Source organism: Jaculus jaculus, chromosome 14 (genome assembly GCF_020740685.1).
Source record: "Jaculus jaculus isolate mJacJac1 chromosome 14, mJacJac1.mat.Y.cur, whole genome shotgun sequence".
Taxonomy (NCBI): domain Eukaryota; kingdom Metazoa; phylum Chordata; class Mammalia; order Rodentia; family Dipodidae; genus Jaculus; species Jaculus jaculus.
In genome coordinates, this window is record NC_059115.1 from 6,554,830 (window position 1) to 6,675,266 (window position 120,437).

The following is a 120,437-nucleotide window of genomic DNA, read 5'->3' on the forward strand; positions in this document are numbered from 1 at the left end:
ACACACCTGGTTCTTTATTTTCTTTATTTACTTTTGAGGTAGGGTCTCGCTCTAGCCCAGGTTGACATGGAATTCACTATAGTCTCAGGGTGGCCTCGAACTTTGTGCAGTCCTCCTACCTCTCCAAGTGCTGGGATTAAAGGCGTGCACCACCCCCTTCGCCCCCTCCACTTTTTTTTATTCCCCCCCCCCACACACACATACTATTCATTTTGAGACCCGGTCTCACCGAGTTGCTCAGGCAGGCTTTGAACTTCCAGTCCTCCTGCCTCAGCCTCCCGGAATGCCTGGGAGAACAGGCCTGCGCCACTCTGGGAGATTTTGGATACTGAATATGGGACCCTGGCTCGCGGTCCCCTCCCCTGTGGGCGCACAGGGCCAGGTTGGGGAAGGAAACCGGGGCCCACATCTGGAAAGCATCAAGAACGCCGGACGTGCCAGGGCCCCGGGCCGGCTTGCGGAAGGGGGAGGGGCGCCCAGGCGCGGGGTCCGCCGGCGCCGAGGAGGGGCCTGGGCGTGTGCCGAGCCCGGCGCCTCCCGCAGCTGGTTTCCATCAGCAGATCTGGCCTGGGCAGCCCCTCAGGAGGAAACCCAGCTTAGAGACTAAAAGATAGACTGAGGATCCAATCTCCCCGTCCGCCTCACCCAAGAAAAACAAAGGCCCGAGGGGACAGCTGGGGGAGGGACAGACGCCCACTGCCTGGAGTTAAATAACCCCCCCCACCAGAGCTTCAGAGCACTGCAGAACTCAGTCTTCCCACCACGCGGTTAACTTCAAGTTTTGCCGGGTGATGCACTGGAATCGCCTCAGCCTCCTGACAGCAAAAGTGCCCAATCATATTAAGGTCTCTTTTTGGAGGAGGAAGCTGGGACCCTAGATTGGGATTTCTTTCTTTTGGTTTGCATGTTTTGTTTTATGTTGCTTTTTCAAGGTAGGGTTTCCCTCTAGCCCAGGCTGACCTGGAATTCACTATCTCAAGGTGGCCTCGATCCTCCCACTCTGCCTTCTAAATTCTGGAATTAAAGACCTGTACCACCATGCCCGGCTGTTTTTTTTTTTTTTTTTGAAGCAGAGTCTTTATCTCAAGCTGACCCCTGGAACTCACTCTGTAGCCCTAAGCTGGCCTCGAACTCACAATGTAGATGAGAACGATCTTATACTTCTGATCTGCCAACTCTTGACTCTTGGAATTACAAGAGGCATGTGTCACTACGCTCAGTTTTAGAGGGTGCTGGGGATCAAACCCGGGGCCTCCTGTATGCTAAGCCAGCACCCTACCAACTGAGCTACATGCCCAACCCTGGATTCAGTTTTGGCTTTAACTATTCAAGAAAAATAAAAATAAAAATCAGTGATGGGCTGGAGAGATGGCTCAGCAGTTAAGGCACTTGCCTGCCAAAAACTAAGGACCCAGGTTCAATTCCTAGTATCCACATAAAACAACATGCAGAAAAGAGGTGCGTGCATCTGGAGTTTGTTTGCAGTGGCTGGAAGCCCTGGTATACTCTCTCTCTCTCTCTTTCTTGGAATAATAATAATAATAGCCGGGCGTGGTGGCGCACGCCTTTAATCCCAGCACTTGGGAGGCAGAGGTAGGAGGATCGCCGTGAGTTCAAGGCCACCCTGAGACTACAGAGTTAATTCCAGGTCAGCCTGGACCAGAGTGAGACCCTACCTCGAAAAACCAAAAACAAACAAACAATAAATAATAATAATAATAATAATACCTAGGGCTGGAGAGATACCTTAGTAGTTAAGGCGTTTGCCTGCAAAGCCAAAGGATCCAGGTTCAATTCCCCAGGACCTTCATTTGCAGTGGCTGAAGGCCTTGGCAGGCCTGTTTGCTCTCTCTTTCTGCCTCTTTCTCTGTCAAATAAATAATATAGAGAGATGGGGAGATTGCTTAGCGGTTAAGGTGCTTGCCTGCAAAACCAAAGAACCCAGGTTTGATTCCTCAGGACCCACATAAGCCAGATGTACTAGGTGGTGCATGAGTATGGAGTTTGTTTGCAGCAGCTGAAGGCGCTGGTGTGCCAATTCTCTCTTTCTCTCTCTCTGCTCTCTCTGACTCGCTCAAATAAATAAAAAATGAAATTAAAAAAAAAAAAGAAAGAAAAATGGCTGGGGATAGGCTCCAGAGAGAGCTCAGTGGTCAAAGGTGCTTGTTTGCAAAGCCTGCTGGCCTAGGTTCAATTTGCCAGTATCCATGAAAAGCCAGATGCAAAGGGTGGCACATATTTATGGAGTCTGTGTGCAGGGCCAAAGAAAGGATACCCATTCTATTTCTCTTTCTCTATCTTCTTGCAAATAAAAAGTAAAATAAAAAACCTCATCCTGGGATGGAATGAGACCCTGCCTAGGAAAAAGAAATAAATAAAATACACCAAAGATCAGGGAGATGGCTTAGTAGTTAAAGACAACTGCTTGCAAAGCCTGGCAGCACAGGTTCGATTCCCGTTTCCATATAAAGCCAGATGCACAAAGTGATGTATGCCTCTGGCATTCATTTCTTTCTCTCTGTTTGCAAATAACTAAATACAAATATTTTAAATACACCAATACGTGTGTGTGTGTGTGTGTATATTTTTTGTGGGGGGTTTAAGGTAGGGTCTCACTCTGCCCCAGGCTGTCTTGGAACTCACGATGTAGTCTCAGAGTGGCCTGGAACTCATGGTGATCCTCCTACCTCTGCTTCTCAAGTGCTGAAATGAAAGGCGTGTATCACCATGCCCAGCCACCAATCTGTATTTTAAATTAAAAAAAAAAAAAAAAGACGACTGGGGAGATGGCTCAAAATCGGTCCTTCTAAGTTCTATTCCCCAGCACCCATGTCAAGCCATATGCAAATTGGTGCATGTGCAGTATACATGTGATCATGTGCACGTGTACACACACAAAGCAAAAAAAAAAAAAAAAAAAAAGAGGTATAAATGCATCTAGCCATGGATGCACAGTGAAACAGTAAGCTAAACATCATGAACTCTATCTTTTTTTTCTTGCATGCGACAAGCTTTATTGAATGGGAATCAGAATTACAGCAAAGACTGAAATAGTAAGTTTATTTTTCAATTTTTTTTCTTTTTTTTGTTGAAATAGTAAGTTTAACTTCAAGCAGAAAAGTACCCCTCAGGATGGGGGTCCCAAAATCCAGAAACGCCAACAGAGGGCTGAATTTGGGGTGTGTATTTGGGGGTGTGTCTAGAGGTAATCTGAAAGTGTCCTAAAATGATTATGTATTATGTATCTGAGAATACATTCAGTAGTAACCCAAAATCCTTTGTGTTGGAGGAATAGGGAACAGGTCAGGCAGGCTGACTGCAATGAACTCTATCTTATAAGGTGACTGTGATGGTATAATTAATAGATAATAAGCTCTTAAGTCCCTTCTCCCCCCCCCCAAAAAAAAAAGAAAACCGAGTGAATCTGTGCAGAACTCTTTTGTCTCCATTGAACATGGAGTAAAACCTAACTCAGGAGACTGAGGAAATTATTCAGAGTTTACAGGTACTTGCTTGCAAGCCTGCTTATCTGAATTTTTTTTAACTTTTTAAAAATTTATTTATTTGAGGGAGAGAGAGAGAATGGGTGCACCAGGGCCTCCAGCCACTGACAAGGAACTCCAGACGCATGCGCCCTCTTGTTCATCTGGCTTATGTGGGTCCTAATCCATCTCTCCAGCCCTGCTGATCTGGGTCCTATTTTCTGAGTGCCCAGGGGTTGCAAACTGCTGGACACATCTATAATCATTTTTCTTTTCTTTTTTTAAATTTATTTTTATTATTTATTTGGCAGAGAGAGAGAATGGGTGTGCCAGGGCCTGCAGTCACTACAAACGAACTCCAAGTGCACCTTACATCTGGCTAACATGGGTTATGGGGAATCAAACCTGGGTCCTTTGGCTATTGCAGGCAAACACCTTAACTGCTAAGCCATCCATCCAGCCCTCTTCTTTCCTTCCCTTTCTCTTTCCCCTTTTCTTGTCCTTTCACTTCTCTTTTCGTTTCTTTGGCAGGGTCTCACTCTAGCTGAGGCTGACGTGTAATTCCCCTGCAGCCACAGCTGGCTTCAGACTCACAGAGATCCTCCTACTCTGCCTCCTAAGTGCTGAAAATAGAGCCGTGCACCACCACACAAGACCTTATTTTTATTTATTTATATATTTGTGAGAGAAAAAAGAGAAGGCTGGATGATGGCTAAGCAGTTAAAGACACTTGCATATAAAGCCTAAAAATACAGGTTTAATTCTCCAGCATCCACACAAACCAGATGCATGAGAGGGCTCTACCTCTGAGCCATGCCCCCAGCCCCTCACTGTGGATCCTAGACAAGTGCTCTACCTCTGAGCCACGCCCCCAGACCCTCACTGTGGATCCTAGACAAGTGCTCTACCTCTGAGCCACGCCCCCAGCCCCTCACTGTGGATCCTAGACAAGTGCTCTACCTCTGAGCCATGCCCCCAGACCCTCCTCACTGTGGATCCTAGACAAGTGCTCTACCTCTGAGCCATGCCCCCAGCCCCTCACTGTGGACTCTAGACAAGTTCTACTGCATTCCAAACTGAAGCATGAGGATCTCTGAGTCCAAGGCCAGCCTGGGTTACAGAGTGAGTTTCAATGATGCATAGCTCAGTGGTAGAGCATTTACTGAAGAGTGAATTTCAAGTCAACCTGGGCTGGAGTGAAACACTGCTTCAAAACGGGGTGGGGGAGCTGGAGGGATGGCTTAGCAGTTAACTCATTTGCCAAAGGATCCAGGTTTAATTCCCCAGGATTCACATAAGTCAGATGCACAGGTAGCACATGCTTCAAGTATTCATTTGCAATGGCTGAAGCCCTGGTGCACCCATTCTCATTCTCTCTGCCTCTTTCTCAAATAAAATAAAATTTACAAATATTTTAAAAAACAAGAACCGGAGCCGGGCATGGTGGCACACACCTTTAATCCCAGCACTTGGGAGGCAAAGGTAGGAGGATCGCTGTGAGTTCAAAGCCACCCTGGGACTACTTAGCGAATTCCAGATCAGCCTGGGCTAGAGCGAGACCCTACTTCAAAAAAAAAAAAAAAGAGGGGTGGGAGGGCCTGGAGAGATGGTTAAGGCACTTGCCTGCAAAGCCAAAGGATCCAGGTCTGATTCCCCTGGACCCACGTAAAGCCAGACACACAAGGTGGTGTTTGCATCTGGAGTTTGGCTTTGCAGTGGCTAGAGGTCCTGGAGCACCCATTCTTTATCTGACCCCCTCTCTCTCTGATATATATATATCATGTATGCGTGTGTGTGTGTGTGTGTGTGTGTGTGTGTGTGTGTGTGTATGTGTGTGTGTATATATATATGAGCCTCTTACCTCAGCCTCCTGAGTGCTGGGATTAAAGGCATGCGCCACCACATCTGGCACTGTTCTCATTTTTATGAAACCATGATGGTGTCCAAATATAACTGAACCACAGGTCAGATTCACTGAAGTGAAATAGCCATCGGTTTGTGATGTTGAGGGCTGCAGAGATGGTTCAGTGGTTAAAGGTGCTTTACTTGCAAAGCCTGGTGGCCAGGGATTGATTCCCCAGTACCCATGACAAGCCCGATGTACAATGTGGCGCATGTGTCTGGAGTGTGTTTGAGGCTAGATGGAGGCCCTGGCATGTTCATACTCATTCTCAGTCTTTCCTGTGTCAAAAAAATAAATACACTGAAACCCAACATGGTCCCTGCGGATTCTGCGCAGCCCAAAGCCACCAGAAATCGGCCACAGTCGCTGGTCCAAAGGAAAAACAAGCCTCCCATTTGAACACAGAACGAGTCCATTGCGTATGTAACACTGTGCATTTATTTACAAAGAGGTTAGAGAAACACACAGAATCCGGCCCCCCTGTGCACCGGGGAGTCACCATCGTCATAATAAATACAGGAATTTTTTTTTTGTTTAAAAAAGAAAACCAACAAATATTAAATTGGAACAGTGAGGGTCATCCAGCTTCCCCCACTTCCTGTGGGGTGAGGCACGAGATAGAAACCATCTTCCTTCCCCCTCTTTGACCTCCCAATCCTCTGTAAACTGTCCAGGGATAGAGGTGAGAGAGTCCTTTCCAGGTGTGGTCAAGTCCTACTTTAGCCCTCAAAAAAACCCCAAGTCGGTGCTCCTTCCCTTGCCAGGGCACTCTGCTGGCACCACCTGAGTCAGGGCCTCTGGTGCCAAGGGATCTCCTAAGGGTCCAGGGACATGGAGGGGGGGCACTTTGTGAATGAGAAGGGGCCATTATCTGGGCACAGAAAGGAGGAATGCGAAGGCTCTGTGACTGAAGAGGAAGCAGACACCGGACTGAATTAAAACGGGGAATATTGGCAGGGAGGGGACCCCCTGTGCATCCACGAACACCCATTGTTACAGATGAAGAAAGGGAAGCCCACAGAAGGGGGAGGGGGGAACTCTTTTGTCCAAGGCCTTGGAAGCCCAGGGAACCTGGGGGCCAATCACAGCTCCTCCTCCTCCCCATGGGGGGCTGGGGGGAAGGTTTCCGACCTGGACTGCTACGGATGGCAGGAGTGGAGGGGTCTTTGGAAGTAGATAAGACGGCGGTGGTCTTTGGAAGGTGGGTGTGGAAAGGGGTCAGCGATCCGAGAGGAGGGAAGAGAGGTGTGCAGGTGCAGAGGCCATGAAAAGTGGAGCTCAAGCCTTATCCCAACCCCCCCACCCCCACCCCGAAACTCACACAGTCGTCATGACCTTGAGGGAACCAGAACGGAAACGGAGAATCTTTTTCTTCAGCGCGTGGGACGCTTTGATCTTCACGAAGACCTTGGCTGGACCCGCAGGGGTCCCCGCGCCCGCGCCGCCCCCGGGCCCCGAGGAGGCGGCCACCAGCTGCTGCGGCCACACCAGGCCCCCGCTGCCGTCCGAGTCGCTGGAGGCGGAGCTGAAGGCCGGAGACTCGCCGTCGCTGGCGCTCGACTCGCTCTCCCCGTAGCCGCCGCCCCCGACCCCGGGGGGCGCGCGGCGACCGAGCGGCCCGGGGCGCCCGACGGCCGAGCACTCGGAGTCGCTGCCCGCGCAGCCGTAGAGCAGCCGGCGCTGCGGGGCGGACGGGGAGGGCCCGGGACCCCGCGAGGCGGCGGCGGCGGGCGCCCGCGGCCGGGCCCGGCGACCTTCGGCTGCGTCGATCTCGGCCGTGGAGCGCCAGCGGCGGCAGGCCCCGGCCCCGGCGGCGGCGGCGGCGGCGGCTTGGGCCGCGAGGGTGGGCGCGGGCACGCGGCGAGGCCGGGGGGGCCTGGGCTCGTCGCGCTCCGCCGTGGGGTACTTGGGCGGCACGGCGGCCGAGGCGCGGCCCAGCAGGCTGGTCTCCGACTGCGAGCGGGCGGCCTTGCGCGCGCGCGGCGAGCCCCGACGGCCCGCGGCGTCGGCCAGGCGTCCGCGGCGGGCCGAGGCGCGCGGGCGCTCGCGGGGCGGGGACTGCTCCACGCTGCGGCCGCGGGTGAGCGGCGGCGCCTTGCGGCGCGCGGCGCGGCCCGGGAGGCCCCGCGTGGCGGCCTGCGCGCCGGGGATGTACTGCGCCTTCACCAGGCGGCCCTCGGCGGGGCTGTCGGGCGGCGACGCGGCGGCGGCGGCGGGCGACGCGGAGGGCTCCGGGGACACGTCCGCGTCCCACGGCGCGGACCAGGCGCGCGCCAGCACCGCCGCCGTCGCCGGGCTGGTGGCGCGGCCCCCGGCGCGCTCCACCGAGGGTTCCCGCGCGGGTCGCGCGCCCCCGGGGGGCGGGGACGCGTCGGGGGGCCGCTGGCGCACGCTGTTCTGGCGCCGCGCCGCGCCCCCGTCCGCGCCCCCGGGGCTCGTCCGGGGCTGACCCGCCCCCCGGCGGCGGCGCCTGCGCAGGAGCGCCGAGATGTAGCCGTCCAGGGGCCGCCCGGCCGCGTCGGCGGCGTCGGCGTCGGCGCACGAGCTCGGGCCCGCGGCGCGGGCGCCGGGCCGGGGGCTGCGCAGGGCCACCGCGTGCAGCGGGCTCGGCGTCAGGAAGGGGCCCGCGCGCGCGCGCCGCTCCGCCGACGACGACGAGCACACCTCGGCCACGCCCGCCGCCGCCGGGTAGGGAGCCGAGAAGGAACGGGGCACCGCGGCCCGGGCGATCACCGGCTCCGGCGCGCTGGGACTGGCGTCGCCTAGGGGAGAGAGAAGGCAGAGGGAGGGAGGGGGAGAGGAGCGGCTCTCAAACGGGCCTTTCCCCAAGCCCGGCGCGTGAGGGTGCGGCAGGAGGATTGCTGTGAGCACGAGGCCAGCCCGAGCTACCGTGCAAGCCTTTGCCTCAAAAATAAATAATTGGGGCTGGAGAGATGGCTTAGCGGTTAAGCGCTTGCCTGTGAAGGAAGGACCCCGGTTCGAGGCTCGGTTCCCCAGGTCCCACGTTAGCCAGATGCACAAGGGGGCGCACGCGTCTGGAGTTCGTTTGCAGAGGCTGGAAGCCCTGGCGCGCCCATTCTCTCTCCCTCTACCTGTCTTTCTGTGTCTGTCGCTCTCAAATAAATAAATAAATAAAATTAAAAAAAAATAATAATTGACTAAAAAGCCTTGAAAGCGAGCCTGGTGGCGCACGCCTTTACTCCCAGCACCGGGGAGGCAGAGTGGGAGGAGGATCGTCATGAGTTCGAGGCCGCCCTGAGACTACACAGTGAATATTCAAGGCAGCCTGGGCTTGAATGAAACCCTACCTCAGAAAACCAAAACAAACAAACAAACCAAAACATTTGTTTGAGAGACATAGACAGAAAGAGGCAGAGGGAGCCTAGAGCCCCCTGCCACTGCTAATGAGCTCCAGACACCAGTGCCACTTTGTGCACCTGGCTTTATATGCCTACTGGGAAATCAAACCTAGGCTCTCGGGCTTTATAAACAACTGCCTTTTAATGGCTGAGCCATCTCTCCAGCCCCAAGTTGTTTTTATTTTTTTCCTGGGTAGGGTGTCACTCTAGCCCAGGCTGACCTGGTCAAACTGTAAAATGGTTTTTAAAACATCTTGGGAGCCGGACTTGATGGCGCACGCCTTAAATCCCAGCACTTGGGAGGCAGAGGTAGGAGAATTAACGTGAGTTCGAGGCCACCCTGAGACTACTACATAGTGAATTCCAGGCCAGCCTGGGCTAGAGGGACACCCTACCTCGAAAAACCAAACAAAGAAAAAAAAAAAATTTCGGTTGGGAGCTGTAGAGAGATGGCTTAGGGGTTAAGGAAATTGCCTGCTAAGTGTAAGGGCCTAGGTTCAATTCCCCAATACCCACATAAAGCCAGATGCGCAAGGTAGTGAGTGTGTGCATCTGGAGCTCCTTTGCAGCAGCTGGAGGCCCTGACACACCCATTCTGTATGTGTCTTCTATCTCTGCTTTCAAATAAATAAATAAATAATATTTAAAAACATCTTGGGCATAGTGGTGCAATCTTGTAATTCCAGCATTGGGGAACTAGAGAATCAGCAGTTCAAGGCCAGCCAGGGCTACACAAGACAGAATTTAAAAATCAAAATTAGGGCTGGAGAGATGGCTTAGCGGTTAAACGCTTGCCTATGAAGCCTAAAGACCCGGGTTTGAGGCTCGATTTCCCAGGACCCACTTTAGCCAGATGCACAAGGGGGCGCTCGCGTCTGGAGTTTTGTTTGCAGTGGCTGGAGGCCCTAGCGGGCCCATTCTGTCTGTCTGTCTTCTCTTGTGTGTGCTTGCAAATAAATAAAATAAATTAAAAAAAAAAATCGGGCCGGGCGTGATGGCGCACGCCTTTAATCCCAGCACTCGGGAGGCAGAGGTAGGACGATCTCCCTGAGTTCAAGGCCACCCTGAGACTACAGAGTTAATTCCAGGTCAGCTTGGACCAGTGTGAGACCTTACCTCGAAAAACCAAAAAAAAAAAAAAAAAAAAAAAAAAAATCGGGCTGGAAAGATGGCTCAGTGGTTAAGATGCTTGCCTGCAATTCCTAACGAACTGAGTTTGATTCCCCAGTACCCACATAAAGCCAGATGCACATGGTGGCACATGCATCTGAAGTTTGTTAGCAGGGGCTACAGGCCCTGGCATGCCCATTCTCTTTCTCTCTCTCACTGTATGTCTCGTCTCCTCTCTCTCTCTCTCTCTCTCTCTCTCTGCTTACAAGTAAATAAAAAAATAATGTTAAAAAAAATTTTAAGGGGCCTGGAGAGACGGCTTAGCGGTTAAGTGCTTGCCTATGAAGCCTAAGGACCCCGGTTCCAGGCTCCATTCCCCAGGACCCACATTAGCCAGATGCACAAGGGGGCGCACGTGTCTGGAGTTCATTTGCAGTGGCTGAAGGCCCTGGCGTGCCCATTCTCTCTCTCTGTGTATATGTCTTTCTCTCTGTATCTGTTGCTTTCAAATAAATTAAAAAAAAAAAATTTAAGGGGCTGGGCATGGTGGTGCACGCCTTTAATCCCAGCACTCAGGAGGCAGAGGTAGGAGGATCGCCGTGAGTTCAAGGCCACCCTGAGACTCCATAGTGAATTACTGGTCAGCCTGGGCTAAAGTGAAACTCAGCCTCAATAAACAAGGCTGGGGATGGGGCTGGAGGGATGGCTTGGCGGTTAAGGCAAAGCCAAAGGACCCAGGTTGGATTCCCCAGGACCCACGTGAGCAAGCTGCACATGGGACGCATGCTTCTGGAGATCATTTGCAGTGTGCCCATTCTCTCCCCCCACCCCCATTCTCCCACTTTCTCTGTCAAATAAATTTTAAAAGGCTGGGGATGTATGAGTTGGTAGCCTACTTGCTCTAGATTTGCTCACCAGGTGGAGCTTGTGATCCCAGCACTGGAGGTGGAGGCAGAGGAATGAAGAGTTCAAGGCCACTCTCCACTCTCAGCTCTACATAGCAAGTTTCAGGCAAAGCTGGGAGCCTGGTGGCATGTGCCTATGATCCCAGCACTCTGCAAATTGAGGTAGGAGGATGGCTGTAAATTCGAGGCCAGCCTGGGACTACAGAATGAGTTCCAGGTCAGCGTGGGCTTGAGTGAGACGCTACCTCAAAAACAAACAAAGCTGAGCACTTGGGAGGTTAGAGGTAGGAGGACCGCCTAGAGTTCGAGGCCACCCTGAGACTCCATAGTGAATTCCAGATCAGCCTGGACCAGAGTGAGACCCTACCTCGAAAAAACAAGGAAAAAAAAAAAAAAAAAGCCAAAGCCTTTTTCACCTAGCCTGGCTGGAGCAAATCACCTCTTCTCACCTCACTGAAAATCCTACTTACTTCCCCCCTCCCTTCCCTCCTGTAAAGGTCATGGTAAAAGTCACAGGAAAGAAAGCCAGGCATGGTGGCACCCGCCTTTAATCCCATCAGAGGCAGAGGTAGGAGGATCGCTGTGAGTTCAAGGGCACCCTGAGACTACAGAGTGAATTCCAGGTCAGCTTGGGCTATAATGAGACTGAGACTGTATCTCGAAAAAGCATATATATATATATATATATTCCTCCTGTCTCCTCACCACCACTGCTGCTTGTCTCTGTGTTTTCATACCTCTGTATCCATCTTGCTCCTGGAGGCACAGGGCAGCCATGCTGTGGCCTTGGGGCCTTTGACCCTGGCAAACTCTCCTTCCAGCCCCAGGCTATCATCTCTGCCTACTCTCTCTCAAGTGTTACAGCGTCGGTCCCCCCCCCAGCCTGCCGTATTTTCTAAAACTAATTCCCTCTTCAAATTTAAAGGGGGTGTTCCTTGGTCCCTTCTTGGTTTCTTCTCCCTGTCTCATACAGGGTCTGACTGCTATGTAGCCGACGACAGCCTTGATCTGACCCTGCAACCTCAGCCTCCTGAATGCGGGAATCACAGGCCTGCGCCACCACACCCAGCTGTCTGGACACTGCCAGCCAGAAGCACGTGGCACGGGCCCAGAATGTGCTGTGTGTGAGCAGTAGCTGTTTCTGTTTACCAGGTGACTATCTTGTGACAGACCCCATGCAAACATCCCTGTGGGGCTCGAGAGATGGCTTAGCAGTTCAAGCACTTGTCTGTGAAGCCTAAGGACCCAGGTTCGATTCCCCAGGACCCACGTAAGCCAGCTACACAAGGTGGCACATGAATCTGGAGTTTGTTTGCAAAGGCCCTGGCACTCCCATTCTCTCTCTCTCTCTCTCTCTCTCTCTCTCTCTCGCAAATAAAGTATTTTTTTAAAACATCCCTGTGAAGCCGACCGTGGTGGCCCATGCCTTTAATCCCAGCACTCAGGAGGCACAGGTAGGAGGATCGCCGTGAGTTCGAGGCTACCCTGAGACTATGTAGTGAATTCTACCTCAGCCTGGACTAGAGTGAAACCCTACCTCGAAAACCTAAAAAAAAAAAAAAAAAACCCTGTGATGTCAGAGACACTCGAAGCTATGCCGAGATTGAAGGGCACAGCCAGACTGCAGTCTGCTTCTCATTCAAGTTTCTGCTCAAACCCATCTTCTCACTTCCCCTGGTCTCAGGCTCCCTCCCACCTGCCCAACTTACCGAGGGACTTGGGCCTCTCGCTGGCATAGATGCCCCGGGGGTCTGAGGGGCCCAGGCGTCCATAGGAGCCAGATCCAGAGAAGCCACTGTCTCCGCAGAAGGTGGAGGGTGGGGAGTCTGGGCCTCCTGTGGAACTGGGGTCTTCATAGAATCCTGGAGTCCAGAAAGAAGGCAAGACAGTCATAGGCCTGGGCCAACAAGGGGAGGAGGTGCGGCAGGGAGAGACGGGGTGTGCCTGAGAGATGACAGGCAGTGGGAAAGACTGGGGTGTCTAAGCCAGACCCCAGCCCCAATACTCACCGGAGCTACGCCCACTCTCCTGGTCCAGGCCCCCAGACTCCAGGCTTAGGTCTCCCAGTTGCTGGCCCAGATCCCAGATAAGCCCAGGCAACGCCTCCTAAAAGCATGGAGAAAGCGGATTGGCCACAAGGCCCTGGACCTCAGCCCATGGGCCCTTCCATTCCATGGGCTCGCGGTGATGGTCTGACTTGAAGAGATTATTAGCTCTGCCCCCATCCTATTAGAAAGGGTCCCCGTAGGGCTGGAGAGATGGCTTAGCAGTTAAGGAGCTTGCCTTTGTTGTTTTTTATTTTTATTTATTTATTTGAGAGCGACAGGCAGAGAGACAGAGAATGAATGGGCACACCAGGGCCTCCAACCACTGCAAACAAACTCCAGACACATGCGCCCCCTTGTGCATCTGGCTAACATGGATCCTGGAACCGTGGTCCTTAGGCTTCACAGGCTAGCGCTTAACCACTAACCCATCTCTGCAGCCCAGAAGCTTGCCTTTGAAGCCTAAGGACTTGTTCAACTCTCCAGGTCCCACGTAAGCCGGGTACACAGTGACGCAAGTGGGCAAGGTCGCACATGTGCACAAGGGAGCACACCGATCTGGAGTTCGATTGCAGTGGCTGGGGCCCTGGCATGCCCATTCTTCCCCCTTCTCTCTCTCCCGCATAATAAAGGGAGGCAGTCTGTTGGGCTTGCCTCAAAAAAAAAAAAAAAAAAAAAGAAGAAAAGAAAGAAAAGAAAAAGAAAGAGTCCCTTTGGGAGCCGGAGAGATGGCTGAGCAGTGAGAGAGACTTGCATGCAAAGCCTGACAGCCTGGTTCAGTTCCTCAGTATCCGTGTAAAACCAGATGCGCAAAGTGGTGCATGCATCTGCAGTTCCTTTGCAGGGGCAGGAGGCCCTGACGCACTCATTCTATATCGTTCAAATTTAAAAGAAAAAATAAAAATAAAAAAGAGGGCTGGAGAGATGGCTTAGCAGTTAAGGTGCTTGCCTGCAAAGCCAAAGGACCCAAGTTTGATTCCCCATACCCACATAAGTCAGATGCACGGGGTGGCACATGTGTCTGGAGTTTATTTGCAGTGACTGGAGGCCCTGGTATACCCATTCTCTCTCCCTCTCTCTATCTACCTCTTTATCTCTCTCTCTTTCATACTGAATTCCAATTCAGCCTGGACTAGAATGAGAACCTACATCAGAAAAAAAAAAATTTTTTTTAAAGGACACAAATGGCCTTGATATTCATGACCTTGAAGTGCCTGGCACTACCTACCCGAGATCTTCATAATAGGAGGAACAGAGGATGACATCAAAACAAAAAACAGAGGGGGAGGAGATGTGATGGAGGGTGGATTTGTGAGAGGGGAATGGAGGTGGAGAGGGAATTACCATGGTTTATTGTATATAATTATGGAAGCTGTCAATAAAAAAAAGTTTTTAAAAATATTTTTTTGAGGGCTGGAGAGATGGCTTAGCGGTTAAGCGCTTGCCTGTGAAGCCTAAGGACCCCGGTTCGAGGCTCGGTTCCCCAGGTCCCACGTTAGCCAGATGCACAAGGGGGCGCACGTGTCTGGAGTTCGTTTGCAGAGGCTGGAAGCCCTGGCGTGCCCATTCTCTCTCTCTCCCTCTATGTCTTTCTCTCTGTGTCTGTCGCTCTCAAATAAATAAATAAAAATTTAAAAAAAAATATTTTTTTGAGACAGAGAGAAATGGGCGGGCCAGGGCTCTAGCCACTGCAAATGAACTCCAGATGCGTGCGTCATCTATCTTACGTGGGTACAGGGAATTGATCCTAGGTCCCTGGGCTTTGTAGGCAAGTGCCTCAAGCACTAAACCAACCCTCCAGCCGCTTATTTTATTTTATTATCATTTTATTTCTTTATTAGATATAGAGGGACAGAGGGCAAGAGGGAAAGAGAATGGCCATGTCAGGGTCTCTTAAGCCCCTGCAAACAAACTCCAGACACATGTGCCATGACGTGCATCTGGCTAATGTGGGACCTGGAGAATTGAAACTGGGTCCTTAGGCTTCGAAGGTTAGTGCCCTTAACCACTAAGACATCTCTGCAGACAGACATATATATATATATATGTATATATATATATATATATTTGAGATAGGGTCTCTCTCTAGCGAGGCTGACCTGGAATTCACTATGTAGTCCCAGGTTGGCCTTGAACTCAGGGAGCTCCTCCTACCTCTGCCTCCTGAGTGCTGGGATTAAAGGTGTGCGCCACCACACCAGGCTTTTATTTATATATTTTTTTTAAGTGTCTGATACCAGGTGTTGCCTTTAGTCCCAGCACTCGGGAGGCAGAGGTAGGAGGATCACCCTGAGTTCCAGGTCAGTTTCAGCTAGAGCAAAACTCTACCTTGAAAAAAAAGAAGAAAGAAAGAAAGAAAAAACAAAGACTGCAGGACCTAAAGTCAATTTGGAAGACACAGAGTGAGGACCAGGGCCAGGGAATGTCTCCTGGGACTGAGTGAGGCCAGAGGTAGCGGCTGTCTGGAGCTGACGGTTGACCCTGAGACAAAAGGGGCTTGTCTGGCCAGCTGGCGGGAGGGCGGGCAGGAGGGCGGAGGAGCTGCAGCCAGGCACCCAGCCCTGCCTATTTAGGGCAGAAAGACAGGCCAGCTTGTGCCCCAGAAGCAGCCACTACCCCCTCTCAGCCTTGCCTCCTCCAGGCGCAGCCCTGGCCTCCACCCCTCCCCAGCACAGAGGCCCCTACTTGGGGCCTGTTAGAGGACCAAGGTCAACAAATGTCTCCCCTTGGGCTCCCACCCTGGGTATGTGCACACACCCAGGGCCGAATCAAACAACTGAGGGCCAAACCCGAAGGTGCCACCTGTGTGCGCAGCTTTGGGGGGGTGCTGAGACCCCTACAAACTGCGGCCTGGTGCAGCAGCTCCAGCCAGGCTCTTTTTGGAGCCGGTGAATTGTACTCCTTCCCCATCCTGCTGGCTCCCTGGCTTAATTCATATCTTTGGTTCCTAGATTCTTTTCCTGAAGCATTCTAAAATAGCTCCCCTGCCAGTCTGCACCCTATTTTCCCACTCGACCTACCTCCTGACTTTATATATTGGAGTGGGTTTTTTTTTCTTTTTTTTTATTGTGTTTCTCACTGGGGTGTGATTTCGCACCGGGACAGAGGTTAGTGTCTGTTTTGTTGATGGCTGTACCAACAGGGTCTAGTACAAAGTAGTTGCTGAGGAAACTTTTTAAAAATGTACATAGGGCCTGGAGAGATGACATCGTGGTTAAGGCGTTTGCCTGCAAAGCCAAAGGATCCCGGTTTGATTCTCCAAGACCCATGTAAGCCAGATGCACAAGGTGGCACATGCATCTGGAGTTTGTTTGCAGTGGCTAGATGTCCTGGTGCACCCATTCTCTCGCTCCCTTTCTCTCTCTGCCTCTTTCTCTCTCTCAAATAAATAAATAAAATATATTTTTTTAAAAGTACATATGAGGGCTGGAGAGATGGCTTAGCGGTTAAGTGCTTGCCTGTGAATCCTAAGGACCCCGGTTCAAGGCTTGATTCCCCAGGACCCACATTAGCCAGGTGCACAAGGGGGCGCATGTGTCTGGAGTTCATTTGCAGTGGCTAGAAGCCCTGGCATGCCCACTCTCCCCTCCCCTCCCTCCCTCCCTCCCTCCCTCCCTCCCTCTCTCTCTCTCTCTCTCTCTGTCTCTTTCTCTGTCTGTCACTCTCAAATAAATAAATAAATAAATAAATAAATAAATAAAATAAAAGTACATATGAGGCCAGGCATGGTGGCACATGTGTTTAATCCCAGCACTCTGGAGGCTGACATAGGAGGATCGCCATGAGTTCGAGGCCACCCTGAGATGACATAGTGACTTCTAGGTCAGCTTGGGCTACAGTGAGACCCTACCTTGGAAAAAAAAGGTCACCATACGTGGAGACTAGGGGGTGGCACAGAAGCTAAAGGAGGTTAAGTGAGCTTGTGTGAAAAGCTTGCTGGCAAGGGTTCCATTTCCCAGCACCAAGGTAGCTGGATGGGCATCTGTTTGCATTGGCAAGAGATCCACCAATACACACAACACACACATGTAAGATAAATTGAAATTTTCTTTTTTGTTTTTTCAAGGTAGGGTCTCACTCTAGCTCAAGCTGACCTGGAATTCACTATGTAGTCTCAGGGTGGCCTCAAACTCACAGCGATCCTCCTACCTCTCTACCTCCTGGGTGCTGGGATTAAATGTGTATGCCACCACTCCTGGCTCTGCAAACATTTTAACCACACTCCCCCCACCCAAAAAAAAATGTGTGTATGGGGCTGGAGTGATTATTTAGTGCTTAAAGGCATCTGCTTGCAAAGCCTACTGACACAGGTTCAATTCCCTAACACCCAAGTAAAGCCAGATGCATAATGTGGTACATGCATCTGGAGTACGTTTGCAGTGGCTAGAGGCCCTGGCATTGAACCCAGGTCATTGGGATTTGTAGGTAAGTGCCTTAACCACTGAACCATCTCTCCAGCACCACCACCCCCAACTTTTACGACACTGGCTGAACCAAAAATAAATATAAGTTGAGTGTGGTGGTACATGCCTTTAATCCCAGAACTTGGGAGGCAGAGGTAGGAAGATCGCTGTGAGTTCAAGACTACGCTGAGACTTCATAGTGAAGTCCAGGTCAGCCTGAACTAGAGCAAAACCGTACCTTAAAAAAACAAAAATGAAGCTGGGTGTGGTGGCACATGCCTTTAATCCCAGCATTTGAGAGGCAGAGGTAGGAGGACCATGAGTTTGAGGCCACCCTGAGACCGCCTGAGCTAGAGTGAGACCTTACCTCAACAAAACAAAACAAAACAAAAAAAATGAAGTAAATAAACGTATGTCTGGGGCTAGGGAAATGGCTCGGTGGGTAAGAGCACTTGCTACAAGCATGAGTACCTGAGGAAGGCTGAACTGGATCTCCAGCACCAGTGACCACTCACACTCATATTCCCAGTCTTGGGAGAGGTGGAGACAACAGACATTGATGTTCCCCGGCCATCAGTCTGACCAAAACCACAACAGTTCTAAATTCAGTGAAAAGACCCTATTTTAAGGAAACTCAGAAGAGCAATAGAAAGGCTGGACAGATAGTTTAGTGGTTAAGGTGCTTGCCTGCAAAGACTAAGGACCCAGGTTCGATTCCCCAAGACCCACGTTAACCAGATGCACAAGGGGGCGCATGCATCTGGAGTTCGTTTGCAGTGGCTGGAGGCCCTGGCGCACCCATTCTCTCTGTCTCTCCCCCTCTTTCTCTGTCAAATAAATAAATAAATAAATAAGAATTAAAAAACAGAAAAGAAGAGCAATAGAAGATACCTGATTTCTCCCCTGGCCTCCGCACCTGTGTGCACACATGCATACATTATATATGTGCACATCTGATAAACCATACCATACACACTATATGCACATGCCAAAATTAACTGCATAAGATGCGTGTGAGTGTGTGTGTGTGTGCATGTCAGGGTATGTGTATGTGCTGACGCATGTGTGTGGTACATTCATGGGGCAGCCAGAGAACAACTTCAGGTGTCATCCTCAGCAATCTTGTCCATCTTTTGTTTTGTTTTTCTAGGTAGGGTCTTGTTCTAAGTTGTCCAGGCTAATCTGGAATTTCACAGCGATCCTCCTAACTCTGCCTCCCAAGTGCTGGGATTAAAGGTGTGTGCTACCAAGTCCAGCTATTTATTCATTTATTTATGGGGTAGGGGAAAAAGAGCGCTCCAGGGCCTCCAGCCACTGTAAATGAACTCCAGATGCATACCCCACCTTGTGCATCTGGCTTTATGTGGGTCCTGGGGAACTGACCCCGGTCCTTAGGTTTTGCAGGCAAGCACCAGAATCACTGAGTCATCTTTCCAGGCCCCACTTTTAAAAATTATTTGAGGCAGGCATGGTGGCGCACGCCTTTAACCCCAGCACACACTGGAGAGATGGCTTAGCAGTTAAGGCGTTTGCCTGCAAAGCCAAAGGACCCAGGTTGGATTCGCCAGGGCCCATGTAAGTCAGGCGTCCAGGGTGGTACACGTGTCTGGAGTTTTCAGTGGCTGGAGGCCCTGGTGTGCCCATTCTCTCTTTGCCTCTTTCTCTCTCCCAAATAAATAAATAAAAATAAAATATTTATTTTAAAAGAGACAAGGTCTCAAATAGCCCAGTCTTGCCAAAAGTCCCCATGTAGGCTAGTTTATGCTGTGTTGGGGAAAAGTCCTGGCCCTGAACTTCCTTTATGCTGGCCAAGTACTCTATCAACCGAGCCACACCTCAGGCTCCGTCCACTCCAATTTTGGGGGGGTGTTATTGTTTTAGTTTGTTAATTTATTTATTTGAGGGAGAAAGAGGCTGTGGTGGTTTGACTCAGGTGTCCCCCATAAACCTAGGTGTTCTGAATGCTAGGTTACCCAGCTGATGGCAATTGGAAATTGAAGCCTCCTGGAGGCAGTGTATTGTTGAGGTGGGCCTATGGGTGTTATAGCCAATTTCCCCTTGCCAGTGTTTGGCACACTCTCCTGTTGCTATTGTCCACCTTATGTTGGCCAGTGGGTGATGTTCACCCTCTGTTCATGCCATCGTTTTTCCCCTGCCATCGCGGAGCTTCCCCCTCAAGCCTGTAAGCCAAAATAAACCTCTTTTTCCCACAAGCTGCCCTTGGTTGGGTGATTTCTACTAGCAATGTGAACCTGACTGCAACAGTAAAGTGGTACCAAGGAGTGGGATTGCTGCTAGACACCTGACTGTGTGGCTTTGGCCTTTGGAGCTGATTTTCAAGAGGAATGTGGAAGGATTTGAAACCTTTGCCTAAGAGATGCCTTGCAGTGCTGTAAGTACAGCTTGATGGACTATTCTGGTCTGAGCTGCAAGACCTGAATGCAGTAAGAACTATGGACTGTGAGGTTAGGCTTATGAGGGTGAGAAAGAGCTTTGCCTGGACTGGGCTAGCAGTTTGTGTGAGGCTTGCTGTTATGCCCGTGTCCTGAGAAATTGTGCAGGGTTGCTTTGTGTAGAAATGAACTGGTGTGTGCAAAGGGATATGGCACAGAAAGAAATCTTTAGGCTGAAACTGCTGCCTGTTCAGCTGCAATTGAGAGATTACAAGTTTTGAGATTGACCTGCACTGGGGCCACAAAAGAATGTAGACTCTTTTGAAGGGGCCTGAGTGCTCAAGAAGTGTCCTGTTCTTCAAAGTCTGCTTTATCCCCCACCCCCCGGATTAACAAATTGCACCCTACCTGGTATTGTGGAGTATAAGAAATGCAGGGAAGAGAGGGTCATTGAGTTTGCAACACAGTCTTGTGTTTTGGAAATGGCCATGGGCAGTGTGAAGCACGTTTGCGGGATGCCTGCATGGAGACCCAATGGATAAACCGTGGGTTGCAGTGGAGACCCAGTGGAGATGTCAGGATCATGAGATGGCTGCTAAGGAAAGCTGCTGGCCCCGGATGTTTTCCAGGACTGTGAGTAGCCTAGCTGGAGGGGCAGAATTGGAATGCCAGAGACTTATTGCTGGGTAGAATTATTGGACTTGGAGATTTGTCACTCTCTAGAGTTGTTAGACTTGGAGCTACAGAGTTTGATGTTTGTCCTGGTTGTTTTAAACCTTGTATTGGCTAAATGTTTCTTTGCTATGCCCAATGCCATCTTTTGCAGTATGAATGTGTATTCTGTGCCATTATGGTTTTTTTTAAGGTTATTTTTTGGTATTATGGCTGTTAAAAGACCATAGATTATGGGGGTGTATGAACATCATTGGGACTGATAAAAACTATGGGGACTTTTAAAGTCAGACTGAATGCATTGTATTTTACATCATGTATGCATATCAGTTTATGGGAGCCAGGGGCAGAATGTGGTGGTTTGATTCAGGTGTCCCCCATAAACTTAGGTGTTCTGAATGCTAGGTTACCCAGCTGATGGAAATTGGCAATTGAAGCCTCCTGGAGGCAGTGTATTTTTAGGGGCGGGCCTATGGGTGTTATAGCCAATTTCCCCTTGCCAGTGGTTGGCACACTCTCCTGTTGCTACTGTCCACCTTATGTTGGCCAGTGGGTGATGTCCACCCTCTGCTCATGCCATCGTTTTTCCCCTGCCATCGCGGAGCTTCCCCTTCAAGCCTGTAAGCCAAAACAAACCTCTTTTTCCCACAAGCTGCTCTTGGTTGGGTGATTTCTATCAGCAATGCGAAGCTGATTGCAACAGAGGCCGATAAAGAACGAGAGAGAATGGGCATGCCAAGGCCTTCAGCCACTGGAAACAAACTCCAGATATACAAGGTGCATCTTAGGTCCTGGAGAATCAAACCTGGGTCCTTGGCTTTGCTAGCAAGTACCTTAACTGCTAAACCATCTCTCCAGCCTTTTTTTTTTTTTTTTAATATTTTTAAAATTTTTATTAATTTATTTGAGAGAGAAAGAGGCAGATGAGAGAGAATTTTTTTGGGTGTTTTTTTTTTTTTATTTCCCCCTGAGGTAGAGTCTTACTATAAGGCTGGTCTGGAATTCACTATGTATTCTCAGGGTGGCCACGAACTCAGAGTGAGCTTCCAAACTCTGACTCCCAAGTGCTGAATTAAAGGTGTGTGCCACCATGCCTGGGTACATTTTTTTCCTTTCCTTTCCTTTCCTTTCCTTTCCTTTCCTTTCCTTTCCTTTCCTTTCCTTTCCTTTCCTTTCCTTTCCTTTCCTTTCCTCTCCTCTCCTCTCCTCTCCTCTCCTCTCCTCTCCTCTCCTCTCCTCTCCTCTCCTCTCCTCTCCTCTCCTCTCCTCTCCTCTCCTCTCCTCTCCTCTCCTCTCCTCTCCTCTTTCTTTCTTTCTTTCTTTCTTTCTTTCTTTCTTTCAGACACATTCTGTATAGCCCAGGGATGGCTTTGATTTCTAGGAAATCCTCCTGCCTCAGCCTCCAGTATGCTGAGATCACAGGCCTGGGCTGCCAGGTACAGCAGCAATACAATTTTATGGTCCACCATTCTATATGCAGGCCACTCTCGGCAGAAATGGCATTCAAGGCCGGGTGTGGTGGTGCACACCTTTATTGTTTTATTTATTTTTTTATTAGAGAGAAAGTGAGAATGGGCAAGCCAGAGCCTCTAGCCACTGCATACAAACTCTAGACACATGTGCTCCCTTGTGCATCTGGCTTACATGGGCCTTAGGGAATCTAACCTGGGTCCTTAGGCTTCACAGGCAAATGCCATAACTGCTAAGCCATTTCCCCAGTCCGTGCACACTTTTAATCCTAGCACTTGGAGGCTGAGGTAGGAGGATTGCTGTTAGTTCAAGGTCAGCCTCATTCTCCGTAGAGAATTTCAGGACAGCCAGGACTGGAATGAGACCCTACCTCTAAGTACCCCCCTCAAAAATAAAGAAATGTTATTCAAAGGCCAAGTTTTGTGATTTACACCTATAATCCCAGCACTTAGGCTGAGGCCAGAGGATTGCTATGAGTTCAGGACAGCCTGAGCTGCAGAGTAAGGTATTGGTCAGTCTGGATTAGAGTGACACCAGCCTCAATCAATCAAAAGAGGGGGCTGGAGAGACGGCACAGTGTTAAAGGCACTTGCCTTCAAAGCCTAACAACTTGGGTTCGGTTCCCCAGTACCCATGTAAAGCCAGATGTCCAAAGTGGCACATGCATCTGGAGTTCATTTGCAGTAGCAAGTGGTCCTGGAACACCTATTCTCATTCTTTATCTGTACTTGCAAAATAAATTTTTTAAAATAAGAGGGCTGAAGCCAGGCATGGTGGCGCATGCCTTTAATCCCAGCATTTGGGAGACAGAGGCAGGAGGATCACTGTGAGTTCAAGGCCACCCTGAGACTACACAGTGAATTCCAGGTCAGCCTGGGCCCGAGTGAGACCCTACCTCATAAAAAAAAAAAAAAAAAAGAGGGCTGGCGAGATGGCTTAATGGTTAAGGCATTTGTTGCAAAGCCAAAGGACCCAGGTTCGATTGCCCAGGACCCAAGTAAGCCAAATGCACAAGGGGGCGCACACACCTGGAGTTTGTTTGAAGTGGCTGGAGGCCCTGGTACACCCATTCTCTCACACACTCTCTCCCTCTCTCATGAATAAATAAAGCTAATTTTTTTTTTAATAAGAGAAGAAAATGTTAGTCATTGTGACTGTGAGCTGGAGAGTTTCTTACATCTAAATTGCAGAGTGTAGATTGAGAGTTTCTGATCCACCTGGAGTGCAGCCTAAGAATCTGCACATCTAACAACTTCCATGTGAGTGGTGTGACTGGTTAAAGAGGCCACACTTGAAAGATGGCTGGCAGTCTCCTGACTTTACCCAAGAAACTTAAGACAATTTAAAGTTGTTTTTTTTTTTTTGAGGTAGGGTCTCACTCTAGCCCAGTCTGACCTAGAATTCACTATGAACTCCCAGGGTGGCTTCAAACTCATAGTGATCCACCTACATCTGCCTCCCGAGTGCTGGGCTTAAAGGCATACGCCACCACACCCAGCAATTTTTTTTCTTTTCTGTGCTAAGGATGAAATCCAGGACCTTGTGTAAGCTAGGCAAGTTCCCCCAACACTCAACTACATCTCCAGTCACTAACTTAGACAATTTATATAAAAGAGCAAAGATATTAAATCTGGCTGGATGGCACAGGTCTGTAAAACCAGTTTCTTGGGATGCTAATGCAGGAGGAATCAAAGTTCAAGGTTAGCTTGGGCAAAGTAGAAAGATCTTATGTCAAAAGCAAAATGAGGGGCTGGAGAAACGGCTTAGTGGTTAAGGTGAGTGTCTGCAAAACCAAAGGACCATGGTCCAATCCCCAGAACCCACGTAAGCCAAATGCACAAAGGGTGTGTGCCTGGAGTTCATTTGCATTGGCAGGAGACCCTGGCATGCCCATTCTCTGTCTCTCTCTCTCTCTCTCTCCCTTCCTCCCTCCCTCTCTGCCTCACTCTCAAATAAATAAGTTAAAATAAAATATTTTTAAATGTTAAAAAAAAAAAAAAAGCAAAATGAGCCAGGCGCAGTGGCACACACCTTTAATCCCAGCAATTGAGAAACAGAGGTAGGAGGATCACTGTGACTATACAGTGAATTCCAGATCAGCCTGGGCTAGAGTGAGATCTTACCTTGAAAATACCAAAAATGTTTAGACTTGTATGTGACTTGGAGTAAAAGTCAGTAGCAGAGGCCAGTAAGCTAGAAAGGGGCTATAAGGGAAGAAGGAGAGAGGAGGACTTAAGGGGATGGTATTACATATATGTAAGTAGAAGAACAGATTAATGGGGGTAAAAAAGCCTAAGTGAGGTCAGGGGAAGAGATTGGGTAAAGGAAAGGTGGAGGGAGGACTAATGAAAATCTAAGAGGATATAAATAAGTCATATGGAAACCTACTTTTTTGGACAATGAAACACCCACAAGCCATAGATTGTTATTAAAAAATTTTCAGTGCCAGGGATGGGATATCTTCCAGTGAGTTGTTGGCCAGGGAGGTCCCTGATGCCCCCAAAACATAACAGGCCAATGCCGAGGCCCTTGGTTTCCCACCAGGAATAGATGGTAAGACCCTATTGCTGAAGACTCCATGTACTTGGGCTGCAAGGACACTGATAAATCCTACTGGATCTGAGATGATAACCTCCTCCATGCAGACCAGCTGACAGAAAGCTGGAAGAAGCCATTCTGCATGCAGTTCAATGGGAGAGAGAGAAATCACCAGTGAAGATACTCAACAGTGGACACTGCAAGCCTTAGATTTGGCCAGCCAGGCCAAATGAGCCAACAGGTGCAATAGTGGCATGTCTGTTATGGGGGAAATCAACTGCCCTCTAATTGGACTGGAGGCCTGCTCCATGGGAGGGAATACATCCCTGATACAGAAAACCTACAACAGGGGTAGTCATGACCCCTAGGAGTGTAATGTCTGCTGCTGTCTGGCTAATGACCTTGGGATGACTCAGAAGGCACCATGGTTGCTGAGAAGAAGTGACTGAGGAGTGCTCAGCACTGAAATATCTCTATTCCACCTTCCAAAGCTCAGGGTCTATTGTAGAAGAGGTGGCAGAAAGAATGTAAGAGCCAAAGGAAGGGTAGGACTCCTTACAATGTGCTCCTCCAGACACAAAATGGCCTGGATATCCATGACCTCACAGTGCCTGACACTGCCTACACAAGACCCTCATAATAGGAAGAAAAGATCATGACATCAAAATAAAAAAGAGACTGATTGAGAGGGGGAAGGGATATGATGGAGAGTGGAATTTCAAAGGGGAAAGTGGGGGGAGGGAGGGCATTACCATGGTTTATTGTTTATAATTATGGAAAATGTCAATGAAAAAATAAATATAAAATAAATAAAACATTTTAAAAAATTAAAACCATCTCTAGAATCTACCAGTAAGGGGCTGGGGACATGGCTCAGAGGTAGAGCACTTGTCTAGGATCCACAGTGAGGGGCTGGGGACGTGGCTCAGCAGTATAGTGCTTGCTAGCATATGGAAGACCTTGGGTTTCATCCCCAGTACTGTTGGAAAATAAAAAGAAAGAAAAAGCTTTTAGCAAAGATTCCCATTTCTTTCCTGGTATGCAAACTGTTTCTGTGGGTAGACAGGTGCACTGGAATAAGTCTGGAAGGACTTAAGCCAAAGTCATCAGGTCGTGACCTCTTCTTAGGAGGTCACAGGAGATATGAGAGGACTGTGTAGGAAAATTAAGTGCTAAAGGAAGTGTCACTTGGTGTCCGATGGCCAAGATTCAAATGCAGCTCTTTTATTTCAGCTGTGAGACCAGGGGTGGGTGACTTCACACCTCTGGGCCTTACTCTCATGTATCACATGGGTGTCACAGACTTCTGTATGGGATTGATGGAAAGAGCCAAATGAGTTAGCTGAGCAGTTCATTCCTTTTAAGCATGGAATAAGTGTTAGTTTGCATTCATATTATGAAAGCTGAGTATTTCACAAGGTATAATTTCACATACTATTTGCATAATTAAAAATAAATGAACAGGGCTGGAGAAATGTCTTAGCAGTTAAGCCTGCAAAGCCTAAGGACTCATGTTCAACTCTCCAGGTCCCAGTAAACCAGGCACAAGGTGATGCAAGCACCTAAGGTCACACATGTCCACTAGATGGCACACATGTCTTGGAGTTCAATTTCAGTAGCTGGAGTCCCTGGCATGCCAATTCTCTCTCTCTGATAAAAAATATTAACAAGGAGCTGGGCGTGGTGGCGCACGCCTTTAATCCCAGCACTCGGGAGGCAGAGGTAGGAGGATCGCCGTGAGTTCAAGGCCACCCTGAGACTACAGAGTTAATTCCAGGTCAGCCTGGACTAGAGTGAGACCTTACCTCGAAAAACCAAAAAAAAAAAAAAAAAAAAAAATAGTAACAAGGGCTGGAGAGGTGGCTTAGTGGCTAAGGAGCTTGCCTGCAAAGTCTAAGGACATATGTTTGACTCTCCAGATCCCACATAAGCCAGGTACACAAAGGTAGGCAAGCGCAAGGTCACACATGCCTACTAGGTGGCACAAACGTCTGGAGTTTGATTGTGGTGACTGAGGCCCTGGTGTGCCAATTCTCTCTCTCTGTAAAAAAAATTAATAAAAAAGATTTTAATAATAAAATAAGTGTACAGTGATAGTTTTTTTTGGTAAATTCTCGTTTCAATTCTACTACAGGAAACAGTTGGAGTTGAGACAGCCTGGGCTGCTTCTCTCCAGTGTTCTAGACCCCCACAAATATTTTCTGTAATCTCTAGCCTCCCCCACCCCCACCATCTTGTAAATTGTACGTTATTGCTTCCAGCTGCAAAAGAGTAACTCCTAAAAGACCTGACATCACTGGAGTGATGGCTCAACAGTTAAGGCACTTGCCTGTAGAGCCTAACAACCCCAGACTGATTCCCCAGTACCCACATAAAGCCAGATACCCAAAGTGGCACATGCATCTGGAGTCCATTTGCAATGGCTGGACGCCCTGGTATGTCCATTCTCTCTGTCTCTCTTTTCTCTGCTTGCAAATAAATGTGTTTTATTTTTCAAGAAGGGGGCTGGAGGGATGGCTTAGAGGTTAAGGTATTTGCTTGCAAAGCCAAAGGACCTCGGTTCGCTTCCCCAGGACCCATGTAAGCCAGATGTACAAGGTGGCATGTGCATCCGGAGGTTGTTTGCAGCGCTTGGAGGCCCCGGCATGCCCATTCTCTCTCTCTCTGCCTCTTTCTTTCTGATAAGTAAATAAATAAAAGGGGTGGAGAGAGATGACTTAATGGTTAAGGTGCTTGCCCATGAAGCCTAAAGACCTAAGTTCGACTCTCCAGAGCCCATGTAAGCCAGCCACACAAGGTGACACCAGTGTGCAAGTCGCACATGCACACAAGGTGACACACATGTCTGGAGTTCGAATGCAGTGGCTGGAGGCTCTGGTGCACCAACTCTTATAAAAAAAAATTACAAATAAAAGAAAAAGAACTTAATTCATTGCCAGGTGTGACGGCATACACCTTTAATCCCAGTACTTGGGAAGCAGAGGTAAGAGGATTGCTATGAGTTCGAGGCCAGCCTGAGGCTACAGAGTGAATTCCAGGTCAGTCTGGACTAGAGCGAGACCCTACATTGAAGGAAAGGAAAAAAAAAAAAAAACCTTACATCATTGGAGACCCTTTTGCCAAACTTTCCTCTTACCTTCCCCTGGTTGGAATTAATGCCCTTTCATCTCAGTTAGAAAGTCTGCACAGATCTAACTTAAGTGTGCTTTGCTGGAAGGGAACTTTTCCTTTTTCTTTTTTAATCTTTAATTTTTTATAACTAACAACTTGCATGATTATAAACAATATCCTATGGTAAGCACCCTTTTTCCTTATTTAGTAGCAAACAGCACCGCCCTGCCCCACTTCTCCCAGGACGCTTACTTCCTCTCTTCCTCTACCCGTACTGGTTACCTGCCATGCCCCTCATTTCTGGTAGAAAGTCACCAAGTTTAGCCTCAGTCTTTGGTGTTTCAAAGGGAATGTATTCCTGGGTAGGGGATGGGAGTGTGGGTTAAGTCTCATAAGACAGAGTTGCAGGGATCACAGGTGGCCCCACCCCATTTTTCAAAAGACCCAAGAACCCCCCAACATTAGGGGGTGCTTATAATGATCACTTTTCGTGTTCGTCCCTTGAAGCCGGCTCCTTCACGTGCCCCAACACTACCTCCTCCTCTTTTACGTTGGGTCAAGCGGAAAGGAGGTTTAAAAGACACTAACCGGGCGGGAGAGATGGCTTAGCGGTTAAGCGCTTGCCTGTGAAGCCTAAGGACCCCGGTTCGAGGTTCGATTCCCCAGGACCTACATTAGCCAGCCTGGAGGACTGAGGGCAGGGAGGGGGACAGAAAACAGAGACAGACCCAGAAGGCGAGGGACAGAGAAGAGGGGGAGACGGGCTCAGGCTGGTCCATGCTGCTGGAGTCTTTTCCTTTCTTCCAGTGGGGCACAGGGATCTGTCAAAGCCCAGGTAGCCTGGGCAGGGGGAGCTGGTGTCTCTTACTTTGGGAGGGGGTGGGGCCTCCCACAGCTGTTTCTGCTTTGGGAGAAGAATGTGTAAGGTCCCCACTCCAGGCTTGGCCCGCGGGGGGGAGGGGGTGGGGAGGTCTGGGCGTCCACCCCTGAGTCTGGATTCAGCCCCTCTCCCCACTTCCCATCTGGGGAGGGGGCAGCAGAGGTCAGCAGCCGCGAGAACCCCCTCCCCGCCCCCAACCTCAGCTCAGGTTTCCCCAAACGGGAAGCTCTGACCACACACACAGGCTGATTGGGGGGTGGTGTGTGGGGGGAACCAGCATAAGCCAGGAGTGGGCTGGGGGGAGGGGAAGAGCAGTAGAAGACAGACCTGGGGCAGAAAGGCAAGGCGGCCTAGAGCCGAACCTCCATCTCCCATGCCCATCTTGGCTGGTCTTGGAAGCTAACGGGGTCCGGTACTCGGATGGGAAGACCAGAGAGACAGGGGCAGGGTGGAGACGGAGAAGGAAGCAGAGAGTCAAAGGCGCTACAGCGGGGACAGAGGGACACCCGGGAAAGGGTCTCCAGACTCAAGGAAGGACTTGATCTGAAGAGGGAAAAAAAGAGTCAATCCAACACTGCTTTAGTTTTCAAGTCACCATTACAGCGCCCCGGGGAGTCAGACCCCCCCCAACAACCAAGCCGCCTTCACCTGACTCCCCTAGGATTTCGGAGGGATTGGGCCAGGAAGGAAAGAGCACAAGTGTCACCGGCCAGTGTCTCCCCAGGGACTGTGAGCTTCTCCTCAGGGGTCCTTCCCTCTAGAGGCCCGAGATCCCCCTCCCCCACCCCGCCCCCTCCGTAGATCTCTAAGCACACCGGGGACTTAAAGAGAAGATGGAGCCCCGGGAAACAGGGCCCGGAGCACCCCGGCTGTGTGTCCTTGGGTGAGTCGCTTCCCCCGTTTCTGAGCCTCAGTTTCTTTCTCTGTAAAATGGGGGACTTTCATCCTGACTCCCAGGATGGGAAAAGGTCGAGAGACAGAGCCAACTCCTGCAAAAGCGCTCGTTTGACATATACTTGGCGCCCAAGAGGGTTTTGCTTGAAGATGGGGTGGGTGAGGATGGTGGAGAGAAGCAAAGGAATGGGGTCCAAGCATTGCACGAGGACACAGCGGAGGCCGTGCAGTATTCCATCCCCCCACCCCGATTTGGGGATGGGGGATCGGGTCTCCAACCTAATCTCCTGTCCTTTCCCACTTGCCTGCGTTCCCCCTCCCATCCCACCATCGGGACCGGTGTGTGAACATGCAACGGACACACACGGGGGTGGAGGGACGGATGGATGGAAGGATGGATGGGTGGATGGATGGACGGATGGACGGACAGGCTGCTCCTTACCAGCTGCTCCTCCAGGGCCGCGGCGGCCCGGCGCGCGGCCGCCGCATCTTCGTCCTCGTCGGCGTCCTCCTCGTCCTCGGCCTCGGCGCCCCCCACTCCGGGCTGGGCCAGCCGCAGCGCCTGCTGCACGCGGTACTCCTGCCTCTCTCGGAGCCAGTGCAACTCGCACAGCCCGGCCAGGCTCCCCTCCAACCAACCCCGCAACCGGCCCCGCTCCGGGCTCACCGGGAACGAGAAGGCCCGGATCATGGCTGCGGATCCCCCCCTCCCGCCCCAGCCCTAGCCCCAGCCCCAGCCCCAGCCCCAGCCCGGCCGGGCCCCACGGCCACCCCTCTCTCCCGGTCCCACCTCCCCGCCCCAGCGAGCCCGCCTGTCCGCCCGCCCGCTGGCCGGGCTGTCACCGTCTCATCTGCATAGGCGCCCGCCCATTGGGCCGCCCACCCCGCGCCTTATCTGCATGGCCACGCCCACAGAGACACGGCCACGGCCGCCCATTGGCTGGGGCTTTCATGACGAGGAGGCTCTGCCGTGCGCCCCGGCGCCGCCCAGCAGGACGCATGCGCGCGGCTGCCTACTCGCTCTACCTCGGGACGGGCCTCGCCACGCCCCCTCGGGCGCCGGGCTCGGCATCCTGGCCACGCCCCCACGCGTCACAATGAAACAAGCCCGCCCTGGCTCCCATGCCATTGGTGCGCGGCGCCCCGGGTCTGCAGATGGTCCCGCCCCCCTGCGGGCAAGCTCTGGCTGTCATTGGACAGCCCGGGGAGAGGGGCAGGGTGGTCTATAAATAGAGAATAGGTCCACGTGACATCTTGGCAGCTGCTCCTACCTCCCCCTCCCTTCACTTGCTGCTTCCGAGGCTGCTCAGCGGGCAGAGGACAGGGTGAGAGAAATTCAATCCTGGTGACGCCTCCTCTTCCAGGAAGCTTTCCCAGACGCTCAGCTGTAAAATGAAAGCGGACATCTTCGGATACAGTTGTGTTCCTAACCAACTAAGCGGGGCTGCCTCCCGTCTGTATTGCCAGAAGTAGGGAGGCTGAGACGGGAGGAGTGTGACGAGTTCGAGGCCAGCCTAGGCTACCTAGTGAGTTCGAGCGTTACCCAGTGAGGCCATCTCGGAGCAAGCAGACAAAATTCTGGCATTCTAAGACCCTGTGTAGACAACTGTATGATGTGACCAGAACGGAATCTTAAGCTTTTTTATTCCCCCCAGGTGCTGGGAGGCTGTGAACCCCCACGTCTGCGAGTGTAGCGGCTTTTGTTCTACGTTCTAAGGAGGCTTTGTTCTCAGCCTTCAAGATGCTCAGTTCTCCCTGTTCTATGTGTGGTCCAAACCTGACCTTGGTTTCCAAGGCCTCCTCGCTCCTCACGCAGGGCTAGCACCCCCTCAAGCGGCCAGCCGGTGTTACTGCCGTGTACCTCGTACAGCCTTCATGATCTGGTTCCAATTTTCACATACATGTACCCTTGTCAGGTAGATCTTGGCTGCTTACACGCCCTGAAAGATCAGGTGAGGAAGACCAAGGCAGGAGAATTGCCCTGAGTTCCAGGCTATCTTCCAGGGCCCTCATAAAGTCAGGCGCACAAATTGTTGCGTCTGGGGTTCATTTGCAGCAGCAAGAGGCCCTGGTGTGCCCATTCTCCCCAACCCCTCCCTCAAACAATATATAAAACAAGATATGTGACATGTCCTTTTTTGTTTGCTTGGTTGGTTGATGCAGTGCTTATTTAGTTCAGGCTGGCCTGGAACTCACTATTTAGCTGAGAATGATGACCTTGAACTTCTGCCTCCACCTCCAGAGTTCTGGGATTAGAGGCATGAGCCACCATGCCAGTTTTATGGGGTACTGTGGATCAAACCCAGGGCTTCCTGCATGGTAGGCAGGCACTCTACCAACGGAGTGACATCCCCAGATCAGAATTTCCTCCTTTCATGACTTTTTCTGTACCAAGTGATTTTCTGGGGCTGGAGGGGTGGCTCAGCAATTGAGGTACTTACTGGCAAAGCCTAAAGACCCAGGTTCGATCCTCAGTGCGCACATAAAGCCAGATGCACAAGGTGGCGCATGTGTCTGTAGTTCATTTGCAGTGGCTGGAGGCCCTAGCGGGCCCCATTCTCTCCCCCTCCTCTCTCTCTCTCTCTCTCTCTCTCACACATGCACACACATATAACAAAAAACAAACCATAGAAGAGTGATCAAATTCTTGAGTCCCAATGAGAAAAATGAGTTGTGTTTAAGTAAAAACAAATGTTATCCAGTCCTCTTGTTTAAAACAGACCTAAGGGGTGGCTGGAGAGATGGTTTAATGGTTAAGTTGCTTGCCTTAGAAACCTAGAGACCCAGGTTCAGTTCCTCATTGGCCACAAAAGCCATATATGCACAAGGTCAGACATGCCTCTGGAGTTTGTTTGCAGTAGCTAGAGGCCCTGGCGTGCTCACTCTTTTATTCTCTATCTGCATTTTTTTTCTCTACCTCTCAAATAAATATATAAGATATTTAAAAATAAAAACAGACCTAAGGGGGCTGGAGAGATGGTTACGTGGTTAAGGTGATTGCCTGTAGTGCCTAACAGCCTGGGTTTCAGTTTTCCAGTGCCCATATAAAGCCAGATTCACAAAGTGACCCATGCATCTCAAATTCATTTGAAGTGGCTAGAGACCCTGGCACATTGATTCTCATTTTGCCTTTAATCTCAGCACTCAGGAGCCAGAGGTAGGAGGATCACCATGAGTTTGAGGCCACTCTGAGATTACATAGTGAATTCCAGGTCAGCCTAAACCAGAGTGAGTGAAACTTGACCTTGAACAAACAAAAATTAGTGGTGGTGCATGCCTTTGATCCCAGCACTCGGGAGGCAGAGGTAGGAGGATCGCCATGACTTCGAGGCCACCCTGAGACTACATAGTGAATTCCAGGAGAGCCTGAGCTAGAGTGAAACCCTACCTCAAAAAACAAAAACAAACAAACAAACAAACAAACAAAAAACCTAAGTGTGGTGTGCTAATGCCTTCCTGTAATCCCAGTACGCAGGAGATGGAGGAGTACTTAGATTTGGAGGCCCGTGTCTTAGCTACAAAGCAAGATTCTGTCTTAAAACCAGGGTGATGCTGGGAAAATGGAGTTGATAGAGCACTTGCTTACACCTGCTAGCCCAGGTTCCACCCCAAGGCACAATGTGAGCTGGACACAAAAAGTGATGTAAGCATCTAATATTTGTTGCAGTAGCAAGAGGTCCTGGCACACCCACACCCACACACACACACACACACACACACGTGCGAATAAAATATTAATTTATTTATTTGAGACAGAGAAAGAGGCAGATAGAAAGAATGGGCATTCCAGGGGCCCCAGCCACTGCAAACAAACTCCAGACACATGTGCCACCTTGTGCTTATGTAGGTACTGGGGAATCAAACCTGGGTCCTTAGGCGTCACAGACAAACACCTTAACCACTAAGCCCTATCTTTGGCTCGTGTGTGTGTGTGTGTGTGTGTGTGTGTGTGTGTGTGTATAATGTTTTTCAAGGTAGGATCCCACTCTAACCTAGGCTGACCTGGAATTCACTATGTAGTCAGTGGTAGTTCAATGGTTAAAGACGCTTGCTTACAAAGCCTGATGGCCCAGTTTTGATTCCCAATACCCATGTAAAGCCAGATGCAAAAAGTGGTGCATGCATCTGGAGTTTGTTTGCAGTGGCCAGAAGCCCTGGTGTGTACATTCATTGAACCCCCCAGATCAATAAATAAATTTTTTTTTTTTTTTTTGAGGCAGGGTCTTAGTCTAGCTCAGGCTGACCTGGAATTCACTATGGAGTCTCAGGGTGGCCTTGAGCTCACAGCAGTCCTTCTACCTCTGCCTCCTGAGTGCTGGGATTAAAGGTGTGTGCCACCATGCCCAGTTAAATAAAAATCTTTTAAAAAATGGTGAGCATGGTCACACACCTCTGTCACCCCAGCTTTCAGGAAGGTAGAGACAGCAGCTCTGGGGCAGGATGGCACCTCGGTCTCAAGTGACTAGATAGATGAGCTATAAGGTAAGGCAACCTGACATTCTCCTTTGGCCTCTGCCCTCACACATGTGCATACACCTTACATCACACACACCACACACATACAAAACAAAACTTTTGAAACCAGCACTCAGGAAGCAGAGGTAGGAGAATCGCTGTGTGCTTAAAGCCAGGCTGGGACTACAGAGTGAATTCCAGGTCAGCGTGGGCCACAGTGAGACCCTACGTGAAAAAAAAGTGTGTGTGTGGGTCACTGGAGAGATGGTTCTGTGGTTAAGCACTTGCCTGCAAAGCCTAAGGACTTGGGTTTGATTCCCCAGTACCCACATAAGCCAGATGCACAAGGTGGCACATTTGTCTGGTGTTTGCAGTGGCTGGAGGCCCTGGTATGCCTGCTCTATTTGCCTCTTTCATTCTCTCCCTCTTGAAAATAAGTAAATAAATTTTTTAAAAAATTAAAAAAAAAATAAAGTATTTGAGTAATGAAATCTTATTCTGAGGCTGTATCCTTTGATGGGAGGGGAAAAGAAGGGTGGCTTTATTTAGGTTTAAAGTAATGATGTGGGCAGGAGACAGTGGAAGATGGAGGGATTGCATGCAAGATGAGACAAAAATAATAATAATAAAAAAAAAGCCTGCATGCTGCCAGTGAGCAGCGGCGTGTGACCTGCATGGTATGCATACAGATTTGATAGAACAGCCTGCAGTGACAGCAGTGGTGGCTAGGACAAGCTTAGCAGCAGCCACAGCTATTGACAAGCATGGGGAGCTGTTGGGAAGGTGAGGCTGATGCACCCCAGGGATTTCTGTTTATTTATTTGAGAGCAACACAGGGAGAGGAGAGAGAGAGAGAGAGAGAGAGAGAGAGAGAGAGAGAGAGAGAGAGAGAGAGAATATGGGTGCACCAGGGCCTCCAGCCACTGCAAACCAACTCCAGATAGATGTGTACCTTCTGCATCTGGCTATCTGGCTTATGTGTGTTCTGGGGAATTGAGGCTCGAACTGGGGTCCTTAGACTTCACAGGCAAGCGCTTAACCGCTAAGCCATCTCTCCAGCACCCACCCCAGAGATTTCTGATACCCATTCCATTGTGGGAGACATAGCCCTTAGGCACAAGCTTTCTCAGCTACTGTTGGAGAAAGTGAAAAGCAAACGGGGGGCGGGGTGTGCTAAAGAGATGGCTCAGCGGTTAAAGCAATTGCCTGCTAAGTCTAAGGACATGAGCTCAATTCCTCAATGCCCATGTAAAGCCATATGCACAAGGTGGCTGGTGCCTGTGTCTGGAGTTCCTTTGCAGTGGATAGAGGCCCTGGTGTGCCCATTTTCCTTTCAAATAAATAAGTAAAATATTGTTTAAAAAATAGGAGGAGGAGGGCTGGAGAGATGGCTTAGAGGGCACTTGCCTATGAAGCCTAAGAACCCAGGTTCGATTCCCCGTACCTAAGTAAACCAGATGCACAAGGTGGCACATGCGTCTGGAGCTCGTTTGCAGTGGCTAGAGGCCCTGATGCACCCATTTCTCTCTCTCCAATACATTTGTCTTCTTTTTTTGGTTTTTCGAGGTAGGGTCTCACTGTAGCTCAGGCTGACCTGGAATTCACTATGTAGTCTCAGGGTGGCCCCAGAGTCACAGCGATCCTCCTACCTCTACCTCCTGAGTGCTGGGTTTAAAGGTGTGTATGACCACGCCCGGCTCAAATAAATAAAATATTTAAAAAAAAAATAGAAGGGGCTGGAGAGATGGCTTAGTGGTTAAGGCGTTTGCCTGCAAAGCCAAAGGATTCTCATTTGTTTTCCCAGTACCCATCTAAGCCAGATGTGCAAGGTGGCACATGCATGTGGAGTTCGTTTGCAGTGGCTGGAGGCCCTAGCATGCTCATTCTCTCTCTCTCTCAAATAAATAAATAAAATATTTATAAAAGATGGGAGGAGGAGAAAGACGAGAAAACCCTACATCCTTCTTTAAAAACAAAAAGCTGCCAGGAATGGTGGCGCATGCCTTTAATCGTAGCACTCAGGAGGCAGAGGTAGGAGGATCACTGTGAGTTCAAGGCCACCCTGAGACTCCATAGTGAATTCCATCCAGTCCAGCCTGGGCTAGAGTGAGACCCTCCCTCGAAAACCAAAATAAAATAAAATAAGAAGAGAAAAAAAAAAAAAGCAAAGGGGGAAAGAAGAAAGATCCAGAGATATCAAAGGAAGATAGAGAAGTCTTATCAAAAATTAAAGCTCAGAAGTATAACCCTTAGATGATTTATAGAAGGAGCATTAGCGCAACATCTGGAATTTAAGTTCCAGGGCCTCTAAACAGACCCCCCGCCCCGTATTCCTTTGCTGGGGTGGCTTCACAGTACTGCAGCTGGAATGGCTTCAGATTGGCTATTCGAGCCCCCGGAATGAAAACCAAATCAAACCAACCCTGCGGTTTAAAAAGTCTCACTGTGTAAGGCATGATGGCCTAGCTGTGCCCTCCCAGCACTTGAGGCTGAGGCAGGAAAATCTCAAGTTCAAGGTGAGCCTGGGCTACAGAGCAAGACCAAAGTAAATCAAGGGCTGGAGATGGAGTTCAGCAGTAGAGCATGTCTAGAATCAACAGTGAGGGGCTGGGGGCGTGGCTCAGAGGTAGAGCACTTGTCTAGATCCACAGTGAGGGGCTGGGGACATGGCTCAGAGGTAGAGCACTTGTCTAGAATCCACAGTGAGGGGCTGGGGGCGTGGCTCAGAGGTAGAGCACTTTTCTAGCATTGGCAAGGCTCTATGTTCAATTTGAATTGGAGGCCAGACTATATAGTGAATTCTAGGTTAACCTGGGCTAGAGCAAGACCCTACCTTGGAAAGCCACAAACATAAATATATAAAATAGAGTATCTGCTGAGGAGATGTCTCTGCAGTAAAGGAGCTTGTTTGGAAAATTAACCACCCAGGTTTTACTTTGTGCATCTAGCTTTATATGGATATTGGGGAATCGAACCTGGGTCCTTAGGCTTCGCAGGCAAGCGCCTTAACGGTTCAACTATCTCTGCAGCCGCTTGAAGGCACTTTTAGGATGAGTGTTTCAAGCTGTCTTCCTAACAGGAAGGCCTTTACATTTGCTTTTCTCCACTTTTCCCCCATGTTCATTCTGCTACCTCTTCCCCTTTTGTACCCTTCGCTCCTGGCAGACACCCTTGCATATGCATAATCCTCCTCCAACTCTCACTCTGGCCTTGAACTCATGGCAAGCCTCCTTCAGTCTCCTGAGTGCTGGGATTAGAGGCACGTGCCACTACACCAAAGCAACGCCTTCTATTTGTACCGTCTTTCTTCCAGGAAGCACTGCCCTGTGAAGCCAGATGAATGGACTCTAGAGTTCGGGGCAGTGAGACATTAAGTCCTGTTTAATTACTGGAGAGACAACAGCGGCCTTGGGGACTAACGTGTCCCCCCACCCCGTGGCCTATGGCCCCCTGGACACTGTCCCATCCTACACCCCCCAAGAACAGTTCATTGTCGCGATGGCGTGGAGGGGGCCTCAGAGGACGCTGATGCGTTCGGCCAGCCCCTGCATCTCGTGGTCCTGCGGCAAACGGGCGCCCCCGAGGTCCGCATCGGCGAGCAGGCCCAGGCCGGACTCTACCCCCAAGCGCTCGGCCACGAACTGCTCCCAGCGCGCGTCGTCACTCTCATGCGTGATGTACCGCTCGCCCATCTTCCTCTCCAGCTCTCGGAGGTCCAGCCACGTCTGGTACTCCTGGGCCGGGAGGAACTGGGTTATCTTGAGAACCGCACTTCGGGCAGCCACGGGCAGCCAGACCCTCAGCCCAGGACTCCCCCGCGCACCAGGAGGGCGAAGCCACGCCCTTGGCAACGCGCCCAGCCAATAGCGATCACGAAGCACCACCCTCCGCAGCTCAGCCAATGGGAGACCTAGACCCTCCTCCAGCCCCGCCCACCCCGCGTCACCTGTAACCAGGGGTGGCTGAGAGATTTATCCACGCTGTAGCGTTTGCGCATCTTCACCTGTAGCAGGTTGTTGATGAGATCAATGGCTGTGTGGGAAGGAGACACATCAGGTTCGGCCGGTGTGACACGGGACCCCTCGCTTCAACAGGCCACCCCAGCCTGTCATCAAGGTATGCCTTCTGCACTGGCCCAGGTGACCACCACTTAACCTGACTTTCCCACTAAAAAAAATAGACTTTGGGGGCTGGAGAGATGGCTTAGCGGTTAAAGCGCTTGCCTGCAAAGCCAAAGGACCCAGGTTCGATTCCCTAGGACACACGTGAGCCAGCGGCACAAGGTGGCGCATGCATCTGGAGTTCGTTTGCAGTGGCTGGAGACCCTGGTGCACCCATTCCCTATCTGCCTCTTCCTCCTTTCCTTCCCTCCCCCTCTCTCCTCTCTGAAAATATAAATAAAAACAAAAAAAAAATCTGTTTTGGCCAATTTATTAGTGGCAGCACACGGGAGTTGGAGTTAGTTCAAGGCCAGAGTTGGCTATATCTGACTGATGGGATTTTAGGAATGTGCCACCACATCCAGCTCCATCTAATTTTCCCCCATGTGTGTATGTATGTATGTGAGCACTTGTGCACAGGTATGTCTGTGCATGTGGAGGACTGAGATCTACTTCAGTTGTCTTTCTCGATCGCTCACCACTTTATTTTTTGGATTTCTGAAATAGGGTCTCACTGTAGCTCAGGCTGACCTGAAATTCACTTTGTAGTTCCAGGCTGGCCTTGAACTCGTGGCGATCCTCCTACCTCTGCCTCTGGAGATTAAAGTCATGTACCACCACATGTGGCATTTTATGTGGATGCTGGGGTCCTCACACTTCTATGGCAAACACTTTATCCATTGAGCCATCTTCCCAGCCCCATCGTCCGATTTTTTTTGAGAAAGAAGCACGGGGGAGGGGGGGGGGAGGAAATGGACCCTCTAGGGCCTTCAGCCGCTGCAAACTCCAGACGCGTGCGCCCCTTGTGGTGCATTTGTGACAGTGCGTGCTTGCATCACTGCTTCTGACTACATGGGACCTGGAGATTCGACATGAGTTCCTCCGCTTCGCAGGCAAGTGCCTTAACTGCTAAGCCATCTCTCCAGTCCCCATTATCCAATTTTTTAGGTATTTGGGTTGTTTTTTTTTTTTTTAACGTATTCTTTACTTTGCTGAGCACAGTGGCTCAGGCCTTTAATCTCAGCAGTCACGAGGCTGAGGGAGGAGGATCCCTATCCCTATGAGCTAACGTGAAACCCTCACTCAAAGAATAACTGAAAATAAAATATTTCAAGCCGGGCATGGTGGCGCATGCCTTTAATCCCAGCACTTGGGAGGCAGAGGTAGGAGGATCGTCATGAGTTCGAGGCCACCCTGAGACTACATAGTGAATTCCAGGTCAGCCTGGGCTAAAGCGAGACCCTACCTCGAAAAAAAAAAAAAAAAAAAAGCAAGAAAAACAAAACAACTCAAGTCTCCAGGACCCTGATTCTATACCTGCCTTTTACGGGATCCCGCCCTCCCTTGACCCATCAACACTCAGATCCCCTAACAAGGTCGTAAAGGTCCAACCTCTTAGGGCCACACAGACTCCCGCCCTGCTGACCTCCACTGATGGCTCCCACCAGCCGTTAGGACTAAGCTCCATCTCCACTGACTTAAGTCTCCCTCAGGCCTGGCACTGCCCACGGACAGCCTCGCTCACTCTCCCTGCTGGCCCCACCTACCACCCACCTCCAGAGGAGATATGGCTCCAGGGGCTGGCCGGGTACATGAAGGCCGCGTTCTGGATCTGGTCGTTGATGTCCTCGTCCTCGTTGAAGGGGAAGGTGCCACTGAGGCTGACGTACATGATCACGCCCACCGACCACATGTCCAGCGAGCGGTTGTAACCCTGGTTGAGCAGCACCTCGGGTGCCAGGTAGGCAGGCGTGCCCACCACTGAGCGCCGGAAGGACTTCTCGCCAATGATGCGTGCGAACCCGAAGTCACACAGCTTCACCTGCCGAGGGTGACAGGTGGAAGGTATGAGGTGATGATGCAGCCACCCCCAAGGGTGTGTGTGTGGGTGGGGGGGTGGCAATCCCCAAACTGCTACCACCTCGGTTTTCGAAGAATATCAGGAAAGACTACATTTCCCAAGATGCCTAGCAGCCAGCCAAGACCATGTGGCCCATACTGGCCAATGGGATGCGAGGAAAGGGATGCAGGGAATTTCAAGGAGGAGAGGGGTTCTCCTTTTTTCATGCTCAGTAACTGGATGAGGCGGGTCAAGTGACTCTCCTTTTCTGTGCCTCAGCATAACGCACGTCTCAAAGGGGCTATTCCGGGATTACGTGAGTGAATCCATATGAACTCAGTGCCCAGCGCCCAGCGCGCAGAAAGCGACTCTCAGGAGATGCTCCCTGCTGCTCCATCTCCTAGCATGGGTCTCAGCCTCCTCTTGCCTGTTCCACACCATGGCAATTCTAACACAATCCTACTGTTGAACATATCCCGGCGTGGTGGCGCAGCACTCGGGAGGCAGAGGTAGGAGGATCACCATGAGTTCGAGGCCACCCTGAGACTACAGAGTGAATTCCAGGTCAGCCTGGGCTACAGCAAGACCCTACCTCAAAAAACCAAAGGAGCCCGGTGTCCTGATGCACGCCTTTAATCCCAGCACTGGGAAGGCAGAGGTAGGAGGATCACCGTGAGTTCGAGGCCACCCTGAGACTACATGGTGAATTCCAGGTCAGCCTGGGCTAGAGTGAGACATTACCTTGAAAAATATAAATAACTAAAAAGCAAAAAAAAAAAAAAAAAAAAAAGGCATGGGAGGAGGGGAGAGATGGTTTAGCTGCTAAAGGCACTTGCTTGCAAAGCCTGCCAGCCTAGGTTTTATTCCTCAGTGCCCACATAAAGCCAGATACACAATGTGCTGCATGCATCTGGAGTTTGTTGTACTGGCGGCAGGTCCTGGTGTGCTCCTTCTGTCTGTCTGTCTATCTCTCTGTCTGTCTATCTATCTATCTTTCTACTTGAAATAAATCTATATTTTGTTAAACTTTTTTTTTTTTTTTTTTTAGGTAGGGTCTCACTATAGCCCAAGGTGCATGCCTTTAATCCCAGCACTTGGGAGCCAGAGGTAGGAGGGTCACAGTGAGTTCGAGGCCACCCTGAGACTACACAGTGAATTCCAGGTCAGCCTGAACTAGAGTGAGACCCTACCTTGAAAAACCAAAACCAAACAACAAAACAAAAACAAAAACCCAAAACTACCGACTACATTTCCCAGTATGCCTAGCAGCTAGCCATGACCATGTGGATCATTTTCGCCAATCGAATGGGAGGGAAGTGATAAGGGAAATTTCAAGGGCTATCTTAGAGAAGAAAAGGTGTGTGTCTATTTCTTCTCTGTACTGTCCTTTCTCTTTTTTTAAAAAAAACATATGTATTTTTTATTTATTTGACAGGGAGAAAGAGGGAGGAGAAAAGAGAGGGAGGGAGAGAAAGAGGCTTCCAGCCACTTCAAAGGAACTCCAGACGCAGGTGCCCCCTTGTGCATCTGGCTTACATGGGTATTGGGGAATCGAACCTGGGTCCTTTGGCTTTGCAGACAAACACCTTAAGTGCTAAGCCATCCCTCCAGTCCTGGACTCTCCTTTTTCATTGCGACTTGGTCACTTGTATACTGGCCAAGCAAAGATGAAAGGAAGCCTGGTCCTCCAGATCATGGCAGTGCCTTTTTAGCCCCAGGATGCTTAGGCTAGGTGCTACCAGAGTGAGAACAAGCCTGTCTTAGGAAGCCACTGTCCCCTTGGGAGTTCTGCTCACTGCGCAGCAGCTAAGCCTGACTCTTTTTTTTTTAAGTTTTTTTTTTTTTAACTTATTTTTATTTATTTGAGAGCGACCGAGAAAGAGAGTCAGAGAGAGAGAGAGAGAGAGAGAGAGAGAGGGAGACAGAGAGAATGGGCATGTCAAGGCCTCCGGCCACTGCAAACGAACTCCAGACACATGTGCCACCTTATGCATCTGGCTTACGTGGGTCCTGGGGAACTGAACCTGGGTCCTTTGGCTTTGCAGGCAAGTGCCTTAACCACTAAGCCATCTCTTCAGCCCTGCCACCTTCTTTTAAAATATTTATTTATTTGACAGAGAAAGAGGGAAACAGAGAGAATGGGCACATCAGGGCCTCTAGCCACTGCAAATGAACTCCAGATGGATGTGCCCCCTTGTGCATCTGGCTAACATGGGTCCTGGGGAATAGAACCGGAGTCCTTTGGCTTTGCAGGCAAACGCCTTAACCACTAAGCCATCGCTCCAGCCCAAAGCCTGCCTTTTGATTGTGAGCTAGCCACCACCTTCCTTGCTGGACTTCCCCCAACAGGAGGGGACATAACCGACCTGAGGGAATGGGTCAGCCGATGCCAGCAATACGTTCTCAGGCTTCAAGTCACAGTGGACAATGTTCTTGAAGTGCAGGTGTCTCAAAGCCACCAGGATCTGCGGAGAAGAGGGACTCAATGAGAAAGGTAGAAAGAAAGCCACCCTGAAGTCCAACCCCGGAACCCGCATACCTCTCTCTGCACCCCAGTGATACTGCCCAGAGCCAGGGAAGGATGTCCAACACAGAATCCCCAAACCATGTACTCCCAGAAGCTAAGAGTTACAGCATTCTAGTGTGTTTGTGTGTGTGGGGGGGGGGGGGGTGGAATGGATTGGGAAGAATCTCAGATACTCCACCATGTAGTAAGTCCTGATGAGTTATGTACACAGCAGGGGCTTTCAAGAAGGTTCCATTGTGTGATTCAAATGATTGAAAAAAAAATTCTATCTCGGTGTGGTAGCCCACACCGTTAGGCTATAATCCCAGCCCTTGGGAGGTAGAGGGAGGAGGATCACTGTGAGTTCCAGGCCAGCCTGAGACTACAGAGTGAATTCCAGGTCAGCCTGGCCTACAGTGAGACCCTACCTCAAAAATAAATAAATAAATAAATAAATAAAACTAAAGAGAAGGCAATACAAACTGTAAAACCACAAATACAGTGTGGGTTGTATCTCAGATGTCTCTTGGGGCTGGGGAGGTGGCTCAGTGGGTAAAGGCACTGACTTACAAAAATTGCTGCCCTGGGTTCAATTCCTCCAGCTGCCCATTTAGTTCCAGATGGGCAATTATTTGCAGCAAGAGACCCCCCCTGCCCACATACCATCCCAACAAATTTAATACAGTGCTAATAACAACCACAGAGTTGCTATGATTTTTTGTTTTCTTTTGGTTTTTCAAGGTAGAGTCTTGCTCTAGTCCAGGCTGACCTGGAATTCACTATGCAGTCTCAGGGTGGCCTCAAACTCTCGGCGATCCTCCTACCTCTGCCTCCTGAGAGCTGGGATTAAAGGCGTGTGCCACCATGCCTGGCTGTTAACTATGACTTTTAAAACTATTTATTATTTATTTATTTTATTTTGTGAGAGAGAGAAAGACACAGGGAGAGAAAGAGAGAGAGAGAATGGGCACGCCAGGGCCTTCAGCCACTGCAAACAAACTCCAGACCCGTGTGCCAACTTGTGCATCTGGCTTATGTGGGTCCTGGGGGATCGAACCAAGGTCCCTTGGCTTTGCAGGCAAACACCTTAACTGCTAAGCCATCTCTCCAGCCATGTTGCTGGATTTTAAGGAAATTTATTTATTTAGAGACGAAGTGTCAAGTAGCTCAGGCCAGCCTTGAACTTCATATGGAGTCGGGGTGACTTTGAACTCATGTTCTTGCTTCCACCTCCCCAGTGCGGGGATTACAGATGTGTAGCCCCACATACCGTTCATGTGGTGCTGTAGAACCAACCCAAGGCTTCATGCTAGACAAGCCCCCTACAACTGAGCTACAGCCCCAACTTTTAGTTTGCTCTTGTGACACAAGGTCTCACTCTGTAGCCCAGGATGTCCTGCAACTTCCTTTATTGTTATTTTTGTTGTTGTTGTTGTTTTTTGTCTAGCTCAGGCTGACCTGGAATTAACTATGTAGCCTCAGGGTGGCCTCGAACTCACGGTGATCCTCCTACCTCTGCCTCCTGAGTGCTGGGATTAAAGGCATGGTTGGTGTGTTTAATTTTTTTCTTGTGTGTGGGGGTACACGGTCTCTCATTTAACCCAGGCTGACCGGAAGCCAGCCTCAAACTCCTGATCCTCCTGCCTTAGCCTCTGGAGTGCTGGGGCGACAGGCACTATGTCACCAGCCTTTGAGATTGGGGTTTAAGGATACCTACCTGAGAGAGCGGTGGTGAGGCCTAGAAATGAGGTCATGAGGTAAAGAACTGGGTACAGCACTTAGAGGTCAAACAGGCAAGAGCCTAGAGGAAAGAATCTGCAGAGAGAGGACAGACAGACAGACAGACAGACAGGAAGAAATGGAAGACCAGAAAGAGAAAGTACTTTGGCGACTAAAAATGCAGTTTCTAACCGACCCCCCACCCCACAGACTGGTCATGCCTGCCTCGGTGGGTCTGCCCACATTCCCCAAACCTGTCTGATAAATGTAGGGGCACTGTAGAGGCAACATGGGGGTGCGTTTGTGGGGTGTGTGGGGGGGGTGAAGCCTACCATGGGGTAATTTGGAACCAATGGAAAAGGTGCCACAGAATCCGATGGGTCCTAGTCTGACGAGGGGGCCGCTCTGGGAAGGTTTTGAAATTCCAAAACACATAAAGAACATAGGTTAAAACTCTATGGTGAAGCCAGGGTGGTGGCGCACGCCTTTAATCCCAGCACTCAGGAGGCAGAGGTAGAAGGATTGTCATGAGTTCAAGGCCACCCTGAGACTACAGAGTGAGTTCCAGGTCAGCCTGGGCTAGAGCAACACTCTACCCTGGAAAAAAAAAAAAAAAAACAACTCAAAAAACTCTAAGGTGGGGGGCTGGCTCAGCAGTTAAGACCTTTGCCTGCAAAGCCTAACAACACAGGTTCAATTCCCCAGTACCCATGTAAAGCCCGATGCACAAGGTGGCACATGCATCTGGAGTTTGTTTATAGAGGCTGTAGGCCCTGGTGCACCCATTTTCTCTTTCTCTCTCTGCTTGCAAATAAATAAAATAAATCAATTTTTAAAAAACCCTCTATGTTGGGGGTGCTGGGAAGATAGCCCAGAGGTTAAAGGCACTTGCTTGCAAAGTCTGAAGACCCAGGTTTGATTCCCAAGTCACGTACATAAGCTGGATGCAAAAAATGGTGCACATGGGCTGGGGAAATGGCTTAGCAGTTAAGGCATCTGCCTACAAAGCCTACAAGGACCCAGGTTCGATTCCCCAGGACCCATGTAAACCAGATGCACAAGAGGGCGCATGCACCTGGAGCTCATTTGCAATGACTGGAAGCCCTGGTGCGCCCAATTCCCTCTTTTTCTCTGCCTCTTCTCTCTCTCTCTCTCCAATAAATAAAGAAATAAAATATTTTTTTAAAAAATGGTGCACATGTCTGATGTTTGAGGCCTAGGGTATGCCCATGTACATACACACTCATGTGAGAAAAAAACACAAGTAAGTAAATAAATTGATAATAAATAGAAAATAAAACCACTATGGTGGTGGTTGAAGGGATGGCTCAGTAGGGCCTGACTCACTCTGAGTTTGATTCCCCAAGCTCCCTGGTAAGTCCCTGGACATGCCATGCATGGAAGCCATCTTGCTTGGGACAGACCTGGGAGAATCACTGGGGTTTACTGGTCAACCCGTCTGTCTTCCATCTCCAGGACTCTCCCAGATGAGTGACGAGGGAAAACACTGAATGGTCTCCTCTGGCGCATGCATGTGCACATGGCACATGCATCTGCACACACGTGTACACGTACCACACACCACACACACAGGCAAAGAGAAATGAACGAACAAACAAAATCTCTCTGGTCCAGTGAAAGCCCTAAGGAGGTCTGGCTGTGTGGCTCAACTGGCAGCTAGCACACACCAAGTCCAAGTTTGAGCCCCGGCACCACCTTTAAACTGGGTGTGGTGGGGTATGCCTGTAACCCCAGCAATCAAGAGATGGAGGTTCGGACAGTGGTTAAGGTGCTTGCCTGTAAAGCCTACCAACTTGGGTTTGATTCCCAGGACCCACATAAAGGCAGATGCACAAACTGTTGCATGCATCTGGAGTTCGTATGCAGTGGCTAAAAACCCTGGTGCACCCAATCTCTCTCTGCCAGGCAGGGGGGCACACGCCTTTAATTCCAGCATCCAGGAGGCTGAGATAGGTGAATCACTGTGAGTTCGTGGCCACCCTGAGACTTCATACTGAATTCCAGCCTGGGCTGGAGTGAGACCCTGCCTTGAAAAAAACAAAACCAAAAAAAAAAAAAAGACAATAAATAAATTACTTAAATAAATGAGAAAAAAAATTTAAAGCTTGGCAGTTATTTTTATCCACTGTTAGTAAGTAAGAAGTGAGAAAACCGGCACCCTCCTACACTACTGGTGGGCGCAAGGATTGGGAAGGATTTTAGAGATGAGCTGAACAACATCTTAAAAACAACAGAGGGGGACTGGAGAGATGGCTTAGTGGTTAAGCGCTTGCCTGTGAAGCCTAAGGACCCCGGTTCGAGGCTCGGTTCCCCAGGTCCCACGTTAGCCAGATGCACAAGGGGGCGCACGCGTCTGGAGTTCGTTTGCAGAGGCTGGAGGCCCTGGCGCGCCCATTCTCTCTCTCTCCCTCTATCTGTCTTTCTCTCAAATAAATAAATAAATAAATAAATATCCAGGGGCTGGGGAGGTGGCTCAGTGGGTAAAAGTACTCGCTGTGCAAGCATGAGGACCTGGGTTCAGATTCTCAGCACCCAAGTACAAAGCCAGGCGTGGGGCTGCAAGGCCACTGAGAAGTCCTGCTGGGGCTGAGCTGAAAACCTCCTTCATGTAGACCAGATGACAGAAAGCTGAAAAAAGCCACACTGCGTGCAGTTCAATGGGAGAGAGAGAAATCATCAGTGGAGATATCCAACAGTGGACACTACAAGCCTTAGATTTGCCTGCCAGGCCAAATGAGCCAACCAGGTGCAATAGTGGCACATCTGTCATGGTGGAAAACAACTGCCCTCTAATTGGACTGGAGGCCTGCTCCATGGGAGGGAATACATCCCTGATACTGAAAACTTAAAACAGGGGTAGTCATGAGCCCTAGGGGTGTAACGTCTGCTGCTATCTGGCTAAATGTATATACTATGCTTATCAAACTGCCCAGTGAGCACTTCTCTTAATGTTCATACCCTTATATTAATGTTACTCTCACTTTTCGTAGAGAACCTTCTCTTTTCAGATGGCAGTGACCTTGGGATGACTCAGAAGGCATCATGGTGCTGGGAAGAAGTGACAGAGGAGTGCTCAGCACTGAAATATTTCTATCACATCTTCCAAGGCTCAGGGTCCATTGTGGAAGAGGTGGCGGAAAGAATGTAAGAGCCAAGGGAAGGGTAGGACGCCTTACAACATGCTCCTCCGGACACAAAATGGCCTGGATATCCATGACCTCACAGTGCCTGACACTACCTACACAAGACCATCAGAAGAGGAGGAAAAGATCATGACGTAAAAATAAAAGACTGAGGGGGGAGGGGATATGATGGAGAGTGGAGGTTCAAAGGGGAAAGTGGTGGGAGGGAGGGCATTACTGTGGGATATTGTTTACAAACATTAAAGTTGTTAATAAAAAATAAATTAATTATAAAAAAAAGCCAGGTGTGACCATGCTTGCTTCTAACCCAGCACTGAGGGAGGCAGAAAGAGGAGGATCACTGGAGCTCCCTGGTCAGGCAGTCTACAAAAATGGCTGACCTCCAGGACCAGTAAGAAACTCTGTCTTGCCGGGCGTGGTGGCGCATGCCTTTAATCCCAGCACCCGGGTCGCAGAGGTAGGAGTGTTGCGTGAGTTCAAGGCCACCCTGAGACTCCATAGTGAATTCCAGGTCAGCCTGGGCTAGAGTGAGACCCTACCTTGAAAAAAAAGAAAAAGAAAAGAAATGAAACTCTGTCTCAGGGAATTAAGGTAGATGGAAGGGCCGCAGGACAGGAGCACTGATACACTCCTCTAGCGTGAGCACACACACACACACACACACACACACACACACAGTTTGAAGCACATTTCTTTCTTTCTTTCTTTTTTTGAGAGAGAGACAGAGAAAGGGAGAGAGGGGGAGAGAATTGGTGTGCCAGGGCCTCAGCCTCTGCAATCAAACTCCCGACACTTGTACCACTTAGTGGGCATGTGTGGTCTTGCCTCACCTTTGTGAAGCACATTTCTTCAAATTCAAAAGCCACCTACACTACATGAGATGGCGCACGCCTTTAATCCCAGCACTCAGGAAGCAGACGTAAGAGGAGCGCCGTGAGTTCAAGGCCAGCCAGAGACTACATAGTGAATTCCAAATCAGCCTGGGCTATAGTGAGACCCTGCCTCAAAAAAAGGGCCGCCTCCAAAAAAACTGATCACTGCTCTACAAAGTTCATGAAATCATTTCTCATAGCTGTTACTAGTCTACCCTGTGGCTGATCTCTGGCTGGTATCATCCAGGACAGGGGCGATTTTCATCACCATCCTGTCTCCAATACTAGTCAGCATGGGGCAAAACATGAAGTAAAGCCTTCATAATTATCTGCTGAAGAATCTAATAGGAATGGATGGATGAGAGGAAAAGGCTAATTTCACTCTTGCATAACAACAGCTTTAAAATTTTTTTTACTTTTTATTTATTCATTTGAAAGTGACAGAGAAAGAGGCAGATAGAGAGAGAGAGAGAGGATGGGTGTGCCAGGGCCTCCAGCCACTGCAAACAAACTAGATGCGTGCACCCCCTTGTGCATCTGGCTAACATGGGTCCTGGGGAATGGAGCCTCAAACTGGGGTCCTTAGGGTTCACAGGCAAGCACTTAACCACTAAGCCATTTCTCCAGCCCCTCCCTCTTTTTTAGGTAGTTTTCACTCTAGTCCAGGCTGACCTGGAATTCACTATGTAGTCTCAGGGTGGCCTTGAACTCAGGGTGATCCTCCTACCCCAGCCTCCCAAGTGCTGGGATTAAAGGCATATGCCACTATGCCAGGCCCTTTTATTTTAAATGGTTTTTCAAGGTAGGGTCTCACTCTAACCCAGGCTGACCTGGCATTCACTATGTAGTCTCAGGATGGCCTCAAACTCATGGCGATCCTCCTACATCTGCTTCCCAAATTCTGGGAGTAAAGGTGTGTGCCACCATGCTTGGCTGGTTTGATGGCCAGGTTTGAGGCCCCAGCATCCACAATTAATTAATTAGCCACTACACCCAGCTGATAGCTATTATTGGTAGTAGCGCTAATACTTTTCTAGTTTCTTGTTTTGTTTTGTTTTTTTGAGGTAGGGTTTCACTTTAGTCCAAGCTGACCTGGAATTCACTATGTAGTCCAGGGTGGCCTTGAATTCACAGCGATCCTCCTACCTCTGCCTCCCGAGTGCTGGGATGAAAGGCATACGTTACCATGCCCGGCTTATTTTTCTAGTTTTTAATTTACTAGTTTTCACTATCATTACTCTGTTTTCTAAAAATATTATCTTTGGGTTGAGGGATAGCTTAGTGGTTAAGATGCTTGCCTTCAAAGCCAAAGAACCCAGGTTTGATTCCCCAAGACCCATGTAATCCAGATACACAAGGTGGCGCATGCATGCATTTGGACTTTGCAGCAGCTAAAGGCCCTGGCATGGAACTCCAGACTCAAGCACCACTTTGTGCACTGGCTTTATGTGGATACTGGGGAATTGAGTCTGGGTCCCTTGGTTTTTGCAGGCAAGCACCTTGACTGTCCTCATTACTCTATTTTTATATTTATTTATTTTCCAGGCAGGGCCTCACTCTATCCCAGGCTGATCTGAAATTTATTCTGTAGTCTAGTCTGGCCTTGAACTCATGGTGATCCTCCTACTTCAGCATCCCAAAGATGCCACCACACCCACCTTATTTTTAAATTATTTATTTACTGTGTGGGGGGGCATGCCAGGGTCAAATGCCAGATGCATGTACCATTTTCTGCATGTGGCGTTATGTGGGTACACGCGTACTGAAACCTGGGTTGGCAGGCTTTTCACGCAAGCACCTTGAGATTTCTGAGCCTTATCCATGACCTTAATGCTCTATTTTTTAATTTTTACGTTTCAAGGTAGAGTCTCACTGTAGCCCAAGCTGACCTGCAATTCACTATGTACTCTCAGGCTGGTCTCGAACTCACAGTGATCCTCCTAACTCTTGAGTGCTGGGATTACAGGCGTGCACTACCATGCCCAGCTTCATATTAGTCTTATTTTCTATTTAATTATTCTGTCCCTCAATTAGTGTTCTCTCTCCCTCTCTTGTTTTGTTAAGTCAGGGTCTCATCCTAGCCGAGGCTGTCCTGGAACTTATGGAGTAGCCCAAGCTGGCTTCAAACTCACGGTGGTCCTCCTACCTCAAACTCCAGTTCTAGGATTACAGATGGGAGTCACCACACCTGGATCACTGCTTTTGTCTTGATTCCTGTCATCACTCCTCTATTACCATTTTATTTGTTTGTTTTTGAGGTAGCGTTTCACTCTAACCCAGGCTGACCTGGAATTCACTAGGTAGTTTCAGGGTGGCCTCCAACTCATGGGGATTCTCCTATTTACTCTGCCTCGTCAGTGCTGGGATTAAAGGTGTGCGCCAACATGCCCAAATAATATTTTTGCTTATTTATTTATTTAATTTTTATTTATTTGACAGAAAAAGAGGGAGAGAGAGAGAGAAAGAGAGAGAGAGAGAGAGAATGGGCGTGCCAGGGCCTCCAGCCACTGCAAAGGAACTCCAGATGCATGCGCCCCCTTGTGCATCTGGCTAATGTGGGTCCTGGCGAATCAAACCTGGGTCCTCTGGCTTTGCGGGCAAACACCTTCACCACTAAGCCATCCCACCAGACCTCCCCCACTTTTTTGACAGAGAATTGGGTGTGCCGGGGCTTCCTGCCACTAGCAAAGGACATCCAAACACATACTCCATTTTGGGCATCTGGCTTTACATGGGTACTGGGGAATCGGACTTGGGCAGTCAGGGTTTACAAGCAGGCACCTTTAACTGCTGAGCTACCAAGCCAGCTCCTATTACCCTTTCTTGATAAGGGGCCCCCAAGATTCCTACTACATCGGCCTGCGCGGTGCTGCCGCCAGGGGGCGCCCTCCGCCGCGCAGCGCACACACCTGGGTGATGAGGAATTTGGTCAGCCGCTCTGGTAGCCGACCCTTCTCGCTGGACAGGATCATCTCCAGCATGTCCCCGTGCAACTTCTCCATCACCACAAACACCTTCTCGGGCGTCTCAAACATGCACTCCAGGTTCACGATTCCTGGGTGCCGCAGACTCTGAGGGGCGGGGCCAGAAGGACACACGAGGTCAGCACGGGCACGAGCGGACATGCGGGCACAGTAAGCATGTGCCCTTACCCTCACCTGCAGAAGTGCATTCGGGGAGGGGGTCTCTGCGTCACGAATGTATAGGGACGGCCACGGGTGGCAGAAGCGTGGCGTGGTGAGCTTGGGTAAGCAGCAAATAGCCTTGGCTGCAGGTAGCCATGACTGACTGGTACTTTTCTTGGTACTGGAAAGGGCACCCAGGGCCTCATGAAGGCTAGACCAAAGCTCTACCACGGAGCTCCACCCTCCAGATTCTCCTAGAGTTTCAGTACCTCAGGACCCGTGCGTGGTGGCGCAGGCCTTTAATCCCAGCACTGGTGAGGCAGAGATAGGAGGATGGCTGTGAGTTCGAGGCCAGCGTGAGACCACTTAGTGAATTCCAGGTCAGCCTGGGCTAGAGTGAGACCCAACTTCAAAAAACAAAAAAGAAAAAGAAAGCAAGCCTCCAGGGTCTAGCCTGACCCTCTCCCTCTCTTCTCCTAGCGCCTCCTTTGTGGATGTCTCCCCATTGCCCCCTCCGAGCCGCAGCTCACGGTCCCTCTGCTCAGAACACGTTCTCTTCTCAGCCCAACGTCCCCATCCCCTCTGCCAGAAAGCCTGACACCACGCCCCGGACCGGACCAGTCGTCCTCTAAAGGAGGAGGCAGGGACCCTGGCGGTCACCTGCAGAATGGCCACTTCGTTCCGCAGCTGGCTCTCTTGCTTGGTGGGAAAACGAAGTTTGTCAATGACTTTCACGGCCACGTCCCTGCCGGACTTCCGGTGTTTCCCTGGAGAGGTAAACAGATGACAGCAAGGACACCTCCCAGACTGACCACAACCCTGCCACCGCTCCGTCCAGCCCAGCCTGAGAACAGGAAACGAGAGGAAAGGCCCTAAGGGGACCCTAAGAGGCCCTCAGTATTGAGTGGCTGGATGAAGAAACTGGGAATAAAAGCAGAAGAGGGGGCTGGAGAGATGGTTCAATGGTTAAGGCAGCTGCCTGCAAACGACCCAGGTTTGATTTCCCAGTACCCATGAGAAGCCAGATATACAAAGTGGTTCATGCATCTGGGGTTCAGTTGCAAGAGGCTAGAGGCGCTGGTGCACCCATTCTCTCTCTTTGTCTGCCTCTCTCTCTCTCTCATAAATCAATAAGTAGAATAAAATTAAAATAGAGGCTGGGGGCGTGGCTCAGCGGCATAGCACTTGTCTAGAACCCACAGTGGGGGGGCTGGGGACGTGGCTCAGAGGTAGAGCACTTGTCTAGAGTCCACAGTGAGGGGCTGGGGGCGTGGCTCAGAGGTAGAGCACTTGTCTAGAGTCCACAGTGAGGGGCTGGGGGCGTGGCTCAGAGGTAGAGCACTTGTCTAGATCCACAGTGAGGGGCTGGGGGCGTGGCTCAGAGGTAGAGCACTTGTCTGGAACCCACAGTGAGGGGTTGGGGGCGTGGCTCAGAGGTAGAGCACTTGTCTAGATCCACAGTGAGGGGCTGGGGGCGTGGCTCAGAGGTAGAGCACTTGTCTAGATCCACAGTGAGGGGCTGGGGGCGTGGCTCAGAGGTAGAGCACTTGTCTAGAATCCACAGTGAGGGGCTGGGGGCGTGGCTCAGAGGTAGAGCACTTGTCTAGAGTCCACAGTGAGGGGCTGGGGGTGTGGCTCAGAGGTAGAGCACTTGTCTAGATCCACAGTGAGGGGCTGGGGGCGTGGCTCAGAGGTAGAGCACTTGTCTAGATCCACAGTGAGGGGCTGGGGGCGTGGCTCAGAGGTACAGCACTTGTCTAGATCCACAGTGAGGGGCTGGGGGCGTGGCTCAGAGGTAGAGCACTTGTCTGGAACCCACAGTGAGGGGCTGGGGGCGTGGCCCAGAGGTAGAGCACTTGTCTAGATCCACAGTGAGGGGCTGGGGGCGTGGCTCAGAGGTAGAGCACTTGTCTAGATCCACAGTGAGGGGCTGGGGGCGTGGCTCAGAGGTAGAGCACTTGTCTAGATCCACAGTGAGGGGCTGGGGGCGTGGCTCAGAGGTAGAGCACTTGTCTAGAACCCACAGTGAGGGGCTGGGGGCGTGGCTCAGAGGTAGAGCACTTGCCTAGAGTCCACAGTGAGGGGCTGGGGGCGTGGCTCAGAGGTAGAGCACTTGTCTAGAGTCCACAGTGAGGGGCTGGGGGCGTGGCTCAGAGGTAGAGCACTTGTCTAGATCCACAGTGAGGGGCTGGGGGCGTGGTTCAGAGGTAGAGCACTTGTCTAGATCCACAGTGAGGGGCTGGGGACATGGCTCAGAGGTAGAGCACTTGTCTAGATCCACAGTGAGGGGCTGGGGGCGTGGCTCAGAGGTAGAGCACTTGTCCAGATCCACAGTGAGGGTCTGGGGGCGTGGCTCAGAGGTAGAGCACTTGTCTAGAACCCACAGTGAGGGGCTGGGGGCGTGGCTCAGAGGTAGAGCACTTGTCTAGAATCCACAGTGAGGGGCTGGGGGCGTGGCTCAGAGGTAGAGCACTTGTCTAGGATCCACAGTGAGGGGCTGGGGGCGTGGCTCAGAGGTAGAGCACTTGTCTAGAACCACAGTGAGGGGCTGGGGGCGTGGCTCAGAGGTAGAGCACTTGTCTAGAGTCCACAGTGAGGGGCTGGGGGCGTGGCTCAGAGGTAGAGCACTTGTCTAGAGTCCACAGTGAGGGGCTGGGGGCGTGGCTCAGAGGTAGAGCACTTGTCTAGAGTCCACAGTGAGGGGCTGGGGGCGTGGCTCAGAGGTAGAGCACTTGTCTAGATCCACAGTGAGGGGCTGGGGGCGTGGCTCAGAGGTAGAGCACTTGTCTAGGATCCACAGTGAGGGGCTGGGGGCGTGGCTCAGAGGTAGAGCACTTGTCTAGAGTCCACAGTGAGAGGCTGGGGGCGTGGCCCAGAGGTAGAGCACTTGTCTAGGATCCACAGTGAGGGGCTGGGGACGTGGCTCAGAGGTAGAGCACTTGTCTAGAGTCCACAGTGAGAGGCTGGGGGCGTGGCCCAGAGGTAGAGCACTTGTCTAGGATCCACAGTGAGGGGCTGGGGGCGTGGCTCAGAGGTAGAGCACTTGTCTAGGATCCACAGTGAGGGGCTGGGGGCGTGGCTCAGAGGTAGAGCACTTGTCTAGATCCACAGTGAGGGGCTGGGGACGTGGCTCAGAGGTAGAGCACTTGTCTAGAGTCCACAGTGAGAGGCTGGGGGCGTGGCCCAGAGGTAGAGCACTTGTCTAGGATCCACAGTGAGGGGCTGGGGGCGTGGCTCAGAGGTAGAGAACTTGTCTAGATCCACAGTGAGGGGCTGGGGGCGTGGCTAAGTTACAGCACTAAGCTACCATGCTAATGGCCCTGGGTTTCATCCCCAGCTCTCCCAGAAAACAAAAAGGCAGAAGAAAAAAGGTAAACATACTCCCTATTAATAAAAGGCAAAAAAAAAAAAAAAAAGAAATCCGTTGCTTTTCCCAGGTAGATGGCTAGAAACTCCTTGTGACCTAGCTTTCTGTTTTTATTATTGATTTGAGACAAGGAGAGTGGCAGATATAGAGAGAATGGGTGCAGAAGCCACTGCAAACAAACTCCAGATGCATGCACCCCATTGTGCATGTGGCTTATGTTGGTCTTGGGGAAACAAACCTGGTCCTTTGGCTTTGCAGGCAAGCGCCTTAACCACTAAGCCATCTTTCCAGTGCCGTGATGTAGCTTTCTAACCCAACAAGGAGGGTATGGAATGAGGAAGACTCCATCTAGGCTCTGGATCAGTTTATAGTGTTCTTACCTCCATAGACCACTCCAAACTGCCCGGAGCCCAGCACCTCGTCTGGAAAGATCTGGTAGACAGTAGCAATGTCCTACGAGGTAGGGACAGCAGAGTCAGGGGTACAAATGCAGATGGGGGGTGGGTAAAAGAGACAGGATACCGGGAGGCTGGCCTGGGAGCAGGCAGGAAGCTTACCACATTCTCTTGGATCTCACTGTTGGACACAGAGATGCTCAGAGAAGCTTGCCCTGGTGGGGGGGGGGCACAAAACAAAGGTGAGGGGACCCTTTGATAGCACCACCTGTACCTCCTACCTCCTAAGGCCACATGTGGAGCCAGACCACCTGCATTTGGATTTTGTGATGCAATGTGTAGCTTTTACCCCTGCTAGTGAGTAATCTACTTTAATTTTAGTTTTGTCCTGTGGGAAATGGGGCTAACAGAAGACCCTCCCTCCGAGAGCTGCCGGGAGGAGTGAATGAGACCCAGGGAGGGGCTTAGGATGTGACGTTGCCACCGTATGCCGAACAGTCTACTCAGTGCCCTTGGTGCCAAGGGGGAAACATGCTGATCCTACTCCGTATTTTACAGAGCAGATCCCACTTTTCAGAGCAGAAAGCAGGCAGGGAGGAACAGTCACAACCAGACTCCATCAACTTCCCCTGAACAAACCCAAGCAGAGCCAGATGTTTCCAAAGTCCTAATCCTCCTCCATTTGAATGCCTCCTCCTTCCTCTCTAGACAACAGGGTCTAGATCTTTTGCCAACACAGAACCTACATCCTTGCATTCCCTGGCTCTTGCCTAGCCTTCTTTCTCTCATCTTGTCTCCTTCTCTTCTTCTTCCTCCTTTTTTTTTTCTTTTTAATATTCTTTTTTTTTTTTTTAGTTTTTTATGTATTTATTTGAGAGCGACAGACACAGAGAGAAAGACAGATAGAGGGAGAGAGAGAGAATGGGCACGCCAGGGCTTCCAGCCTCTGCAAACGAACTCCAGACGCGTGCGCCCCCTTCTGCATCTGGCTAACGTGGGACCTGGGGAACCGAGCCTCGAACCGGGGTCCTTAGGCTTCACAGGCAAGCGCTTAACCGCTACGCCATCTCTCCAGCCCTCTTTTTAATATTCTTATTGATCCAGGTGAGATGGAGCACGCCCTTAATCCAAGCACTCGGGAGGCAGAGGTAGGAGGATCCCTGTGAGTTCAAGGCCACCCTGAGACTACACAGTGAATTCCAGGTCAGCCTGGGCTAGAGTGAAACCTTACCTTGAAAACAAAAACAAACAAACAAAAAGAAATTATTGATTGGTGCTGGAAAGATGGCTTAGTGGTTAAAAAGCTTGCCTGTGAAGCCTAAGGACCCAGGTTTGATTCTCCAGAACCCATGTAAGCCAGATGCACATGGTGACACATGCATCTGGAGTTCGTTTCCAGTGGCTAGATGTACTCGTTCTCTATCTGCCTCTTTCTCTCTCTCTCAAATAAACAAAAATAAAATATTTTAAAATATTTTTATTTATTTGTAAGCAGAGAGAGAAAGGGAGGGGGGAACAAGTGCACCAGGGTTGCTAGCCACTGCAAATGAAGTCCATTCACAAGTGCCACCATGTGAATCTGGCTATGTACTGGGGAATCGAACCCATGATGTTAGGTTTTGCAAGCAAATAATTTAACTGCTGAGCCATCTCTCCAGAAGTCCTGTCCTCCTTTTTCTTTTTCTTTTCTTTTTTTTTTTTTTTTTTTTTTGAGGTAGGGTTTCACTCTAGTCCAGTCCAGACTGACCTGGAATTCACTATGTAGTCTCAGGGTGGCCTCAAACTCATGGTGATCCTCCTACCTCTGCCTCCTAAGTACTGGGATCAAAGGCGTGCGCCACCACGCCTGGATCAAAAAAAAAAAAAAAATTATTGGGTGGGCTGGAGGGATGGCTTAACAGTTAAGGTGTTTGCCTGCAAAGTGAAAGTACGCTGGTTCAATTCTCCAGGACCCACATTAGCCAAATGCACGTGGGGCACATGCATCTGGAGTTTGTTTGCAGTGGCTGGAAGCCCTGGCGCACCCATTCTTTCTCTCTCTCTCTCTCTCTCTCCCCGTTTCTCTGTCTAATAAATTTAAAAAAAATTATTTATTTACTTGTTTTGGTGATTTTTTTTTTTCTTTCGAAGTAGGGTCTTACTGTAGCCCAGGATGACCTGGAATTTACTATGTAGTCTCAGAGTGGCCTTGAACTCATGGCAATCTTCCTACCTCTGCCTTCCGTAGTGTTGGGACTAAGGTGTGTGCCACCACGCCCAGCTTATTTTGGTTTTCTTCCAGGTAGGGTCTCACTCTAGCCCAGGCTGACCTGGAATTCACTATGAAGTCTCAGGGTCGCCTTGAACTCACAGCAATCCTCCTTCCTTTGCCTCCCAAGTGCTGGGACTAAAGGGGTGCGCCACCACACCCAGTTTATTTATTTATATTTGCAAGGAGAAAGAGAGAATGGGCATGCCAGGGCCTTTAGCCACTGTAAACGAACCACTGTGTGCATCTGGCTTTACATGGGCACTGGGAAATTGAACCCACGTCATCTGGCTTTGCAGGCAAGCGGCCTTAACCACTGAGTCATCTCTCCCACCCTTCTTTCTTCTTGGTGTGTCCCTTCCCCAGGACCCTCTGAAACCCTTCAAGCCCCACCCCGTCGGAACCCTTAGGTGGGGACTTACTGTGGGGCGCGCGGCCGGGAGCGCTGGGTGCATCTTGGAGGATGACGGGCATCAGGGCCTGGCGGATGGCTGTCTCCCAGCCCCGGGCGGCCTCGGCCCCCTGCCCACTGGGCCCACCGGGGGCCCCACCAGGTGTCTCGCCCACAAAGTAGGTGGCATTGGCTGTAACGATCTCGAAGCAGTGTGGGTTGGTGCCCGGTGGAACGAAGCTGAAGTTCTGGGCTGGCTCCACCGCCAGGATTTCGGACAGCGGGATTTCCTGGCCAGTTAGGGAACCATTGGGGTGAGGAAGGATGCTGGGGGCTCCCCGCTCGCTCAGAGGGCCCCCCGCTCGCTCAGAGGGCCACTCAGGAGCCACAGTCAAAGGACACAGGTCTAGTCTGGAAGGCGGAGAAAGCTGCGGAGCTGCCACCAGGTGGGCAGTACTGGAGGACGGGTTGGAAGCAGGAAGATGGACTGGGAGAGGGAGTGTGATGTGCAGGGTAAAGGGAAGGATGCCTGCCAGAAAAAATGGGGTGTGCTGAGGGCCTGAGACCCACCTTGTAGTATCTGTTGGTCGTGTTGTTCTGGAACAGCGTGATGCATTTGCAGTCCAGGCGCCAATAGTGCCGCTTCCTCTGGTGGGAGACAGTTGTTGAGGGGTGAGACTAGCTAAGAGGCTATCCAGTCCACCGCGCTTCCCACCCAAGCCTCGCCCCCAATCCTGACCCATCACCAACCTGTCCTTCATCCCACCTCACTCTAAATCGGTTCTAGCCTCTATCCCCCCAACTCACCCTGACTTTAGATCTGTGTCCTTCATGCCCACCCACACCTTCCTTCCTTCCTTGTTCCTTCCTTTCTCTTTCCTTTCCTTTCTCTTCCCTTCCCCTTCCTTTCTTTTCTTTCCTTTCTTTTCTTTCCTTTCTTTTTTCCTTCCCTTCCCTTCCCCTTCCTTTCTTTTTCTTTCTTTCCTTCCTTCCTTTCTTTCTCTTGTTTTGGTGATGTTTTGTTGTAGGGTTTCACTCTAGCCCAGGCTGACCTGGAATTCACTATGAAGTCTCAGGGTGGCCTCGAACTCACAACGATTCTCCTACCTGTGCCTTCCGAGTGCTGGGATTTAAAGGTGTGCACCACCATGCCTGGCTTTTTTTTTTTTTTCGAGGTAGGGTCTTGCTCTAGCCCAGGCTGTCCTGGGATTAGTCTCAGGCTGGCCTCAGACTCACTGCGGGATCCTCCTCCTACCTCAGCTGGGACTAAAGGTGTGCCCTACCACTCCTGGTTACCCACACATTTCCAACTCTAGTCCACTCAGGCTTTTCGTCCTATCTAGCCTCACCCCACTTAGAGCCTATCCACTCAGGCTATTGGACCCTCTGCCTATTCAGACTATTCTAGCCTGGCCCGCCTGACTCTAGCCCAGCCCATGTGAAACCCTTCCCCCACTAACTCAGGCCCTTCTCTAATTCCATCCCAGCCTACCCATAGCCAGCTCTGCCCACTCACCAGTGTGTCCTTGTTGCTGTAATGAACCACCCAGCCCTCCCGCAACGTGGTGCTGGATTTCCGTGTGGTGTGTCGCACAGACTGTACCACCCTCATCAGGGGGATATACCCCAGGGAGCTGCAGGGGACAGAAAGAGTGAAATGTCACATGTCACATGCAGATAATTATGTCCTGCCCGGCGGGGGGGCGGGACACGAAGGGCTTTTCTGGGCAGGCACATGAAAAAGCACATTTCCGGGCTGGAGAGATGGCTTAGCAGTTAAGCGCTTGCCTGTGAAGCCTAAGGACCCCAGTTCAAGGCTCAACTACACAAGACCCACGTTAGCCAGGTGCACAAGAGGGTGCACGCGTCTGGAGTTCATTTGCAGTGCCTTTCTCTCTGTGTCTGTCCCTCTCAAATAGATAAATAAATAAATGAACAAGAAAGAAAGAAAGAAAGAAAGCAAGCAAGCAGGAAAGAGAGAGGACATCTCCCCACTGTAGTTTCCCAATATTCCATAGAGAGAGGAAGGGGACTTTGGGGATGGGGGTGGTTGAGGCACTGCAATATCTCTATCACATCTTCCATGGCTCAGGGTCCATTGCAGAAGAAGTGGCAGAAAGAATGTAAGAGCCAAAGGAAGGGTAGGACTCCTTACAACATGCTCCTCCAGACACAAAATGGCCTGGATATCCATGACCTCACAGTGCCTGACACTACCTACACAAGACCATCATAACAGGAGAAAAAGATCATGACATCAAAATAAAAGAGAGAGCCGGGCGTGGTGGCGCACGCCTTTAATCCCAGCACTCGGGAGGCAGAGGTAGGAGGATCGCCGTGAGTTCGAGGCCACCCTGAGACTCCATAGTGAATTCCAGGTCAGCCTGGGCTAGAGTGAGACCTTAGCTCAAAAAACCAAAAAAATAAATAAATAAATAAATAAATAAATAAATAAATAAAAGAGAGACTGATTGAGATGGGGAGGGGATATGATGGAGAATGGAATTTCAAAGGGGAAAGTGGGGGGAGGGAGGGTATTACCATGGGATATTTTTTATAATCATGGAAGATATTAATAAAAATTGAGAAAAATAAAAACAAAGAAAAGGAAGGCGGAAGTTCTCACTATACCCCTTTTGGAGTGTTTTACCAAATTCCCCAAAAGGGAAACAGCAGAACTTACTGCATGCCTCTGTTAAAGCTCCTTAGCTGGGCGCGGTGGTTAACACCTGGAACCCTAACGCTCGTCGGTGGGCATAGGATTATGAGGCAAATGGCGCCTGCACTAAATAGCAGACCTTGTACCAAACAGGAAAAAAACACAACCTTCCCATCATGGAAAAAGTAAATTTGAAGTTCGTGTTCAAAAGCCTCCTTCACGGCACTGGGCGGGAGGGAACAAACCTATAATCTTAGCACTTAGGAGGTAGAGGCAGGAGGATCAGGAGTTCGAGACTAGTGTAGACACTGTCTTCAAAACTGTTTGCCTTGGGAACTGGGGAAGTTTACTAACATAAGGTAACATCATTTCAGCCTATTCTCCTTTTGTTTTCATTTTGAGAGAGGAAGAGAGAGAGGGAACGAATCTGGAGGTACCAGGGCCTTGAGCCATTGCAAACCAACTCCAGATGCATGCACCACTCCGTGCACCTGGCTTCACGTGGGTACTGGGGAATTCAACCCAGATGGTCAGGCTTTGCAAGCAAGCGCCTTAACCGCTGAGCCATCTCTCCTGCCCCGTTCCATCCTACAGGATAGGGAAAGAGGGTCTTGCCATGGGAAAAGGCCTCTTGGAGAGCTCAGTGGTACCTCTGGGCCTTGCCTCCCTCGCCTTCCTCCTCCTCACTGGCATGGAGGGCATTCTCCGAGTGGGAGCCTGGGATGATACCAGAGTCGTCTGACTCATCCATGAACGTGCTCTTGTCCGCCTCGCTGAAGTCCGCAGCCTCCTCCATTGGCACGTCTGTGGAGATAGGGGCACCAGAGGCGTCTCTGCCCAGTCCTGCCCCAACCCCTCCTTCTTAGGACCCATGAGTCTTACCTCCATTGATGAGGGCCTCCCCCAGACAGTCGTTAGGGACTCGGGTGGCACAGCGTTTGTGGCAGTTAAATTTGCAGTCTGATAGGGAACAGGGGATGGAGAGAAGGAGAAACAAAAAAAGAGTTATGTATGTGTGTATGAAACAGGGTCTATGTAGCCCAGGCTGGCCTTGAACTTGTAACAAGTAACAGCTTCCGCAGTGCTGAGATTACAGGTGAGCTCTATGACACTGCACACTTCCAGATGGTCTCACTCTAGTCCAGACGGACTTGGAACTCACTTTGTAGTCCCAGGTTGGCCTCAAACTCAGTAATACTCCTACTTCAGCCTCCGGAGTGTTAGGACTAAAGGCATGTGCCACGGTGTCCAGGTATTCCAGGAATTTTTGCACACACACGCACACGTATGTGGAGGAAGAGGCCAACATCGTGTCTTCCTCAATCACTCCCCCACCCTTTCTTTTTTGAGGTAGTCTCACTCTAGCCCAGACTGACCTGGAATTCACTATGTAGCCTCAGGGTGGCCTCAAACTCATGGTGGTCCTCCTACCTCTACCCCTGCCTCCCAAGTGCTGGGATTATAGGTGTACAATCACCACACCCAGCCCCCCCCCTTTATTTTTGATGCAAGGCCAACAGACTGGCCTTTTTCATTACTTTCTTGTTTTATTTATTTATTTGAGAGCTACAGACAGAGAGAGAAAGAGGCAGATATATATGGAGCAAGAATGGGTGAGCCAGGGCCTCCAGCCATTGCAAACGAACTCCAACGCATGCACCCCCTTGTGCATCTGGCTTACGTGGGTCCTGGGGAACCGAGCCTCGAACCGGGGTCCTTAGGCTTCACAGGCAAGCGCTTAACCACTAAGCCATTTCTCCAGCTTACCTTTTTTTTTTTTTTTTAAATCTTTATTATTCCATCATTAAGTTTTCTTTCTTCCCACTGAAACGTGGCAAATGTGTGTCAGTGCATTGGCCTTTTTTATTTTTTAAATGGGAGCAAGAGAGAGAGAATTGGTGCACCAGGGCCACCATCTACTGTAATCGAACTTTAGACGTGTGCGCCACCTTGTGGCAGGTGTGACCTTGCACATGCACCACTTGGTGCATGTAGCTTATGTGGGTTCTGGAGAATTGAACCTGGATCCTTAGATTTCGCAGGCAAACACCTTAACCACTAAGCCATGTCTCTCTAGCCAGCTACCTTTTTTTTTTTTTTTCCCCCCTGAGGTAGGGTCTCACTCTAGCCCAGGCTGACCTGGAATTCACTATGTAGTCTCAGGGTGGCCTTGAACTCCTGGAGATCCTCCTACCTCTGCTTCCCGAGTGCTGAGATTAAAGGCTTGTACCACCACACCCGGCCTTTTTTTTTTTTTAAAGACACTTTTTATTGATTTCCTGCTACAAACATATTCCAGATGTGCATCTGGCTTTATGTGGGTATTGGGGAATTGAACTTTGTTGTTAGGCTCTGCAGGCAAGTGCCTTAAACACTGAACAATCTCTCCAGCCTTCACTTTTTTAAAAAAATGTATTTATTTGAGAATGACAGACAGAGAGATAGAAAGAGGCACAGAGGGAGAGGGAGAGAGAGAGAATGGGCACATCAGGGCCTCCAGCCACTGCAAACAAACTCCAGATGCATGTGCCAACTTGTGCATCTGGCTTACGTGGGTCCTGGAAAATCAAGCCTCGAACTGGAGTTCTTAGGCATCATAGGCAAGCGCTTAACCGCTAAGCCATCTCTCCAGCCCTCTTCACTTTTTTTTTTTTTTTTTTTTTTTTTGAGGCAGCATCTCTTACTGAACCTAGAGCTCACTGGTATAGCTAGATTAGCTAGCTAGAGGATTTCAGCAATTCCTTGTTTCTGCCTTCACAGGCTGGGATTACTAGTGTACACCACCAGGTATTTTTGTGTGTGTGTTTGGGATTTGAACTCAGGCCCTCATGCTTGCACAGCCAGCCCTTTACCTACTGAATCATTTCTTTAGGCCCCAGAAAAAAAAATTTTTCAAGGTAGACTCTTGTTCTAGCCCAGGCTGACCTGGCATTCACTATGTTGTCCCACGCTGGCCTCGAACTCACAGTGATCCTCCCACTTCTGCCTCCCAAGTGCTGGAATTAAAGGTGTGCACCACCATGGCCAGCCACCCCCCAATTTTCTCTTTTAGTTTTTCAAGGTAAGGGTCTCACTCTAGCCCAAGCTGACCTGGAATTCACTATGTAGTCTCAGGATGGCCTCAGACTCACGGTGATCCTCCTAGCTCTACCTTCCAGGTGCTGGGATTAATGGCGTGCACCACCACACCTGGCTCAGAAAATTTCTTGACAGCATTTTATATAGCTCAGACAGGCCTTGAACAATATAGCTGAGGTAGGCCTTGAAGTCCTGATCCTCCTGCCTCATTCAGCCTCCCAAGTTGTAGAGATGCATCACTATGGTAGGAAATTCCAGAATTTCTGAATCCCATGTTTCTGTGGGTCTGATTCCCAATTCTTAGTGTGAGAATTCTGTGCTAAACGTCTTGTGAGGGCCTGGAGAGATGGCTTAGTGGTTAAGGCGCTTGCCTGTGAAGCCCAAGGACCTAGGTTTGATTCCCCAGTACCCACATAAGCGAGATACACAAGGTGGTGCATATATCTGGACTTTGTTTGCAGAAGCTAGAGGCCCTGGTGTGCCCACTCTTTCTCTCTCCCCCTTTCTCAAATAAATAAATTTAAATATATTTTTATTTATTTGTAAGAGAGAGAGGGAGGGAGGGAGAGGGGGAAGAGGCAGAAAAAGAAAATAGGTGTGCCAGGGCCTCTAGCCACTGCAAACAAACTCCAGACAAGTGTGCCCCCTTGTGCATCTGGCTAACGTGGGTCCTGGGAAATCGAACTGGGGCCCTTAGGCTTAGCAGGAAAACATCTTAACCACTAGGCCATTATCCCAGCCCAATAAAATGTTTGTTTTTTTTTTAATTTTTTAAAAATTCTTATAGCTCCATACCTTTAATCCCAGCACTCGGGAGGCTAGAGCAAGACCCCACCTCCAAAAACAAGAACAAAGACAAAATGTATTATGAGTCTGCATTGCTATGGGCTTCTAGGAAGGATTCTGAGATTTGGTGGCCCTCTAGGGGTTCGGCCTGTCTGTCCTCCTAGCTGGGTCCACTAACCTTTGCACTGCAGGCCCTGGCGAAAGAGGCCCTTGAGAAGTTTCTTGCAAGCCTGGCAAACAGTGGGCCGGGTGTAGCTGTGGATGAGGAAGGTGTGGGGCACCTTGACTTTGGAAAGCAACATCTTGTCCAGCTCAATGGGCCGGCCTGTGTAGAAGGAAGCAGAAGGCGGGCGGCGAGGCAGGAGTTCCGCGGTGCTTCGGCTCTTCAGATCAGGGTGTGTGTGGGGGGGGGAGAAACATATGAGTGCCTCATTCCATGTCTGGGGCCCCCCCACCATCAGCCATCCAAGCCCCCCTTCCAGCCCCGGCCTCTCACCAGCTCCTCAGCCATGCAGGGCAGGGACTCGGAGCTGCCCAGGCGCACAGAATGACCACTGGCCAGGGACGTGGATGACAGACGCCTCTTCCGAGCCCCGCTGCAGTTGTTAGGGATGCTGAAGGCGCAGCGTTTGTGGTAGTTCAGCCCACAGCCTGTAGGGGGCGCCAGACGGTCAGAGACACAGCTTGCATTCCTCGGGCCTGGCACACCCGGCACCGTCCTCTCCCTGGCAGCCGGGTGAGGGACTCCCATGCTAACATACATGCTCCTGCTGAAGGTTTAGAGAGCGAGGACTCGCCCAGAGAGGATGGGACACTTGTCCCTGTGGACAGAGCTTGTACGTGGCAGCTTCTGCCTCCCTCCGTGCCAGGCTGACATGGGGAGGATTCTGAAGCTGCCCTGCCAGCCCGCAATCCTGTAAGCCAATGCTTCCGGATAAACCTTTTGGGTTTTCGAGGTAGGGTCTCGCTCTAGCCCAGGCCGACCTGGAATTCAGTCTGTAGTCTCAGGCTGGCCTTGAACTCATGGCGATCCTCCTACCTCTGCCTCCCGAGTACTGGGATTAAAGGTGTGTGCCTTTTAAAAATACTGATCTACTACTGGTTGTTTCTCTCCGTGATTCCCGATTGCCACAAGCCTGATGGACATCTTCCTAGAGGCCGTCGCCTCTGGCTCTGAGCTCCATTTAATGTCCCCAGATCTGAGCCCAGGCCCAAGCCCAACCCCTTCTTCCCAAGTTTTAGCTCCTGGCCCCTCCCCCAGCTCGGCCTCACTGCCCTAGACTGGCTCACTAAGGCCAGTCCCTTAGTGCCCCACCCCCTCCTTAAATGGACCAAGCTCTTCTCACCAAACCCCACCTTCTAGCTCCTTCAGGCCCGTCTTTCTTTTCCAAGCGTTTGCCCAGAGCTCTTAACTGGCCTGCCTGCCAAGCTGCAACCTCTTAGGCACCCCCCAGCCCCCGTGCCAGCCTGCCCCAGCTCCGTGGCTCCTCACCATCGCACTTGAGACCCTGGCGCACCAGCCCGAAGAGCATCTCTCCGCAGTGGTCGCAGAAGGCAGGCGCCCGGTAGGAATGCACCGTGAGGGCATGGGGGCGGATCTGGAAGTCCTCGAAGGTGGCCGAGGCTGCGAGTAGCCAGGGAACAAACAAGTTGGACGTGCTTGAGCAAGGCTGGGCGGACGCCGCGACTGGCTCGGCGTTCCCGGGCTTCTCGCCGGCCTCAAAGTTACTCGACTTTATTATCTCTCCTCATCCTTTATTTACATACTGTGTCCCTGGGTTCAATTACCAGCTCTATCACTGAGCAAACACCTACATGCCCAAGCCCGGAGCGGTGGCGCAAGACTTTAGTCCCAGCGCTCACTCGGGAGGGAGGCTGAGGTTAGGAGGAGGTGAGTTCCAGTTCAGCCTGGGCGAGGGAGAGACCCTACCTCAAAAAACAAAAACAGAAACAAAAAAAAACGGGCTGGAGAGATGGCTTAGCTAAGGACCCAGGTTCGATTCTCCAGGGCCCACGTCCAGGGGCACATGGTGGCGCATGCATCTGGAATTTGTTTTCAGTAGCTAGAGATCTTGTCACGCCCATTCCCTCTCTCTCTTGCCTCAAATAAATAAAACATAAAAAAAATAGATCTTAAAAAAATAATAAATAGGGCTGGAGAGATGGCTTAGCGGTTAAGCGCTTGCCTGTGAAGCCTAAGGACCCCGGTTCGAGGCTCGGTTCCCCAGGTCCCACGTTAGCCAGATGCACGAGGGGAAGCACGCGTCTGGAGTTCATTTGCAGTGGCTGGAAGCCCTGGCGCGCCCATTCTCTCTCCCTCTACCTGTCTTTCTCTCTGTGTCTGTCGCTCTCAAATAAATAAATAAAAAATTTAAATAATAATAATAATAAATAAACAAACACCTACATGTCTACAGCAGGGACTGAGGTGAAGGGAGTTGTTTGATGGGTAGAGACCATTTTTGTAAGATGAAACCAGTTCTGCTTGGCTGGGGTGGTAGCTTAGCAGTACAGTGCTTGCCTAGCATCTGCAAGGCCCTGTGTTCAAGCCTAAGCACCACAAAATAAAACAAACAAACAAAACACCCCTGCAATTTTAGTCCTCCCAAGAGCCCTATGGGGTATATATTTTAATGATCCCTGCTTTTTTTAAAAAAAAATTATTTATTTATTTATTGGCAGAGAAAGGGAGAAAGAGAGAGAGAGAGTAAGGGAATGGGCGCACCAGGGCCTCCAGCCACTGCAAACAAACTCCAGATGTGTGTGCCCCCTCGTGGATCTGGCTAACATGTGTCCTGGAGAATCGAACCAGGGTCCTTTGGCTTTGCAGGCAAACGCTTTAACCGCTAAGCCATTCCTCCAGCCCCTGCTTTTATAAAAAAGAAAATTTTTTTGAGGTAGGATCTCACTCTAGTCCAGGCTGACCTGGAATTCATTATGTAGTCTCAGGGTGGCTTCGAACTCACAGCAATCCTCCTGTCTCTGCCTTCTGAGTGCTGGTATTAAAAGGCATGTGCCAACATACTTGGCTTAAAAAATATTTATTTGGGGCTGGAGAAATGGCTTAGCAGTTAAGGCGTTTGCCTGTGAAGCCAAAGGACCCAGGTTCGATTCCCCAGAACCCACATAAGCCAACTGCACAAGGGGGCGCCTGTGCCTGGAGTTCACTTGCAATGGAGGCCCTGGTGCACCCATTCTCTCTCCCTCTGTTTCTTTTTCTCTCTCAAATAAGTAAATAAATAAAATATATTTTAAAAAATATTTATTTTGAGAGAGAGGTAAGGAGAAAGGAAGACAGGGAGAGAGAACGGGCACACCAGGGTCTCCTGCTTCTGGCAGCTGCAAAGAACTCCAGACACATGCACTGGTTTGTGCATCTGGCTTTCTGTGGGTCCTGGGGAATCAAACCCGGGTCTTCAGGTTTTGCAAACAAGCACCTTTAACCACTGAGCCATCTCTCTAGCCCTAAAAAATTTGCATTTAGCTGGGCATGGTGGTGCACGCCTTTAATCCTAGCACTCAGGAGGCAGAGGTACGAGGAACACTGTGAGTTCGAGGCCACCCTGAGAATACATAATGAATTCCAGGTCAGCCTGAGCCAGAGTGAGACCCTACCTCAAAAAAAAAAAAAAAAAAAAGTATTTATTTATTTTCTAACAGACAAAATGGGCACACCAGAGCCTTTTGCCACTGCAAACGAACTCCAGACGCTTGTGCCACTCTGCATCTGGCTTTACGTAGGTACTGCGGTATCAAACCCGGGCTGGCAAGCTTTGCAAGCAAGTGCCTTTTTACCAGAACCATCTCTTCAGCCCTCCCCACTCTTTCTTTTATTTTTCAATAATATTATAATATAGTATATGTTATATACTATATATGGAGTGTATAGTATATAAAATATAACATAGTATATAATATATAGTATAATAATACTATAGCCCAGGCTGACCTGGAACTCCCTATGTAGATATGGCTGGCTTCAAACTTGTGGCACTGCACCTACCTATGCTTGCAGATTGCATTGCTGGGGCTACAGACATGCACAACCATGCCCAGTTGGGCCTCAAGCGAGCGCCTGTAACCGCTGAGCCATCTCCCAGCCCCTATGACCATAACTTAAGAAAGCACGTTCTTCTATGTTCAATTCCCTTAGCCCACCCCCAGCCCCGCGTCCCACCTCCCCTAGAGGCCACGCCTGCTCCCCAGGTCCCTGCCCCCAGGCTGGCCACTGCTTCTCACCTGATAGCACCACCTCCACCAGGTCACCCTCCTGGATATCAGCGGCCGATCGCACCAGCTGGAGGAGGTTGGCCGACGTGGGGTCATGTTTGAAGAGCAGGATTTTGTCATACAGGCCGTAGAACCCACACTCCGGGAACTGAGGGGCGGGAGAGGGGGGAGTTCGCGACGGGAACCTGCAGCTGCCGCCTGGAACTCTCCAGGGGCGAGACTGTCAGTTTCCCCCGGAAATTGAGACCCCCCTCGGCCCACCGCTTCCTGCCTTGTCCCCTCCCAACCCTAGAGCTGGGCAGGATGCCCCGGCCCCAGGTGTTCCGGGAGGGTGGGAGCTGTCGCCTGAGTCTCGTGGCTGGACCAGCGGGGAGGTTGGGGAGGGGGGAAGAGTTAACACCTCCCTCCGAGCTGCGTGGACACCTCGAGTTTCCCAGGGGTGCCCGAGCACCCTCTCCGCTACCCGCTCCACCCTTCCTTCCTGGATCTATTGTCCCAGATCCCTGGCTCCAGGCCCAGCAGTGGAGCAGAATGAGCTGCGGCGATGGTGGGGGGGGGGGATGGCTGGGTTTCGGACTCCTTGGGGAGGGGGGTTGCTAAGACTCAACCAAGCTAGATCCCTCAATGCTCAAAAGACCCAGGTGTCCGAGGCCCAGCTTGGGTGGGGGGGGGTGCAGGAAATGAAACACGGTAAAACAGAAAGTGAAACTGCGCAGGTGGGGCGACAGGCAGGAAGGGGCCCGAAGCCCACCTGAACGCCACCGAGGAAGAGCAGAAAAATCAACTGGAAATATACCAGCTCTGGCTGCAGGGAGGGAGGGTTGCGGATCTGAACGGTTGCACAATTTTACGCGGGACAGTTTACATGAGCCGTGATCTGGTTTCCCCATGGGCAAGGGTCATTTGGTGGGGGGGTGTGTTTGGCAGGGTTGGTGGGCAAAGCCTCACATGCTATTCCTCCACGGAAATCCAAGTATTGCCTCGGCCCTTCTAATTCCTCTGTCTCCCTCCGCCCTCCCTCTTTCGTTCCCTCCCTCCCTCAGGGTCTCCGTATATAGCCCAGGCTGGGTTCGATCTCATTACCTCCAGTCTCCTGAGTTCTGGGATTATAGACCTACCAGCATGGCAGGTCTTTCTAAACTTGTTTGTTAGAAGAAAAAAAAGAGAGAGAGAGAAAACTAAACTTTGTTGTCTGTAAAATGTGGCAGGCGTGTGTGTGTGTGTGTGTGTGTGTGTGTGTGTATGCATGTGCGCACGCGCAGTCTAACCCTGATGTTTTTCCAAAGCCCAAAGGCTTCATTTCCAGAAGTCTGAGAAAAATATTAGAATTTCAATGTTTTGGGATCTCTATATGCTTGCGTTATAGAATTATGCACTGTAGGGCTGGAGAAATGGCTTAGCGGTTAAGGCATTTGCCTGCGAAGCCTAAGGACCCCGGTTCTATTACCCAGGACCCACGAAAGCCAGATGCACGGGGGTGGGGGTGGGGGGTGAGTCTGGCGTTCCTTCGCAGTGGCTGAAGGCCCTGGCATGCCCATTATTTCTATCTGCCTTTTTCTCTCTCTCAAATAAATAAAATAAATACACAAAATACTAATTAAAAAGAATTATGCACTTTAGATTCCAGCTATTACTATATGTCTTATATGTCAAGAACCTAGATAAGCAGGAATCTAATAAAGTTATGTGGTAGGAGTCCGGCAAATCAGGACACTAATATCTGAACACCTTAGCGCGGAAGGATTTCAATATAATATTCTAAGACCCACCTCCACCCGGGGCTGGAGCTGCAACCCAGGGCCTTGTGCACACTACCAAATCCCTCTTCCACATAGCTTCACCCCCAGCCCTGTTGTCACTTAAAAAAATACTTTATTTTTTAAAAATTTATTTGACAGAGAAAGAGGGAGGAGAGAATGGACGCGCCAGGGCCTCCAGCCACTGCAAACGAACTCCAGATGAGAGCGCCCCCTGGTGCATCTGGCTAACGTGGGCCCTGGGGAATTGAACCTGGGCCCTTTGGCTTTGCAGGCAAACACCTTAACCGCTAAGCCATCTCTCCAGCCCCCTGTTGTAACTTTTTAACCTTTTAGGATTCTGGCAGCCACTTGGTTCCCTCTTGACACGACCCCAGGACTCCCACCTTGGGAACCACTGCTATCCAGTGCTAAGGATAGGCTAAGGGAACTGTGGTTAGGAGAGGCGATAGAGTCCCCAGAGCGTCTGAGGGTGCATAAGGGGTGCCTGGCCCCTCCACACAGGCCTGGGAGAGGACGGCATTGGGTTCGGAGACCTCGCTTGCCCCTGGCTGCTTGTACACAAACCCACACCCACACATGTCACCCGATCACCACTGGCCAGTGTGGCGTCTGTTTCCACTGTTTGCACAGAACGGGAGGCCAGGGATGGGCCTGGACACGGAGGTCCCCTCACCCTGGGGCTTCCCCCTTCCCCTCCTTCCCCACTCTCCACCTGGCAGGCCCCTCCCTTCCTCCCTGCCCGCGGCACAGAACAATAACATGTAGGGACACGCAATTTGGGGAGGCCTTTGGGGCACCCCACCCCTGCTTGAGACTCTCAAACCGGTGATGTTGTGAGGACGTACTAGTTGAGGGTGAACGCTGCTGGCACCCATCACCAGATCTCCCTGCCCCGCGCCCCTCTCCTCGGACAGGGGTGCCCCACGCCCTCACCTTCTGATCCACAATAGAACAAGCCAGTTGCTTCACATGCGCCAGCTCCGAGGCGGCCGGCAACAGCACGAACTCGCGGGTTAGCCCGATCTGGATGTGGAAGGAGACCCCGGAGACGGGGGTTTGGGCCTGGGGCGGTAGCGGTGGCGGCGACTGAAGCTCCAAGCCACCGGGGAGCGGAGGAGAACCCGGCCCGGGAGAGCCGGGGAGCCCGGCGGGATGGGAGGGGGCGGCGGCCATGGGAACAGACCCGGACCCGCCGCCCACCCCGGGATCCGGCTGGCTGACTGGGGGGGTGGGGGCGGGTGGAGGGAGCCTTAGGACCCGGGTCCTAGATCCGAGAGATGTGGAGAGCTGGTGGCAGGAATGCAGGCATCCGAGGGCGGGGGGAAGGCTGGCAGGTTGAGGAATCCTAGGATGGCGGGATCCTGGGAAGTGAGAGAAAGGGATCTAGTGGATCACAGATCAGAGAGAAGAAAAGTAGTGGCTTTATGTCGGGAAGGGGTGTCCCAGCGATGGAAGGACTGCAAGAAATCAGAGGCGAAGCTGGTAGATCGGGATTGCAAAGACCCCGAGATCCAAAGGCTCCTTGGAGAGACAGAGAGAGGTTGGGAGGGGAATGTGTGTGGGGGATCCCCGGATCCAGTGGTTCTAGCACCAGGATCTCATTAAGAGGAGGCCTGAGGCTTCACCACCCCGGCTGGGTTGGTGGAAAGCAGGAGTCTGAGTTGGGGATCCAAGGGAGGGATCCGACCGGCCCAGGGATGGGCAGAGGGGTCCCCAGGGCCGGGGTGGAAAAGAGGGAATCTCACGGATCGCAGAAGTTGGAGCAAAGTTGGGTCTCGGGGGGCCGCGGAGAAGGGGGCGTTACCGGAGGCGGAGTGGGGTGGGGGCAAGGGAGGTCGCCCAGCGCGGGTGGCTCTCCCCCCCCTCCAAAGTTTAAGTCGCCGGCGACGGCCCAGGAGGAAGTCTCCCGAGCCAGGGCGAAGCCGTCCAATCCGCACGGGCCGGCGTGACGTCAGAGAGGGGCGGGGCCTGTCAAGTGGCTGCGGACGGAAGGGGTGGCGGGCCCTGTCCCTGGGAGTTGGGGGGGGATCGCAACGCCCCAGAGTAGGCGATGAAAGGGCCGGCGGACGGTCTGCTCTCTTCCCCGGCACACCCAAGCCCGGAAAGTTGACTTTGCCCCTAGGGCTGCTAGGAGGAGCGGGCGCTCGGTCCTTTAAGAAGGGAAGCCCTCTGGGCTGGCCGGCATCCGGCGCCCACCGCAGGGGAAAGGATCGGAAATCGGGTGTCAGGTCCGGCTAGCTTTCCCGCTCTGCTGGTCTCTTCCCAGAGTCTCTCCGCGGCCTCCCCCTTCTCCAACTTTCTGACACGCCCCAACCAGACACCCCACCCATTTCACAGGTGGGGGGGAAGTCGAGGCCTCTGGAGTAAAGTTTAGCTTCAGGCCTATCTCGTGACCTTTGGCAAGGGGCAGTGAGCTTACTAAGGGGGTGCAGCGAGGGCAGTTTCCCCCACTGGTCCCCCCAAACACGTGGCATACCAAAGGGCTGGAAGATGCTGAGAGGGATGACATGTTACCCCCACCACTTCATAGACGTCTCTTGTGGCTGTGTCTTTTCTGTGAGGGCATCCCCTCTGCTAGCCTGTTTCCCCCATCGTGAGATGGGGTACAGGTACCTGGAATGCAGCTGAAATTGAGTGGATGTGGCCGTCACTTAGTTTGCAGAGAAAGGGGTGGCACCTCAGGCTTGTTCAGTGACATCCAACTCTGAGGACTACTGGATATCAGGGCCCTGTGTGATCACCCCCAACATCTAACAGAGCACTTCTGACTTCCTCCCAAGATAATAATTGGATAAAGGCTACCATTTAGACCATGCCCAGCAAGCTGGAGCCTTAGAAAGTCTTGCGGGGCATGGTGGTGCATGTCTTTAATTCCAGCACTCAGAAGACAGGGGTAAGGAGAATGGATTGCAGTAGGCTGGGTTCCGAGGCCAGCCCTACTCTACATAGTGAATTCCAGGTCAGCCTCGACTAGAGAGACCCTACTTCGAAAAACAAACAAACAAAAACAGTGACTTGTCTGAGCTCACCCACTCTCCTCAAGCAAGGCCAAGGCTTGAAATCCAAAGGCATCCCATAAAGATGGGCTATGCCTGGCAAGGATCCAAGGCCAGCAAAACGGGGGGGGGGGGCGCAAGAAGAGCCCCCTTCCTGGTTCAGGGCTGTTCGAAGCAGCTGAGGTCTGTACTGTGTCAGTGTCAACTGTCACCACATCCGGAGGGCAGGGGTTGAGGAAGGAAGTCTGAGGCTGGAGTGAAAACCCAAAGCCATACCTGGGGAAGCGAGAGAGAGCTGGAGGAGCAAGGGTGAGCCCGGCCACGTGTATGCCACAGCCTGATTGCTGAGGTGTCACCTAAAGACCATGTGCCCACCTGCACCTTTCTAGGTGGGCACTACTGGCATGGCAGAGTGCCAGCTTGTCCCCAGTGTGCCATGCACAGACCTTCATTCTTCCTAGTGTTCACCAGCTTGGCACTGGGACCTATGTGCACAGCTCTCTGTTCCCAAGTGGACAGAGAACCTTGCAGGGTAGCTCGGGGGAGGTAGAGGCCTCAAAGCAGGCTCCTGGGGGCCGGGGGGCGGGGGGAGGGCGGGATAGAATCCCGGTCTGCAGGGCGTGAGCAGCAGTTCTTGCTCTCATCCTCTGTAGCCACTTTCTGAGACTGATGACAGCAAAAGGACAGGTAAAGGCCTGCGTTCAGTAATAGGCAGTAACCATTATGGAGAGGGGCTGTCTGCCTTAAGGGTTGGGCATCTACATGTCTTCCACATTTTACCCATATGACTGGTAGGTCTAAGCTCCCTGCTCCTAGTCCAGGAGTGGGGCAAGGAAGGAAGGGGTCTCTAGCTGACCTGTCACATCACAGCATTTGCTTGTCAAGGTGCTGCCCCCAGGGAGGACATGCTTGGAGACAGACAGTAAGGGCATGCGGAGATTCGGTTCTGTGCTCCCACTTCCGCCCCTCCCCTTGCATCTGCCCAGCTCCCCCACCCTACCACAAACCCCAACTCCTCAGATCCCCCCTTCACCCCAAACCACCCAGCCAAGACAGAGGTAGTGACTCCTCTTCCAAAGTCCCCATCTCCTGGACAGACAGCCTGGGTAACCAGCTTACTCCAAAGGGTTTATTGAGACACGGTATCACGTACAAGTTTGGGGTAGAGGGGACCGGGCTTATAAACAGGAACCTGAAGGGGACCAAGGACGCAGGGTGGAACCCAAACAGAGTGAAATAAATAGAGGCCAAGTGTGGAGCAGGGAGAGACTGACGACTATCACACAGTGATAACGTGGGGGCGGGGTGCCAGTAAAATCCCGTTCCATTGGTTCGTTTGTACACATATACAGGGAGCTAGGGGCTGGGGCTCACTGCACCCTCCCTCCCTCAGGGAGGCTGATGGGGCTGCCGGAGCCACCCCTGGAGGTGGATGCAGCCTCCCCTAGCACGCGGGGCCCTGGAGGCTGTTAGTGTTGAAAAGCAGGTAGAGGGGACTGGGGTCCAAGAGGACAGCCTGGGGCCTGGCATACAGGAGGTGTCAAGATCTCTCCCAGCGCAGCAGAAGGGAGAGGCAGGGCTCCCGGACAGAGCCAGACACCTTCTGGCTCCGTGTTAAACAGATCCCATGGATGCCCAGCCCTGGCTGTAGCTAAGGTGGGACTTAGAGGCTGTCCTCAGGGGCGATTCCTGGGAAAGGGCCATTAGCACCACCAGGATCCACGGCAGAAGAGGCCAAAACAAGCCTCCAGACAGAGGCCGGGAGTCACCTGCAAAGACAGAAGCGTGGGGCTGTTAGGGTGAAGCCTTGGTCCAGGACCCAGTCCTCCTGCACTCCCAGAGGCTCTTCATCCACTCTCACAACTGTGGGGCTTCATACAGCCCCACGTGCCAGGCAAAGAGGTGAGGACATTGGTGTTTCTGCCCTTCCATGTACAACACATGGTCCCATGTGACACTCACCTCAGTCCTACTGGCCCAGCCCCGCTCCCTGCCAGCATTTGGCCAGGGCGAGGCCAGGTGGGCATCATACGAAGACCTTGGCCAGGGCATCAGCGCCAGCACTGGCAATGAGGGCCTTGCTAGGGTGGCAGGCCACAGCATGGATGGCCTCCTCGTGCTTCTTGCGGTGGGCTGTAATCTCCTGCACACACGTCTTGTTGTCCAGACTCCACAGGCGCAGGGAGCAATCGTGACCTGCATGGGTGGGGGCAGAGGGAGGGGACGCTGAGCTCCAGCTGGGGCACAGCCTTTAAAACCCTCACCAAAGGCTTCAGAGTTGTGGCATTTCAGCCCTCTTCCTTTCCCAGTTCTGTCCTAAGGGCAGCCCTGCCATCCAGGCCCACCGCCATGCTGCCAGTCAAGGGTTTACTGAGCACTACTATGGAAGGGCTCTGAGAGGTGCCCTACATGCAGCTGGCAAGAATCCCTGCCCAAGTGAGAGAGCAAGTGAGTAAACAGTACCCAGTGCTGGTACAGGGTGCTGCTCAGTGGTAGAGCACCAGGCTGGCCTGCCCAAGGCCTTGGTTGGGTTCCATCCCCAGTACCACAAGGAAAAAGAACATAAAACTGCAAGCTGGGCATGGTGGCGCACGCCTTTAATCCCAGCACTTGGGAGGCAGAAGTGGGAGGATCATCATGAGTTCGTGGCCAGCCTGAGACTATACATAGTGAATTGCAGGTCAGCCTGGACTACAGTGAGACCCTACCTCCAAAACCCAAAAACAAAAAAAGAAAAAAGGAAAAAAAAAAACCCAGCAGATAGTAGAGTCACATAGTGACAGTAGTGGCCCCAAGGAGACTGGGGGAGGCCTTTTGGGTAGGGGGGCACCCAGAAGGGCAGCCAATGTGAGGACTCATGGTTGGGGAGCTGGAAGCTCCTGAGAAGGGGCACTGCCCCAAAGTGGCCAGAGGTCTCAGCTCCTAGCCCAAAAAGCAGGGCCTCAAGCCCGTTTTCAAGTTTGCCTGCACCAGGATTGCATCACTGACCTGCACCACCAGGCAGGGAGATGAGGCCCGGGGCCCAGTTGCCAGGATGACATCGGGCAGAGCTGGCTGTGGTTTGCTGCAAACTACCCAGAGCCTCTACCACCACTGCCAACATACCTGTGCTCGCCCATGCGTGCGTGCTCACACACATGCGCACTGGCTGCAGGTAGGACAGGAGCAGACCTCACTTCAGCCCCTGGAAGCCCCAGCCCGCTGGCCCCACTCTCTTTCAGCACATACACAGCTGCAGTGCTGCAGGCAGGCTACACTGCAGGCATCCTGAGAGCAGCCAACCAAGTGGGCAAGCGCCTGTGGGGATCTGGTCCTGCAAGTCACTTCTGTGGCCAAGCTACAAAACTCCTGACCCGCTGAGCCCATGTCTGACCCAGGGACCAATCACCCATGGCACAGGGTTATGAGAAAGAGTCAATGAGGTGAGGCAGGCTCGGTGCCTCCAGTGGACTGAACCCTGTGCTGGGATCACCTCTCTACCGTCCCCTCGCTTTTCACCCTGTTGAAGACAGGGCAACAAGAGGGGAAGGGGCCCAACATACTTCCTGACATCAGGAACACGCCATTGGGGTCCACGGCTAGGCAGGTGACGGCATCGAGGTGGGCAACCATGGAATGCACAGATTTACCTGGAGAAAGACAGGGTAGGTAGTGGTCTCCTCCCACTCTGGACCTCACCTAGGAAGGCTAAGGAGGCACTATGAGAGCTTATAAGGTGCCCTCCAGGATTCAGCAGACTGAGTCTGCCCCACTGCCCCCATGAGCACAGCCAGGGAGACAGGCACAGAGACGGGGCCTCACCTGTGCGGTTGTCCAGAAAGCGGATGCCCCTGTCGTCATGTGCGGTGATGGTGAGGGGCTGGTTTGGGTGACTCACCACCTGGTTGATCTGAGTTGGGCCTAGAAGGCAATGGAGAGAGGTCAAGAAGTTGGGGGAGAAGCAAGGAGACCAGGGCAGAGGCAGAAGGGATAGTACCCTTTCCAGGTGGCGTGTCCACAGGGGGAAAGACATGGAACCTGCACCCACACTCTCATGCTCCCCCAGCCCACCAAGAATCCCGTGCTATTCTGGGATGGGCTGGGCACTACTGAGCCTACACCCCCCTGCTCCTAGTCCCTGAGGGTACCTCTACCCATGTACAGCCCAGGCCCACTGGACCCTTACCACCGCTCCCTCGGGACTCCAGTGTGAGGAGGGCACTGCCAGCCTCCAGGTCATACAGGACAGTGTCACCAGAATGGAAGGAAGCCACAATGTGGGCAGGCTCGGTGCTGGTGAAGGCCACTGAGGTGGGGATCCCATGCTCTGCAGGCACAAGGGAGAGAAGGCTGCCTAAGTCCAGTCCTGGGCCTGCGGCTAGGCACCTTCAGGAACCCGTGAGTCCTTCAGCTATGCAACACCCATGAGGCACCAGGGTTCGCACTCACCACCAGCTGTTGAGAAGGTACAGAGACAGCTTGTGCCGCTGCTGCTGGGGTCCCAGATGCGTACTGTGCCGTCAGCAGAACAGGAGGCCAGACGCTGGGAGGCGGGACTGAAGGCCAGGCCCCACACGGCGTCTCCATGGCCCTCTAGGATGTGGCTCAGCACACTGGGGTCTGGGCAGGTCCGGAAGGAAACAGGTTGTCAGGGCTGCAGCCCTGACTTTGGTCTCTCACTGGGACCCTGGACCTGTGGCACTGTCCACTGCAGGGACTTGGGAGCAGCAGCTCCTCACTGCCCACTGGCTCCTGTGGGCGGGTTCTAGGGCTCTGCAGCTCAGAAAGGAGGCTTTCCTGATGTTCCAAGTGAAGGAGAGGTACTAAAGGGCTCCGTGACCCTGGGCGTCAGGCCTGTCCCTGGTAGCAACTAAGCCTCTGCAAACTGCAGTCAGCCCCCCTTGGCCCTGCCGCTCAGAGGCCCTGCCCCGACCTCTCTGGATGCTGGTCTCCACACAGGCACCTCTGGCCCAAGTCCTGCCAACACCCAAAGCACAGCAGTTGGCTTGGCTGGGACTGACTCCTGACCTGCCCAGGATGACTGCTCTTTAGAAAACGGGACACGTTCCTTAAGGGCAAGCAGAACTGTACTCTCCTGTGACAGATTCAGCACCGAAGTATCAAGGAGCAAGCGCTCACTAACTCTTACCCATCACTCACCCTTTAATTTCTGACAGTTCTCTGATTCCTTGCTCTCCCCCAGTGCTAGGGACCAAGCGCAGCAAGCACGCTAAATCCCCAACCTGAGAAAGGGTGCTATGCTTTACCCAGGCTGGCTGGAACTCACAACCTCCCTGCCTCAGCTTCCTGACTGCTAAAATAATAATAATTCACCACCATACCTGGCTTCCCTGGCCCCCCGCCTTTTTGTTTTGTTTTGTTTTGTTTTTCGAGGTAATGTCTCACTCTAGCCCAGACTGACCTGGAATTCACTCTAGTCTCAGGGTGGCCTCAAACTCACAGTGATCCTCCTACCTCTGCCTCTCAAGTGCTGGGATTAAAGGTATGTGCCACGATGCTTGGCTCCCCACTTATTATTATTATTATTTTTTTTTTGTTTTTTTGAGGTAGGGTCTCACTCTGGTCCAGGCTGACCTGGAATTAACTCTGTAGTCTCAGGGTGGCCTTGAACTCACGGCGATCCTTCTACCTCTGCCTCCCGAGTGCTGGGATTAAAGGCGTGCGCCACCACGCCCGGCTTTATTTTTTTTTATTTGAGATCAAGAGCAAGAGAACGTGTGTACCCTAGGACCTCCAGCTGCTGTAAACAAACACCACACACATGTGCCACCTTGTGCATCTGGCTTACATAGGTCCTAGGGAATTGAACCTGGGTCCTTTGGCTTTGCAGGCAAATGCATTGACCACTAAGCCATCTCTCCAGCACCCCTCACCCCTCCCTTTTTTCCCCCCAGGTACGGTCTCACTCTAGCCCAGACTGACCTGGAATACACTATATAGTCTCTCTTTTTTTCTTTTTCCTTTTCCCTTTCCTTTCCTTTCCTTTCCTGTCCGCCCCCCACCCACCAGGTAGGGTTTCACTCTAGCCCAAGCTGACCTGGATATCACTATGTAGTCTCAGGGTGGCCTTGAACTCACGGTGATCCTCCTACCTCTGCCTTCTCTCTCCTTTTTAAAAAAGTTTTATTTTATTATTATTTTATTTGCAAGGAGAGAGAGAGAAAGAGAGAGAATGGGTGCATCAGGCTTTACGTGGGTACTGGGGAATCAAACCAGGGCTGTCAGGCATTGCAGGCAAGCACCTTAACCACTAAGCCATGTCTCCTGCCCCTGCTTTGCTTCTTTTTTCTTTAAAATTATTATTATTATTTTTTTTTTTTCGAGGTAGGGTCACACTCTAGCCCAGGCTGACCTGGAACTCACTATGTAGTCTCAGGGCAGCCTGGAACTCACGGTGATTCTCTCACCTCTGCCTCCCGAGTGCTGGGATTAAAGGCATGCGCCACCATGCCAGGCTCCTGCTTTGCAGTATCTCACTGTAGCCCAGGATGACCTCAAAGTCAGTGATCCTCCCAGCCTAGCTTTTCAAGTGTGTGTGTGTGTGTGTGTGTGTGTGTGTGTGTGTGTGTGTGTCTGTGGTGCATGTGTGGATAAACATGTGTGGCTCATGTAGCGTCCTGTGTGCTGGCTTGCAGTGGCCTGAAGGGAACACTGGGTGTTCCCTCCATCACTCCTCTGCCTGATCCCTAACTTGCGGTTTCCCTCCCGCTGTCATACACCACCCCGCCCCCAGGACCTGGGGTTCTCTAGTCTCTTCTCTTCAAGGACTGAAGTTACAAAAGTGCGTGAATGGCCATGCCAGCTGTTTATGTAGGCCTTAGGGATCAAACTTGGGTGGTCTCTTGGGCCTCCTCAGGCCATCAAGCTTGTACAGGAAGTGCCCTTAAGTGCTGAGCCATCTCCCCAGCCCCCACTTACACTCTTAAAGGAGTCTTGAAGTGAAGCCCCAGCTCCCTGCCCCATGACCTACCAATGCCCTCATCTCACTCTGTTTTCTCCTCACAGACCCCTCTACTGGCCCCTAGAGACCCGGGCTGGTTCCCAGAACAGCAGCCATCAGGCCAACAAGCCTCAGGCATGCTGGCTGCCCCAGCCTCTGCTGCCCAAAGGGCCAGCTCGTGTGGCCCAGCCCCCACCCGCTTCTACTGCATTTCCCCCAAACAGCCCACACCAAATCACGATGTCCCCCTACTGGCCAGACTAGGAGATCCTCAGGAACTTGCCCAGTGCTTATGGCTTGAGTATGGGTGTCAGGTCAGGGTCTGTCCTTACCGTAGCCATCGTAGGGGTCCATGTTGAGGTCGGGAATCTTCCAGCTATGGATCCGGGCATCAGCCCCACCACTGTAACAGTACTCGCTGTTGTTGCCCATGGAGACTGCCAGCACAGGCCCCCTGCAGGGTGCAAAGATGGGGGATGTGAGGTGGGCAAGAAACTCAAAACCTTCCCTGGCCATGGCACTTTCATTAACTATCATTTTCTCCTCTCTGCCTCTTCCTTCCTTCCCTTCCCTCTGAAGACACGCTGACCTGGAATTCACTATGTAGTCTCAAGCTGGCCTTGAACTCACAGTGATCCTCCTACCTCTGCTACCCAAGTGCTGGGATTAAAGGCGTGCTCTTAAGTAGCATTTTCAAAGGATGCCAAATGAAATTTAGCATCTGGGGCTTGGTTGTGCCACCGAAGCAAGCTGTCTGTCTCAACCTCTACCCTCCTCATCTTCGACGGGGGAGGGCCGTGCTGAGACTCCCTGTATGAGACAGTGCCCCACTGCTGGAAGGGCGTCAAGCGGCTTGTTCTCTCCCTACCTGTGCGCACGGAAGGCGTGGATCGGTTCGACGTCCAGTGCAGCATTCCTATGAAGACACGGAGGCTGCCATCACCCAGAGCCCCAGCCCAGAGGCCCCACCCCTTTCTGGAGAGACTCTCACTTCTTAGCCGTGACGGCCTTCTGTAGGTTCCACAGCTTGAGGGTGCCGTCCTCAGAGGCGGTGAGCAGCGCCGACTGGCTGTGGTGGAAAGCCAGGGAACGAATGCCGTCGTAGTGTGAGCGGAGGGTGAACTTGGGGTTCCATGTTTTCTTGAAGGCATCTTTGCTGTCAGACAGCTGGGGGTGGTTGGAGCTGCCTTAGTGTCCCCCCATGCATCCTGTCTGCAGTCAGCCCTTGGGACCCTCAATATCCAGACTAGTGCCAGCCGAGACACAGTCCCCCCTTCTTTGTGCCTGGCAAAACCCCTCACCCACTCAGTGAGTTCTTCCAGTGTGCTAGGTTCTGGGGAGGCAGAGAGGAGCCCGACCCCTTGGGCCTTACAATTCAGAGGGGGTCCAGGAACATGAACCGTGAGCAGTGCTCCAAGTCTAGAATGCTCAAGGAGGGGACACCAAGGCAACGTGGTCTCCTGTGTAGGGACCAACAAGCGTTCCTGAGGCAGTGACCAATGAGCAGGCTTAAGCAGAATCTTATCAGGGGAGGGACTGAGCTGCAGCCGGGCGTAGTGGCCAGCTTGGGACTCCAGAGTGAGTTCGAGACCAGCCTGGGCTAGAGGGAGACCCTACCGTGAAAAGCCAAACCAAGAAGTGCACATGCAAAGGCCTTAAGGAGGGAGGCCAGCCTGGTCCAGAGCAGTGGGAGGCACAACACAGGGGGGTTAAGCAGGAGATGAGATAGGAAGATGAGCCCCATTCCAAAACCTGTGTTAATGTTAATGGGGAAAAAGCCAAGCCTTGGAGCAATGGACCACATGAGGATTCAAAACAGGGAAATGACATGGCTAACCCTGGGCAACCCTAGGAGGCTGGCACTCAGGCAAGGGAAGAGTAGCTGCAGAGGTGGGCTCAGGATAGGGGTGAGGCTACTTAGACCAGACCCAAGGATGATGCCCTGAGAGCTGGTGAGCCAATCACTGAGTAAGGGACTTAGGGAGGGCCAGGCTCATGCAAGGCCACCAGCTGACTGCCAGGTAAGCCTTGGTATCCCCTCCGATGACCCTCTTCACCTGGCCTCAGCCCACACTGAGTTTCAGCCCCATCCATCATTTCTACCACCATTCTTAGAAAGAACTGACATGAGGCAGGTATGGCAAGTGGCCAGCCTCACTTCCACATGCCACATATGCCCCCCACCTCACTGGGGTCACTGACCCTTGGGGTCCTCTTCTGACCAAGGAAAAGACACACCCACCCACCCCTCAGGATACAATCGGCCAGTGCCTATGTGTGGCACTTGGGCTCAGAACACCAGCTGAGAGAACCCTTCATTCCAGCCTGGCTGCTCCACTCACACCAGTGGCCTGAGCTGGGGATGTGGCTGGAAGCCATCTTTCTAGAGCCCAAATCAGTGGTGGGAGGGTGCAGAATAAAGGCGCTCTTATGTCTTCCAGGCCTACACCTTTGTGACCATGACTGAAGTCCTTCCACTGGCCTGAAGACACCCCTTTGTAAAACAGGGTAAGCAGAAGCTGCCTCCTAGCAATGGAGCTCAGGCTTGCCACACGATCAAAGCTTGGCCAGGGCCTGATGGGGCACCCCAAGAACTTACGTCACAGCTGAGGTCGTTGTCGTTGGTGACGGTGAGATCTGCCAAGTCCCCCAGGCTCACCTCCCCGCCCCCGATAGTGTCCATGATGAAAGCGTCTGAGGAGAAGCCAAAGGAACCTGGTGGGGGGGAGGGGAGGACGGGGTGGACAGGGCCAGGGAGAGAGAGAAGCGGAGAGAGGCAGAGAGAAGTGAGGAGCCAGGGAGAGAGGCAGGAGGACAAGATCAAGAATCACAGCTGGAAAGGAAGAGACAGAGACAGACAGGGCAGGACAGACAAAAAGAGAGGGAGACAGAGACAGACAGACTAACTTTTGGGACAGGGAGGCTGCAGACTGTAGGCTGGGCTTAGCTCTGCAGCCTCGCTCTGCCATGGGCCCCGAGGGAGTGGGACACAGGGCTGGGGGTTACCTTCATGAGGCCGGGGCTGGGGTGTGCCAGGAGGTGGGCCAGTCACTTTGGGGGGCAACCCATCTACATCCCGGAGGTCGGCCAGAATTCCCTGGAGTTTGACCCGTCGGCTTTCTGCAAAGAGGAGGCATAGGCAGCAGCTGCCCGTCAGTGGCAACCCTGCAGCAGGAAAGCCCTCTCCTCCACCACCACCAGCCTTCCTACAACTACGAGGACTGTGAAGCCTTGGCCTCGGGAGGGACAAGCAGGGGAAACAAGACTGGCAAGGACCCAATGAGGGTGGTGGGTAAGTCCTGCTCCTTCCTTGGACACAGGGACCCCAAGGGCCCTCTTGCCTAAGAAGTACTACACAGAGGAAGATGCAGTCCTGGCCCCACGACTTTTGCCACCTATTCTCATCCCGTGCCTTGCTTGAGCTCAGTCAGGACTGGACACTCTCTGAGGACTGAAACCCTGGCTCCCCAAGGCTGTCCTGCTTCCAGCCCATGGGGACTTTCCAGGGAAGGGCGAGGGCCTGGCCCTGGCTCCCCCTGCTCTCCCTGACCCCCTCGGGAAGCATATCCGTCCGGGCAGAGCACTGGCAGGAAGCAGCTGCAGCGGCGAGTCTGCCCTGCCCCTGTGAGGCCGGCAAGCCGATTCCAAACTCACCGAGCTCATGGGGGTTTCCCTCCGCAGTGCAACGTCGAGGGTCTGGAGAGCCCTCCCCATCCTCTCCCGAGCCCAAGAAATCAAACTCGTTGATGGCGTCCTCTGAGTCATCCTCCTCATCCTCGTCCTCCATTTCAGGAACCAGGGTTTTGGATGGGAGCTGGGGTGAGGAAGCCTAATGGCTCAAGGGCTCTTGTCCAGAGACCAAGTCCTCTGATCCTCATAAACAGGCCCCCAGCTCACAGCCCTCAGTGTGGCTCTGGACAGAGTGATGGGGCTCCTCCTGTCTTTGCTGAGCAACCCCCCCCCAAGCACAGGGCTTACAAGGGAAGTGGGATAATATAGTCACATGGGGCTATGTTATCAGCCTGTGTGTGCCCACGTGAGAAAGACCCCAGCCTTGCCGTTTCACAGTGTAAAGGTACACTGACACTACCCCTCATCATCCCCTGCCAGAGCAGCGTGCTCACTGAAGCAGTGACCTGGTGGGAGGAGCTTCGCCGTCACCCTGCAGGAGAGGAACAGGCCAGGCAAAGGGAAGCACTTGCTCCCAATCCCCAAATCCAAGCTGGACTTGTGCCAGGGTAGCTCAGGACACAGCAGACTGTGTGCTCCCTCAGGGTGGACCCCAAGTTGGTGTGCAGGGTCTGAATCTAAAAGTAACAGCTCAGACACCCATGAGGGGCCAGTCTGGAGTGCACCAAGGACAAGTACAGAAACACACACAAAGGCCTAGGCCAGGGAGTGCACAAAGTCAGGGACAAGACAGGTGTGAGGGCCCATGCCTGAAATCAGAGAACTTAGGAGGCCGAGAGCCCGAGCCCAACCTGGGCTACACAGTGTGTTACATGCTAGTACTACGCTGTGACAGCCTGGCATGGTGGCACAAATCCCAGCACTCGGGAGGCAGAGGTAGGAGGACTACCCTGAGTTCAAGGCCACCCTGAGACTCCACAGTGAATCCCAGGCAGGTAAGCCTGGGCTAGAGTGAGACCCTACCTTGAAAAACCAAAAAAAAAAAAAAAAAGCTGGAGAAACCAGGCATTAGCCTGAGCTAGAGTGAGACCCTACCTCAAAAAAAAAAAAAAAAAACAACAACAGCTGGTGGTGTGCCTTTAATCCCAGCACTGGGGAGGCAGAGATAGGAGGATCACTGTGAGGTCAAGGACACCCTGAGACTACATAGTGAATTCCAGGTCAGCCTGGGCTAGAGTGAGACCCTACCTCAAAAAAACAAAATAAATAAATAAAGCAAATGAAAATTAAAAGAAAAGAAAATCATAACAAAAAGTCAGGGATAATTTCTACTGTGAGGAGCTAAGAGGAAGATACTGCCTCTCAGAGAAGCACCATAAAGAACTTGATAGTTCCAACAAGGGTAGGAGAAATTCAGCATTCAGACTAGGAAGCCTTGCCAGAGACCCCAGGTAAGGACATCCCGCTCCTTCTTTAGCCTCTGCCTGGGCTTCAAATACAAGTATTCCGTTCCCCTCAGAGTCCTCATCTGGGCAGGCCCCTGTGCTAAGCAGAAGGTGAGATTCTCTTTTCCCAGGGATCATGGAAGAGGAACCTAAGGGACACAGGGCACCCAGCACAAGGCAGAGTGGTTTCTGCTGAAGGGTGTTTGGGCCGAGTCTGAATGTAAAGGAAAGTGGAGGTCCACAGGGAGGCCATGGCTAGAAAAGCAGGGCTCAGAGAAAGCCCTGAGCCTCTCCCAGAGTCCTCTCCTAGTGTCCCAAGCTCCACCTCAGCATATCCATCTACTGTCTATAGTGCTATCCTCTGCCAACAGCTGCTCTACCTTAGGGTCTAGGTATTTCTCCCCAACACCACTGCCAGCTGAGATCTTGGCTGTGACGGTTCCAGATGATGCTCACTAAGCCACTAAAGTCCCTGGAGATGGGGCATGGTGGGGAAATGTGCAGGCTGTGCTGGGAGCCAGATCCCAAAGCCACACTTGTGATGTTGGGATGCCACCTCAAGGGCAGTGTCTTGAGGACTAGGTCCTGACCCCCAAAAGCAAACCAGACCCTCAAACCCTATTGAATCCCTAGCCCTCACCCAACCTGGAACCTAGGCCCAGTCAATCACTCCATTTACAAATTTTTACTGAGAGCCTGTGTTCCATGGCATTTTCAGAGCATGGAGACAGATGTGCTAAGTCCCTGCCTGGAGGAATTCCCTCCCTCCCTTCCATCCACCTGTCTATCTTCTATCGATGGCAGGGACAGAGAGAGAGCAAGGGTGAAGCAAAAGCATCCAATCTGGGGGAGTGAGAGGACAGGCTAGATGCAGGGAGACAGCCAATGAGTGGGTGTCAGGGGACTGACCTTGCCAGCAGATCAGAAAAGGCCTCAGTTGCAGGGGGTCAGGTGAAAGCCTACACAGTGGAGGCCTGGGCACTGCTGCAGAGGCTGGGCTGGAGTGGGCTGTGGGACAGACTCTGGGAAGGGGCCAGGAGAGGGACAGCAGAGGGCCTCACCTTCACCCGCTGCTTCTTATGCTGCACACTGTCCAGCTCATCATCCTCATCACTGTCCTCATCCTCGCAGCTCTGCAGGAAGGGGATCTGCTCCAGCACCGAACTGCCCAGGCGCTCCTTGCCATCCTTGCTTGCTGCATTTCTGCCCACGACAGACAGGCAGAGAGGTGTAAGCCATGCCAGTGCATGACGCACAATGGGGATGGTGCCCAGGCCAATGGCTGGAGCCTAAATGCAACTGATTCCCAGGTCCAGCCTTTGCCCCAATATACACTCAACCCTGGGGCTCACATGCAGACCCAAGACTGAGCTCTCTACTGGGCTACAACTGGGCACACCTGCCCCACATCAGGCCAGGCTGGATGAGGGATGGACCAGAAGCCTCCAAACAGCCCCATGCCCCAGCTAACTGCACTTTCCAACACTTGGTCATCTTCAGCCTGTGGGCTGCTGACCAGCACAGGGATGGCAGAACCCTGCCCTGTAACAGATGGCACTCCTTTCCAGCTCCACAGCAAGGTCTAGCAGAGGAGGGACCACCCAACCTGGTGCGGAAGCTGGTCTGGAATGAAAAGTGCAGGAGAATGAAAGACCCAGACGTCCTCCCTTCTCTGCAGACGTCCACCCTCCTTCTCGCTATCCACTGTCGCACCAGAGTTCTTGTCTAGTACACGGAGATAACTGAGCAATCTTGCTTGCTTCTGGCTGGCAAGTCCCACAGGCACTTCTCCATCCTCTAGGCCATGTGGACACCAGCTGTTGGGGTCTTTCTCTTCCAGCATCCACCATGGTCACCACCCTGCTGTTGCTTCCTCCTTTGGCTTCCCTTGACAGTCTCTAGACTTAAGAGTGTCCAGTGTCCACCCTTGGCTCTCTCCTGGGTGTCCACACTCACTGTGAGTTACTGTTCACCATCCTGTGGTCGTCAAGTACCCAAGTGTACCCCTGAACCACAGGTAAAGTTAGGGTACCAGATCCAGATGGTTTCCTAGCATCTCCACGTGTGACAAACAGGCACCTCACCCTCAACACGGGCAATGGTCCCTGCCTTCCCCACGTAAAGAGGCACCCATCCTTCCCTCAGACCAACGTCCTGAGGTACTTCTCTCTCTCCCCTCCCCTAAACCGTTCACAAGAGCCCGCTTCTCAACCCTTGCCAGGATCCTGCAGTAACCTCCCACCTGGACTCCTTGCTTCTCCTCCAAGAGAGATGTTGGACGATGCCACACCCTACTGGAAACCACAGGCTTCCCACAGCCCTGTGGGAACCATCTGGTCTTTACCATGGCCGGGAGGCCCTCTGTGATCTGCCTCCTGAGATCTGGCCTCACCACAGACCACAGGTCCATGTGATCACTCACTGTAGCCACACATGCTGGCCTCTGGCTTCCTACACAAGCCAAGCCTTTTTTTTTTTTTTTGCCTCTGAACCAGGGGGCTTGCCAGTTCCTCTACCTAGAACGCTTTCCTTTCCTGCTACCTCTGCTCAAATGCCATGTCCACAAAGTCCTACCAGCCTATTCATCTCAAGTAATAGTTTCTCCCATTGTTCTCTGAGGTTTCACTGTCTTGGCAAGGCTGTCCTCAAACTCGAGCTCAAGAGATACTCCTCTGCTTCTTCAGGAGCCGGGACCACAGGTACATGCCACAGCGGCTGGCTATTTCCTGTCACTCTCACAGCTTCATGTCCCCCATACACGTAGCATCCAACATCTGGGGATACTACTACTGGCTCTGTTGGATACCAATTACTGCTGGACAATGAACAAGTAAGTGCTTCTCAAGGGCAGTGGCCTTCTGTGGTGTTCTGGATCCAAACCACTCAGAGTCTGGCTGACACACACTCCAGGGAGAGGATGTACAGGACTGGGCAGGGGATGCGGCTGTGGGACAGCCCAGGGGGACCCTGGCCATGCAGCAGCAGAGCCCACCACACACTCCATAAGGGCCCACAGGCCTTCTACTGGCTTCCCAAGCGAGCAGCTTTCTTAGGAGGGAGTAGGGGTGGAGGAAGCTTGCTGGGCTCACAGGCTCACCTCTTGATCTGCTCCTCGATCTGCTTCACCAGGAGTGACTCGCCACCACTTAGCACCCCAGGGCCAGGTGCCACCCTGGGAGCCCCCTCACTGGGCTCAGCAGCCCCGTTGAGCTCCAGCGAGCGGCCCAGCAGGGAGCGCACACGCTTGGACCGCATATCCAGGATGGTGTCTGTGTAACCCACCTCTTCCAGGTACCTGCGGGGGCAGAGCCAGGCTGGATTACCCTGCTCCTCTGCACTGCAGGGCCACACAAACCGCAGCAGCCTTCTGCGGGGCTGCCGAAGAGCAGTTTTCCATAAGCAGCCCCCAACCCTGCGCAGCCGCTTCACTCCCGAGACTTCCCAATGGAAGCCCTGGTCCCCATGCATGCTGCTACTGCACAAGGTATCCCCGACATGAGGGGACAGCCCGCGTGCAGGGAACACTGGATGTCCACTGACGGACACTAGGCAGAAAGAGCCTGGCAGAGTGTCACGGAGATGATTGACAGCACAACGAACATGGTACGTCTATCTCATGTTCCATGTGATTCTAGGTTTTATAAAAATGGAAAGAAGCGTGAGGGTGTGTGTAAGTTTACATCACACACAAACACACGCTTGTGTTTGCTTCCCAAGACACCTAGAAAGACAGACATAGCCCCAGCAACAGTGCAGGGTGGGATCCGGGACCGAAAGTCACCGTCTCTTCCTTGCAGAGCTGAGGCCGGCCCCAGGGCCTCGCGCATGCTAGGTCAGCGCTGCCCGCGCCAGACAGCCGCGCAGCTCGCTCTACTTACTTCCACACCTGAGCACTATTCTTCTGCAACTTAAAAAGGGAGGCCAGCTGAGACTGGCCTAAGGAAGAGAAACAGGAGAAGGAGAGAAGAGAAGAGCAGGTCAATCAGGTGTCCGTGGATTCAGAAAGAGAGAGACAATAGAGCCTCGCCCTCTGCCTGAGGCCCTGGTCCAGCTGCCTTTGCCAGGCCTTCCCTTGCTTGTCCCATCCTTCAATGCCTGTGTGTGGCTGAGGCTCTCAATGCGCACCCGGACAAGAGAGGCAAGGAGACTGTTGGGAAGGAAGGTGGGCTCTGGGGGTGGCTGCACCGAGCAGTCCTGCCGCGGGCACTGTGGAGGGGCCGAGCACACAGAAGTGTTCAGTGGCTCCCAGACACAGCAGCTCTGGGGGAGGGCAGCAGGCCGGCCGCTGATAATGCTGCTTTCACAACAGTTTGGGGTTGTGTCCACTTTAAACCCGCAATTGTGTCTGTACATACCAAGCTTTAAAAAGTCAAGGTCAACTTCCTGAGGTCTGACAGACTGTAAGACTGAAAACCTCAATGAATGCCTTGGGCAGGATTAGCTATCAAGAACTTTGACTATGGAGAAGGCACACAAGAACACAGTTTTGTTTTTTGCGCTGCTGGACCCCAGGGCTTTCCCTATACTAGACAAGGACTCTGTCCTTGAGCCATATCCCAGCCTTACAAAAAACATTTTCTTTTTTTTCTTTTTTTTTTTTTTTGAGGTACAGTCTTGCTCTAGCTCAGGCTGACCTGGAATTCACTATGTAGTCTCAGGCTGGCCTCTAACATGCAGCAATCCTCCTACCTCCCAAGTGCTGGGATTAAAATAAAGTTCTTAAAGTGATGCAATATAACTAATTTATATAGAAGATATTTACAACACTTAGTAAAAGCAATACAAAACATAGGAACAGTCAAGGGGAAACCCAAACTTTTTACACACACGCACACACAGAATGCCACAAGAAACTTGATCGTGTAGTGCCCAACTGAAGAGACTAACAATGCAAAGATGTCACAGTGTTCATGGGGCATAAATCAATTTCCTTGTGGTGAAATGTTTATTTCCCAAGTTTCAAAAAAATGCACAAATATCTTCAATATTACAAATTCTAGGGGCTGGAGAGATGGCTTAGTGCTTAAGGTGCTTGCCTACAAAGCCAAAGGACCTCGGTTCGATTCCCCAGAACCCACGTAAGGCAGATGTACAAGGGGCACAGGCATCTGGAGTTCGTTTACGGGGCTAAAGGCCCTGGCGCACTCATTCTCTCTCTACCTGCCTATTTTTGTATCGCTCTCTCTCAAATAAAACAATAAAATAAAATAAAATAAAACATTTTTAAAAATTCCAATTTGGCTAGAGATGTGGCTTGTGGCTCAGGCCGGTAAGCCCTACGTTTGGGACTGACCTCTCTATCTAGGGAGGGAGCATAGGCTTACCTCACAGAGGACATGACACAGGGACTCACCTTTGCTGTGAGGCTGGGTTCAAACCCAACACCCAAGTACTATTGCTGTACCAATCACAATTTTTTAAAAATATTTTTAATTTCTATTTATTTATTTGAGAGAGAGAGAGAGGGAGGGAGAACGGGAGCATGAGGGCCACTGCAAATGAACTCCAGATGCATGTACCACCTTGTGCATGTGGCTTATGTGGGTACTGGGAAATTGAGCCTCGAACCGGGATCCTTAGTCTTCACAGGCAAGTGCTTAACCACTAAGCCATCTCTCCAGTCCCCATAATTTTTTTTTTTTTTTTCAAGTTAGGGTCTCGCTCTACCCCAGGCAGACCTGGAAGTCACTATGTATTTTCAGGGTTGCCTCAAACTCACAGCAATCCTCCTACATAGGCCTCCCAAGTGCTGGGATTAAAGGCATGTACCACCATGCCCGTCCTCATCATTGCTTTTTTCAACATGAAAAAAGTTCAACAAGTAAGCTGGGCCATGTTCCCAGAGCGGGCCTCACATCTGCCTCCTGCAGAGTCCTCTCTCGCACTCCTCTGGCAGGCTCCTGTAGGGTGACGGGCTACTCCAGCTGTGGCTGGCTGGGATCCTGAGAGCTCATGGCCTCAGTAGGGACAGGAAGGACTGTGGATTCCTTGAGCTTATCTCCTGAGCCAAGTGTGTCTTGTGTCCCACACCCTATCCTGTCCCATCCCCCCTACACTCACTGTCGCAGAAGCTGTCGCCCCTCCTTCCACACCAGCGGGCTATTCTCCAGAGTGACCGACTCCACAGGGCCATTAGAGACTGGAAGAGAGAGAAAGGAGGAGCCTGTCTCTGTCAGGGCAATGCGCCTCACCCACCATCTCCACCCCCTTGTCCTCTCACCACAGGGTGGAATCAGCCACCAACAAAGGCCTGTGCCCTCACTTCCTGAGGGCTTCCCTGGCTCTCCTTGACTGGGTGGCTTGCTCCTGGAAGCACTCCTCTCCTTACCAGTCTCCTGACTTGCTGCTGGCCCCCGGAAAGAAGTGGAGTTCTACACCCAGGGCAGGCTGCTACCTCCCTAAGCACGGGATGGGCAAGCTGGCTCTAGAAGCCCTGGAGGGACAGGGTGAAGTCCGGCTCTGCATTTCCCAAGACCAGCAGCAGCTTAGCCTACCTACTGGAGCCTCAACTTCTCCTGCTGAGAAAGCAGGGTCATGACATCCTCCCAGGTGGTGGTGAGGATAGCTATGTCAGCTGTCGAGCGCTTTACTCATCAGACTCTGAGGGCAGCTACAAGGTGCCTGGCTAAGGGACCTGGGCTGTCCCCATCAACAGCTTACATCCTGGTGAGAGGAACACAGCCTAAGATGAGAACGATCTCCCCAAGCCCTGCACATAAAGCCATCACACGTTCCCTGGGCCAACTGCCCCGCATGCTGGCACCCTTGACAACAGTTCCAGCCATAGTGACTAGGCGCTCTCTCCTCACCTGGACACCTCCCTTTACTTCCCTGTGGGCATCTGATCACTCCTTTCAGGGGCTTAGATCATCATTGTTCTCTGCTCAACTCACAAATAAAATTTTGGGGGATAAATCACTGAATGACAATCCAGTGCAAACACTACCTCTTCACTGAAGTCTTTCCTACACTTTTCAGGGTTCTATTAATAGGCCCACCCTCTCTCCTCAAAGAGGGAGGCAAGAAGCTTGTGAGGCATCCATCATCTGTTTCGGGAGGGCAAGCTGGTACCAAGGCCCAACAAGGTGCCTGACCCAAAGTAGAGGGGGAGGGACACAAAGATCCAATTCCATCCCAGCCTACACTCATGGACACTGCTGCTTTCCACAGGGCCAAGTAGCAGAGGAGGAGCAGGCCATGTGCACCGTTCTCCAGGCTGGGCAGCTGTGGTAGGGCGGCTGAGGGAAGGACACAAGGGTGGTACCTTGTTCTGACAGATCCGCCTTCTTCTCCCCCTGGTTCAGGTCTGTCCCAAACTTCAGTTTATGATATTTGGCCCTAAAAGACAAAGTGATAAGAGACAGTAGAACAGATAGGGCCAGCAGACACCTCAGGATTCGCAAGTCCTAGGCTTCTCTCATCTAATCCCAGCCCAACAGAGGGCACAACTTGGGATCAGGTGGCTGCCATTCTAGCTCTAGGATTCTAGAAGTTACCCTCCACTCGAAGCTTTGGTTCCTTCCAGATTAGTGAGGTGGCCAGAGCCATGAATGTTGTCACTGGCATCTGTCCTGAATCCCACCCACTCTCTCTCTCTTCACCCCACTCCTGGAGATGAGGGAAAGAGCAAGGTGAGGTCACATCCTGGACTAGAGAAGCGTAGCTAGCAGTCTGCCACACTGGCCAGCCCCAGAGCTTCACAGCTCCAGTGGGAGACAGGACAAGAGGAAGGGCTTACCTTTCCTGTTTCAGCGCATATTCCAGCATCTTGATCCTCCGCACCAGGTCTGTCTTTAGATTCTCCTGCCCTTTCCTCTCTCCCTGGAGGAAAGCCACCTGAGCCTGAGGGACAGAAGGCAAAAGGGCAGGGGCTCAGGGCAGGGGACCCCTAATGGTGTGTCCCCTTCTCATTCAAGTACAGCTCCAGCCCCACCTCCAGAGCAATGCCAGGATTCAAAGAACTAAGGGGACATGCTGGAAAGCATTCAGGGCCCCAAGATGTGTCACCCATAGAAAGCTTAACACTGGTTGGACACGGTGCTTCAGGTCTGTAATTCCAATACTCAGGAGGCTGAGGCAGGGAGACTGCCCTGAGCTGGAGGCCAGCCTGGGCTACAGTGAGACCCTTCAAAACAAAATAACCACCACCACCAAGCTGAAGGGGAGTCCTTAACCCACGAAGTAAAAACGAGCCAGTGTGGTTTGACTTGGTTGCTGTTTTCTGGAGAAAAGTCGAGTCAGGGATGGTGTGTTAAACATTAACAGCCTGCCCTTCCCCCAGTCAGCTGCAGTCCCCACAGCTGGTGGTGGAGGTGGTGGCCCGCTACTCCTTCCAGAGCATCTGTCTCTGGGAAGCGTAGGAAGCGACTTCTGGCACTCAGGAACAAGAGTAGGAGGCTGGGCTGAGCGCCCGCCCGGTGCAACGTAGAAGCTGCGTGGAGCTTCCCAATGTCCAGGGCAGAAGTGCCACAGACAAGGACCAGGAGCCCTGCCAACCCTCCTCCCCAGCTGCTGGCCCAGACAGCCCAGTCTACTCCAGTCTGTCAACAGGTAATTTAGACACACTGGGCCAACAGCTTTCAAGGCAGAATCCTGCCCCCCCCCCCCATGTTCAAGAAGCCCTTCTGCCAAAGTCTGGGGCCCAGGGCTCACATCTGACTTTTCCAGAATAACTCTACTGTTCTAGCCCATGACAACCTGAGCTCCAGGCCTGGCTCAGCTGGTGATCTACTAATGACCTGGACTGCTCATCAGGCTTCCCTGTGCCCTGCTAAGTAAGGATGGAGTGCCAGGATATTGCCCCTCATGTACTGAGCTCCTCTGAGTCAAGGCCCAGCCTAGAATGAGAAATGACGCTCCTACCTCTGCCTCTCTTCAATCTTGTTCTCCCGGCCCACTTGTTTGCAGCTCTAGAATGGGCCCGGCTCCTCAAGGAAGCTGAGCTCTGAGCCCAGGCCCTTGTGGAGGTTGGCATCTTCCTGCTCCCTGCGCACCACAAAGCCTGCTGAAATGCTTCTAAGGCTTCACCAGATGGCCCTTGGGCTGACCCTTGAGCAAATACCCACTCACACCACTCTTCTCTGTGGGGTGGGCAGGAAACTGACCTCCGTCCTGCCCCACAGTTAACAGAGAGCCCTGCGCACACACATGGGCCAAACCAGGGCCACTTGGCACACACTGCTGCTGAGGCTCTGGTGGAGAGCCACGTGCAGCACCCAGAAGGATGGTCCACATTGTTACTCTCATCGCAACAGTTCCACTTCAGCAATTTCTCCCACAGGTGTACTTACAATGGCCGACCTCCATGAGCAAATGAAAAGGGGTACACATGCACTAACAAAGAACAGAAGATCACTCCACAAATACCTACAAAGCCCAACCACACACAGAACACAGTACCGAGCTTATACCCAGTGGGGAGCACAGGACAGACAACAAGCAAACACGTGCCACCAGCGACACTATAAAAAAGCCACCCCTCTGCCCACTGAGTAGACAGAACCTCTTCATAGCTCTAACAAGATACATAAGAATGTCCAAGGACAGCCAGGTCCCTCCCCACATACGATGGACCTGTGTAGAGTGTGAGTTTCTGTCCAGTGAACACCTCCTCGATCTCCAAATGCACCTCAGTGAATCATTTCAGAGGATGGTGGGAGAAGTGGAAAAGAAAAGATCCACCCCAAAACACAAGTCCTCAATATCTACCTCACTGCACACTGCACACTGCGCTCTGGGCTCCTGCCACTGATCCTTTCGTTTCCCAGGGCCACGGCACCGCGGAGAGCCTGCATTCACTCAGCAGGCACTGAGAAGGCAGAGGGGCATGGCGTGTGGCTCCAGCCTCCAGCCCACCTGGCGGCTCTCAGTCCACTAAGAGACAGCAGTAACTCACATTCAATGGGACTAGGACCATAGAGAGGAGCAAAGGATGCAACAGGAGGAGCTCTGAGGTCACACGACACAGCTAAGCCCTGAGGCGCCCACAAGCTAGCAAGGGAGGCCAACTACAGAGATGAGAGACAGGGCAGGCCGAAGGCATTCTGAAAGGCCAGCAGAGCTGCATCAGAAAGTGTGATGGGTCAGTGAGGAAAGTGGGACAGACCATGGTGATGAATGTGACATTTATCCCAAAAGCACAGGGAAGCCACAGAGGCATTTCAGGCATAGGAGAGAAGCAATCCGCCTGAATGTGACAAGTAATTCCAGCTATCATGTAAATTGTGGTGATTTAGCCAACCCAATGGACGGGCACTCCTCACAGAAGAGGCAGGCACAGTAGCACCAGGGGAACCCACAGTGGGCTGGGTCCTTCCCTCTGGTGAAGCTGTGGGGACGTCATCAGCACCCTGATGGCAGGCTGGCCCCTTCCCAGTTCCTCTGGCAAAGAAGGGAGGAAGGAGAACCAGGAAGGTGTGGCTGCAGCACCTCAGATGGTGGAATGCCACCAAAAATGGGAAGTGTTGGCACTGGCCTGTCAGTCTCCTTTCATGATGGGTGGTAGGCAGGTGTGTGTGTGTGGGGGGGGGGGAAGCTGGAGGTACTGAGGCACCTTACAAGCGCATGACCCCGCCTCTCCCAGGTGGTCTCTCTCTCTCTCTCCCTGGGCAGCATCACCCTCCCTCCCCCTTTCTCTTGGGAACAGAGGCCTCTGCACTTCACTGCTGCTGCCAACCATGCAGTCCCAGAGTCCCCATGCATCACTCTGTGTGCAGCGCCTGGGACACAGAGTCCCCAGGGTGGCTGAGACGGGGTGGAGGAGGGAACGCGTCACACCTTCTTCTTGGCACATCTCCCCGGCTGGGTCCCACATGAATGTCAGGGTTAGCCTACTCTCCGAGGGCCTCCCTTCTCAGTAAGCAGTACACGCAACGGAGAGCTCAACTGTACATGAGTGCATATGGTGCTCTATAGTCTGCTGCGCAAACCAGGCCCCTCTGCTGATCTAGAAGCTTCTAGGGGTAGAAACAGCACCATTTGTGCCTTAGAATCCCCCCAGACACATACCTGCTTATGTTCACACTGCACCTGCACCACCTCGCCTCCTGCCCAGCCCCTTCCCATGTGTTCAAGCACTGGCTGCGTAGCAGGGTGTGCCAAGAGCAGCAGCCTGGGCCAGCTCAAGGCCCCTGGACTCTCAGATTCTGCCCAGCCCCAAGGGTCTCACAGGAAGTCACCCTTCTGTAAGGTGCTAGTGCTGGATGGAGGTGTATAAGAAGACATGTGCAAGAAGCATGTTGCTGCACTCCTGCTACAGAGCAGAGTGCTGCAATAGTGCAGGCCTGTTATACTAGCTCCCCAGAGGCTGAGGCAGGAGGATGCCAAGTTCCAGGTCAGCCTGAGTCACAGAGTGATACTGTATATGAGGAGGGGTACAGGTACAAAAAGAGAGCAAGCATTACTTTTACAAACATATGTACTCCATCATTCCAGTCTACACACAGGAGGAAAAGCACATTGACCAAAACCATTTGTGACAGGGTGAGACTGGAAACAATTCTATTATTTTACTTTCCTTGAGAGTGAGTGAGAAAGAAGGGGAGAGAGGAAGAGAGAGAGAGAACAGGTACTTCAGGGCATCTAGCTACTGCAAACAAACTCCAGACGCATGTGTCACCTTGTACAGCTGGCTTTATGTGGGTCCTGGGGAATCAAGTTTGTATCCTTAGGCTTTACAGGCAAGTACCACTGAGCCATCTCTCCAGCCCTGGAAACAATTCTGAAAGGCCACTGAACTGGGAATGAAGTTAAATAAGCTTTGATACAAATACCAAAGGGAATATTGTGCAGTTGTCATCACTGGGAAAGCACTTCTGCGCAGATCAGGAAAACAGCCCAAAACGTGTGGCTGTGTGAAAAGTCACAGTGGTGCACGTGGCATGACTCCATCCATGTCACACATACAGAGACAAGCCTGAACTATTTGGAAAGCAATGATAGTTGGGGAGGAGAACCAGAGAAAAGTGGAAGGGGACTTGCTCTTTTCATTTACATACAGACATTCATGTTATCATGACACATGCACATCAAGAGATGTCTGACTTGTTGCTAATGTAGCAAAAGCACAAAGTGATGACACCAGAATGTTCTTCAGGAGTTCTACAGAGGGGCACTCAGTGAAAGGACATAGACACATCTCTTCTCTCACTAAGAAAAGATGAACCAGGCATGGTGGTGCATGCCTTTAATCCCAGTACTTGGGAGGTAGAGGTAAGATGATCACTGTGAGTTCGAGCCCACCCTGAGACAACACAGTGAATTCCAGGTCAGCCTGAGCTAGACTGAGACCTTGCCAAGAAAAACAAAACAAAACAAAACAAAAAAAAAAAAAAAAAGAAAGAAAGAAAAGAAAAGATTAACTATGGGGCTGAGGCACTAGCTCAGAGATTAGCAAGAAACCCTGGTGCACACGCACATAACCATATGCAAGTAAGCAAAAAGAAGATGAGCCAGAGCCAGGCCAAGTGGCTCACACCTATCATCCCAGCACTCCTAGGAGTCCAGGTAGGAAAACTACAAAGAAAAGTACCACTTTGGGGTGTGTAGGAGTGGGGTGATGGCCCTGAGATGACAGGTATGTGTAGACTATCAGAAGGCTGAGGTAGGAGAATCACTGTGTGTTTGAGGCCAGCCTGGACTACAGAGTAAGTTCCAGGTCAGGTCAGCCTGGGCTAGAGTGAGACCCTGCTTTAAAAAAAAAAAAAAAAATCAGCTGGGTATGTTGTCGCACGCCTTTAATCCCTCAACTCAGGAGACAGGTGTAGGAGGACTGCTGTGAGTTTGAGGCCAGCCTGGAACTACAGAGTGAGTACCAGATCAGCCTGGACTAGAGTAGGACCCTACTTTAAATATTTTATTCTTATTTATGAATTCCAGGCCAGCCTGGGCTAGAGTGAAACCCTACCTCTAAAAACAAAAACAAAAAATTAATAAATAAAATTAATTTAAAATAAATAAATAAAAAAAGAACCAGGCATAGTGACACCATCTGTAATCCCAGTACTTGGGAGGCTGAGGCAGATGAGGGCAAGTTTCAGCAACCCAGTCTCAAAAAAAAAAAAGAGAAGCCAGCAGACGCCTTTAATCCCAGCACTCAGGAGGCAGAGGTAGGAGGTTAGTCATGAGTTCGAGGCCACCCTGAGACTACAGAGTGAATTCCAGGTCAGCCTGGGCCACAGTGAGACAAACTTGAAAACAAAACAAACAAAAAAAGGTGGTTGGGTTGGAGAGATGGCTTAGCGGGTTAAGCTCTTGCCTGTGAAGCCTAAAGACCCCGGTTCAAGGCTCGATTCCCCAGGACCCACGTTAGCCAGATGCACAAGGGGGCGCACACGTCTGGAGTTCGTTTGCAGTGGCTGGAAGCCCTGGCGCACCCATTCTCTCTCTGTCTCTATCTGCCTCTTTCTCTGTCGCTCTTAAATAAACATAAAAAAAAATTTTTTTTTAAAGGTGGGGGGAGCGAGCAGTTTGGCAGGTGCTGTGGAGGTACTCAAGTGAAATCCTACAGAGCAGGACTCAGCCACACTCTGGTACGGTGGCTTGGGTGGCCAGCTTCCCGACACCACTATTCTCACCTGTCCTGAGTGACAAGACACAAGAAGGACAGGCTAGCCTTGCCACTCATTGCTATGATCCTCAATACCTGCCCTCCAAAAGCCTGTTTCAGCCTCTGCTTATTAAACTAGGGAGGAAGAGATAGTATTATTTCCCCTCTCCTGAGGCTGCAAGAATTAAATGATAGCATGTATCTAAAGTGTTTAATACAGTGTCCAGCACATAATCTGCCCTGGATAAATAGCAGCTGCTGTCATTATTGCTGAGTGAGGTAATGGCATTGGCCCTGCCTATAGAATGGAGTACTGAGACGATCTAATGAGATGCATGCTGGGGAAGAGCCTTAGAATGGGGCATGAAGGGAGGAGCACTTATGTAAGGGTTCTTCCCGCAGCCTCAGCTACCAGAGCTAGGGGTGGGGGTCCCATACAACTGTGGACTGCTCTTTCCCACGGACAAAATTCTCATCAGATGAATTATTTGGTTCCCAACTTCAACTAGATAGGAAAGAGCTAATTATAAAGCCAAAGCAAGTGCTGGCACTTCTGCGAATAACACCCCAGCCCAGGAACCCTCCACCTTGCAAGCAGTCCATCCCTGAAGCCCTTGAAAGTCTTAAAAGTCATCACTTTCTGGTCCCTAGACCTGTTGGGACAGTATACACAAGAAGTCCCAAGCTCAAGGTCACCAAATCCAGCCCAACTCCTCAGACCATCATCACCTGGCACATTCTTCTCCTCTCTGACGTCTTCACAAACCACTGGACCCTTTCTCAGAATTCTTGCACAGACACTTCTTCCTGTGGGACCCTTCCTCACCCTGCTGTCTCCCCGTTCTACAAAACGTCCCCCCATGCCTGGTGTGTTAGCTCATTCCCAATAATCCCAGCACTCAGGAGGCTGAAGCAGGAGCATTGCTGAGAGTTCCAGGCCAGCCTGGAGCCACAGAGTGAGTTCAGCTCAGCACGAGACCCCCACCTCAAAAAAGGAAAAAAAAAAAAAAAAAGAGGGGGGAGGGTTGGTTGGAGCAAAGCCAAAGGACCTAGGTTTGATTCCCCAGTACCCCCACGAACCAGATACACAATGTGGTATGTGTGTCTGGAGTTCGTTTGCAGTGGCTGGAGGCCCTGGTGTGGCCATTCTCTCTCTCCTTGCAAATAAATAAATATTGAAAAAATAAATAAAAAGAAAATGCTCCCCCCTCACCCCGTTGTTTCCTCACCACCTCCGTCCCAGGTGTCCTCACCTACACACTGGATACACCCAACGACACAATCCCTACCCGACCTTCTACAAACACCTCCCATCTCAGGGTCCCCACCTTCCCCATATACCTTCCACATATCCAGAGTGGGGCGCCCCTCTGAAGTTCTCCTATCCGAGCTCCTAGCGTATGCCCTCTGCCCTACCCATGAATCTTTCACCCAAGGACCCCTTTCCTTATATTGAGGCCCCATGCCTAGGCTCCCTAGAGGAAGAGGCTGTCACACACTTCATACTGGGATCCCCAGCCCTGGCCCGCAAGTCTTCACACATCCATCTTTCGATTTCTGCAGTTATAAACAGCGCATGACGCCCCCATCCACGCCAGGCTCCCGCACTTCCTCTTTTCATCCCTCCTGGACTCGATCTCGCGACGGGCGCGTGCCAAGTCCGTGCCATCTGGAGCCCGGGAAAAGGGCTTTAGGGGGCGAGGGGATGACAGTGGGGCCCCGGGCTCCATGCAAACTTCTGCTGAGGGGACCGATCAGGTTCTGCCCAGTCCCCACCACCACAACTCTCCCTCTAAGTACCCTTCCCTGACACCCCGCCCCCAGACACAGCAAACCGGCCCCCCTTCGGCGGGGGGACTCCCAACATCCCGACTCTCAGCTGCTTCCGCCCCCGCCGCTCTCGGTCGATCCCTGGATCTCCCGAGCCCGGGGCCAGGGTCTCCTCCGCGCCCCCCATCACCAGGGACACCCGCCGCGGCCCGCACCGACCCCCTCCCCCGCCGCCCGGCCCGCCGCGCTCCCCGCCCCTCCCCCGGCCGTCCCGGCGGCCATTGCTCCAAGATGGCGGCGGCGGCGGCGGCGGGTGAGGCGAGGCCGGCGGTGAGGGGGGCGCGGGGAGGGTCGTGGGCGACGCTCACCTGCAGCTCTGCGCGCTCGGCCTCCCAGCGGGCTTTCTCGGCTTCGAAGCGCGCCCACTCGTGCTGGATGAAGTGCAGGATGCCCGGCAGGCTCAGGGGTTCGGGACCCGCGGCGGCGGAGGCAGCGGCGGCGGCGGTGGGTCCCGGGTTACCTCCGCCACCTCCTCCTTTACCTACCGGGCCAGGCACTGGGGCAGGACCAGAGACCGGAGCCGCTCCCGTCGGGTTGGGACCCGGACCGGAGCCCAGAGGGCGGCAGGAGGAGGCGGCGGAGGCGACCGCGGCGGCCGCTCGCTCCTCCATCATGGAGGCCCCCCGCGCCGGCCCGCGCGCGCCCGCCCGCCGCCGTCGTGTCTCGCGCGCCTGCGCGGCCGCGCCAACACGCGCGCACGCGCACAGCCAGCCGCGCTCGGGCGCGCGCGCGCTCGGGCGGGGCGGGGCGGGGCGGGGAGGGAGGGAGGAGCGCGCCCTGACTTCGGGCAAAAAGACACTCACCTCGCGGGACCCAGACTTAGGATGCTGCTGTCTCTTGCATCCTCCCCTCTCCCTCCGAGGAGGGAGTTCTCATCCACCCCACATGCAAATGCCACCCCCCTCCAGGGCAATCTTTGTCATTCTTTGGAGGAGGAAAAAAAAAAAAAGATTTAAAAAAAACGACCACCCTGGGTGGTTTCAGGCGTGGCCACATCCTTTCTGACTCCTGGGCCTTGTCGGTTGTTATAGTAACCCTTTCCAGCCTGAAGCCCCCATCTGCCTTTGTATATATGGAGCCCCCAAACCTCTCTTGCCTCTGAACTAGGAGGTTGCTAAGGTAACCCAAGTCCCTGGTGGTCCCTACCCTCATCAGTCACCATGGCAACTCCCCTCACCTAGCCCTCCCGGCAGAAAAACCCCAGCCCCAAGGACAGTACTAGCTGAGAGAGACACCTCTTCCTCAACCCTCTCTCAGCTACTCAGTTGGCATTACCATGGTAATCATCTCCCCTTCTCTTATGGGAGGTCCATGGACCAAACCAACCAGAAGTTTTTATTTAGAGAAGTGCTGCTGTGGGTCAGTTGCTATGGTTACAGGGTCTGGGCCATCCACAGGGAGATAGAGGAGAAACTGGCAAGGTTAAGAGTTGGTTACTATATAACAAGGCACTCCCCACTTCTAGTGACCCTAGGAACCAGGCCTACAGAGATAGGACATGTTTTAAGACCGTCGCTAGGGGGTGGAGTATGTCCAGGGAAGGGGTTGCCATGGTAACAGCTACTGTCACTTCTACCCTTGTTGAGCACATTTATGAAAGAGGGATGTTACTAATAACGGATATCCCTCCTACCCACCCAGCCTACTCCAGAGACACTCGATGTGATGCCCAAGCTTAGGGGGTTCAAAAAAGAGAGATGCCTTGGCTTTGGGGACGTTACTTTTGTGGGTAGGATGAAATTCTGCTGTATTGCTTGGAATCGGCTCATTTGGGGTTTTCTTGGTTCTTCCCTTAGCGCAGCAGCTGAGTGGGGCCAGAACCACCCTCCTGGAACTGCCCCAGCCTGCAACCTAGGAGGTAAGAAGTCCCTTGGTATCTGGGAAATCACTTTTCCATATCTACAAAGTCTTTCCTAATTAGATCTGTTTTTCCACGTGTTGTGGGTGCTGGGGGATAGGCCAAAGCAGAGCGGTGACTTACACACACTGGCTTTGTTCCTTTGTTTGCTTGATGGGTCTTTTGAGACAAAGTCTCATGCATTTGAAACTGGCCTCAAATTTGCTGTCTAGCTAAGGATGATCTTGAACTTCTGACCCTCCTATCATGGCCTCCTAAGTGATAGGATTACAAGCACATGCCACCACAGCCAATACATACACTGTTAATGGAGGACGGAGAGAACATTTTGGTTCACTCTCCCTTTATTTATTTATTTGCAAGCAGAGGAAGACAGAATGAATGAGACTGGATGCCACAGGACCTAGTGCTGCAAATGAACTCCAGATGCAGGTTCCATGTTATGCATCTGGCTTTACGTGGGTAGTGGGGAATTAAACCTGGGACATCAGGTGTTGCAAGCAAGTATCTTTAACTGCTGTGCCATCTCTCCAGCTCTGATTAGTTTTGAAGACAAGGTCTCACTGGGCATGGTGGCACATGCCTTTAATCCCAGCATTTGGGAGGCAGAGGTAGGTGGATCCAGGCCACCCTGAGACCACATAGTGAATTCCAGGTCAGCCTGGACTAGAGCAAGACCCTACCTCGAAAAACAACAACAAAAAAAAAAAGACAAGGTCTCATGTATCCCAGCTGGCACAACCTGCTCTCCTGCATGTTCCTCCCACCCTGTGCAGCAAGTGGCCCTGGAATTTGCTGGTCTCTGAGACTCACTTTCTGTCCTCTGTCCTTCTGGGCACCTCCTGGCCCAGTTAGCCAGAGATATGGTGTTGGAGGTGGAGACTTGGGTCCTGGTGGATTCGAGGCCAGCTCTCTACCACTGAGCCATGCCTCCAGGCCCTTGCTGTGGATTCTAGACAAGCTCTACCACTGAGTCACGGCCCCAGCCCCTTATTGTGTATTCTAATATTTTATTTATTTATTTGAAAGAGAGAGGAAGAGGCCGTGAGAAAGAGAGAATGGGCACACCAGGGCCTCCAGCCACTGCAAATGAACTCCAGACATGTGCCCCTTGTGCATCTGGCTTAGGTGGGTCCTAGGGAATTGAATAGGGGGTCCTTAGGCTTTGCAGGCAAATGCTTTGTTTCAGTCCAGTTTGCATTGCTGGTAGAAATCACCCAACCAAGAGAAGCCTGTGGGAAAAAAGAGATTTATTTTGGCTTATAGTCTCGAGAAGCTCCACAATGGCAGGGAGAAACAATGGCATGAGCAGAGAGAGGGTGGACATCACCCACTGGCCAACATAAGGTGGACAATAGCAACAAGAGAGTGTGCCAAACACTGGCAATGGGAAACTGGCTATAATACCCATAAACCTGTCCCTGACAATACACTCCCTCCAGGAGGCATTAATTCCCAAATCTCCATCAGCTAAGAACCTAGCATTCAGAACACCTACATTTATGGGGACACCTGAATCAAACCACCACATTCCACCCCTGGCCCCCATAAACTGATAACCATACATGATGTAAAATGCAATGCATTCATCTAATTTTAAAAGTCCCATAGTTTTTTAATCAATTCCAATGATGTTCATACATCCCCATATTCCAAGATCTTTTAACTGAGCCATAATACCAAAAAATAACCTCAAAAAACCCATAATGGCACAGGATAAATATTCACACTGCAAAAGATGGCATTGGGCATAGCAAAGAAACATTCAACCAATACAAGATTTAAAACAACCAGGGCAAACATCAAATTCTGTAGTTTCAAGACAGTGACAAATATCCAAGTCCAATAATTCTAACCAGCAACAAGTCTCTGGCATTCCAATCCCGCCCCTCCAGCTAGGCTACGCACAGTCCTGGAAAACTTCATCTGGGCTGGCAGCTTTCCTTAGCAGCCATCTCGTGGTCCCGGCGTGTCCACTGGGTCTCTACTGCAATCCATGGATCATCCTCATGGCCCTATGGGGTCTCCATGCAGGCAACCAGCAAACTTGCTTCACACTGTCCATGGCCATTTTCAAAACAAGACCATGTTGCAAACCCAATGACCCTCTCTTTCCTGCATTTTCTTATACTCTACAATACCAGGTAGGGTGCCAATTTGTTAATTCAGGGGATATTTCTTTGAAGAACAGGACACTCTTGAGTACTCAGGCCCCTTCCAAAGAGTCTTCATTTTTCCTGATGCCCCAATGCAGGTCAGCTGGCCCAGTCTCAAAGGTTGTAATCTCTCAATTGCAGCTAAATGGGCAGCAGTTTTGGCCTAAAGATTTCTTTCTGTGCTGTATCCCTCTGCTCACACCAGTTCATTTCTATGCAAAGCAACCCTGCACAACTTCTCAGGACATGGGCAAAAAAGCAAGCTTCTCACACAAACTGCTAGCCCAGTCCAGGCAAAGCTCTTTCTCACCCTCATAAGCCAAACCTCACAGTCCGTAGTTCTTACTGCATTCAGGTCTCTCAACTCTAACCAGAATAGTCCATCAAGCTGTACTTACACCACTGCAAGGCATCTCTTAGGCCAAGATTTCAAATCCTTCCACATTCCTCTTGAAAATTAGCTCTAAAAGGCCAAAGCCACAGTCAGGTGTCCAGCAGCAATCCCACTCCTCGGTACCACTTTACTGTTGCAGTCCCGTTCACATTGCTGGTAGAAATCACCCAACCAAGAGCAGCTTCTGGGAAAAAAGAGATTTATTATGGCTTACACGCTCGAGGGGAAGCTCCATGATGGAGGGGAAAGCGATGGCATGAGCAGAGGGTGGACATCACCCCCTGGCCAACATAAGGTAGACCATAGCAAAAGAGGGTGTGCCAAACACTGGCATGGGGAAACTGGCTATATAATACCCATAGGCCCGCCCCCAACATTACACTCCCTCCAGGAGGTATTAATTACCAAATATCCATCAGCTGGGAACCTAGCATTCAGAACACCTAAGTTTATAGGGGACACCTGAATCAAATTACCACACCCTTAACTGCTAAGCTATTTCCCCAGCCCATCACTGTGGATTCCAGACAACTGCTCTACCTCTGAGCCACGCCCCCAGCCCCTCACTGTGGACCCTAGACAAGTGCTCTACCTCTGAGCCACGCCCCCAGCCCCTCACTGTGGATTCTAGACAAGTGCTCTACCTCTGAGCCACAACCCCAGCCCTCACTGTGGATCCTAGACAAGTGCTCTACCTCTGAGCCACGCCCCCAGCCCCTCACTGTGGATCCTAGACAAGTGCTTTACCTCTGAGCCACAACCCCAACCCCTCACTGTGGACTGTAGGTATATTTCTTTGCTCATTGCTGTGACCAAATACTAGACAAGAAGCTTAAGGAAGGAAAGGGTTTATTTCAGTTTACAGATCCAAAGTATAGTGTTTCATCATGGCACGGAAGGGATAGCAGCAGAGGCCACCTGGTTATCGTGCATCCACCGTCAGGAAAACAGAAAATAAACAGGAAGTAGATGCAGGGCATACTGGCACATACCATGAGTTTGAGGTCAGCCTGGGACTACAGAGTGAGTTACAGGTCAACCTACACTCAGAACCTGCCTTGAATGACCCAAATAAAACCATTAGTGGGGCCAGGCTATAAAACCTTAATGCCTATCCCTAGTGACCCACTTTTCCCGGCAAGATTCCATCTCCTAAAGGAAGGCTTCCCTACCTTACGACATAATGCCGCCAGTTGGAGACCAGGTGTTCAAACACATTCCTGTGTGGGACATTTTACATTCAAGCCATCTTACACAGGTGCTTTACTGCTGAGCCACACCCCAACCCCTCGCTGACAGATTTCTAGGCAAGCACTCTACCACTGTCCCTCGGTCTTATTTTATTTTGAGACAGGTTCTCACTAAGTTTCCTATGCAGTCCTTGAACTTGAAATCTTCCTGTCTCAGCCTCTTGATTATAGGCCTAACTCCAATTATAAGATTTCTTTTAGTTTTTTTTTTTTTTTAATTTTATTTATTTATTTGAGAGCGATAGACACAGAGAGAAAGACGGATAGAGGGGGAGAGAGAGAATGGGCGCGCCAGGGCTTCCAGCCTCTGCAAACGAACTCCAGACGCGTGCGCCCCCTTGTGCATCTGGCTAACGTGGGACCTGGGGAACGGAGCCTCGAACCGGGGTCCTTAGGCTTCACAGGCAAGCGCTTAACCGCTAAGCCATCTCTCCAGCCCTAGTTTTGTTTTTTGAGGTAGGGTCTCGCTCTAGCTCAGGCTGACCTGGAATTTACTATGTAGTCTCAGGATGGCCTCAAACTCACAGCCACCCTCCTACCTCTGCCTCCCCAGTGCTGGGATTAAAGGTGTGCACCACCATACCCAGCCTAAGATTTATTTATTTGAGAGAGAATGGGCACACTAGGGCTTTCAGTCACTGCAAACAAACTCCAGACATAGACATTACCTTGTGCATCTGGCTTACATGTGTCCTGAGAAATTGAACCTGGATCTTTTGGCTTGGCAGGCAAGTGAAATTTTTTTAAAAAACGTTTTATTTATTTGAGACAGAGAGAGGGAGAGAGATAGAGTGAGAATGGGCACACCAGGGCCTCCAGCCACTGCAAACAAGCTCCAGATGCTTGTGCCACCTTGTGCATCTGGCTTACGTGGGACCTGGAGAATCGAACCTGGGTCCTTAGGCTTCGCAGGCATACACCTTAACCACTAAGCCATTTCTCATTTCCAAGCCCTAGCCCCTGCGATTTGTAAGACCAGCAGATTCTGTGATTCCAAAGATTCCTGCCCACACAGTGAGTTCCACGAGGACAGAGGTTCCGTGTGTGTCCATGGCTGTATGCCCAGTGCTTGGAACTGCCCACGGTGTTCTTGTTCCGGAGACAGACACTGAAGGATTGATGATTAGAAGCATCAACCCAAGCTTGGGGAGGCAATTCCACGCTTGTGAAGATTAGGAAGCTGCCATCCATATGCTTGGGGGCATTCTGCTTTCTTTTTATTTTACTTTATTTTATTTTTTCTCAATTTTTATTAACATCTTCCATGATTATAAAAAAAAAAAATCCCATGGTAATACCCTCCCTCACTCCACTTTCCCCTTTGAAACGCCATTCTCCATCATATCCCCTCCCCCCTCAGTCTTTCTTTTATTTTGATATCATGATCTTTTTCTCCTCTTATGATAGTCTTGTGTAGGTAGTGTCAGGCACTGTGAGGTCATGGATATCCAGGCCATTTTATGTCTGGAGGGAGCACGTTGTACGGAGTCTTACCCTTCCTTTGGCTCTTACATTCTTTCCACCATGTCTTCCGCAGTAGACCCTGAGCCTTGGAAGATGTGATTGAGATATTACTCAGTACTCCAGTCACTTCTTTCCAGCACCATGATACCTTCTGAGTCGTCCAAAGGTCACTGCCATCTGAAAAGAGAAACTTCTCTACCCAAAGTGAAAGTAGCATTAATATAAGGGTATGGACATTAAGAGAAGTGCTTACTGGGCAGTTTGATAAGCATAGTATATACATTCATCCAGACATCAGCAGACATTACACACATTCTGTTTTCTTTGGGACAGGGTATCAGGCATGGTGGTTAAGCCAGTTGTGGTGGTCCACACCTGTAATCCCAGCCCTGGAAAGACTGAGACAGGCAGGTCACTTGAGCCCAGTACAAGGATAGCCTGAGCTTCAGTGCACTGACTGTGAGACGGCCCTGACTCTGCCCTCCCAAGGCAGAGTCTCAAAGGGCAGACCAGCCCATCCCCACACAATGCTGGACCCGATAGGACAGGGCAGGACCAGCAGAGGCCATGGGCGGTGATAGCCTTGAGGTCCTCCTGACTCCATGTGGGATTTGGCATGCGTTACTGGTTGGTGAACCTTTAGGCATGAGAAGTTCTCTAGGAGAAGACTACGGAGAAGAGGCTGAGACAGAAAGAACAGAGTTATAGCTGCTTAGAAATATTACAGTTCAGGGCTAGAAAGGTAGCTTATCAGTTAAGGCACTTGCCTGCAAAGCAGGATCCACATAAGCCAGATGCACAAGGTGGCACATGTGGCTGGAGGCCCTGGTGTGCCCATTCTCTGTATCTGCCTCTTTCTTTCAAAAAAAAATTTTTTTTTTTTTTTTTTTGGTTTTTCAAGGTAGGGTCTCGCTTTAGCCCAGGCTTACCTAGATAGAATTCACTACGTAGTCTCAGGGTGATCCTCCTACATATGCATCCTGAGTGCTGGGATTAAAAGTGTGCACCCTCAAGCCCGGCTAAATAAAATATTTGTTTTAAAAAAGAAAATATGACCAGTTTAGGGGCTGGAGAGATGGCTTAGTGGTTAAGCGCTTGCCTGTGAAGCCTAAGGACCCCAGTTCAAGGCTAGATTCCCCAGGACCCATGTAAGCCAGATGCACAAGGTGGCACATGCATTTGGAGTTAGTTTGCAGTGGCTGCAGGCCCTGGCATGCCCATTCTCTCTCTCTCTTTCTGCCTCTTTTTCTTTCTGTCTGTCACTCTCAAATAAATAAAAATGAACAAAAAAAAAAAAAAGGAAAGAAAGAAAGATGGATGATCAGTTTAGCCAGGACATTGTTATGCAGGCCTTTAATCCCAGCACTCTGGAGGCTGAAGTAGGAGGATCACCATGAGTTTGAGACCAGCCTTGGACCACAGAATGAGTTCCAGGTCAGCCTGGGCTAGAGTGAGACCCTACCTTGAAAAGCCAAACAGTTTGAGGAAAAGCTATGGATGACTTAGGCACTGAGTTTGGGGGAGACATGGCAGAAGGTAGAGCTGGAATGATGGGTAAGCAAGTGGAATTTTACAAGATAATTTCTCCCTGCACACTGGGACATGTTGGCAAGTTCTCAGCAGGAAGAGGTGAGATCTGTGTTGTAGGAAGACTCATCTGGCAACCAAGAGGAGGAGGAACCTTAGGCAGGAAATGGGGAGGGGGTGGGACTTGAGGGGGAATCTGGGTGGACTTGGGTTGGAGTTGGAGAACTGTGAAAATGGGGAGGTCGGAAGTACTTCATGCCAGCCATGGTGATCACCAACCCTGCAGCCTTGCTTGACTGCATAGTTCCTGGCTAGATGTTACCAGCTCCTCCATATAAACGGAGGGCCTCCATAAAAGTGGCTTTTAGCCTAGTGTGGTGATGCACGCCTTTAATCCCAGCTCTCGAGAGGCAGAGGTAGTTCAAGGCCATGCTGAGACTACATAGTGAATTCCAGGTCAGTCTGGGCTAGAGTGAGACCCTATCTCAGAAAACCAAAAAAAGAATAAAAGAAGTACTTTGGATGCAGGAGGATTGATTGGGTTTTTGATGTCCCTTCTCTCTAACAGGGAAGAAAGTTATATAAAGTCTTCTAAGGGGAACAAAATTGTTTTAAGCCAGGCATGGTGGCATGCACCTTTAATCCCAGCATTTGGGAGGCTAGAGGTAGGAGAAACACCATCAGTTTGACCTGAGACTACAGAATAAATTCCAGGTCAGCCTAGGCTAGAGTGGGACCCTACTTCGAAAAACCAAAAAAGAAAGAAGGAAAGAAAGAAAGAAAGAAAGAAAGAAAGAAAGAAAGAAAGAAAGCAAGCAAGCAAGCAAGCAAGCAAGAGGAAAAAAATTGTTTTAAAATCTCCTGTGGGGCCTAGGGGTATGGCCCCATGGTAGAGTGCTTGCCTCCTGAAGCACAAAGCCCCAAGTTCCATCTTCAACACCATAAAAACTACGCCAGTCTGGGTGTGGTGGCACTCTGGGAGGCAGATGTCAGAGGATCTCTGTGAGTTCGAGGTCGCGTGGACTACAGTAAGACCCTACCTTGAAGAACCAAGAATAAACAAACAGATGCATAACTCCAGGACAAACTCTGAGCTTCTGCTCAGAGCCCAGAGTTACCACCACCTGTGCTGAGACCAGCCACATTTCAGGGTGGTGATGGTGACAGGGAGACTGCCATCTGGGGCTTGGCTTGGGAGTGGCCAATGAATGGGGACCTAGTGTGTCCTACAGATGGAAGCTTTTTATTATTTGTTCTTTTAATTTGAGGAGAGAGAGAGAGAGAATGGGAGTGTCAGGGCCTCTAGCCACTGCAAATGCATGCACTACCTTGTGCATCTGTGTTATGTGGGTACTGGGGAATCAAACCTGGGTCCTTTGGCTTTGCAGGCAGATGCCTTAAGTGCTAAGCCATTTCTCCAGTCTTTTCTTCCTTGTTTGTTTTTTCAAGGTAGAGTCTCACTCTAGCCCAGGCTGACCTGGAATTTGCTATGTAATATCAGGATGGCCTCGAACTGATGGCCAAACTATATAGCTTTTTTTAAGAAGCTTCCATCTAACCAGGTGTGGTGGTGCATGCCTTTAATATATATATTTCTATATTTACATGTAAATATAGAAATATAAATATATATAAATTTGAGAGACAGAAAGAGGCAGAGAGAGAAAATGGACACACCAGGGCCTCTAGCCAAAGCAAACAAACTCAAATGTACCACCTTGTGCATCTGGCTTTACATGGGTATCAGGGAATGGAACCTTGGTCCTTTGGCTTTTCAGGCAAATGCCTTAACCACTAAGCTATATCCCTGGCCCCAGGAAGCATTTTTGTTGGTGGTGTTGAGACAAGTTCTCACTATGTAGGCCAGGCTAGCCTTGAACTATCCTCTTGCCTCCACTTCCTTGGGTGCTGAAATACCAGCATGTATCACCACAACCACCTCTAAAAGATCTTTTTTTTTTTTTTTTGAGGTAGGGTCTTACTCTAGCCCTGGCTGACCTGGAATTCACTATGTAGTCTCAGGGTAGCCTTGAACTCACAGTGATCCTCCTACCCCTGCCTCCCGAGTGCTGGGATTAAAGGCATGCGCCACCACGCCTGGCTCTAAAAGATCTTTTTACTTAATGTGTGTGTGTGTGTGTGTGTGTGTTCAGGGTCTCTTGTCACTGCAAACAAATGCCCATTTGGCTTTATATGGGTGCTGGGGAATTGAACCTCTGTCCAGCAGGCTTTGCAAGCAAGCACCTTGAACTGCTGAACCATCTCCCCAGCCCCTAAATGTTGTTGTTGTTTTTTAATTAAATATTTTAGTTATTTATTTAGGCCAGGCGTGGTTGTTCATGCCTCTATTTCCAGCACTTGGGAAGCAGAGGTAGGAGGATCATCGTGAGTTTGAGTCCACCCTCAGACTACAGGGTGTGTTCCAGATAGCCTGGGCTAGAGCAAGACCCTACCTCCAGAATTAAAATAAAATAAAATAAACCCACAGAAGTATTTATTTATTTGAGAGAAAGAGTGAATGGGCATGTCAGGGCCCCCATCTGCTGCAAATTAACTCCAAACATGTGTGCTACCTTGTACATCTGGCTTACGTGGGTCCTGGGGAATTGAACCTGGGTCCTTTGGCTTTGCAGGCAAGTCCCTTAACTGCTAAGCCATGTGTTCAGCCCCTTCCCTCTCCCCCCCCATAAAAGTTTTTAAAACTGTAATTATTATTATTTTGTTGTTGTTTTTTTGAAGTAGGGTCTCACTCTAGCCCAGGCTGTCCTGGAATTCACTATGTAGTCTCAGGGTGGCCTCGAACTCATGTGATCCTCCTACTTCTGCCTCCCGAGTATTGGGATTAAAGGCATGCACCACCACGCCTGGCTTAAAAGTGTAATTAAAATACAGATAACATCAGATACATCATCTTAACAAACTTGGTATTTTAAAAGACTATTGTAATGGGAGAAAGGAGGGAGGAAGAAAGCATCAGAGAGGGAGAATCTTAACCAGTTTTAAGCATACACTTCAGTGGTATTATTCACAGCTTGGTATAGTGGTAAATTCCAGGTCAGCCTGGGCAAAAGCCAGACCCTATCTCGAAAATTAAAAAAAATAAAATAAAAAAATAAACCTGAAACTGGCTGCTGTGAGTGTGGCTAAGTACACTTGCACAGAATCCACCAGGGAGGAGCAGGTGCATGGTTCAGTGGTGGAGCGCATAGAATGCACAAGGCCCTGGGCTCCCAGGACAGGAAATACAAAGTAAGATCTGGGGATGTACCTCAGTGGCAGAATGCTTATTTAGCATGTGTGAGACCCTGATTTCAACTGACAGCAACACACACACACAAATAAAAGAAAGGACTAAGCAATGCCTGGAGCTGGGCATCATGGCGCACTCTTGCAATCCCAGCACGCAGAAGACTGAGGCAGGAGGATCATCCTGGGCCATGTAAGACAAAAAGCCACTCACTGAAACCACATAGTGAACTCCACGTAAGCCTTGGCTAGAGTGAGACTCTACCACAAAAATAAATAATAAACGCCTTTAATCCTAGCACTCCGGAGGCAGAGGTAGGAGAATTGCCCTGAGTTCGAGGGCACCCTGAGACTCCATAGTGAATTCCAGGTCAGCCGGGGCTAGAGTGAGACCTAACTCGAAAAAACAAACAAACAAATAAATAAGTAAATAAACAAGAACTGGGCATGGTGGCAGTGCCTTTTAGTCCCAGCACTCGGGAGGCAGAGGTAGGATCGCTGTGAGTTCGAGGCCACCCTGAGACTACACAGTGAATTCCACGTCATCCTGGTCTAGAGTGAAACCCTATCTCGAATCCCATGCCGCCCCCCCAAAATAAATAAATCTACCTATTAACTCGATTTCCCAACCCCCTGACAGCAACCACCATTCTGTTAGGGTTTTGTTTGTTTTTGTTTTTTGCTGTAACAAAACGGTCTTACTCAAGGTATCCTGGAACTCATTGTGCAGCCTAAAGGGTAACAACCCTCTCCCCATGAAGTAATGATGTCCCCTGGTCAGGCTGGGCGCGGGAACCCAGGAGGCTGAGGGTGCAGGAGCAGGAGCCAGCTTGGGAGGTGAAAGAGAAAAAGAGAAAGAGAGAGAGAGAGAGAGAGAGAGAGAGAGAGCCGGAGCGCTTCCTGGTGCAGGGGAGGCCAGTCCTGGAACCTCATGGGGAAAAGGATGCTCCAGAAGGAAGGGTAAGGCTGAGGGTTGAAGGAGGGGGCTTGTGGACAACCAGCTCCAGCTTGGGCTCTCATCCTGTCTCCCCAGGATGTCCTGGACGCCCGCCTAGGGCCTGACTCCAGCCCCATGCGGTGGCTCACCCGCTGCCAGGCCGTCCTGGCAGCCGCCATTGCCCTCAACCTCCTAGTCTTCTACTACGTCTCGCGGCTGCAGCAGCAGCCCAGGAACGCCCGGGCCCGGGGCCTCCGCCGGGCTTCTGCCGCCGGCCCCCGCGTCACCATCCTGGTCCGCGAGTTCGAGGCCTTTGACAACGCTGTACCCGAGCTGGTGGACTCCTTCCTGCAGCAGGATCCAGCGCAGCCCGTGGTGGTGGCGGCAGACGCGCTCCCCTACCCACCCTTGGCCCTGCCCCGCCTCCCCAACGTTCGCCTGGCGCTGCTCCAGCCCGCCTTGGACCGGCCCGCCGCGGCCTCGCGCCCAGAGACCTACGTGGCCACCGAGTTCGTGGCCCTGGTCCCCGACGGGGCGCGGGTCGAGTCGCCAGGCCACCTGGAGCGCATGGTGGAGGCGCTCCGGGCCGGCAGCGCCCGCCTGGTGGCCGCCCCGGTCGCCACCTCCAACCCTGCCCGGTGCCTCGCCCTGAACGTCAGTCTGCGGGAGTGGACGGCCCGCTACGGTCAGGCGCCCGCCGCACCCCGCTGCGACGCCCTGGATGGGGACGCGGTGGTGCTCCTGCGCGCCCGCGACCTCTTCAACCTCTCGGCGCCCCTGGCCCGGCCGCTGGGCACCAGCCTCTTCCTGCAGACCGCCCTGCGCGGCTGGACCGTGCAGCTGCTGGACCTGACGTTCGCCGCGGCGCGCCAGCCCCCGCTGGCCACGGCGCACGCGCGCTGGAAGGCGGAGCGCGAGGGCCGCGCGCGGCGGGCGGCGCTGCTGCGCGCGCTGGGCGTGCGCCTGGTGAGCTGGGAGGGCGGCCGGCTCGAGTGGTTCGGCTGCAGCAAGGAGAGCGCGCGCTGCTTCGGCACGGTGGTGGGCGACACGCCGGCCTACCTGTACGAGCAGCGCTGGACGCCGCCGTGCTGCCTGCGCGCGCTGCGCGAGACCGCGCGCTACGTGGTGGGCGTGCTGGAGGCGGCGGGCGTGCGCTACTGGCTGGAGGGCGGCTCGCTGCTCGGGGCCGCCCGCCACGGGGACATCATCCCGTGGGACTACGACGTGGATCTGGGCATCTACCTGGAGGACGTGGGCAACTGCGAGCAGCTGCGGGGCGCCGAGGCCGGCTCGGTGGTGGACGAGCGCGGTTTCGTGTGGGAAAAAGCCGTGGAGGGCGACTTCTTCCGCGTGCAGTACAGCGAGAGCAACCACCTGCACGTGGACCTGTGGCCCTTCTACCCCCGCAACGGGGTCATGACCAAGGACACGTGGCTGGACCACCGGCAGGATGTGGAGTTCCCCGAGCACTTCTTGCAGCCGCTCGTCCCCCTGCCCTTCGCTGGCTTCGTGGCGCAGGCCCCCAACAACTACCGCCGCTTCCTGGAGCTCAAGTTCGGCCCCGGGGTCATCGAGAACCCGGAATACCCCAACCCTGCCCTCCTAAGCTTGACCGGCAGCTGAAACTGTCGTGCCTGTAGCTGGAGGAATTGTCTGGGTCCCCCCCCCCCGAGGTAGGGGTTCGCTGTAGCCCAGGCTGACCCGGAATTCACTCTGTAGTCTCCGGATAACCTCGAACTCACGGCGATCCTCCCACCTCTGCCTCCCGAGTGTTGGGATTAAAGGCGTGCGCCACCACGCCGCAGCAATCATGGTCTTTTTCTGGAGGTGCGGAAGTTTCTTCTGATGGGGTCATGAGTGCCCCCACCCTCCCGAGAATTGACCCAGAAAGCTTCCATGGCGCGCACAAGACAAGCCTGGTTTGGCTGGAAGCGAGAACCAAGCCTAAGCCCGAAGCAGCACGCGGAGCCATACAGTCCCGCCCGCAATGATGGAAGGCAGCGTAAGGAACCTTCCATCTTCCAGTAACCGAGGGAACTGCTGCTGGCATTCGTGGACAGCCCCAGGCCTCCAAAGAATGCTTTGTTGCAGATCCCAAGAGCCTTGCACTCTTAGGAAGAAAGTCTAGTGGCAGCTTAACCAACTTCAGATCCCAGCTTTGCCACATACCCGTTAGGTGGTCCTGGGCCAGTCGACAACTTTCTCTGAAACTCCGTTTCAAACCTGCGGGGATCCGACTGCTCTATTTGGCGCCTAGAATCCTCAAGACCCTTGGCTGCTGTTTCTTCTCCCACTAGAGGGCGCCGCTGCCAGGGAAATGGAGCCCGGTGCCTCTGGCACACAGCCACCCATCGCTTGGAGACACCGCTGGAGGTGAGACGGCCGAGGCCACGTCCTCTTCTTCCCGGTGGCTGAACACCGCGGGAGGTGCCGGTCTTCAGGGGAAGCCGGTCTCCATGGTTAAGCCCTGTGGATCCCTGATGCATTCGCTATCATTACCTCAACTCAGCTCTCTGCACCTGTATCCCTACTTGGCTGGAGGAGTTTACGTAATCATAGCCCACCTTTATGGGATACCGGGTACCAGGCAAGGTACTCAGAGTTTCACACGGATGGTTTGATCCCTCACTTGCCTCCACCGAAGTGACAGCTGCTATCACCTCCCTTTTCCAGGAAGGAGAACAGGCCAGAATGGCAGTCACATGCCCAAGACACGACTGGGATCTGAACCCAGGCCATCAGGGTCTCGGACCCACACGACTTCCTCACTATACTCCTATAGAAACCGTATCCAAGAGGGGCTTTGCAGAGGCTGGGCCATTTAGCAGGTTAAAAACGTTCCGTTTTTGATCGTGACAGTGTGCATTTATTTATAAATTATGTGTGAGTACCACTACCCGGTTGTATATCACTAATAAGACTTAAATTATTGCATTTTAAAATTAAAAAACTGATTTGAGTGGAGGTCTTTGTTTTCTCTCTTCCCAATGACTTGTTCCACACACTTCCTGGATGTGCTTTTATTTCTTCTGTTTTATTATTATTATTATATTTATTTATTCAACATAAGGTCTCATTCTAGCCCAGGCTGACCTGGAATTCACTCTGTATTCTCAGGGTGGCCTCGAATCCATGGCCATTTTCCTACCTCTGCCTCCCAAATGCTGGGATTAAAGGTGTGTGCCACCATGCCCGGCTTTATTTATTTGCAAGTGGAGGGAGAGAGAAATGAGAGAATAGGCACGCCTGGCCTTTAACCACAAATGAACTCCGGATGCATACATCTTGTGCCTCTGGCTTACATGGATACTGAGGAATAGAACCTGGGTCCTTAGGCTTCATAGACAAGTGCCTTAACTGGTAAGCCATCTCCAGGCCTGAACATGCTTTTGCTTTGTGTGGGGTTGAGACAGCGTCTAACTTATGTAGCCCAGGCTAGCCTCAAACTCATGATCCTCCTGTCTGCCTCACCTTTAGAGTGCTAGGATTACAGGTGTATCTGGTCTAATAGATGATTGTATTTATTTATTTATTTTGAATATAGCTTATGTATTTATTTGAGAAAAAGGGGGAGGGAGAGAATGGGCCTGCCAGGGCCTCTAGCCACTACAAAACAAACTCCAGATGCATGTGCCACCTTGTGCATCTGGCTTACGTGTGTCTTGGAGAGTCAAACTGGGATCCTTTGGCTTTGTAGGCAAACGCCTTAACCACTCAGCCATATCTCCAGCCCCCTAGATGATTTTATTTTAACTTGACACAAGTCCTTGCTACATAGTCCAGGCAGGCCTCAAACTTGTCATCCTCCTGCCTCTGCTTCATGAGTACTGGGATTACAGGTGTGTTCCACCATCCAAATCCTGGGGTACTTTTTGAGAAAAGCAAAAGGCTGGGACTGTAGCTCACAGGTAGGGCACTTGTCTGGCATGCACAAGGCCCTAGCTTCATCTGCTACACTGAAAAACAGCAATTAAAATTCATGTGCTACTCTGCACCTGGCTTATGTGGGTACCCGGGAATCCAACATGGACCACTAGGCTTTGCAAGCAAGCCTCTTTAACTGCTGAGCCATCTTTCCAGCCCCAGAATTGTTTTTCTTTATAAAAGCAGGTAGTGCACAACTTTAATCCCAGCACTCGGGAGGCAGAGGTAGGAGGATCACCATGAGTTCAAGGCCACCCTGAGACTACATAGTGAATTCCAGGTCAGCCTGGGCTAGAGTGAGACCCTACCTTGAAACGCCCCCCCCCACAAAAAAAAAGCAGGGTCTCATTCTGTAATCTACTGGTCAGGAACTATGTAATCCAGGCTGGCCGCAGATTCATAGAAATCATCCTGCCTCAGCCCTGAAACTACTACTGGTTGTTTTAGGTGCTGTCCCTTTATTGCCCAGGGGGGGTCTTGAACTTGGACTCTAAGAGCTGTGATTACAGGAGCACATCCTGCTCCTTTGTTTTTTAGAAATTTTTTTGTTTTGTTTTTCTAGGTAGGGTATCCATCTAGCCCAGGCTGACCTGGAATTCACTATGGAGTCTCAGGGTGGCCTTGAACTCACAGCCATCCTCCTGCCTCTGCCTCCTGAGTGCTGAGACTAAAGGTGTGCACCACCACACCCGGCATGAAATACTTTTATTGAGAGAGAGTACCAAGGCATCTCCAGATGCACGTGCCACTTTGTGTATCTGGCTTTACAGATCAAGCACAGGCTGACGGACTTTGCAAACATGCACCTTTCGTCACTGAGCCATCTTCCCAGCCGGACTCTGCTTTTTAAAACAATCTTAAGCCAGGCGTGGTGGCATATACTTTTAACCTTAGCCCTTGGGAGGCAAGGGTAGAAGAGTCACTGAAAGTTCAAGGCCACCCTGAGATTACATAGGGAATTTCAGGTCAGCCTGGGCTAGAGAGAGACCCTGCCTCAAAACAAACAAAAGATCTTAAAAAGGGGCTGGAGAGATAGCTTGTTAGTTAAGGCATTTGCCTGCAAAGCCAACGGATCCTGATTTGATTCTCCAGGACCCATGTTAGCCAGATGCACAAGGGGGCGCATGCATCTGGAGTTTTTTTGCAGTGGCTGGAGGCCCTGGCGCGCTCATTCTCTCCCTCTCTCTCTCAAATAAATAAATAAAATACATTTTTAAAAAAATATCTTGGGCTGGAGAGATGGCTTAGCAGTTAAGCGCTTGCCTGTGAAGCCTAAGGACCCCGGTTCGAGGCTCGGTTCCCCAGGTCCCATGTTAGCCAGATGCACAAGGGGGCGCACGCGTCTGGAGTTCGTTTGCAGAGGCTGGAAGCCCTGGCGTGCCCATTCTCTCTCTCTCCCTCATGTCTTTCTCTCTGTGTCTGTCGCTCTCAAATAAATAAATAAATAAATAAATAAATAAATAAATAAATAAAATATTTAAAAAAAAAATCTCGTTACATAGCCGGGCGTGGTGGCGCACGCCTTTAATCCCAGCACTCGGGATTGCCATGAGTTCGAAGCCACCCTGAGACTACATAGTGAATTCCAGGTCAGCCTGGACCAGAGTGAGACCCTACCTCGAAAAACCAAAAAAAAAAAAAAAAAATCTTGTTACAACTCACTGAGGATTGTATCATAATTAACATTTAAAACATCAATTACGGGCTGGGGAGATGGCTTAGCGGTTAAGTGTGTGCCTGTGAAGCCTAAGGACCCCGGTTTGAGGCTCAATTCACCAGGACCCACGTTAGCCAGATGCACAAGGGGGCACACGGGTCTGGAGTTCATTTGTAGTGGCTGGAAGCTCTGGCGCGCCCATTCTCTCTATCTGCCTCTTTCTCTCTCTGTCTGTTGTTCGCAAATAAATAAATAAAAATAAAATGACCAAAAAAATCAATTACATAATTACTCAACATTAAACTCACTAATGCTATGTTTGTGTACAACAAATTATGGGACACCGAGTCAGGTATGACCTTTACCTGACTCCACACCACAGTGATTATGGGGAGTAAAAATCAGAATGATGTCAAAGGTAGGGCTGGAGAGATGGACCAACAGTTAAGGCGCTTGCCTGCAAAGTCAAAGGACCCAGGTTCTGTTCTCTAGTACCCATGTAAGCCAGATGCACAAGGAAGCTCTTGCATCTGGAGTTTGTTTGCAGTGGCTGGAAGCCCTGACACTCCCATTCTCTCTCTCTCAAATAAATAACTTAAAATTAAAAAAAAAAAAAAGCCTGGCTTGGTGGCACACCTTTAATCCCAGCATTCGGGTGGCAGAGGTAGGAGGATCACTGTGAGTCTGAGGCCACCCTGCGAGTATATAGTGAATTTCAGGTCAGCCTGAGCTAGAGAGTGAGACACTGCCTTGGGGAAGAAAAAAAAAATGATGTCAAAGAAACAATAGACCCATCTCTGGTGGCAGGCCATGCCTCCAAACTTGGCAGAAGTCAACAGGACAACCTGGGAAAGGGAAGATAGCTAACAAGCTTCAACACGCACAGGGCAGGATCCCCTGAGATGAGGAGCTACTACAGAGCCCCACAACCTGTGTGTCCATTAGGAGGATCGCCGTGAGTTCGAGCCACCCTGAGACTACATAGTGAATTCCAGGTCAGCTTGGCCTAGTGTGAGACCCTACCTTGAACCCCCCCCAAAAAAAAAAAAGTTCGAAAGAGAGCCATCCTTAAAAGTACACACTTTTTAAATTTTATTTATTTATTTATTTTTGGTTTTTCGAGATAGGGTCTTGCTCTAGCCCAGGCTGACGTGGAATTCACTGTGGACTCTCAGGGTGGCCTCGAACTCACAGCAGTCCTTCTACCTCTGCCTCTCAAGTGCTGGGATTAAAGGTGTGCACCACCACGCCCGGCTGAAAGTACATACTTTTATCCCAGCATTCAGGAGACTAGAATAAGACCTTACCTTGAAAGAAAAAAAAAAGGCTCAAAGGAGAGAGGAAAGCCAGTCATGGTGGTACAAACCTTTAAGCTCAGTGCACCAGGGATCCTTGGCACTGCAAAGGAACTCCAGATACCTTTGCTACTTTGTGCATTTGACTTCATATAGGTACTAGGGAATCAAACCCTAACATCAGGCTTTGCAATCAAGTGCCTTTAACTGCTGAGCCATCTCTCCAGCCCAAATTATTACTATTATTATTACTTTTTTTTTTTAAGGTTTTTTGAGGTAGGGTCTCACTCTAGCCTAGGCTGACCTGGAATTCATTATGTTGTCTCAGGCTGACCTTAAACTCACAGCGATCCTCCTACCTCCTCCTCCCAAGTGTGGGGATAAAAGGTGTGAGCAACCATGTCCAGCTCGCCTTATTTTTT

The 120,437-nt window shown here is 51.5% G+C and overlaps 4 protein-coding genes across 7 annotated transcripts; 1 reads left to right on the forward strand and 3 right to left on the reverse strand.

The window, feature by feature from the left end:
• Positions 1 to 5,800: 5,800 nt before the first annotated feature.
• Dact3 (dishevelled binding antagonist of beta catenin 3) lies at positions 5,801 to 29,856 on the reverse strand. The gene is made up of 4 exons (XM_045133910.1): positions 29,608 to 29,856; positions 12,769 to 12,865; positions 12,469 to 12,621; positions 5,801 to 8,147 (listed from the first exon to the last, which is right to left on the reverse strand). The coding sequence occupies exons 1-4, from the start codon at positions 29,854 to 29,856 to the stop codon at positions 6,703 to 6,705; spliced, it is 1,944 nt and encodes a 647-aa protein (XP_044989845.1). The 3' UTR covers positions 5,801 to 6,702.
• Positions 29,857 to 36,973: 7,117 nt separating this feature from the next.
• Positions 36,974 to 71,851, reverse strand: Prkd2 (protein kinase D2). 2 transcript variants are annotated; one of them, XM_004672640.3, is made up of 19 exons: positions 71,725 to 71,851; positions 70,854 to 71,281; positions 68,170 to 68,308; positions 65,423 to 65,554; positions 64,427 to 64,581; positions 64,109 to 64,313; positions 60,949 to 61,026; positions 60,717 to 60,870; positions 58,924 to 59,041; positions 57,978 to 58,055; positions 57,439 to 57,697; positions 54,931 to 54,983; positions 54,754 to 54,826; positions 51,667 to 51,773; positions 50,791 to 50,952; positions 41,987 to 42,085; positions 39,335 to 39,602; positions 37,567 to 37,652; positions 36,974 to 37,354 (listed from the first exon to the last, which is right to left on the reverse strand). In XM_004672640.3, exons 2-19 carry the CDS (start codon positions 71,091 to 71,093, stop codon positions 37,136 to 37,138), a joined length of 2,625 nt encoding a protein of 874 aa, XP_004672697.1. In that variant the 5' UTR covers positions 71,094 to 71,281; positions 71,725 to 71,851; the 3' UTR covers positions 36,974 to 37,135. The 2 variants fall into 2 exon arrangements, with proteins under 2 accessions (XP_004672697.1, XP_044990231.1); XM_045134296.1 differs by lacking the exon at positions 71,725 to 71,851 and adding an exon at positions 71,666 to 71,683.
• Positions 71,852 to 74,031: 2,180 nt separating this feature from the next.
• On the reverse strand, positions 74,032 to 100,924 carry Strn4 (striatin 4). 2 transcript variants are annotated; one of them, XM_045133460.1, is made up of 18 exons: positions 100,616 to 100,924; positions 92,670 to 92,773; positions 92,196 to 92,269; positions 90,992 to 91,070; positions 88,029 to 88,226; positions 85,993 to 86,134; positions 83,511 to 83,670; positions 82,863 to 82,976; positions 82,456 to 82,550; positions 80,848 to 81,023; positions 80,725 to 80,772; positions 80,189 to 80,310; positions 77,345 to 77,515; positions 77,082 to 77,222; positions 76,718 to 76,816; positions 76,459 to 76,545; positions 74,879 to 75,112; positions 74,032 to 74,685 (listed from the first exon to the last, which is right to left on the reverse strand). In XM_045133460.1, exons 1-17 carry the CDS (start codon positions 100,919 to 100,921, stop codon positions 74,943 to 74,945), a joined length of 2,286 nt encoding a protein of 761 aa, XP_044989395.1. In that variant the 5' UTR covers positions 100,922 to 100,924; the 3' UTR covers positions 74,032 to 74,685; positions 74,879 to 74,942. The 2 variants fall into 2 exon arrangements, with proteins under 2 accessions (XP_044989395.1, XP_044989394.1); XM_045133459.1 differs by having other exon boundaries at positions 82,456 to 82,571.
• Positions 100,527 to 116,103, forward strand: LOC123454680 (fukutin related protein). 2 transcript variants are annotated; one of them, XM_045133461.1, is made up of 3 exons: positions 100,527 to 100,560; positions 102,104 to 102,165; positions 113,236 to 116,103. In XM_045133461.1, the coding sequence occupies exon 3, from the start codon at positions 113,275 to 113,277 to the stop codon at positions 114,760 to 114,762; it is 1,488 nt and encodes a 495-aa protein (XP_044989396.1). In that variant the 5' UTR covers positions 100,527 to 100,560; positions 102,104 to 102,165; positions 113,236 to 113,274; the 3' UTR covers positions 114,763 to 116,103. The 2 variants fall into 2 exon arrangements, with proteins under 2 accessions (XP_044989396.1, XP_044989397.1); XM_045133462.1 differs by having other exon boundaries at positions 100,532 to 100,560; positions 102,109 to 102,165.
• Positions 116,104 to 120,437: the final 4,334 nt, after the last annotated feature.

What these genes read in the sequence shown, in the direction of transcription:
- LOC123454680 (XM_045133461.1), top strand. Translation starts at nt 113,275, where the DNA reads ATGCGGTGGCTCACCCGCTGCCAGGCCGTCCTGGCAGCCGCCATTGCC.
- Dact3 (XM_045133910.1), bottom strand. Translation starts at nt 29,856, where the DNA reads ATGATCCGGGCCTTCTCGTTCCCGGTGAGCCCGGAGCGGGGCCGGTTG. An exon ending in CGGCCCTGGAGGAGCAGCTG is followed by an intron (nt 12,866 to 29,607) that starts GTAAGGAGCAGC and finishes CCATGCTTTTAG; the next exon opens with GAGGCGTTGCCTGGGCTTAT. An exon ending in GGAGAGTGGGCGTAGCTCCG is followed by an intron (nt 12,622 to 12,768) that starts GTGAGTATTGGG and finishes TCTGGACTCCAG; the next exon opens with GATTCTATGAAGACCCCAGT.
- Prkd2 (XM_004672640.3), bottom strand. Translation starts at nt 71,093, where the DNA reads ATGGCCGCCGCCCCCTCCCATCCCGCCGGGCTCCCCGGCTCTCCCGGG. An exon ending in GTTCTATTGTGGATCAGAAG is followed by an intron (nt 68,309 to 70,853) that starts GTGAGGGCGTGG and finishes CCCGCCCCTCAG; the next exon opens with TTCCCGGAGTGTGGGTTCTA. An exon ending in CCAAATTCCTCATCACCCAG is followed by an intron (nt 42,086 to 50,790) that starts GTGTGTGCGCTG and finishes TCTTCTCCGCAG; the next exon opens with ATCCTGGTGGCTTTGAGACA.
- Strn4 (XM_045133459.1), bottom strand. Translation starts at nt 100,921, where the DNA reads ATGATGGAGGAGCGAGCGGCCGCCGCGGTCGCCTCCGCCGCCTCCTCC. An exon ending in TATGCGCTGAAACAGGAAAG is followed by an intron (nt 92,270 to 92,669) that starts GTAAGCCCTTCC and finishes TTTGTCTTTTAG; the next exon opens with GGCCAAATATCATAAACTGA. An exon ending in ATCGAGGAGCAGATCAAGAG is followed by an intron (nt 86,135 to 88,028) that starts GTGAGCCTGTGA and finishes TGTCGTGGGCAG; the next exon opens with AAATGCAGCAAGCAAGGATG.